This window comes from Geotrypetes seraphini, chromosome 2 (assembly GCF_902459505.1).
Source record: "Geotrypetes seraphini chromosome 2, aGeoSer1.1, whole genome shotgun sequence".
NCBI classification, from domain to species: Eukaryota; Metazoa; Chordata; class Amphibia; order Gymnophiona; family Dermophiidae; genus Geotrypetes; species Geotrypetes seraphini.
In genome coordinates, this window is record NC_047085.1 from 259,148,352 (window position 1) to 259,292,530 (window position 144,179).

The following is a 144,179-nucleotide window of genomic DNA, read 5'->3' on the forward strand; positions in this document are numbered from 1 at the left end:
CCCTCTGAAGTCTACCTCATAGCCAGTCCCCCACCCATGTAGTCAAGGTATCTCCCAAACCTATAGAGCTCATCTTGCTCAACAACCTGCGGTGTGGTACGCTATCGAATGCTTTGCTGAAATCTAAGTACACGACGTCCAGGGACTCCCCAATATCCAGCTTCCTCGTCACCCAGTCAAAGAAGCTGATCAGGTTGGATTGACAGGACCTCCCCTTTGTAAACCCATGTTGACGGGGATCTCGTAGATTCCCCTCGTTAAGGACCGCATCCAATTGGTGTTTGATTAGAGTTTCCATTAGTTTGCTTACTATTGATGTGAGACTCACTGGTCTGTAGTTCGTAGCTTCCGTCCTACTTCCTTTTTTGTGGAGTGGAATGACATTAGCCGTTTTCCAGTCTAGCGGGACTTTTCCTTTGCTAAGGGAGAGATTGAAGAGTGTTGATAGTGGTTTCGCCAAGGTGTCTTTTAACTCTCTGAGTACTCTGGGGTGTATGTTGTCTGGCCCCATGGCTTTGTGAACCTTGAGTTTGGATAGTTCACTGTAGACACTATTGGGCGTTATCTCGAAGCTGCAAAACGGGTCTATCGAGCTATCCCCTGTTGGTAGTTGAGGGCCGGATCCCTGCGCCTCACAGGTGAAAACTGAGCAAAAGTATTCATTTAACAGTTTAGCCTTCTCGGAGTCCGATTCTACATAGTTCCCGTCCGGTTTCCTAAGGCGTACTATCCCTCCTGTGTTCCTGTTTCTATCACTAATATACCTAAAGAATGCTTTATCACCCTTTTTGATATTCTTTGCTAGATTCTCCTCCACCTGCAATTTGGCCACTCTGACTGCTGTTTTGACGGTTCTTGACTTGGCCAGATAGTCTTCTCTGGAGCCCTGCTTCCCTGAATTTTTGAAGGAGATGAATGCTCTCTTCTTCTCTTTTATGAGGTTGGAGATCCGTTGATGATCTACCGAGCCACAATTGGGCCACTGTGAATGTTCCTGGTAAGATATGCCTCTTTGCAGATGATACCAAAATCTGCAATAGAATAGACACCCTGGATGGTGTAAATAACATGAAGAAAGACCTGGTGAAGCTTGAAGAATGGTCTGAAATTTGGCAGCTAAAATTTAATGCTAAGAAATGCAAGGTCATGCATTTGGGCTGCAAAAACCCAAAGGAAAGGTACAGTTTAGGGCAGTGGTCTCAAACTCAAACCTTTTGCAGGGCCACCTTTTGGATTTGTAGGTACTTGGAGGGCCTAAAAAAAAAAAATAGTTAATGTCTTATTAAAGAAATGACAATTTTGCATGAGGTAAAACTCTTTATAGTTTATAAATCTTTCCTTTTGGCTAAGCCTTAATAATAATATTGTCATTTATAGCTAGACATATGATCAAGAAACTGTTTTATTTTACTTTTGTGATTATGATAAACATACCGAGGGCCTCAAAATAGTGCCTGGCGGGCCGTAAGTTTGAGTCCACTGGTTTAGGGGGTGAAGAACTTATATGCATGACAGAAGAACGGGATTTGGATGTGATTGTATTTGATGATTTTAAGGTGGCCAAACAGATTGAAAAGGCAATGGTGAAAGCTAGAAGGATGCTTGAGTGCATAGGGAGAGGAATAGCCAGTAGGAAAAAGGAGATATTGACAAGGCAAGATTAATTCTTCAAGGGCCTCTAGGCACACAAGTACACTGGGCCTCCTAGCCCCGCCCTGCCCATACACCGCCCATGCCCATGCCCCTCCCCATTTATTTTCCTGTTTTCTGAAAGTTAGTCAAAAATGTATTAAAATTAGTACAAAAAAAGGATCACCATTTCTATTTCTAGCCATTTATCATGACAGCTACAATACTACTTTATCCTAAAGCAATAAAATAAAAAATATAATTTTTTTCTATCTTTGTCATGTGGTTTCTGCTTTCCTCATCTTCTTGTCATTCTCTTCCTTCCACCCACTGTCTGCCCCTTCCATCCACTGTTTGTATCACCCTGCCAACCCCACTTTGGTCTGGCATCCATCATCTTCCCTCTGTTTTGGCACCTCTCTCCTTCCCTCCCCCCTGTGGTTTTTAGCATCTCTCTCTTCTCATTTCCTCCACTCAGATCTGATATCTCTGTTTCTTTCCCCATTCTCTGGCATCTCTGTCTCCTCTCTTTTCCCTTTCCTTTCCTTTCCTTTTCTCCTCTGGTCTTCCTTCTCTTTTTTTCTGCCTCCATCTAAATTAAATTCTTTCTTACTATTCAGTCCTCAGTTTCCCTCTTTTCACTGTGTCTACTCACAGCTTGACATTCCTTTCCTTTACCCCTCCACTATCTCACTAACTCTATCTTCTTCCCACTTCTATCATCTGCCCCCTTCTCTCTCTGTTCTCTCCACTTCCATCATCTGCCCCTTCTCTCTCTCTCTCCACCCCAGGCAATTCAATCGCGTTATCCTGCCCCCTTTCCCCCATCCAGCATGTGGGAAAGCAGCAATCCAGTCGGGTTTTCAGGATTTCCCCAATGAATATGCATGTGGGAAAGCAGCAGCAGTGGTGAGGAGGTGAGGGTCCCTCACCTCCTCACTGCTGCTGCTGCTTTTCCATATGTGCCTGACACTGACGGCATAAATTCTCCCCACTTCCATCATCTGCCCCCTTCTCTCTCTCTCTCTCTCTCTCTCTTCTCTGGATTATCCCCACTTCCATCATCTGCCCTCTTCTGCAGTCCCCACTTCTATCATCTGCCCCCTTCTCTCTCTCTCTCTTTTCTCCAGGTTCTCCCCACGTCCATCATCTGCCCCCTTCTGCAGTCCCCACTTCCATAATCTGCCCAACTGACTGCCAGTGCCACCAACTCTCTCTCTCTTCCAGCTCCAGCCCAGGCCCATCTCCCTCCCCTTCCCCTCACCTTCACGCAGGTCAGTCACTACTTACCTTTCTGATTTTTTTTTTCCAAACAGCGACAGGTCCTCTCCCCCAGGAAGGATTGGCATCGTCCTGTTTCCCCCCCCCCTGAAAATATCGGCATCACCCCCCCCTTCCTGGGAACAATAGGCACTGGGCCCTCCCACCCGCATTGGTGGAAACCATCCATTCTCTCACAAGCGCGCTGTTGCTTGGCCATAGATATCCTCTGACGCGAACCGCCCAGGTGGAAACAGGAAGCTGCGTCAGAGGGGAAGCTTCGGTATGAGCACTGATTGCAACAGAATGGTTGCCGCCGATGCTGGGGGGGGCCTGATGTCAATCTTTGCCGAGGGGGTGCCCGATGCCGATCATTCCCGGGGGTTCATCACCATTTGAAAAAAAAAATAGCTGAGTCATCTTGTTTCTTCAGGGCCTACCTGTTAATCCGGCCCTGGGTATTGATGCCCCTGTATAAGACTCTGATGAGACCTCATTTAGAATATTGTGTACAATTCTGGAAATCACATCTTCAAAAAGATATAAATAGGATGGGGTCAGTCCAGAGGAAGGCTACTAAAGTGGTCTGTGATCTTCGTCATAAAGCTTATGGGAACAGATTTAAAGATTTCAATATGTATAATTTGGAGGAAAGGCAGGAGAGGGGAGATATGATAGAGATATTTAAATAATTACATGCCATAAATGTACATGAGGTGAATATCTTTCAATTGAAAGGAAACCCTGGAATGAGGGGACATAGGATGAAGATGAAAGGGAATAGACTCAGAAGTATCCTCAGAAAATACTTTTTCACAGAAAGGTTGATGAATGCTTGGAACGGCCTCCCAGTGGAGGTAGTGGAGATGAAAAACGTATCAGAATTCAAGAAAGCTTGGGACAGGTACATTGGACCTCTAAAGGAGAGGAAGGGATAGAAGATGGCATGGATTGGCAGACTAGATAGACAAATGGCTTTTATCTAACTTCATTTTTCTCTGCTTCTATATGTGCATATCCCCAGCTTTGTAAAACAGGGACTTTGGGCTCCTTTTACTAAGGTACGCTAGCAGGTTTTAGTGCACGCAGGAAATAATCGCGCGCTACGCTTCTAGAACTAACGCCAGCTCAATGCTGACATTAAGGTCTAGCGCACGAACTTTAAGAATTAAGGGAAAAGTAACAACTAATCATTACAAAATTTTGTTAATGGCTCCCACACGTCTTGAAATTTCCTTTTTCAGGGAGGGGGGTGGGATTTTAAGTATAACATCTTATATAAAGTAATTTAATTACTTATTATGAAGGGGTGGGAAGGGAGGGAGATAAGATTTTATGATTGATATTATTGCTGAATATTAAGTGATATTCTCAATGTGCAAATGTGTTTATATATTATCACACTTATTATACGGATAAAAACGAATAAAGATTTACAAAAAAAAAAAAGGTCTAGTGCACGCAGCAATGTAGCATGCGCTATTCTACACATTAAAACCCTAGCGCACCTTAGTAAAAGGAACCCTTAGAACATAAGAACATAAGAACATAAAAACTGCCATCTCCGGATCAGACCCATGGTCCATCGAGTCCGGCGATCCGCACACGCGGAGGCCCAGTCAGGTATACACCTGATGTAGGTATACACCTGATGATACATATCCCTCTATGCCTCTCGTAAGGAGATGTGCATCTAATTTGCCTTTGAATCCTAGCACAGTGGATTCCTTAATAACCTCCTGTGGAAGAGCATTCCAGGCGTCTACCACTCGCTGCGTAAAGCAGAACTTCCTGACATTTGTCCTGGACTTGTCCCCCCTTAGCTTCAAACCATGTCCTCTTGTCCGTGTCGCGTTGGACAATGTAAATAATTTATTTTCCTGCTCTATTTTATCGATGCCTTTCAGCATTTTGAACGTCTCGATCATGTCCCCTCGCAGCCTCCTCTTCTCAAGGGAGAACAGTCCCAGTTTCTTGAGTCGTTCCTCATATTCCAAGTTCTCCATACCTCTTATTAGCTTCGTTGCTTGTCTCTGCACCCTCTCAAGCAGTTTTATATCCTTCTTTAGGTTGGGAGACCAATGTTGGACACAGTATTCCAAGTGTGGTCTGACCATTGCTCTATACATTAGACATTTATGCAAGATAAACGTTTAAGTGCTGGTTTATGTATGTATCAAATGTGAATAGGTAGTGTAAAATGAGAGCCTTTGTGTCCTGGTGTCACCATATCCCATTGGTTGTTCTCTTTCCACCAGATCTCAGATGTCGCTTCTGTCTGGGTGAGGTCACTGCAGGCTGTTTGCACTCTTGAAAAATGGAAACGCACAAGTCGAGAAAAATATTGGTAGGCATAAATCCCACCCCTGTCTCCAGCTCATGCCCCAGCAAGAGTCATATGAACTATAGGAATCAGGAGATGACATATCCTTAAGGTTTTCTCTTGCAGGTTGGGGGTAGGTGGATACCCCATGCGTTCTCTAACTGTTCTGGAAGGTGATTTATAACTGATGCATTTTCTAGCTGACAGAGAGATAAATTGCTCCAGCTGAGCATGTTTCTCACTCTTCCCGCTTTGTTCTCCTGCTCAGATCTTCACATCTGTGCCTTCAGGGAAAGGTACATGGCCAGCAGAGGACACCTGTCACCTGTTCCTGCATCTCTGCCTCAATCTGAAACAGTGTCTCCCAAACCTTTTTAGCTCCGACACACTAAACGGAGCAAATGTTTTTCATGGCATATTATAATTGAAATTGTTTAAACTGCAAAACCAGCGAAAAATTAAATTTTAAGAGTTATTTAGCTCTTTAAGCTATGTATTGGTTCTTGTAACAACGGTGAAATTAAGTCAATAGAATAGAATTGCTAATCAATGCAATGGATGTGCTTGTTTTTTGAGTGCAAATTAACTCAAAACGCGGCTCGATAGTCGACAAACACACATTTCATCATCCACCATCTGCAGTCATTCTCTTTTTTTTTTCAATTTAATTTCTGTCGGAGATGAAAATCCAAGTTTGCAAAGATAAGATCCAAATGGAAACACAGCTTTGATCACTTTGTTGCTCAAGTTAGGATAATTACTGCATAAAAAAATTAAAAATTAAAATAAAGGGATCCTTTTACTAAGGCATGCTAGCCGTTTTATCGTGCGCTAAACGCTAATGTGTCCATTACATTCTATGGATGCGTTAGCGTTTAGCACATGCTAAATCGACTAGTGCGTCTTAGTAAAAGAGGGGGGAGATTACTTGCTGTCAATTTTCAAGGACCAATCACGTCAAAGAATGATGCATGTCTGGCTGGTTATATCCTTACGCACACAGACGCTCATAATATTGACAGACTTTTGCATACACAACATACATGTCATCTATTCTAGTGTACACTTAAGAAGGGATTTTTAAAACTAAAGTAAAATTCTGGAATATCTCATGGCACACCTGGAATCTCTTCGAGGCGCCGCACTATGTGGTGGCACACAGTTTGGGAGACATAAACACGCTCGAGAAATGGGCCGCGACATGGCAAATGAGGTTTAATGTGGATAAGTGTAAGGTGATGCATGTCAGTAACAAAAATCTTATACACGAATACAGGATGTCTGGTGCAGTACTTGGAGAGACACCCTCCCCCCCCCCCAAGGAAAGAGACTTGGGAGTACTAGTTGACAGGTTGATGATGCCGTCCGCGCAATGCACGGTAGCGGCAAAAAGGGCAAACAGAATGCTAGGAATGGTTAAGAAGGGGATCCGAACAGATCAGAGAAGGTTATCATGCCGCTGTACCAGGCCATGGTACGCTCTCACCTGGAATACTGCGTCCAGCACTGGTCGCCGTACATGAAGAAGGACACAGTACTTCTTGAAAGGGTCCAGAGAAGAGCCACTAAAATGGTTAAGGGGCTGGAGGAGTTACCGTACAATGAGCGATTGGAGAAACTGGGCCTCTTCTCCCTTGAAAAGAGGAGACTGAGAGGGGACATAATCGAAACATTCAAGGTGCTGAAGGGGATAGACTTAGTAGATAAGGACAGGTTGTTCACCCTCTCCAAGGTAGAGAGAACGAGAGGGCACTCTCTTAAAGTTAAAAGGGGACAGATTCCGTACAAATGTAAGGAAGTTCTTCTTCACCCAGAGTGGTAGAAAACTGGAACGCTCTTCCGGAGTCTGTCATAGGAGAAAACACCCTCCAGGGATTCAAGACAAAGTTAGACAAGTTGCTGCTTAGCCAGAACATATGCAGGTAAGGCTAGTCTCAGTTAGGGAACTGGTCTTTGACCTATGGGCCACCGTGGAAGCGGACCGCTGGGCATGATTGACTACTGGTCTGACCCAGCAGCAGCAATTCTTATGTTCTTATGTAATGGCAACTACTAATTATATATATATATTTTTTTAGAAAAATCATTAAATATTAAAGCTCTGTCAGTGTACCACAATTTTACCCTGCAGCATCCCCTATTATTCCATTAATGGGACCACCATACAGCTCTGCCAACAGTGCCATATCAAGGGCTGTGCCAGCGGTGGGACTGCACAGGGCACAAATAAGGAGGGGTGCAAAAATTGCTCCTAGCCCATCTTTTTCTCTCACTGGCAGTGGCCAAACGGGCAGGGAAGGGGATGCGAGTGGGCAAGTCCTAAAGGCATAATTACTGTTTATCTCAGTATTGTCCTTTTCCAATGCACCTCAATCCTGCCTTGCTGCTTTTATTCCAGTATGAGGACCCACAAACAGCTCTGCTAAACCACCTCAGTCCTGACCTGTAGTTCCCCATTTGGTCCAGCACTGGAACCCACAGACAGCTCTGCCAGTGCACCTCAATCCTGCGCTGCTTCATCCCCATTATTTCAGTACCAGGACCTTCCGCTCACACAGTTTTGTCCTGTTATGGTGGTTAATGGGACTCTTCTTCATGTCTTTCTCCTCCCTGTTCCCTCTATTTATGCTTATATACTGTGTTGTGGTATGTTTCAGGAAAACTATGAGAAAAGACAATTTAAAAATGAAAATCAAAGAGACATGAGCCTTGTCAATAACTCTAAGGTTACGATAGTTTTTCAGTGCCATAACTTTCTCTCCTCCCTGTGTTTTTGGAACAGGTATTTAAAAAGAACAGATGAAAAAAAAGCAAGCATATTAATTAACCGTGACAGAAGAGTAAATTGAGTTTTTAAATACCACAATGCAGTCCTTTGGATATATGATAACTCAGCCAGAGCTCCCCACTGCACCTGAGTCATGTCTTGGCAATGGCATGAGAAGAAAGGGGGGAGGGATCGGGGATGCAGAGAGAGGGGATATCCTTAAAGAAATGTTATGCATGAACTAAGCGTGTGTGGACTTTTCCGGACATCACTCACTCCCCCAGGGTTCCTCTGTTGTGGAAAGATAACTAGTCAATAGCCGGTGAAGTCACCTTTCTGAGTGCATTTCCTCATTGACAGGGATTCCAGGTGATAAGTGCACAGCTTTTCCTTAAATGGATATACTTGTTCATTGCTAGAGTGTGCTTCCTGCATACCCTGTAACTTAGACCAGTTCTTCACATTTTACTACTACTACTTTTAATTATTTCTGTAATGCTACCAGACGCAAGCAGCCCTGCACAGAGTCACAAAGAGTAAGAAAACAGTCCCTGCACAAAAGAGCTTACAATCTAAACAGCCAAGACAGACAAACAGGATGTCATGGATATAGTTAAGGGGAACGGTTAATCGGATGGATGGGTTGGAGGGCAGAGGGAGTACAGGGCAATCAAGCCATTGTGACATCACTGATGAGATTGGCTTTTATTGGTGGAATGAGGCATTATGACATCACAAACTCAGCTCTGCTTCCCAAAGACTAAAACTCTTCACACTACTACTACTAATAATAATTATTTCTATAGCGCTACCAGACGTACGCAGGGCTGTACAGAGTCACAAAGAGTAAGAAAACAGTCCCTGCTCAAAAGAGCTTACAATCTAAACAGGCAAGACAGACAAACAGGATGTCATGGATACAGTTAAGGGGAACGGTTAATCAGCTGGCTGGGTTGGAGGGCAGAGGAGTAGGGTTAAGGATTGAAAGCTAGATCAAAAAGGTGGGTTTTGAAAGTATAACTATAATTATGGGAGGGGGTGGTATATAGCTATAATATAGGTTGAATCAATATCTATGAATATAGCACATGTATGTTATTTTTTTGATTGCAATATTTGTGAAAAGGGTGGGTGGGGGAGGGAGATAATTTATGTATTTAAGATGACGATAGAAAGAATTTCAAGTGATGTGTATGATTCAATTGATGTAATATTGTGTACTTGATGGAAGATGAAAAATGAATAAAGAATTGGAAATCAAAACAAAAAGGTGGGTTTTCAGTTTGCTTTTAAACAAGGGAAGGGTTTTGACAGACAAACTTGGGTAATTTATTCCAGGCATAGGGGGTAGCTAGATGATTATTCTATTATACAGTAATTTGCCTTCAATTTAGCCATCACAACTTGTCTTATCTATATATCTCAACTGCCCTTGACCCCTTATCTACGTACTAAGATGTTTCATCCAGTGGCATAGCAAGGAGAGGGCTGACCACCTTAGGTGCTATCTTGGCGGGGGCACCTGCACCTCTCTCCTCTCCACCCATCCACCTCTTCAAGTTTACGGTGGCAGTGAGCAGCATCTCCTACCTGCTGCTTGCACCAGAGAATGGCATGGGGACAGATTTCCCTCCCCCCCCGTCCCCACCGGCACTCAATTTCCCCGCCCCGTCCCCATGAGTTTTGTTGCTGTCCCTGCCCCATTCCTGTAAGCTCTGCCTTAACCACACAAGCCTCGAGCATTTATGATTTTAAAGTGTTTGAGGCTTGTGCAGATGAAGACGGAGCTTGACGGAAGGGGACAGGAAAAGGATTCACTGGGATGGGAAAATAAGTTCCCCTGGGAATGGGGGAAATTTTGTCCCCATGTCTTTCTCTATGCCAGCTTCTGTTCTCCTTCTGATGGCACTTCCGCCTAATATTCACGTGGATTACAATCAATATATACATATAATCACATCAATTACGGTAGATGAGACTCCCTGCTGAGTCTCCAGAGACAACTCTGACAATTCACCTCAGTCCTGCCCTGAAGCACTTCCAGCTATTCTAATACTGGAACTGCTCTATCAATACGCCAGGGGCATAGCCAAGTGCCCAATTTTGGGTGGGACTTGACCTCAGCTGGGTGGACGGAAGATCCTATCTCTCCCTCTCCCACCAAGGTGCGGCAATCCAATCTGGTCCATTCCTCCCCGCAGCCTACTTAACTGTTGAAGAGTCAATCTTCACTGGCAGCGAGCAGCATGACTGATACAGCGCATTACAGGACCTGAGACAACATGGATTCACTAGAGGCAGGTCTTGTCAGGCAAATCTGATCGATTTCTTTGACTGGGTGGCCAGAGAATTGGATTGAGGGAGTGGTCTAGATGCGGTATATTTAGATTTTAGCAAAGCCTTTGACAGTGTTCCATACAAACATCTAATAAATTGAGTGCCATAGGTATGGACCCCAAAGTGACAGACTGGGTCAGGAACTGGTTGAATGGAAGGTGACAGAGGGTAGTGGTCAATGGAGATTGCTCTGAGGAAAGGGATATTATCAATGGTGTGCTTCAAGGTTAGGTTCTTAGGCCTGTTCTTTTTAACATTTTTGTAAGCAATATTGCTGAAGGGCTGTCAGGTAAGATTTGCCTCTTTCCAAACTCATGCATTTGGGCTGCAAAAACCTGAGGGAACGATTCAATTTAGGGGGTGTGATAGTATGTGATGGTCTTAAGGTGGCCAAACAGGTTGAAAACGCGACGGAGAAAGCTAAAAGGATGCTAAGGTGCATAGGAAGAGGTATGGCCAGTAGAAAAAATAGAGCTATTGATATCCCTGTATAAGACTCTGGTGAGACTTCATTCAGAATATTATGTACAATTCTGGAGACCATACTTTCTAAAAGATATATCATATATACTCGAATATAAACCGATACAAATATAAACCAGGTATTCTTTTTCCCTTCTAAAAAAGGGGGGGGGGAAAGGTTGACTCGAATATAAACCAAAGTTAGAAATTCGGGTTATCATGGTGAGCCAATCTGTAAAAACTGCTCACCCTCCCCTCCCCATCATCTATCTCATAAGTCACTAAACACAATACAGCTATCTGTGAGTGTGTGGCGCAATGGTTAAAGCTACAGCCTCAGCACACTGAGGTTGGGGGTTCAAACCCATGCTGTTCCTTGTGACCCTGGGAAAGTTACTTAATCCCCCCATTGATCCAGGTATATTAAATAGATTGTGAGCCTTCTGCGACAGACAGGGAAACATGTTTGAGTACCTTAATAAATTCATGTAAACCATTCTGAGCTCCCTGGGAGAATGGTGTAGAAAATTGAACAAATATCCCAAAGCTAACATTCACAACAAGGCTCCTATGGAGGAAAACACAACCACAAACTTAAATAAATATAGACAAAAATCAAACTTAAACCTCAAGAAGCCCTACAAGAGAAACAGCACTCTACATTTTGGACAATAAAAAGAAAGCAGTGTAAATTTACAGTAAAACTGCATTTCAGTTTATGAAATAAAAAATAAAATTATTTTTTTCTTTGTTGTCTGGCTATTTTATTTATAATAATAATAATAATAACTTCATTCTTCTATACCGCCACAATCTTGCGATTTATGTTTATCCCAGTTTCTGCTTTCTTCTGTTTTTTCTTAATTTTCTTTCAGGGTCTTCCGTCTATTTGCCTTTTCTCTCCTTCACTTCCTCTCCTACATCCAACTTTCACTTTTATCTTTTCCTTTCAGTTTTCCTCCATTTATTTTTCTGCATCTCTGTCTGCTTCTATTTATAGCTTTCCAGCTCCCTCATCCTATTATTCTCCAGGTTTTTGCTATCTCTTCCTTCTCCCCCTTCCAGCATCTTCTCCTTCTCCCTTTATTTTCACTCTTTTAACCAGTATCTACTGTCTTGCTCCCTCCATTCAGAATATCCTCTCCCCTCTTTCCTCTAACATCTCATCTTTCTCTCTCTCTCCCTCCACCTCCATACAAGATCTATCCCCATTACCTTTTCCCTTTGCCACTTCTAACATTACCTATCTGGGGCTCTGACTGGGGAACGGAGTAACGGGTCTGGGGCAGGCCGACATACGAGGCAGGTAGCTGACTCCTCCCGGCTGCCAGCAAACAGCATGGATGACCTCAGCAGCTACCACCAGCAGGATGGGGGAGTGAGGAGTCAGCAGCGCATCTGGATTGCGATCAGCCTTGCCTTTGGTCCCAGTCCTCTTAATCGGCTAGCAATGAAAAAGCCAGATGCTGTGGGGGCTTTCCTTCTTGTTTCCCATTCTAATCTCATTGGGAAGGATGGGATATTCAACTAAACAAATAAATTAACAAACAAATCACTATAGGCTCTGCCAGTCTCGATCCCACCCCTCAAAATCAGGAAGTAACTTCAGAAGGGGGCGAGATCAAGACCGACAGAGCCTATAGCGATTTGGCACCGTGGCCACCACCAGGAGGAATCAGCTGCCTGCCTCACATGTCAGGTCTTCCCCAGACCCACAACTCCATTCCCAACAGCCAGACCATCAGTAAATTTACATTTTGGTATTTTTTTTTTTTAACTAGTTAGAGAAGTGTAGATTCGAATATAAACCGAGTCCCTCATTTTAATCTCGATTTATATTCGAGTTTATACAGTAAACAGGATGAAGTCAGTCCAGAGGAAGGCTACTAAAATGGTCAGTGTATATAGGGACAGACTTAAAGATCTCAATATGTATACTTTGGAGGAAAGGCGGGAGAGGGTAGTTATGATAGAGACGTTTAAATACCTATGTGGCATAAATATGTATTAGGTGAGTCTCTTTCATTTGAAAGGAAGCTTCGGAATGAGAGGGCATAGGGTGAAGTTAAGATGTGATAGGTTCGGGAGTAATCTAAAGAAATACCGCATTTTTCGCTTCATAAGTGGGTGGAAATGTCAGTGCGTCTTATGCAGTGAAGGTACTTTTTTTTTTTTTTTAAACACCCCACCCCGACGTACCTTTTTAAATGCCCATGCCCCCATATGGCTCTCCCTAGCATTGGTGAGCGCCCGAAGCCTCCTATCACTCTCACCCGCGGTGTTCAGATCCAGCATCCTGCCCTCCAAGCTGCTTCCTGACCCAGCAAGATAGGTCGTCTTCCATGCTGTGACTGCCACTGACCTTATTATGGCAGCCTGCAGAGTGAACTTAGCAGGCTGCCATTGGCCTCTGAAGCACGTTGCCTCTGCCGTGGTCCCGCCCATCCTCTGACATCAGGGGCAAGACTGCGGCAGAGGCAACGTGCTTTGGAGGCCAATGACAGCCTGCTAAGTTTGCTCTGCAGGTTGCCCTAATTAGGTCAGCGGCGGTCACAGCATGGAAGACGACCTCTCTCGCTGGGTCAGGAAGCAGCTTGGAGGTAAGGTCCCGCCTGTCATGAGGGCCCCAGTGGGACGCTGGATCTGGACACCGGGAAGGGGGGTGAGAGTGAGAGGAGGCTTCCAAAGGACCTTGAGGAGGGACAGGAAAACAGACTTGAAGACAAGGCAGATGCTGGACTAGAGGGGGTAGAGAGGAGAAACACACTCAAAATGTTAGCAGAAGGATGATAGAGAGAGGGAGAAACCTGAAATAAAAGGGAGGCAGAAGAGAGGAGGCAGATATTGGACTTGGGGGTGTATAGAGGGAAGAGAGAGAGAGAGACTGCAGAGAGGTGGAAAGATTCTTGACCAAGGAGGGAGGAAGGAAGGAGAGTGAGAAGTAGAGAAAGACTTGGAAGAAAGGAGAATAAATGCTGGACATGGGGATGGGATGGAAGGTTGTAAGCAGAAGAAAGACAGAGAGATAGAGACCTGGACCCAAAGGGGATTGGGTTGGATTATGAAAGAAATGTTGGATGCACAGTCAGAAGGAAGTCCAACCAGAAACTAATTAAATCACCAGACAACAAAGGTAGAAAAATGATTTTATTTTCAATTTAGTGATCGAAATGTGTCAGTTTTGAGAATTTATATCTGCTGTGTGTATATGAAAAATGAAAGGAAAAAATTGCATTACAATTAGTAGGGGAGAGGCGACAGGGTGCAGAGCCTGGTAAGGAGTGTGGGATTGGATGCAGAGCCTGGCAAGGAGGGAGGGGGCTGGGTGCAGAGCCTGGTATATGAATGGGGTTTTTTCTTGTTTTCCTACTCTAAATCTAAAGTGCGTCTTTTGGTCAGGTGCGTCTTATGGAGCGAAAATACTGTACTTTTTTTTACAGAAAGAGTGGTAGATGCATGGAACAGTCTCCTGGAAGAGGTGGTGGAGACAAAGACTGTATCTGAATTTGGAAAAACATGGGACAGGCACATGAGCCTGGTTCAGAGTGGGGTTTTTTCTTGTTTTCCTACTCTAAATCTAAGGTGCGTCTTATGGTCAGGCGCATCTTATGGCGTGAAAATACTGTACTTTTTTACAGAAAGAGTGGTAGATGCATGGAACAGTCTCCTGGAAGAGGTGGTCTGAATTTGGGAAAACATGGGACAGGCACATGAGATCTCTCAGAGAGAGGAGAAGATAGTAGATATTGTGGATGAGCCACTTGGCTTTTATCTGCCATCATGTTTCTATGCCACACCCACAGCCTTCCTTCTGACACACTCAACCTCTGCGGAAACAGGAAGTTGCATCAGAAGGAAGGTTGTGGGACTGGCAGTCACGCTGCTTGCTGCCAGCGAAGATCAGCCCTTTAAAGGTACATGGAGAGGACATTTGGGGAGTTTTAGCTAGTGGAGCTTGGGGTTCCCCTGAATCCCCACCAGCTACTACCAGGTAGGCCTGAGGCTAAATTGGGTGGGCCTGGGCACATCTGGCCACTGCAGTACAAATTAATCCTGCTCTGTAGCAGTCCATACTGTTCCAGTTCTGGGACCCCACACTAAGTAAATGCACTTCACTCCCAAATACCAACTCTTTCTGTGGTACAAATGAATCATTAAGCTGTGATTCCTAGCAGGAAGAAATAATAGATAAGCCTTTCTATCCCTTCCACCCCAAACTAAACTTTTAAAAATAAAGTAGCAGAATGAGCCCTGAAGTAAAAATGCAAACAGCTGTACAGCTCCCTGAGGCAATGCATTCTCCTTGAAGATGTTTATTTAGTGCTTAAGAAATCCCCTGTTAGAAAAACAAACGCATTCTGAAGTCAGCCTTTCTCCCTAGGGGATGAGCTCATCTCGACCATTGTCTGGAGTTGTTCCCGCTGCCCAGGTGATTCCAAATAAAGGAATTCCTATGTCGGAACACAAGGAGCCAAAGCTAATCCCGCCCCCTCAGCTGAGTCATCGTCCTGGGGCACCAGGAGCTCTTCCTTCTCTGCTGATCAGGGAGTCAAAACAAATCCACATCAGAACAAAAGAAAGACGAGGAGAAGGAAATTCATCTTCTGGGACTTCAGTGTATGCCTTTCCAAAATGCAGAAGGGGGTTTGCAGAGCTGTCAAGTTAACTAGTTCCAGGAGGAAGACTTTTGGGCCAGGCCTGGTTTTGAATTTATATCCCAAAGCAGGAGAATATTTGTAATCCCTAATTCTGTCCATCACAATTAAGGTTGCAAATTCCATAATGTGCCAGGTGGAGCTGTCAGAAATTTTGGACTGCAGTAAACACTCCTTCCTGGAACTGGGTAATTTGGCAAGTCTGAATTTCGAGTGACCATGCTTTCTACCTGGGTTCACACTTCACAGTCAAGAGGTCACATGGAAAGGATTTTTATAAAAACAGGCATTTAAATCTCCAGATGTTAAGCACCAGGAGCTAATATCTGGAAGCAATTCCTATCGTAAAGTAACTTTTATGCCACAAACTATAGGTGGGATGGGCAGTTCTGTTTCCTCTTTGCAGAACCAGTAGGCAGTTTCTTTCAAGGTCACTTTGTGGCCTGCTCTCAGACCTATAATAACTTTGGCATAGAAGTGATTTGACTGCTTAATGGGGGGGGGGGGGAGGGGGCTGAGAATCAGGGAGGTCATACTGGCATGAGAGCCTTTTTCTACTCTTTCCAATATATCACTCTTTCCACTTTTTCTACCCTTTCCACTCTCTTCCCCCTCCCCCTCTGCATGTATGTTATAACTGCTCAGGGGAAGGAAGGCTATGGGTCTTTTGCAGTTGCTTCTGGGTTGGGGGGATTAATGTCAGGGTTGAGCATACTGTGTGTGCTTGCAATATAAGGAGAGGTGAGAATCTGTGACTATGTGATCTGGGGAAGTGTGAAGAGGTACATGTTGTGTACTTTAACCTCCTGCATCCTCCCTCTACTTTCCTATAGTCTCCATTTTCTGTTTTCTCTTTCCCTCTTCTTCCTCCCCAAACACCTTTACTTTCCTCGTGCTAACATTGCCTCTTCTTTTGTTGGTGGACTTTAACAAACCCCACCAGCTCTGCTGCTCCAAGTTTAAGTTTATTAGGATTTTATATACCGCCTAATCATCCTGCCACACAAGTCCAGAAGAGTGGGTATTCATCCTGCAACCAGCAGATGGAGACAAATATTTTCAGTGATGTCACTTCTTTTTTTAAGGGACATGGTTTAACAGAAACCCTGTGGTATGTTTTCTATCTCAGTAGATAGTTATATGTAGATGTAGGAATAGAAATTTCTGTCTACTAAAAAAATCCTAGCATAAAGCTGAGACTATGCTTTGTGCAGATCTCCATCCCCTGGCAGAACCTGCACATTGGGGCAGGAGTTCGCAGATCCAGTGGGGAAAGTGCACTACCTGAATGGTCAGTGGCATTTATAGAGGCACAAACCAGCCTATGAGCTTTCGATAGGAAAACTTGAGAGAAAACTTGGGGAGCAGCAACAGAGGAAAGCATGGCTGCATCTACCCTTCCCTTTCCAGGTGTGTCTGGGAAAAGAGTAGAGCAGGTATTGTTTGGGTTCTGGGATCCTTTAGCCCTGCTTGTAAGGGCAGTAGTGTTTTCCTCATGTTCTTTGATGAGTTACTATTGACTGGAAGATGCCCAGGCCATGGGGGACATGATTTTCAGAGCATGGGTCCTCATAAATTGCATTGGCTTGTACCCAACTAGTTAAAAACTTGGGTACATCCTGGATGTGCCTAGCAGAAGGGAAGGAAAAATTTAAATTCTGATTTCCTATTTGTGAGTGCTAACAGACCAGATCAGAATCCATCCTAGAGTGCCCAGGTACCTTTTATTAGGCCACATCAGATAGCCAGGAAATAGTTGATAAATAGGGGTTTTTATAGTTATACAACTAGGGTTACCATATGGCTCCAGAAAAAGGAGGACGGATTGACACATCCGGGTTTTACTTCCATTGGAAGTAATGGAAGTAAAACCCAGATGTCTCAGTCTGTCCTCTTTACTTCCATTGCTTTCAGTGGAAGTAAAACCTGGATGTCTCAATCCATCCTCCTTTTTCTGGAGCCATATGGTAACCCTAAATACAACCACATTCAAAGTGGTTTACATACAGGTACTTTGAGCATTTTCCCTATCTGTCCTGGTGGGTTCACAATCTATATAATATACCTGGGGCAGTGGAGGATTAAGTGACTTGCTCAGGGTCACAGGGAGCAGGGTGCTGACTGAGGCTGTAGCTCTAACCACTACACCATGCTCTCCTCCAACTAGATCTCCTCAACAGTGGGTGACCCAAAGAGGGAGGGTAGCATTCAATCAGCAGATGGATGCCTGAGAAAGTCTTCTGAATCTGATTTAATTAAAATTTGATTAATTTTATTGAGTTTGCTTTGTCACATTGCTTCTAAGTCCTTATAGGCAAAAGTGAAGTCACTGGAGATCTTGTCTCTATCTCCATCTGCTGGAAGGAAGGTAAACAACCACTCATTTGGGTCTGGCAGCCATGTTCCACTGCTAAGTTGATATCCTGGTGCTCCTGAGTCTTTAATCCAGTGTCTCGTGGGGGGAATCCTCAGAGAAACTCCGAGGTAATATGATGTAGTTGTCAGGTACCTCTTATTATTGCTTTGAGGTTGAGAGGTGATATTTTGGGGCTTCCAAGCCTCTGATGCTGTTTCTCATGGGTTGGAAAATGATATATTGGGTCTACTAACCCCTTCATCCTGTTTCTTGAGAGGTGGAAACCTTCCTGCCTCAGAGAAACAATAAGAGAGGCTTGGCAGCCCAAACCTAAGAGTTGTTATGACGGAGCCACTGAGCTTCTTTGGCTGTTTCTCGACAGCTCCTCTTGTTGTTGCTCTGGGGCTGAACATTGGGGCTGCTGAGCACCCTTCTATGTCTCAAGGTGAGTGGGATCTTTCCCACCTCAGAGAAGCAGCAAGAGCCAAGAGGGGCTTGACAGAGGAAAGCATAAACCATAGACCAGGACCAAAATGATTAGAAAAATGACCAGTCAAGCTAAAAAAAAAAAGAACTAATTCTATTTTCTATATTGTGATTAGAATATGTCAGTTTTTGGAATGTACTGTACATCTGCCAGAGCTGGTTTTAGAAACAAGCATGAGATATAACAAACACTAACTGTGCTACGAGTAATTTACAGATTTTCTAAGCAAAGAATGCTAAAAGAGGTAGCATGCCTCATTTTGAGTTTAAGTGGCTGTGGTTGCATTCCTTATGTTTTGAAGACAGTTTGCACTTCTGTGTTATTACTATGTGCTATTTATTTGGTATGTGCATAGAAAGATGCCTTGGTTCAGTAAGGCCTCTTTATGGAAAAACCTCAAAACAAACAAACTATGAAACAGAAGTCCTTCACAAAAGTGGTGAAGCTACCCATAGTGACCAATCAACTTTCATCTTTTATTCTCTGGAAAATGAAACAAGGAATTTGATTGGTCTCTAAGGGCAAGTTTTATACTTTGGGGAAGAACTTTATTTTCTCCTGTCTTAATAAATAGATTCCCTCTGTAAGTCTCACTGTTCATTTATACTCAGGCAAGATTCTCAAAACTTTAACGCCGTAGCTAAACTGTTATCTGGCAGTTTAGCCTGCACACATTTTAGCGGCGGATTATCTTTAGCAAGGTTTATAGCAGCCTCCGACAATGGCATGCAAATGTGCTCTCTAACATTGAAATGAGCCCTCAGGTGGATTCTTAAAAATCACCAAGGCATTTTCGAAGAGCGGTGTCAGTTTTTGGTGACAAAAAGCAGCGACAGGTCCGGGGGTGCCATTACAGTGTCAGCACTTGTGTTTTGACTGTGGCTAATGAGAAAAAAAATGTGTATCTAATACAGTGGTTCTTAACCTTGTTGGAGGTACTGAACCCCACCAGTTTCACATGCGTGTTCACCGAACCCTTCTTTATTGGAAAAATAAAATATGATTTTTACAAATTCAAAACATAGGTATACAGTGAGGGAAAAAATAATATCAATTTTGAAAACAAAAAAGTTCTCCTATATTTCAAATAATAATAACATAATAATGAAATTTACTGCAAATCAGTGTGACTTCTGCTGTTGCCTCTCAGAGACCAGTTCAGAAATGCACGGCTTTACCTTGGCAAGTGCCCTAGTTTTGCCGGAGCTAGACTAGAATTACTCAACTTGGCATTGCAAATCATGCAATTAGGACGCTGACTCCCATCACGTTCCGTTATACATGTGAATCCATATTGTACATATTCGTCCGACCACTTTCGTATTTTGCTCGACATAGTTAGTAAGGGATTAAAATATTAAGATAGGTATCACACAACGTACCATCACAACAGTTACAATTCGACTACTGTGCACATCAAATCCCCTGCAGCACAGATAGGCCAAGCGATGTTGCGTGATCCCCTGCAGCCAATTATGGACAAGCGGGGCGTATCATCACGAATCATAAGCGCTTCAGTCACGTTCAATCATCTATCAGTTAAATCACAAATTTTGATCAGGAATTGATTGATGTATATAAGGCGTTTGTTACAGATTGATAGATCAAGAAACCGAGTACACGATCAGTCTTGATCAAAATCACTGAATAACTGATAGATGATAGATGATTGAACGTGACTGAAGCGCTATATGAGTCGGAGGTGTGTTTTGACCTCCGCCGAACCCGCAAGACTGACTCACCGAACCCCTGGGGTTCAGTCGAACCCAGGTTAAGAACCACTGATCTAATATATTTTTAAGTGGAGGGTAGTAAAATCACGCATCTTTTGAGTTTTTTGGGAGAAAGGCATGTTTCATGCGCGCTTGTTAAAAGCCAACGTTTCTTCTTGAGCGCATGTATGATACCCTTTTCTTGTGTGTTTCTGGCTGTAGGTCTTGATAAATTTTACATTAAAAACAAATTACAAGATTTACCTGAATTATAGCAGTTTTTTTGGCGAGAAAGGCATGTTTTATGCATGATTGATAAAAGTCTCTCCTGCTGCCAGCGGGAGAGTGTATGTTGTTTTTTGACGGCGTTTTTGCATGGGCAAATGCAAATGTAGGAAATCTTCGCTGCTGTCCACCAATCTTTTTTTTTTTAATCTTTATTAAATTTTCAAGGCTTAAACAAAGTGTATAAAATTATACATACATTAAAAATCAGAATCAGCACTTACAATCCATCAGTAACAATACAAAATTAATTATCCCCCTCCCTTCCAGTACATTCAATCAAGGAATAAAACAAAGGAGATAACCTCTCTCCCACCACCACCACCCTTCCCTGGATGTGTGTATAAATCTAAAGGAAATTAAAGGTAAACGACAACTATACTGAAGTAACAAAAGTCATTAATGGACCCCCAAACTAATCTGAATAAATTATTTTGCCCCAACGTGTCAGCGTTCATTTTCTCGTACTTATAACACAAACATAAATTCGCCCACCAAAAGGTAAAACTAAGTCGATCCCAATTTTTCCAATTGTGCGTAAACATTTGCATGGCAATCCCGATCATGATAATGAAAAGCCGGCATTTATACCGGACCAACGGGGGTTTAATATGCAAGTGTCCCACAGATGACTACATCATAGGTTAATGGAATCGATGATTCCAGTATGTTATTGATATGTCCCCATATCGACTTCCAAAAATTGAACATCAAATGACAATAGAACAGATGATCCAGTGTCCCTATTTCAAGATGACAGTGCCAGCATCTATTAGATTTAGAACTATCTAACTTCTGCAAACGAAATGGGGTCCAAAAAGATCTGTGTAACAAAAAAACCCTAGATTTGTGTCATAGATGCTGACGCTGTACATCTCATCCTCCAAATCCGTGGCCATTGAGTAGCAGAAATCTGCTGCTTTAGCTCAATGCTCCAAATGTCCACCAATCTTCTTTGCATGTGTGATTTTTTTAAAAGAATGTTTGAGGTTTTTCGATTCAGTATCAAAACGGCTGCGTTAGCAGACCGTCACTTTGTAACGCAGGTTTTTGAGAATCCTGGCCTCAGTTTGTAAAAATAGCATACCTCCTGTTAAGGACCCAAGCAGTTTATATGACAGTGAAATATAACAGATCATGCCAACTGTGTCTTGGTATATATGCCATTTACAATGACCTGTATTTGTTATGTATGTTGCCAAATTTATTAACTGTTTAATGATGGAATGTCCATGTCAAAATCTCTACTGATTAGAGGTCGGGGGTATTCGGTTGAAATTTGTTCGATTTAGGAGGTATCTAGCTTGAAGGGGTTGAGAAACACTGCTCTAAATTATACCTATAGTCAGCACCATCCCAGTGCTCTGTATTATTTGCAGGTTTGTTTCTTAAAACTACCTGGACCAAAATGCTTAGTAAAGAGATAACAAAGAGTTGGAAGCTGCTGCTGAGAAACTCAGTTCCAGGAGGAAGATATGGGGCCAGTCCTGGATTTCTGACACCTCCTATCACAGTCTGGTGCATTCTGTTGTCTGATAGGCTGATTAAAGTGTGAAGAACTAGGAACTACAGATACCACCATGCACTAAGATAGGAAGTCTATAAAAACCTCATCCCTCTGGGAACTGGGTCATTTGACATTTCTGTTGGACTGGACTGGCATCTCCTCCAGAAATATGGTTCTTTCACAATTCTAGAAGGGTATTAGGGTTTCCATGCCATCAAGGCCATCCTGAATAGGCTAATCCAGCCCTGGTTTTGCCCTGTGGCAAGCACGGAACTACAAAATGTCAAGTTTCCCGGTTCTAGGAGATTTTGGGACTGACCTTGATTTCTGACCATTGATCCTGATGCGTTATAAGACGTGCAGCTCTGATTTCAATGGTCTGGAACAAGCTCTACAAATCCCACAACTGTTTTGGGATACTAAATTCAAAACCTGGACTGACCAAAAAGGGACATATTCTATAAATGATGCCTAAAAGTTAGGTGTCGTTTAGACATCCAGCACTACAATGGTCAGCGCAATTTTGTTATGTATAGATGCACAATAGAGAATTGTGCTCAGCAAATTTAAATGCATCTATATTGATAGACGTCCTTTATAGAATCAAGTGGTATTTTGTGCGTGCTTTTTAGAATCACCTTTTAGGTGTCACATAGACATCCTGACAGTGTCTATGTTATCGCATTTTTGCGTTATGAAATCATTAGAATAGTGATTTTGTGCTGTTTTTTTCACATTAAAATTGAATGCAGTAAAATGGCATGCAGGAGGCAGCCCAATTTTACAGAGGGGACTCCAGGCTGCTGGCCAGGCTCTTCCTCTGAGCCATTCCCCAACTGCTTGCTCTCCCTCCCTCTCCCTCCCTGATAAAGTAGACAAAACATAAAAACATGATGGCAGATAAAGGCCAAATGGCCCATCCAGTTTGCCCATCTGCAGTAACCTTTATCTCTTCCTCTCTTAAAGAGATCCCACGTGCCTATCTCAGGCTTTCTTGAATTCGGACACAGTCTCTGTATCCACCACCTCTTCTGGGAGACTGTCTATGCATCTATCACCCTTTCTGTAAAAAAATATTTCCTTAGTTACCTCTGAGCCTATCACTTCTTAACTTCATCCTATGCCCTCTCATTCCAGAGTTTCCTTTCAAATGAAAGAGACTTGACTCATGCGCATTTACATCATGTAGGTATTTAAACATCTCTATCATAGCTCGCCTCTCCCGCATTTCATCAAAAGTATACAGATTGAGATCTTTAAGTCTGTCCCTATATGCCTTATGATGAAGACCACGCCGTAACTGAAGAAGGACACGGTACTACTCGAAAGGGTCCAGAGAAGAGCGACTAAGATGGTTAAGGGGCTGGAGGAGTTGCCGTACAGCAAAAGATTAGAGAAACTGGGCCTCTTCTCCCTCGAGCAGAGAAGATTGAGAGGGGACATGATTGAAACATTCAAGTTACTGAAGGGAATAGACTTAGTAGTTAAGGACAGGTTGTTCACCCTCTCCAAGGTAGAGAGAACGAGAGGGCACTCTCTAAAGTTGAAAGGGGATAGATTCATACAAGCATAAGGAAGTTCTTCTTCACCCAGAGAGTGGTAGAAAACTGGAACGCTCTTCTGGAGTCTGTCATAGGGGAAAACACCGTCCAGGGATTCAAGATAAAGTTAGACAAGTTCCTGTTGAACCAGAACGTATGCAGGTAGGGCTAGTCTCAGTTAGGGCGCTGGTCTTTGACCGCGTGAGCAGACTGCTGGGCACAATGGACCACTGGTCTGACCCAGCAGCGGCAATTCTTATGTTCTTACCATTTTAGTAGCCTTCCTCTAGAATGTCTCCATCCTTTTTATATCTTTTTGAAGGTGCGGCCTCAAGAATTGTACACAGTATTCTAAATGAGATCTCACCAAAGTCTTATATAGGGGCCTCAATACCTTCTTTTTTCTACTATCCACACCTCTCCCTATGCAGCCTAGCACCCGAGAAGAGAAGTAAGGGGGAGAGGAGGGAGTCAGGGGGGGTTCATTAGGGGAGAGATGGAGGTTAATGAAGGGGTCTTGGAATAGGTGAGTTTTGAGTAATTTTCTAAAGTCAAGGTAGTTGGAGGCCTTGAGGACCATTTGGGCTAGCCATGGGTTTAGTTTGGCGGCCTGGAAGGCGAAGGTTTTGTCAAGGAATTTTTTGAGTGGCATAGTTTTAGGGAGCGGAAGGCGAAGAGTTGAATTCTGCGGGAGTTCTTAGTGTTGTGGTTTAGGGTGAAGTGAGGGGAGATGTAGCTTGGGGATAAACCGAATATTGTTTTGTAACAAAAACAGGCAAATTTGAATATGATTCTGGATTTTAGTGGGAGCCAGTGGAGTTTGTGGTAGAAAGGGGTGATGTGATCCCATTTTTTCAGGCCAAATATGAGGCGAACAGCGGTGTTCTGGATTATCCTTAGTCTCCTGATGGTTTTCTTTGTGGCACTCAAGTAAATGATGTTGTAGTAGTCCAGTATGCTGAGGATGGAGGATTGTACTAGTAGGCGGAATGAAGTGTCGTCAAAGTATTTTTTTATGGTACGGAGTTTCCATAGCATCGAGATACATTTCCTGACTGTGATATCAGTGTGTTTCTCAAGGGATAGGTGTTTGTCCAGTGTGACTCCTAGTATTTTTAAGGTTTGTTCGAGTGGGAAAATGGATCCTTTTACTTGAATTGTGGTGTCTTTGATTTTGTCTTTGGGGGTTGCCAAGAAGAATTTTGTTTTGTCTGGGTTTAGTTTTAGTCTGTAGGATAGCATCCAGAGTTCAATTTGACTGAGTATGCTTGCAAGGGAGATGAGGAGTTCTTGCGTGAAACTGGTTAGTGGGATGACTATGGTAATGTCGTCTGCGTAGATAAAGAATTTAAGCTTGAGGCTTTGCAGGAGGTTTCCTAGGGAGGTGAGGTAGACATTGAACAGGGTGGGGGATGGGGGGACACCCTGTGGGACACCGCAGGAGTTTTCCCAGGTGTAAGAGTATGAGTCGTCGTTGAATACCCTGTAAGATCTGTTCCGTAGGAACCCGTTGAACCAGTTAAGGACCTGGCCGGAGATGCCGATGTAGGCAAAGCAGTCTAGGAGAATGTCATGGTCAACTAGATCGAAAGCGCTGCTCAGGTCTAGTTGTAAAATCAGGGCACTGGATCCTAGGCTGAAGAGTGTGTGTATGTGATCTAGGAGGGAGGCGATGATGGTTTCGGTGCTGTGATTGGAGCGGAAGCCTGATTGGTTGTCATTTAGGATGTCGAATTTTTCTAGGTATGTGGTAAGTAATAAAGTAATAAAGGATAGCATAATGCAACACCTGGAAACTCACGACCTGATCAGAGCTAGCCGACACGGCTTCAGGAAAGGGAAGTCATGTTTGACAAATTTACTTCAATTTTTTGAGGAGGTGAACAAACAAATCGATAGCGGTGAACCGGTGGATATAATATACTTGGACTTCCAGAAAGCGTTCGACAAGGTTCCACACGCAAGGCTTCTGAAGAAACTACAAAGCCATGGAATAGAAGGAGATATACTAAGATGGATAGGCAAATGGCTGGAAAACAGATTGCAGAGGGTGGGCATTAATGGAAAGTTCTCGGACTGGGAAAAGGTGACGAGCGGTGTACCCCAGGGTTCGGTTCTTGGGCCCATCTTGATCAATATCTTCATAAACGACCTAGAAGATGAAACAACTAGTAATTTAATCAAGTTTGCAGACGACACAAAACTATGTCGGGTAGTTGGGTCACAAAAAGACAGAGAAGAACTTCAGAGAGATTTGAACCAGCTAGAGAAATGGGCAGAAAAGTGGCAGATGAAGTTTAACATAGAAAAATGCAAAGTGATGCACCTGGGTAAGAAAAACAAGGAATATGAATATAAAATGTTAGGTGTAACATAGGGCAAGAGCGAAAAAGAAAGGGACCTGGGGGTACTGATAGACAGGACACTGAAGCCGTCGGCTCAATGCGCAGCGGCAGCAAAGAAAGCAAACAGGATGTTGGGCATGATAAAGAAGGGAATCACGAGTAGATCAGCGGACATCATAATGCCGCTTTACAGAGCAATGGTCAGACCACACTTGGAATACTGTGTCCAACACTGGTCTCCCTACCTAAAGAAGGATATAACCCTGCTGGAGAGGGTGCAAAGGCGAGTCACGAAGCTAGTTAAAGGTATTGAGAATTTGAGCTACAAAGAACACCTCGGAAAACTGGGATTGTTCACTCTCGAGAAGAGAAGACTGCGAGGGGACATGATAGAGACTTTTACATTACTAAAAGAATTCGACAAAATAGAGCAAGAAACATCATTATTCAGATTGTCAAATGTGACTCGGACAAGAGGTCATTGACTGAAACTGAGGGGCAACAGGCCCAGGACAAATATCAGGAAATTCTGTTTCACACAATGTGTGGCGGACGCTTGGAACGCTCTCCCGGAGGAGATCGTGATGGAGACCACCATTCCGGGATTCAAGGGCAAGTTGAATGCACACCTTCTCGCAAATCACATTGAGGGATACGAGTAAACAAGGTTTCTAAGCAGGGAACACCTGGCTTGGCCTCCGCGAGTGCGGGGTCGCCGGACTGGATGGGCCTAGGGTCTGATCCGGCGAAGCCATTTCTTATGTTCTTATGTTCTAGCTTTTGCCGTCACTTTTTCAACCTGTTTGGCCACCCTAAGATCATCACATACAATCACAATCAAGTCCCGCTTTTCTGTCGTGCACATAAGCTCTTCACTCCCTAATCTGTACTGTTCCCTCGGGATTTTGCAGCCCAAATGCATGACCTTGCATTTCTTAGCATTAAATTTTAGCTGCCAAATTTCAGACCATTCTTCAAGCTTTGCCAGGTCTTTCTTCATGTTATTCACACAATCTTGAGTGTCTACTCTATTGCAGATTTTGGTATCATCCGCAAAAAGTCAACTCTTACCTGATAGCCCTTCAGCAATATCGCTTATAAAAATGTTAAAAAGAACAGGCTCAAGAACAGAACCTTGAGACACACCACTGGTAACACTCCTTTCCTCAGAGCGATCTCCATTGATCACTGCCCTCTGTCGTCGTCCACTCAACCAGTTCTTGACCCAGCCCGTCACATTGGAGTCATCCCGAGGGCACTTGGTTCATTTATTAGACATCTGTGTAGAACACTGTCAAAGGCTTTGCTAAAATCTAAATATGTCACATCTAGCGCACTCCCTCTATTCAATTCTATGGACACCCAAATTGATCAGATTTGTCTGACAAGACCTACCTCTAGTGAATCCATGTTACCTCTGGTATTGTAATCCACAGGACTCCAGAAACTTCACCATTCTCTGTTTTAAAAGAGTTTCCATTAATTTGCTTACCACAGAAGTCAGACTACTGTGGTAGAAGTCAGAATTCCCTACTTTTTCCTTACTTCCACTTTTGTGGAAAGGGACCACATCTGCCCTTCTCCAGTCCTCCGATACCACTCCTGACTCTAGAGACTCATTGAAAAGGTCAGTCAGCGGAGCCACCAGAACTTCCCTAAGTTCCTTCAGCACCCTTGGATGTACACCATCCGGCCCCATCGCTTTGTCTACCTTTATTTTAGCTAGCAACTCATGAACACAGCCCTCTGAAAATCGATCAGGGTCTACCACTCTTCTATCCCTATTCACATTTGTCTTCAGCGGTCCCGCTCCTGGCGCTTCAGCCATGAACACAGAACAGAAATATTTGTTAAGCGATTCCGCCTTTTCTTTGTCTGCTTCTACATATTCTCCCCTTCACCTTTGAATCCCACAATGCCACTTTTGCACTTCTTCCTAATCACTATTACAGTCAAACCTCGGTTTGCGAGTAACACAGTTTGCAAGTATTTTGCAAGACGAGCAAAACACTCTTGCAAATTGTGCTTCGTAAACTGAGCATTGACTAGATTTGCGAGCCGCCCGCAAGCCCTCCACCCCCGAGAACCGACATTGCCTGCCCGCCCAAACTCAAGCCCTTACCACGATCTGGCACCAGCACGCAGCACCAACCCATAGGACGTGCCAGTGCTGGAAGAGCTTGCCTTTTGCCACTAATCTCTGCTGAGCTGGGCCTTGAGCATCTGCGCAAGCTCAAGGCCTTCTGGCTCCTGCTCTCTCCGAGAATCTCTTCTGGCACTTCTGGCACCAGCACGTCCTGTGGGTTGGTGCTGCGTGCCAATGCCAGATCGCGGTAAGGGTTTGGGTTTGGGCAGGCAGGGGATGCCGATTCTCGGGGGGGGGGGACTCACTGGTGGGGGGGGCATTGCCAGTTCTCGGGAGTGGGGTGGGGTATAAGCGCGCCAGTGGCCTCGGAGGGGGGGTCTTTTTGGGATGTGGTGGGGTGAAGTGAAAGCGAGCAGTGCCGGTGGCCTCGTGGGAGGAGGGTGTCTGTTTTGGGGATGTGGAACCAATCAAGCAAGATTCCCTTACTTCCTATGGGGAAACTCGCTTTGATATACAAGCACTGTGGTTTATGAGCATGCTTCTGGAACAAATTATGCTCACAAACCAAGGTTCCACTGTATATCTAAAAAAATGTCTTTTCTCCCCGTTTTACTGTGTTAGCTATTTTTTTTTCTTCCATTTGCATCTTTGCTTTCCTGACTATACAACCAGCCTCTCTTAACTTTTCCAGATATTTTTGCTTGTCTTCCTCTTATTCCTTACCTTCTCAGCTACTACTTTTGAGAACCAAAGCGGCCTTCTTTTCTTCTTACTTTTACTTACTTGCCTCACAAAAAGGTTTGTCGCACTTACAATGGCTTAATGGTTAAAGTTCTTTGTTGCATCTCCACATAAGATTTTACATGAACCATCAGTTGCTATAGACTCAATACCATATACAATTAATCCGACGATTAAAATACTGGGAATTGTTATTGATCAACATCTGACCATGAAAAAGCAAATAGATGCTGTGGTACAAAAGGGTTATTATACATTATGGAAGTTGCGTACCATAAAACCATATTTTGAATTTTCTGCTTTCAAACTTCTAGTTCAATCATTGTTGTTGAGTCTTCTTGACTATTGTAATATAGTCTATTTAACAGGCACCAAGAAAGAAATGGCTAGACTTAGACTAATTCGGAATACGGCAGTGAAATTTATTTATGGTTTGAAGAAATATGACCATGTGACACCCTTCTATCGTGAGTTGCACTGGCTTCTGGTAGAGGTTTAAGTTGGGTTGTCTTTGTTGTAAAGTCTGGTATGGTATTGCTCTGATTTATATAACTGACAGATTCCTTATAGCATCTTATAAACATAGAAGATGATCACATGCTTTGTTTCTTTTTCCATCTGTTCAGGGGTGATGAAAGCAAGAAATCTTTGGATCACACATTAGCATTCCAGGCGGCTTCCTACGACCTTTGTTGAGTAGTGCTTGTTCTTACAAATATTTTAAAACTCAATTGAAAACTTACCTATTTTTCAAAGTACCTAGTGAACTAATTTATATGTTTCTTATGTCATTTTATTATTAATCTTTTGGTAACCGCGTTGAACTTACGGTTACGTGGTTTATAAGTACGATGTTATGTTATGTTGTGAGTTCAACTCCCCAAGATGGTCAAGTACTCCAGCACATGCTTCTATTTTTTCAGTGACAATCTGCTATCTAGGTGCATATTGATGATGTCACAATGATGTCAAGATTGTGCATCAAACATGTCCACTTGCTCTGACTCACAGCCACTGTAAGTAAGGGTTTCTCTTCTTATTTTCTTAAACTTTGGGAATGAGGTGTAGTATGCAATAATCAAAGAGGAGTACCGTATTTTCACATAGATAACGCGCACCCGTGTAAAACGCACACACGGGTATAGCGCGCAAAAAACACAAATTTATGTACAGAAATTTTTATATACCGCGCACACCCGTATACCGCGCATGCTGCCCGACTCTCCCGTCGCCGCCTGACTCTCCTTTCGCCCGCCCCGACTCTCCTCTGGCCACCCCGACTCTCCTTTCGCCCGCCCGACTCTCCTCTCCCCCTTGAAGTCCTGTCCCCACCCTGAAAGCCTGATGCCCCCCCCGACGTCCGATTCACCCCCCCCAGGACCCGCTCGCATCCCCACCCCGAAGGACCGCTCGCAGGCACCCGCACCCCCACCCCGAAGGACCGCTCGCACGCACTCCCACCCGCACCCCCACCCTGAAGGACCGCTTGCACCCCCACAGCCTCCCGACCCCCCCATCATGTAGAAGCTCCTACCGGTGTCCTGCTGCTTCCTCTTAGCGGTCCCGACGCCCCGACACGATCGGGGCAAGAGGGAGCTCAAGCCCTCTTGCCCCAGCCAACCGCGGCACCCCCGACACGATCGGGGCAAGAGGGAGCTCAAGCCCTCTTGCCCCCCCGATTCCCCGACACGATCGGGGCAAAAGGGAGCCCAAGCCCTCTTGCCCCGCCGACTCCCCAACTCCCCGACAATATCGGGCCAGGAGGGAGCCCAAGTCCTCCTGGCTCTTGCGAACCCCCCCCCCCCCCCCGCTAGTTGTTCGGGCCAGGAGGGAGCCCAAATCCTCCTGGCCACGGCGACCCCCTACCCCCACCCCGCACTACATTACGGGCAGGAGGGATCCCAGGCCCTCCTGCCCTCGACGCAAACCCCCCTCCCCCCATCGACCGCCAAACCCGCCTGTCCGGCAGGCAGCCAACGACGGAATGAGGCCGGATTGGCCCATCCGTCCCAAAGCTCCGCCTACTGGTGGGGCCTCAGGCGCCTGGGCCAATCAGAATAGGCCCGGGAGCCTTAGGTCCCTCCTGGGGGCGGGGCCTTGGGCACATGGTCGGGTTGAGCCCATGTGCCTTAGGCCCCACCCCCAGGTGGGACCTAAGGCTCCCGGGCCTATTCTGATTGGCCTAGGCACCTTAGGCCCCACCAGTAGGTGGAGCTTTGGGACGGATGGGCCAATCCACCCTCATTCCGTCGTTGGCTGCCTGCCGGACAGGCGGGTTTGGCTCCCGTCTGTCCGGCCAACTATACAAAGGTACGGGGAAGGGGGGTGGGGGTGTCATGGGGGACGGCCAGGGGGTCGCGGGTCGGCTGGGGGGGCGGTCGGAGGTTCTTGGGGGGGGGCGGTCGTTGGGGGGAGGGGGGTTTGCGTCGAGGGCAGGAGGGCCTGGGATCCCTCCTGGCCCAATATTGTCGGGGAGTTGGGGAGTCGGCGGGGAAAGAGGGCTTGGGTTCCCTCTTGCCCCGATTGTGTCGGGGGTGCCGCGGTTGGCTGGGGCAAGAGGGCTTGAGCTCCCTCTTGCCCCGATCGTGTCGGGACCGCCAAGAGGAAGCAGCAGGACACCGGTAGGAGCTTCTACATGATGGGGGGAGGGGGTCGGGAGGCTGTGGGGGTGCGAGTGGTCCTTCAGGGTGGGGGTGTGGGTGCGGGTGGGAGTGCGTGCGAGCGGTCCTTCGGGGTGGGGGTGTGGGTGTGTGCAAGCGGTCCTTCGGGGTGGGGGTGCGAGCGGTCCTGCGGGGGGGGGGGTGGTGAATCAGGCGTGGGGGGGAACTATGTAAAAAAAATTTTGTACAACGCGCTCACGCGTATAACGCGCAAGGGTGTGCGCGGTACGTAAAAACCACATATAACGCGCGCGTTATATGCGAGAAAATACGGTACTCTTTACCCCAAACAACAGAAGACCCATACATCTATATGCCTCCAGCATGTCTGACTTGCATCCAATGCACACCCAAAAGTAGACCTGGTTTTGCAACACCTACATTTTAGGCAAAAATATAGATGTCTTAGAACGCTTAAGAATGCCGAGCGCCATGCGATTCTGTAAATGGATGTCCATATTAAAATCATGCCTACACCTATCCCATTAGGTGTGGCTTTTTCCAATGTGAAGCTATGAAATTGTATTCTGTGAATTGCACACAGCCTTTAGACCTCTAACTTCTAATTATTGCTTGTTAAAGTTGTTAATTGTGCTTATTAGTCAATCTATTTGGATGCCTAAGTTGCTGAACGTCTACATTATAGAATTTGCCCCAAAGTCTGCAACCTGGAACTAGATATCGTGACATGCATAGAATTGTCGTTCCTGATTTCCCTAAGAAAAATGGGACTACTTTCTATGGATGACCCCAGGGTAAAACCAGGACTGGATAAGCCTATTTAGGATAAGCTGGGTAAGGTGATCTGGAAGCTCTCCCAGTTCTCTGTCTGCACCCTTCTCTCACCAACCTCAGATTTTATGACTTGAATGCAGTATATTAAATAAAGAAACTTGAAACTTAGTAAGCAAATAAAGAAGAACTTCTGCTGTTTTCTCACCCTAATATGATTATTATTGTTAGCTATTCCTGGGAGATGAGGAGGAGGAGAGAGAAACAGGGAAAAACCGTGGGGGAAAGTGGGCAGAGAGGTTGACTCATTGGAGCAAATGAAACATGCTTTTGGCCTACTCCCATCTTACAGACAAAAAACTGATTTAGAATACAATAGTCAGGAAAAAATGTGGAAAATAATTTAAAGAAACCAAAAACCACTGTGGTCTGGGCCAAGAGATCAGAGTACAGAGAGGGATATATCCAGCAGTACCTATTTATAGCTTATCGGCTGAATTCACAGTAGCAAAAGCAGGAAAGAATTCATTCAGGTAGTTATCATTTCTAACAAATTTTCTAATGTCCTCCTTTATTCCTAGTTTTAATTCTATACAGTTCTAGAGCAGATATTAACAATTAAGGTATCTTGACATCTGTTCCTTACCTACTACTCACAACCAGGGGTCTCAAAGTCCCTCCTTGAGGGCCGCAATCCAGTCAGGTTTTCAGGATTTCCGCAATGAATGAGATCTATGTGCATGCACTGCTTTCAATGCATATTCATTGGGGAAATCCTGAAAACCCGACTGGATTGCGGCCCTCAAGGAGGGACTTTGAGATCCTGGCTCACACTGTCCTGTGTTAGATGCTGCTATGCTGTTCATAATCAGAGTTTCTTGCAGGTGTCACATTGGCATATGGTAAGCAAGAATACAAAGTTCCATAATATATGAGAGTGTGGCACAGTGGAAGTGGGAACATTAGATCATCTTCTGTATCACTGTCCTTTAATATTAGTTTTCTGGAGATCTATATAGAGTAAAATAACTTTTATTCTTGAGGTGCCTATACCGCTATCTTACAGAACAATTTTGTTTAGTACTTCACTTGTGCCCAGAAGTCCGCTTGAAGAACATAATGATAGACTCCTTCTCATCATTACTGGAGTTTCTCTGCAAATGATGACAAGGAATTGGAAGCAATGGGACCATTTAAATATTCTTTTGGTGGGAAACTCTTTGTATGTACTATCGGTTTGAGAAAATATTAGCAGAGTAATTGGGTAAATCCCGAAAATTCAAAGAAATTTGGGGCTCATTAGATTCTTATGTCAAACACCTTTGAAATTTAGGTTATAATATGTTTTATGAAACCTACCAGATTTGAGATATTTCAACTACTTTTCAGGCACATCCAGGATAAGGGGGGGGAGGGATGGGTTGAAAGGGAGGGTTGTTGGTGAAACAACGGATCAAGAAAAAAATGGGCAAAGTCAAAACGGTAGAACTGGCATGGTCACTTCTGAAAAATACTATCACGGAAGCACAAAGCCCCAATGAATATGTATGAGATCTATGTGCATGCACTGCTTTCAATGCATATTCATTGGGGAAATCCTGAAAACCCGACTGGATTGCGACCCTCAAGGAGGGACTTTGAAATCTCTGCTATAGCACTACCAGACATACACAGCGCTATACAGAGTCACAAAGGAGACAGTCCCTGCTCAAAAGAGCTTACGATCTAAACAGCCAAACAGGATGTCATGGATACAGTTAGGGGGAATGGTTAATCTGGCTTGGGCAGTGGGGAATAGGGTTATGAATTGAAGGCTACATCAAAAGGCGTGTTGTGTGGGAGTAAAGAATATTAACTTGTGTATTAACACCTTTCAGCAATTTATTTCTGCTCTTTTTCATCTTGAAATCTCATCTCCTAATTTTTGACCATCTAGAGCAGGGGTGTCAAAGTCCTTCCTCGAGGGCCGCAATCCAGTCGGGTTTTCAGGATTTCCTCAATGAATATGTATGAGATCTATTTGCATGCACTGCTTTCATTGTATGCTAATAGATCTCATGCATATTCACTGGTGAAATCCTGAAAACCTGACTGGATTGCGGCCCTCGAGGAAGGACTTTGACACCCCTGCTCTAGAGGGAAAATTGAATACAAAGTGGTCTACTGAGAGGAATATTTTCTTCAAGAGATCCAGTTACCAGACTATTGTTAATAGAGCTGACATGAAATTGGACTGGGAAAATCCAATGCTTATTTCTGGGATAAACAGCATAAAAATCTATTTTACTCCTTCGGGATCTTGCAAGGTACTTGGAAACTTGGCTGATGGTCAGTACATCAAATACAAATAAATACTTGTGACCTGGATGAACTGTTCAGTCTAAATAACTATGTGGACAGACTATATACCCCTCAGTTCTTAATCAAATCTAACTAAAACTAAAAATTGTATCTAATGCAATGTGCGGCGGCGGCGGCAAAAAGGGCAAACAGAATGCTAGGAATGATAAAGAAGAGGATCGCGAACAAATCAGAGAAGGTTATCATGCCGCTGTACCGGGCCATGGTGCGCCCTCACCTGGAGTACTGCGTTAGCTTGATGAATCTTCGATATGAGAATGCTTATGTCCTTATGGACCATGAGTGTGAAATGAGATGCCATTCCAAGAGGAACAGAATCCCATTTATTAGTTTCTATGATAAACTTGTTAGTGAAGGAGTCTTGTACGATATTTCTCCTGAGTTCTGAAAGTGTAGAAATAAGATTCCAGCTTTAGAAGTTCCACTGGCAGCATCTTCCACACATGGATCCCCAGTTCCACATTAGAGAATGACACGGGGACAAATTTGTCCCCATAGGAACTCATTTTCCCCGTCCCGTCCCCGTGAGTTTTGTCGCTGTCCTCGTCCCATTCCTGTAAGCTCTGCCTTAACTGCACAAGTCTCAAACGCTTATGATTTTAAAGAGCTTGAGGCTTGTACAAATGAGGACGGAGCTTGCAGGAATGGGGCAGAGACAGGAAAAGAACTCACGGGGGACGGGAAAATGAGTTCCTATGGGGATGGGGAAAAAATTGTTCCCGTGTCATTCTCTATGCCACATATAAGAACATAAGAAGTGCCTCTGCTGGGTCAGACCAGAGGTCCATCTTGCCCAGCAGTCCGCTCGCGCGGTGGCCCAACAGGTCCAGGACCTGTGTAGTAGTCCTCTATCTATACCCCTCTATCCCCTTTTCCTTCAGAAAATTGTCCAATCCCTTCTTGAACCCTAATACCGTACTCTGTTCTATCACGCCCTCTGGAAGCGTATTCCAGGTGTCCACCACCCTCAGGTCTGACCCAGTGGAGGCATTGCTTATGTTCTTAAAAAAAACACCGTACATTGGATTGTAAAGGAGAAAAAATTTTGCTATTCCAAGATTTCTCCATGTGGGTGGTGGAGCAGCGCCAAGCCATGGCACCTTTCTGCTCTCAGTTGTTTGCAAGAGAAATCAAGTTTGTCTTAACCTGCTAAAGTGCACCTCATGAGGAGCACATTGAACATAAGAACATAAGATTTGCCGCTGCTGGGTCAGACCAGTGGTCCATCGTCTAAGGGGTATTTGGGAAAGGGGGTGAATTTTCTCATGCAGGATATGGGGCTTTTGGACATCTGGCTCAACTTACATCCTGATGAACATGACTATACGTATTACTCTCCTGTGCACCAAGTCTGTGCCCATCTGGATTATATTCGCTTGTCTTCTTCTTAGTTCGCAGAGACCAGGGGGTGGGTATAGAGGATGGCATAGTTTCTGATCATCACCTGGTTTGGCTAGAGTTGGGATAGATGAGGGAAGCAGGGGCAAGTGCTTGGAAAATGAACCCCACACTTTATTTGGACCCCGATTTTAAACCTTACTTGCAAGAGGAATGGGTGTATTTTTTTTTTATAAGACAATAATCTCCAGGAGGTTTCTCCAATCACTTATTGGGAAGCTGATAAAGCTGTCATGATGAGAAAGATCTTAGAATATACTGCCCCTCCCCCCCAAAAAAATAAAGAATATGAGTGGGAGCTACTTTATTCCACACTCTGCATTCGCTGAGAGCACAGATGATTAACAATCCCGCTGAGCAGCTTAGGCAACAATTCACTGACATTAGGACACGCATCAACAAAATGTTGAATACATGAGCGGTACGAGATATACAATTGTATAAATATAGGTTGCATAGGAGGGGGGAATAAGACTGGTCAAGCACAAAGAGGCAAGACACATAATCGCTCATGTAAAGACTATGGAGGTGTCTATTACCTCTAATGAAAGGAATATCCAGCAAGCTTTCGTGAAATTCTATCCAACTTTGTATGATAAGGGCAGCTGTGACACCAAAGCCTGAGCTGATTTCTTTCAGGGACTTGAGCTTCCCTTCTTTTTCATGAGCAAAGGGAATCCCTGAACTCACCTGTCACGGGCTGGGAGATCCATCAGGCTGTACAGTGCCTTAAATTGGCATAGGCCCCAAGACCGAATGGTCTGGGACCGTAATATTACAAGATCTTGGGAGTTAACCTTGTAGGGCCTTTCCAGGCATTGTGTAATGCTCTTTGCAGCCCAGGAGTGAAGCCAGAAAGGTTGACCCACACCACTGTAGTAGTCCTGCCTAAACCGGGGAGAGATAGGGAGCAACTTGGTTCCTATCATCCCATCTCCCTGCTGAATCAAGATATCAAGCTATTTGCTAATATCATGGCTTGAGGAAAGTCCTCCCCTACTTAGTTCATCCAGATCAAACAGAGTTTGTGCCTGGCAGGTATGCCTCAATGAACATTTTACAAGCCCTAATGGTATTACAACATAATAGCTGTGTAGGAGATGATACTATTATCGCCAGTCATGATGCCAATTTTATGGGATTATTTGTTCTAGGTGTTACCACAGTTTGGCATTATGGGAGGATTTCTAGATGGTGTTAGAACACTATACCAACAACCCACTGCCCAGCTTCTTGTCAATGGTGACCTTACCGCCCCCTTTGCCTTAGAAAGAGGGACACGACAAGGCTGCCCCATGTCACCTATGCTTTTTATACTTTCTTTGGAACCATTGGCAGCACAAATTCGGAGAGATCCCTCAATAGCTGGTATATTTGTTGGTCAACAAGAATTTAAAATCAACCTATTTGTGAATGATATGCTTACACTTTTGGTGGAGGCTTCTTGAGAATTATCTCAATTATTAGGCGTTTCGGGTCATTCTTGGGCCTACAATCAACTTTGAGAAGTCAGAAGCCATGACAGTATCTGCTACTTGCAGAGCTCCCTCTGGCCCTTTGTTTCCTCTCCAGTGGTTGAAGGGACCCTTGAAATATCTAGGAATATTTCTGCATAAGCATAGTGTATAGTAAAAATATTCTGGATAAATGGCATACAATTAAGAATTTGTGTTATCGCTGGAGGGATTTTCTGGCTTCTTTTCTTGGTTGGGTTGCCTTGGTCAAAATGGTTTTGCTCCCTAAGATCTTATACCCCTTAGAGATGCTGCCCCTTTGGGTCAAGGGCAAAGATGAAGGCTGGTACAGAGGGATAGTGACTTCTTTTCTTTGGAAATCTAAACAGGACTGCATTCGTTTCATTAAATAGGTTAAAAAACAGATCAGTGGGGGAGGGGGAGTGAATTTGTCAGATTTGAGTCTTTCAATGTTGCTGCCTTACTTTGGTGGATGCACAAGCTTCACACCAGAGTCTACAAATTTGTTCCTGGTTACCTCTTGGCGAAGCTGGCTTCCCCTTATTCAGCAGTTACTGTCCTCCAGGCCACTAAATTTAATTGTCATCTTTCACCCTTATTGAGCCCTTTAAAGCTTGCATGGTCATGGTGGTTACTCCCTTTTTGCTGTTGGGCAAGCAACATTGCAGATATGTTGGTCAGGTATTTCAGTTGGGGCAGGGGGATATTCCTAATTATCCAGCTTGTTAGCAAGCTTGGGAGTGGAAGAGGGGTCGATTTCTTCCATATTTACAACTTCGTAGTTATTGTACCTCCCTTCTCCATGTTTGCAGGTCTCCCTCATCCTTCACACAACTTGATAACTTATTCTTGCAGGTACTAGAGATAGGTAACAAGCCTCCTCTGTGGTATAAAATGGGGAAGGGACAAAGGGTAACTCCCTTTCTTGCTAGTCTGGCAGCCTTTTGGAGTTCTCAACTAGGTGACTTGGGTTTGTCACAGCTGCCCAGGCTACACCTAATGTCAGTTTACAAGTGATTCATTTGAAGCTCTTGCACAATGTCTATTCTTCACAGTAGAGGGAAGCAAATGAATCTCTAGTCTGATGATCTTTGTCTGAGATGTAAACATTTACAGGGCACGTTAGTGCACCAGTTTGTAGTGTTCTTCCCAGCAACTTTTCTGGTAGAACAGGGGTTGGGGCTTGCAATTGAATGTTCCTTTAAGACTCACACTATTGGGTCTAGATATAGATTTGCGTAACCAATGGGTAGAGGAACATTGTTGGTTCATTTTTGTTGCTTTATTGTTGGCTATGAAGGTCATTCTTCAGTGTTGGATTGGAGATGTTCTGCCCCAGGTGACCAAGTGGCATAGTCTTATGAGGCAGATGGCTGCGTGAGAACAACAGTGGTTGCATGGCCTGACGAGTCTTGCTACCAGCTCATATTGCTCCCTATGATCAACTTTCCCACTTGATTCTAGCTAACCTTGGACCCTGCATGAGAATAGGGATTAGATGATCTCAGGATGTGTTGGGAGTTTTTTAAATCTTTTTCCATGACTAGACCCAGAGGGTACTAGACAGGGTGGCTGTGGGTTGGGGTTAGGGTGGGAGGACGGGATTCTTTCTTTTTCTCCTTCTCGTATGATATAGAAAATGTAGGAGTGAACGTAGGCAATGCATCTGTGTTTCTCTCACTTTCATTATACTTGGCTATTGGCCTGCTTTCTGCAGGATACATTTGTGACTTGCTGCTATGTTTATATTGTGTAAGTGTTGAACTCGCTGTTACAACTGTATGGCACTATGTTCTACTGTGCTAATAAAAAGATATTAAAAAAAAGAACGTCTGTTCGAGGCACCATGGAGCAGGCCAGCCAACTCTGTTAAGTAGACAAAGGCATTGCCTGTGAGTATCTTACCCCCCTTTTACTAAAGCACGATAGCGGTTATTAGCACAGGGAGCCGCGCTGAATGCTCCACGCTGCTCCCGCCGCTCCTAGAGTTTCTATGAGCATCAGGAGCAACACGGAGCATTCAGCGCGGCTCCCTGAGCTAAGAACCGTTATTGCAGTTTAGTAAAAGGGAGGATAGTCTTCAGTTTTTAAAGTTTGAGGCTTATCTGAAGTACTTTCATGACTCCCAAGGTGTTTGAGTGTACTGAACCTTTCCTCATAAACAGTATAAAGCACTCGTTTCTTCTAAAAAGGGTATGGAGGACCTCTCATATACTGACAGACTGAAAAGGCTAGGGCTTTTCTCCCTGGAAAAGCGGAGACTTAGAGGAGACATGATAGAAACCTTCAAGATCATGAAGGGCATAGAAAAAATAGACAGGGACAGATTTTTCAAATTAAGGGGATCAATAAGTACAAGGGGGCACTCAGAGAAATTGAAAGGGGAGAGGTTTAGAACAAACACCATGAAGTTCTTTTTCACACAGAGGGTGGTGGATACATGGAACGTGCTACCAGAGGATGTGATAAACAGGAGCACGCTACAGGGGTTCAAAGAAGCTCTGGATAGGTACTTGGAAGACAAAGGGATTGAGGGGTACAGATAAGAGTAGAGGTAGATTATAGGGATGGGATTAGAGGTAAGCTATAAAATTAATCAGGGATCACTGTTCAGGCACTAGGCCTGATGGGCCGCCGCGGGAGCGTACCGCTGAGCAAGATGGACCTCTGGTCTGACTCAGCGGGGGCAACTTCTTATGTTCTTATGTTAGGCCAAAACTCTTCATTGTGATGTTTAACTCCCAGCACAAAGAAGTATCAATAAATTGCTGCCCACTGGAGATCCCTTATGCATTTAATTATGAACTTCTTCATAGGGTTAAAATCTGAACAATTTCAAATAAGTTCCTCCTTAGGCAGCTATTAAAATAATGATGTGTAGACTGCCAACTTACTCAGGTTAATACAGATTTTAATAATGCACCATACACATTGCTTCATGAAGACAAAATATCTAAACCAAAATATTATATATAAATACAGTAAAACATTGGTTTGCGAGCATAATTCATTCCAGAAGCATGGTTGTAATCCAAAGCACTCATATATCAAAGCGAATTTCCCCATAAGAAATAATGGAAACTCAAATGATTCGGTCCACAATCCAAAAACTGTAATATAAATACTATACGTACTCGTATTGCAAGACCTTGCTCGTTCAGAACAGTCACTACACTCTTGCAGTGTCAGAGAGAGAAGAACCATCGGCTCAGTTGTGATGTGTGTATACTGTATGTACTGTACTTGTATTGCAAGACATTACTTGTATATCGTTAAAATTTAATCAAATGTTTTGCTTGTCTTGCAAAACACTTGCAAACCAAGTTACCGTACTTGCAATCCAAGGTTTTACTGTATATCTATTCAAATTCCTTTTTCAGTATTGTTAGTCCTGACTCCTCTCCCCTCTCCCCACCATGTTTCAATTTTTTTCCAACTGCAAAAAAGGTGAAATTTGAGAATGTGCCCTGGGATACTCAAGATAAGGCATTGAAGGGGTGCTGTTTTGTTGCTTCTGCTTCTCAGATCGATGTATTCCTGATTTAGGTAGCCTCAATAATTGGGTTTTGGGACTGAGAGCCACAGCCATGCACTGCTGCAGATGCTAAATGAATGAAGGCAGCACTGCTTTTATAATAGAAACAGAGAAACATGACGGCAGATAAAAGGCCAAATGGCCCATCCAGTCTGTCCATCTGCAACATCCACTGTCTCGTATTCTCCCTAAGAGATCCCACTTGCCTGTCCCATGCTTTCTTGAATTCAGACAGTCTCCACCTCCTCCACTGGGAGACTATTCCACGCCTCTGCCACCCTTTCTCAGTCTCCAGAATTGCACGCAGTATTATGGGGTCTTACTAGAAACATATACAATGGCACCTTTTTTTTTCCTACTGGCCATTCCTCTCCCTATACACCCAACCATCCTTCTGGCTTTGTCATGCCACCTTAAGATCATCAGATATGATGATCTTTAAGTCCCGCTCTTCTTTCATGTACAGAAGTACTTCACTCCTTATACTGTATCATTCCCTTGAATGTTTGCAACCCAATGGCATGACCCTGCATTTTTTAATATTTAATTTTAGTTGACAATTTCAGGGCCATTCTTAAAGCTTCACTAGATCCCTCCTCATGCTATCCACAGCCTCCAGGGTATCTACCCTATTACAGAGTTTGGTATCCTCCGCAAAAAGACAAACCTTACCAGACAATCTTTCTGCAATATCACTCACAAAGATGTTAAAAAGAGCTGACCCTTCTTATTTGGTTGTTCCCTGTTGGGATATGTTTTATGAATTATTGTCTGATATTTTACATACCACTCTTCATCGAAACATGGATAGTGCTCTTTAACATCTTCCTTTAGTTACGTTACCTGCTAAAGCACATAAACTTGCTTGTTTTGTTTTCACTGTTGCTAGACTTTTATTGGCTGCCCTTTGGAAACAGTCCTATCCCCCAGGTCGAATTCCTCTGTTGCGTAAAGTGGATTTTATTTTTCATATGTCTAAACTGACTGCTTTGCTGCATACTCGACTTACTCCCTTACTCAAGGTGTGGGATCCCTATATTCGATGGTATGAATGTATAGCATGACCTTTGGTTAGTTTTCTTTTTGTTAGTTGCAATCATCTTGTATTGTTTTTTCTTTGCATTATTGACCCTGGGGTGGTACACCACTGCTTACAATCCTCTGTTTAAGAAGCATTTCCATTAGTTTACTCACCACTGAGGTCAGACTAATAGGCCTGTAATTCCCAACCTCCTCTTTACTTCCACTCTTGTGCAGAGAGAGAACATCTACCCTTCTCCAGTCTTCTGGGACTTCTCCAAACTCTAAAGAAGCATTATCTAAGAAGCATTTCTAGACCACAGTTGTGGAACTAGTTACCTGAGCAAATTGCGAGGGATTGGTGATGTTGACTGTTTTAAGACTTTGTTGAAAACGTTTTTCTTTAGAGATATTTTTTCTTTAAGTGTTTTGAAGATATTAGAAACATAGAAACATAGAAAAAGACGGCAGAAAAGGGCTATAGCCCACCAAGTCTGCCCATTCCAAATACCCGCCCTCTGGTTTCACTCCCCTAGGGATCCCCTGTGAATATCCCATCTTCTCTTAAAGTCCGACACGCTGTTGGCCTCAATCACCTGCAGTGGGAGTTTGTTCCAATGATCCACCACTCTTTCAGTGAAGAAGTATTTTCTGGAGTCGCTATGGAACTTCCCTCCCCTGATTTTCAGCGGATGCCCCCTGGTGGTCGAGGGTCCCATGAGGTAGAAGATATCTTCTTCCGACTCGATACGGCCCGTGATGTACTTAAATGTTTCAATCATATCACCCCTCTCTCTTCGTTCCTCAAGTGAGTACAGCCTCAGTTTATTCAGTCTTTCTTCATACGTGAGATCCTTGAGCCCCCAGACCATCTTTGTGGCCATTCGCTGAACCGACTCGATTCTCTGCACATCCTTCCGGTAGTGTGGTCTCCAGAATTGAACGCAATACTCCAAGTGAGGCCTCACCATGGACCTGTACAGCGGCATCATAACTTCAGGTCTCCTGCTGACAAAACCTCTACGGATACAACCCATCATTTGCCTTGCCTTGGAGGTAGCTTTCTCCACTTGATTTGCAACCTTCATGTCATCACTAATGATCACCCCTAGATCACGTTCCATCATGGTCCTGGCCAAGGTCTCACCATTTAGTATGTAAGTTCTGTGCGGGTTTTTCTTACCCAGGTGCATTACCTTACACTTTTTAGCATTGAAGCCTAGTTGCCATGTTGCCGACCACCGTTCAAGCAATAGTAGATCCTGCGTCATATTATCAGGCAAAATGCTTTTACCTACTATGTTGCAAAGTTTGGCGTCGTCGGCGAACATTGATACCTTTCCTCTAAGTCCTTGGGTCATATCTCTTATGAATAAGTTGAATAGAATCGGGCCCAAGACCGAGCCTTGCGGCACTCCAATGATCACGCCTGACGTTTTGGAAGGAGTACCGTTTACCACCACCCTCTGAAGTCTACCACTCAGCCAATCCTCAACCCATGTAGTTAGAGTGTTCCCTAACCCTATTGATTTCAGTTTGTTCAATAACCTTCGGTGTGGGACGCTATCAAAAGCTTTACTGAAGTCCAAATACACCACATCCATTATTAAGTAATTGTTGTTTTATATATTGTTCTGTTTTAAATTATGTATGTTTGTTGGAATCCGCTTAGAAATGTTGATAGTGCAGAATACAAATTTTTTAATAAATAAATATCTAAACTAATCGTGAAACTTGAAGCTGGCAAATTTCTGGCTGTCTGGGATGGAGTCAGCACTTAAGTGGTTACTATTACTATCCATTCAGTAGGCCAGTTCTCGCCATGCTTCCCTGTTTTCCACAGCTTCTTTCAATTGCTTGATGTTAATTCCCGTGTCATTCTTGATGGTATCTAACCAACGGACCTTTGGTCTCCCCTACATCCTTTTACCATTGACCGTTCCAAGTAACACCTCCTTTTCTAGTGAATTTGCCCTGATCACATGTCCAAATAGATCAGTTTCTGTCTAGTAATCTTGCCTTCCATGGACAATGCTGGGTTTATATGATCATGTGATATTCAGTATATGATATATACTTGAATTTAAACCCAGATATGTGGGCCAAAAATATGGCCCAAAAATAGGGGTTTTGGCTTATATTTGAGTCTTCTCCTTCTCAGACCCATCGCAGGCCTCTCCCCTTGCCTACTGTAAGCCCTGTTGCTCCCGTGGTGAGTCAAGGCAAAAGAGATCCCAAGTTCCAAGTTTATTCTTAGTTTGATATACCAACCATCACAAGTATCTGGCCTGTTTGCAGTATAAAAAATTTATAATATCTTAAAAAGATCTTAATAAAAAATATATATATTTAAAAAAAAAAAAAAGGGTAGTGAAGACAAAACAAGGCATGATTTGAGGAAAGCTAGGGGGAAGGAAAGTTTTAATTACATTTTAAAAATAAGAAATAAAAGGAAGGGAGATCCTCCTATGCTCCTGTCCCATGCAGTCTCACTACTCAAAAAGGCTGACATAAGTTTCCTTAGTGGTTGCTATGTTTATTTACTGCCTTTTCATGAAGAGATTCAGCCAAAGCTGTTCCAATACATTGAATAGTAATCAGGTACCCTTAAGTATTTTCCACATCTGTCTCTGCAGGCTCATGGTACATGGGAAAATGGAGGAATTGAGTGACTTGCCCAGAGTCACAAGGAGCAGACTGGGATTGAACTCACAACCTCAGTCTGCTGAGGCAGCAGCTCTGACCACTAGGTCACTCACTCCCACAGTAACCTTGCAAGACTGAGGTGAGTTCGGTTTATATTCGAGTCAACCTCCCTCTCTCCCCCTCCCCCTAATTTTTTTTGGGGAAAAAAGGTTACCTCGGTTTTTATTCAGATGGGTTTATATTTGAGTATATACAGTAACTGCCTACATTAATTGGACCACATAAAACTCAATCCTATCTTTGTCCAGTTTCACTTAGTTAAGTGGATAAGGGATATCAAGCCACGCATACCAGATACTCAATGCCAGTGCCTAGACCTAGCCTGGCATTGAACATCTGAGCATAACCCCAGGAACGGCCAATAAAGACACTGACCGCCTCCAGCTGAATATTTACTCTTTGTTTCTTGCCTTGTTCCTGTCAATGTTGCCGGCAGTCTGCAGTGCCATAGGCAAGTTCTAATCTAATCTAATATTTGTGTGTTGCGCACACCTAAACAGTCTCTAGGCGACTTGAGGGAAGGGAGGGAAATGGGTTAGGGTGGGAGGAAGGAGCGGAAGGGGGACAGGAAACATAAAACATTAATTAAAGGTCAGGTGCTTATGATGATCTTAGAAGAATTGTCGAAGAGTGAGGTTTTCAGTTTCTTTCGGAATAGGGTATGGTTGGTTTCCATTCTTATAGTCTCAGTGAGATCATTCCAGATTTTGACTCTGACGAAGGTGAACATGGACTGGAAGATTCTTTTGCACTTGAGATTTTTTGTCAAGGGGAGGTTCAATTGGATCCTGTTGACAGTTTTGCGTGAGGTGGACCATGCATCAGTTAAGAGTTTGATGAGTGGGGGGCGGCTGAGTTGCCATAGATAATGTGGTGCATGATACTAGCTGTTTTGAATTTTGTATGAGCTGTGTAGCGATCTTGGAATTCAAATCTTGACTTGAATGCTTTCTTCCTGAATCTGTGGCTCTGCTGCTAATACCTCCCTGCAGATCTCTCCTCTGAGAAGCACGTCAGCTGGGATGGCTGCAGTGAGTGAGAAGTTTTATTCCTGACTAGCACTATTGTACTTCGCTTTAATCCTAATTTTCAGCTTCAGAGATAGCACTGATTCCTAAATTGCTGGAAACATACATTTATTATTTCCTGTTCAGGCTCTCTCTGTGACTTCTTTCTGGTCTTTTTTTTTTTTTTTTTAAATAAATATTTGTTATTCTTTTTTTAAATTCTTACATCAAGTGAAATACATGTAATACATTCAATTATGAAAAAACACTTGAAATTATTATTAAATGTTCTTACAATGTGAATTAAATAAACCCTTTATCAGAATTTTATATCATATTAATATTACAATAGTTTTCCCTCCCTACCCCTTCTATATATTCTATACATGTGTTATTATATCTGATCAGTAGAATAATTTGTCAATGGTCCCCATATTTTATTAAATTTTTTAATATAACCTTGTTGTAATGCCAATACTTTTTCCATTTTATATATATGACAAATTGAATTCCACCAAAAAGTGTAATTCAATTTAGTGTAATCCTTCCAGTTCTGAGTAATTTGCTGTATGGCGACCCCTGTTAAAATTAATAAAAGTTTATTATTATTAGCTGAAATCGGACTTTTTGTTCTCATTGCTGTTCCAAATAATATTGTATCATATGATAGTCCAACATGATTTTCTAATAAATTATTAATTTGGGGCCAAATTAATTTCCAAAAGGAATTAATGCAGGGACAAAAGAATAGTAAATGGTCCAATGTCCCCACTTCTATCCTACAATGCCAGCATCTATTAGATCTATTACTATCTAATTTTTGTAATCTCGTAGGGGTCCATAAAACTCTATGTAATAAAAACAACCATGTTTGACTCATAGATGCTGATCTTGTAGTATGTATTCTCCAGGACCAAAATTTTTGCCATTGAGATGGAAAAATTATCTGTCCTATCTCAATACTCCAAATATCCCTAAGTCCTGATCTCTTTTTTTTGTTTAAAAATTCGTTTATTTTCTTATACCATTTTGCGGCTTGGTGTCCTAGAAAATCCGCTTGAAAACAAAGGATTGGTAAACTATATTGAGTGTTCAGATTCTTCCATTCAGGGAACCCTTCCTGAATGGCCTGCTTCAATTGCAAAAAACAAACTGATAAAGGAACAATGCTACTTCAAAAAACCTTTGAACCTTAGGTGGTGCTCAGATTCCAAGATGGAAAACAAGAGACCTCAATATGGGGACTTAACCCCTATAGAGACTCTGTGGTATCTATCATTGCACCGTGTAAGAGATTTATGTGAAGTACTTGTTGGTGATAGACTCGATGATATGTTTAGTCTCTAACTTCAAACACTTCAAAGTAGAATAAACTTTAAATTGAGTGAACTTGAAAAAATGAACTTAGCTGTAAAATACAGGAAGCGTTGGTAATGCAGGGTCCTGACGCGTTTCGCCGCCCTGGCTTCCTCAGAAGACCCGCAAGCAACTTGTATTCAGCCTGTTCTAATTGACGTCAGTAAATGACACAATGTTCAAAACTTGTCCTGATAAGAGAACAAACATGATGCAGATAAATACATGTAAACAGTAAGCTGTGATGAACTAAATACTGTAACTTTACCAACTCTTGACGCTGACGGGAGGGTACCTGATTTACTTGAAAATTCTATTTCCTGTGACGTGGACGCTCAGCTGAGCGCCCGATATTTAAACACTGGAAGAGCTGTCAATCACTTAGTGGAGGAACGCCCACCACTCTACTTCCTTGTTTAAACCTAAGGGTGTCACTGTCTGCCAGTGGAATATCCACTTTTGCTCGTGTTTCCAGAGCCAAGCCTGAGAGTTGCCCCCTCTTGTGCTGGTGGCCACTTCAAGAACTGTGAATTTTAAATCATGTAACTGATGGGAGGTGGCCTGCCAGTGCTGAACTAGAGGGGCACTAAGGTCCCCCCTCCTAATTTTGCTTAAATGCTCCGAAATGCGAGTCTTGATGTTTCTAGTGGTGTGACCAATATAAAACAACTTACATGGGCACATAATGAGGTAAACAACACCATTCGATTCACAATCTGAATAATGCTGTAATACATGTTTTTTTGATAGCCTGGGATGGTGTATACAGATGGTTTCCCAAACGTATGGACAAACAGTACAGTGTCCACACTTAAAGTGCCCTATAGGTTCCTGGATCATAATGTCTGCTGGTGTACTAACAAAATAGGAACTGGACACACTATCACGAATATTTCTACCTCTAGAATAAGCAAAGAGGGGGGGTTGAGCTAAACTTTGATGGACCTGCAAAATATGCCAGTGTGAGTTAATGATTTTCTTGATGTTAAAAGCCTTATAAGAATATGGAAGCGTACAAACCATCCGAGAGTCGGAAGGAACATTGGAAGGTTGTAACAGGTAGGTCCGATGGGCATATAAAGCCCGTTTGTATGCTTTTTTGATGATACTGTTAGGGTATCCCCGTTCCCTGAACCGTTGCCACATATCACCTGAACGCAGTTTGTATTCATCTTTAGAGCTACACAGACGCCGGAGTCTTAAAAACTGACCTACTGGTAAGTTGTTTCTCAAGTGACGAGGGTGGTAACTGTCATAATGGAGTAAGGTGTTTCTGTCTGTGGATTTGCGATGTTTGAAGTTAGAGACTAAACATATCATCGAGTCTATCACCAACAAGTACTTCACATAAATCTCTTACACGGTGCAATGATAGATACCACAGAGTCTCTATAGGGGTTAAGTCCCCATATTGAGGTCTCTTGTTTTCCATCTTGGAATCTGAGCACCACCTAAGGTTCAAAGGTTTTTTGAAGTAGCATTGTTCCTTTATCAGTTTGTTTTTTGTCATGGACATTTAGGAACAATTTTGTTTTTTGAATTTACCCAGTTGTTCATATTGATATACAGCTGCTTCAATTGCATCCATTTAAAATATTGTGTTTTTTCTAATCCAAATTTTTGTTGCAATTGTGAAAAACTAAGCAGTGATCCATTTACTATTACATCTTTTAAAGTACGTATACCTGCTTTTATCCATTGTTTCCATACTATTTTAAATCCACCAATTTTGATCCTGGAGTTTGCCCAAATAGATTGATTTAAAGATTTAGCCAATGGATCTGTTGATAAATTGCTTATAAATCTTAATGTTTTCCATGTATCTATTAGAATTCTATTATCTTTATATCTCCTAGGTATTGTTATACTAATGAAATGTTCTGGATGTAAAGGGAACATGAGGCGCCATTCTAAATATAACCAGTCGGGTACATTTTCCATGAGATCTGGGAGGATCCAATACATTCCCTGTCTTAAAATATAGGCTTGATGGTACCTATAGAAATTTGGAAAATTTACCCCTCCTTCCTTAATTGTTTTTTGTAATGATGCTAAAGCGATTCTTGGTCTTTTCCCAAACCAAACAAATTTTGTTAGTATACTGTTTAATTTTTTATAAAATGACCCCTGAAAAAATATTGGAATCATACTCATTTGATAACAAACCACAGGTAAAATCATCATTTTAATTGTTTGGATTCTTCCCCACCAAGAAAGATGTAAAGGATTCCATTGCTCGCACATTTCTGTTATTTTCTTTAATAAAAGTTTTTCATTCTCTTTAACTGTGTCATCAATTGTATTTTTTATAAGAATACCTAAATATTTTAGTCCTTCCTCTTTCCATTTAAATGAATATGAATCAAATAATCCTTTGGTGCAATGGATATTAATTGGAAGAACTTCAGATTTTTCCCAATTGATTTTATATCCAGAAAACTTTCCAAACTTTTCTATTAAATTAAGTAGATGTGGAATGGTGTCTTCTGGTTCTCTTAAATATAATAATATATCATCTGCATATGCAGATAATTTAAATTCCCAATTAGAAAATGTGATTCCCTTTATTCCCTTAGTTTGATTTATTGCAATTAATAAGGGTTCTAGAACGATATCAAAAAGTAAGGGAGATAAAGGACAACCTTGTCTAACTCCCCTTAGCAAGTTAAATTTATCAGATAAGTTATTGTTTATATTTAATCTTGCTCCAGGGGAGCTATATAATGTTTGAATCATTTTAATAAAACCAGGTCCTATACCAAACCATTCTAGAGCTTGATACATAAACTTCCATTCTACTCTATCAAATGCTTTTTCTGCATCTAATGATATTAGAAAAGCTGGATCATTCAAATTTTTTGCTAAATTTAGAGAATGAAATGCTAATCTAGTGTTATGTGAAGAGTGTCTTTTAGCAACAAATCCTGTTTGGTGTATATCAATAATAAAAGGAAGAGCTTTTGCTAATCTTATAGCTAGCACTTTAGCAATTAATTTAGCATCTACATTCATCAAAGATATAGGCCTATAATTTGTTATCAATGTCGGATCCCTGTTTGGTTTTGATAAGACAATTATAACAGAATCAGCCATATTTCCATTATTTATTTGATATTGATATAAATTTAATAGATAAGGTAATAAAATATTTTGAAATGTTTTGTAAAATTCAACAGTATATCCATCTCCACCTGGAGCGGATCCAACTCTAAGAGCTTTCAATGCTGATTCTACTTCTTTTAAAGATATATGTTCTTCTAAACTTCCTTTTATATGATCCGGAATATTTGGTCCAATAAATGCCTTTAAAAATTCTATACCATCTTGTTCTTTATTTTCATAAGTATCAGAAGTATATAAATCCTTATAAAAATCAAGAAACTGTTTTATAATATCTTCATTACTAGTGTGTGTATTGCCCCGTTTATCCTTAATTGCAATAATCTTAGATTTTCTTTTTTTTGCTTTAATAAAATTTGCTAATAATCTTCCATTTTTATTTGAATTTCCATAATACTGTACTTGCCGACAGAACATATCTTTCCTTACAAATTGAGAAGAAATCTCATTATATTTAACTTTTGTTTTTAATAATTTCTGCAATGTATCATGTTCCCATTTAATAATTAATTTTTGTTCTAATAATTTAATTTCTTGTTCCAATTGTATAAATTGTTTTTTAAGTTGTTTTTTCATATATGCAGAATATGATATGATATTCCCTCTCATTGTTGCTTTATAAGCGTCCCATAAAATTTCAATGTTTATGTTATCCGAATTATTGAATTGAAAGAATTCATGCATTTTTTCTTTAATATTTTCTATAAATTTTATGTCTGCAAGTAAAGCATTATCAAATCTCCAAATTGGTTTAGAATAAACTGATATATCATTCTGCAGATCAATCCACACACCAGCATGATCTGATATAATAATAGGATCAATAATTGCTTTCATCACTTTTTGTGCTATGTTATTAGAAACGAATATATAATCAATTCTTGAAAAGGATTTATGGACCTGAGAACAGAAAGAATATTCTTGATCATTAAAATGAAGGATACGCCATATATCTACTAAATCACAAGTTTGTATCAAATTATCTAATCCTAATGATTTCATCATTTTACTTGGTTTTTTATCCAGAATAAGATCCATTACAGCATTGAAATCTCCAGCTACTATTAAATTATTAGCAGCCAGTGGTAGTAATATCTGCTGAATATTTTTGAAAAACTCCATTTGATTTGAATTAGGAGCATATAAATTAAATAAGTCCAGGGTTGTATTCCTCAGATCCATTTTAATATGTACCCATCTTCCTAATGGATCAAATTTTATTAACTTAAAATCTGCTATACATTTTTTATTTATGAGAATAGCTACTCCTGCTTTTTTTTCCAACAGCCGGTGCAAAAAAACATTTGGACACCCAACCTTCTTTTAGTTTATTAGATTCAATACCTGACAAGTGTGTCTCTTGTATGAAATAAATATCAGCTTTTTGCTTATGAAGAAAATCTAGTATTTTCTTTCGTTTGATTGGATGGTTAAGACCATTGACATTAAGAGAATAAATTTTAAGAGCCATTTAAATTAATAAGTAATATTTGAAGTAAAATTCTATAAATATATTTTTGATCAGATATCCACACATGTTTAATATATTCTTTTATTTATTATTAAACCCTTACTTTTAAGATTTTCTTTAATTAATTTCATCTCCCTTTTTCTACCCCCCTCCCTTCCCTCCCCATTTAGCAAAAATAGTGTATACTTGGCAACACGCATATCAAGATCAGCCATAACACACTCCAAGAAGACCCTTTAGCTTTCCAAATACAGTTTCTGGTCTTTTAATCTGTGCCTATTACTCAAATTGAGGAGTGGATGGCAGAACAAGGTCTGAAATTAAATGTAAAACTGAACTAATATTTGTAGGAAAGTCAGACTATCAGTGGCCTACAGAGGTGAAAGTTATCGATGATGTTCTTTTGGTGCATGATTCTTTGACTATTCTAGATGTAAGAATCAATTCTGCCCTGACAATGAAGCTGCAAATAACAAAGACCATTCAGGCATGCTTTGCCCAAATGCATTTGTTATACCGATTGAAACCAATGCTTGCACCTTATGATTCTCGAACTGTTGTTCAGGCCATGGTTTTGTCGAGGTTTGATTACTGTAATGCCCTACCTTGGGATAACAAAGGCAAGGTGCAGAGCATAGCAGGTTTTACAAAATGCAACAGCACGTCTCATAATGGGTTTGTCCAAATATGACCATATCTTTAAAAAATTGCATTGGCTTCCAGTCACCTTCAGAATCCAGTATTAAGTAGTGATGATTTGCCATCAACTTATGTATGGAAACATTCCAGAATTGCTTAAAAGCAATATACTCAGTTATATACCTAAAAGATCTTTGCGTTCTGAGAATTTAGCGCTACTGAAGACGTCTTTGAACCCAAGATTTGTCGAGACTAGCAAAATTACCTTCTGCTGTGCAGGAGTTAAGTTGTGGAACTCCTTGGTGGGTCAGATACGAAATTGCTGTGAAAAGGGTAGCTTTAGAAAATTATTAAAGACGCAGCTATTTGTTGATGCCTTTTATAGGTATTTTTGACAATGTTGATGAACTATCCATGATCTTTTTATCCACATTATGGAATCTTCTTGAAGATTGTTTTTATGTTCATTTTATTATATGTTTTTTAACTATCCATTTGTTTTATGTGTTTATTTTAAATACTGTGTATGTACATTTTGTAAACCGTTTAGTTTTAAACAGTATATAAAGTTTTTAAATAAAGAAATAAGGTATGCCACCAAAGTTTCTTCCAAAACGTCACACAGTCTCGGTTGCCTCATTTCTACTGCCTACAGGGTTCCGTCCACTTACAGCTACTGTTGATGTTATAGTTCACCTGTTAGCCATAAAACAAGTAAAGCAAGGTTTGAGCACTTAAAACAATCTCGGTTCTCTAAAATGTTTCTTTAAAAATTAAACCCATATTAGTGAAGTGCTTATTCAACAGTTTTGTAGCCTAGTTGATGAGCTAGCAAATTGTGAAAATATACACAATAATCCTCAAAATACATTCCTGATAACTGCCTGCAGTGTGCCAAGCAGATTTGGGCCTTTAATTCCATTAATCACTATTGTTCAGAGTTTTCTCAGCCTCTTCAAGCTCCTTCTTGCTCTGCTCCATGTTGAGCAACCAAAACAAATCAAAAACCCAAACCCACTATTTCTTTTCCAGACTAGTTTGCACAAATAAGGTTCAAAAAACAGTTGGTAGTTGATTCCTTTAGTGTATTAATTTAATATATTTGTGACTATCTTATAAAAGCTATGGAGTCAGTTTTCAAAGGGTTTAGGCTCCTAAATTGGCCACTTTGAAAATTTACTAGGGCCGAGTTTCTAAATTTGTGCTCAAAATTTCACTACACTCCAGAAATTTATAAGCCTAAAATATGGGTGGCAAGTTAGTTGCACAGCACTGATTTTCAACATGTCTTTTGATTTGCTTCCTCAAGGAGTTGGGCACATATCGACAGTGATGTGAAAAGGTTCCCCCTCCCCATCCTGATGTCCCCTGGTTATTGCAAATATGTCACACTGAATGATTTCTAATTTTTAAACAAAATGTAATAATAAACAAAGAGAATCTGAATAAACACATAATACAGTTTATAAATTACTTCATTTACTTAAGGAAAAAAGTTATCCTTTACCCATATCACCCATGTGATATGATTAGATTCAGCTGATTGAGCACAGCCAGGTCTGATTACAGCCAGCCATGTTGAATCTAAAGCTCACTATACTGTATATTGAACCTTACCAGGAGAGTGAAATAATCACCATAAAGTTTCTGCAAGAACACTATGCCACAGTCAAAGGAAATTCCAGAAGAGATGAGAAAAAATGTTGAAATATATCAGTATAGAAAAGATTACAAAACCATTTCTAAAGCTCTGGGACTCCTCCAAACCCCAATGAAAACCATTATCTCCCAATGAAGAAGACTTAAAACAATGGTAAATCATCCCAGGAGTAGCTGGTGTTTAAAATCCAGCATGGTGCCAGAAGACTGGAGGGTGGCCAATGTGATGCCGATTTTTAAAAAGGGCTCCAGAGGTTATTCGGAAAATTATATTTGAACATCCAAAGGTTCCACAGAAGTAGAAGGAGTTCCAAACAAGGCAAAGACTGTGGAATACAATGTTCTTGAAGTGATCTTTATTCAAAATAGTGAAAACGAGTACATCCACTATCCACTATGAAGAACAGCTGACCCAATTGATAGCAGTGGACCCAATACAGTCCGTGTTTCGGCCTTCACATATAGCCACTGCATTGCAGCCACTCAACCTTACTTTGGGTTTCTTTTCAAGCAAGGTGTTTTATTTGAATTCTCATCCACGTATTTACATTTGTTGCGTATTTGCTGACCGGGACCTCTGAGGAAGGCCTGTGAAAGCTGAAATACAGACCGTGTTGGGTCCACTGCAATCAATTGGATCAGCTGCTCTTCACAGTGGATAGTGGATGTACTCATTTTTTTTTTTTTTTACTATTTTTAATAAATATCACTTCAATAACATTGTATTCCACAGTCTTTTCCTTTGTTTGGAATATTGCACAGTAAGAACATCATACTAACAGTCATACATGGAGGTGGTAGTGTATTGGTGTGGGGATGATTTATGGCCTCAGGACCATGAAAGAACCATGAGTTCTGCACTGTACCAGAAAATTCTTCTTAAGCAGAATGTCTGGTTATCTGTACATGAGCTGAAGCTGAAGTGAAAGTGAGTTATGTGGCAAGACAATGATCCAAAACGAAAGCAAGTCTACATCTGAATGGCTAAGGAGAAACAAAATTAAATTTTGGACTGGCCTAATCAAATTCCCAAATACAGATGCAGGGCAGGACTTGAAACAAGCATTTCATGCATGTAAGCCTACAAATATGTCTGAATTAAAGCAGTTTTGCAAAGAAGAACAGGCTTAGATATCTCAACAATGATGCGAAAGACCGATATCAAATTATAGAAGCATTATTGCTGCTAAAGGTGATGTAACATTCAGGGGGATCACCCAGTGGCTTCGGGCAGGAGGGACATCCCTCCTGCCACGATCATTGCTGGAGGGGGAGGGATGCTTCCAAGATCCTTTAACAGACGACAGTTAGAGAATTGTGCTATGTACAGGTAGGCCATTTTGGACATTTTTTTCGAGAATGGACATTTTGGACATTTTCTTAGAGAATGGACATTTCCCTGCTGCCTACTTTGTGCCTTAGGCCAAAAGTGGACTTAGACGTTTTTTTTTATAATGCCCCTCCACCTGTATACAGAAGTCCTCGGTATGGCAAACACCAGGCAGAGCTTCTTCTACTGAGGGGCCTGAGGATTGTTAAGGAGCCAAAAGTCATGTCGTCCAATAAATCTTTTCTGGATAAATGGACAGCAATACTGAACAAATACTGATGATCTTACTCATTGAAAGCACCACGGAGATTGAACAAGACCTTAAAGTCAAGGTGGTGGAGATCCAGCAAGAACTTCAGGGTAAATTTCCAGTGGAGGAATATGACAAGAAGAGGAAGGAGATGGAGGAAGCCCTTAACAAGGCACGGGAAGCGTTAAAATTGACTAAGATCAAGAAACTAAGAAGGGATGAGCGAGACTATCAGATGGGGCGAGTATACACCTGGAATAAAAAACCAGCCATACCGACAGTTACTAAGCGTAGGGTGGCATTCGATGCCACATCAGAAGAATCTGATGTAACTAGTGGCGAATCCACTGATAGCTCCCATCCGAAGCCATCAGGGGAAGCAGACCCAGGCTCAAAAAACCTGCGGTCCAGGACCAGGGGCAGGGGCCCCCACAGGACGGGGGGAGCTCAGAAACCCAAATGACATCATCGTTGGTGGTTAATATATCTTCCTCGGATCTTACCACCATACAGAAGGAAGTTCTACAACTTGGGTTGGGCTTTGTAGTGCAGGCGAAGCCAGACTTTTTCAGACTTTTGATTGCTTTTCATAAATTCATTAGGAATGTTCAGATTAAGGTCTTTTTCCAAAATGTTGAGGAGAAAAGGGATATTCCCAGGGAAATTGATGATTCCATCTGTAAGGTGAAGTTGACATGGACTTCTCCCCCTCCTATGGATACCGCAGTGGCCACTTTTCGGGATTTGGTGATCAAAGATATTGAACGCTTACAGAAAAATTACAGCTTTAGACACCAGAAATACAATATATCCCATGCTCAACATCAGGCTATTGCAGAATTGGCGAACAGAGATGATATAACCATCAGACAGGCGGATAAGGGGGGAGCCATAGTCGTCCAGGATTCCACCAAATACAGTGAGGAAGCTGCCAAACAGTTAGGTGATGTGGCCGCCTATGAATTGATCCCCTGTGACCCAGGGGAGATGTTGGCTAAAGACATTTTCAATTATATCACTGCCACGTACGAAGATGGGCACATCACCAAGCATGAATACAAGTTCCTTCTGGAGAAATTTCCTGTTACCCCCAAAATTCGATTCGTGCCCAAGATCCATAAGAATCTCCATTGTCCACCAGGAAGACCTATAGTTAATACCAGGGCAAGTCTGTTGGAGCCATTGTCCAGGTTTCTTGACATATTTTTGAAAGAGGCAGCGTTTAAAGTTCCATCCTATTTGAAAGACTCATCCCATTTTCTTAGGGAATTAGGGCTTATACAACATGTTCCCACACAATGCTATATGGCCACCTTGGACATAGTATCCCTCTACACTAAAATCCCCCAATCTGGGGCTTTGGAAGTTATTAGGGACACCTTGGAGGCTAGGCAGGGTCCCCAGCGAATACCTACGGACTTCCTTACAACACTAGCTAAGTGGGTAATTCAAGAAAACTATTTCAAATTTGATGATATGTACTACAAACAAATCCAGGGGGTGGCCATGGGGGCGACGTTTGCTCCCTCTGTGGCCACCCTTTATGTAGGCAAACTTGAAGCGCAGGCCATATATCCTTCTAAAATATACCAAGAGAATGTCATCTTATGGAAACGTTTTTTAGATGATGTATTCTTGTTATGGACAGGGACGGATATAAAATTTGTACATTGGATTAATACCATTGACTTGAACATTCAGTTTACCTTATCTTATAGTTTGACTAAAATTGAGTTTCTGGATATTCTCATTCTTAAGGAGAGTGATGCGTTTTCCACTACCTTATACAGGAAAGCAGTAGCTAGGAATACCCTACTTCACTTCTCTAGCTTCCATCCCTACAAACTTAAGTATAATCTCCCGGTTAGTCAGTTTCTTAGGGCTAGGAGGCTGTGTTCAGATTTATCCCACTTCCAGGGGGGTTGCCACGGACATCACCCAGAGATTCTGGGCTCGGGGATACCCGGATAAGGCCATTCACAAGGCATATGTAAGGGCCCACTATGCCAATCGGGAATTGTTGCTTCAGGACAACCCCAAAAGCAGGGATCAGCAGTTGGGAACCACCCGGATGGTGTGTGTGCTTCCTTTTTCCGATGCAGTTAGGAGTGTGGTTGGTTCCATTAGAATACATTGGCCCATACTTAGAACTCTTAGGGGTCTGGAGGAATTCCCTCTAATAGCGTATACTAAGGGTACCACCATAGGACAATTGCTAAACCGTAGAAGGGATCTTACCACTGATCAAGCTGTTCACTCTGTGTTCCCATTGCCAGTGGTGTGACAAAACCCTGGCAGGGAGTGTTTGGCAGGACCCACACACCGGACGTTCCATCCGTGCCAGAGTCCACACCACATGTAAATCTAACTGGGTGGTCTATGTAATTGTCTGTCCGTGTCCCCTGGTATATGTGGGACGCACCAAACGGCCAGTTCATTTAAGATTAAATGAACATAAATCCCGGATATCCACTGGGACGTTAACAGCTCCACTAGTTCCACACTAGCTGGATAAACAACACACTACAGATCAAATCAAATGGCGAATCATTGATGTGATTGACAGCCAGGAAGAGGAGGGGAATTTGGAAGCTAAGCTTAACTTTCTTGAACAGAGATGGATCTATCAACTAGATTCAGTGATACCCCATGGGCTCAATCTGGAGCTCGACTGGCAATCCCTCTGGTGAGGTCTCACTGGGTCCCCACATCCCCAGCACGTTTTCAGCGTGTCTTAAGTATTGTAAGAGCAGGAGTGTTTATTTGTGTTCAAGTATGCCTAGCCTGGGACCATCGGTTTTGTGGTTACCACTGCATTCCCGAGCTGATTGGATGATATCAGCCCCAGCTGTGCATGTAGAGTATTTAAGGAGACACAATAGATGCCGCGGTCATCTTAGATCATTCATTCGGGTGGCCACGTCGTATAGAGCACACACAGTTCTGAGGTAAGCCAATAGTTTAATTGTTTTTGGTTGATGCAATGAATTTTAGTAAGCATTGAGCACTTAAGTTATGTTTTATTGTAGGGATTGTGCCCTGAGGAAACCCGAATAGGGTGAAACATGTTGGCAGTACTCTATCCCTCTTGGCTGAACCACCCAAGATAAGTTCAAACTCTTATCAACTATTTATTGAATTAACACAAAAATATAGCATTGCACAAAAAAAACTTTAAAAAACTAAAGAGACCCGATGACGAAAGGGGGCATTAAGCCAGGTGCTATGAGACATAATTGAGCATCTGGTGGCACCTCTGAGGGCCTGAAGACTTTTGTTAATAAACAGTTGTAATATAGAAGATATTGTGGGGAGGGCTATAGTGTATCCCACCCCTTAGGTTGCAACAGTACGCATTCTTCTATAAATATTTTCCATCTATAAGCCTATATACTAATTCAGCAAAGAAATGAAAACATGTTCAATCAGAATGGTTGATCATAGAGTTCCAGATTTGAAGTGTCAGTTAGAAATAGGTCCAATGAGAGTTTCCTCATATCAAGGTGCTGTTTTTGAAGTATAACACCTGCTAATGTTTTAACAAACAGTTCCTATTACAATGAAGGAGCAATTGCATTTCAACATGTTTGTCATTCTGCATCTTCTTGGAGTCATAATTTGTCCACCCATGCTGAAAAGTACTTAAAGGCAAATCTGTTATACTTAAAAAATCAGTGCCTTGATATGAGGAAACTGTTATACTTTGATGCACGAGATTTGTAATTTAGAAATTGGTCCAAATCAATAGCAACATCACTTCTGTCACTGCCATCAACATTCTGAAATCACCACTGCATAAAGTTGGTGCAATTTGTTCTGATGACAGATTCACTGTTTTCACTGTTTTGTAAAAAAGTTATTTGTATTTCTTAATTTTATCACCTTCAACTCAATGATGATGAAATTGTGGTAGCATAACTGCAGCCAGAATCTATGTGGTCAAGATAATGACCAAAATGCTCATTGAGCCCACATTAAAGTGCATGAACTAGAGGTAAGGCATATTGAAGGTCTGTACTAAATGTGGTCAACTTTTTCAACATGACCAAAGTGGACAGCAAAAATCCCAAATAATATTTAGCTTCAGTTTGAAGGATGTCCAGAACAGCTGCTAGTAGATTCATGACACAGGAGTATTCATCCAGAAAAATTGCTTCTTGCTGTCTGGTTAAAATCAACAGTTGATTGAAGAAGATTTTATTTCTTTGCTGGCATTGACACTACTTCATCACTCTCACGCTTGTGGCTTATCTGAAATAACTTGCACCTAACATAAATATTATTTTTTTCAATTACTAAATCAAAAAATTTGATTTACATAGAGCACATAAATGTCAAAGACCCAGCCGTTTTTATCATCTCGTGCAATTTCACTCAAAAAGAAACTTGCTGGAAACTGGAAGCAGCCCAATAATGAGCCTAGTGATGCAAAAAAAAAATCTTGTCAGGTGTCACTAAAAGAGGAGAAATCCTTAGCTTTGTAAAGAATGTAACTGGATAAGGGATTGAAAACATTTATTTCTTCTACATATTCACCACTGAGCGCCACTCAATTATGACTTCATTGTTTTAACTTCTTTAACCCATCCAAGGAAAATTATTTTGGATGTGCTGCAAGCCACTCGTCTGCAGCTAATGTGGCACCCTCAGTGCCTGAAAACTTTCTTCCCTTTAGGTATTTCTTGAGGTTAGGAAAGAGGTGGTAGTCCAGAGGGGCCATATCAGGTGAGTAGGCCGGGTGTTTCAGAACTTCAAAGTGAAGATCTGCCCATTTCTGCTGCGTAATAGGGGGCAAGATCTGAATTCAAGAAAGCCTGGGACATGCAGCGAGAATCTCTAAGGAAGGAGTTGTATGGAAGTTAGCATTGATGGACAGGCTCATAGAGTTCCTATGAGCGTCAGGAGCAGCGCAGAGCATTAAGCGCACTGGCCTGCACTAAAAGCCACTTATGCGGTTTTGTAAAAGGGGGGGAGGATAGTTAACAGTCACCACACTGGTGCTGCCTGTTTAATTTGGACCAGTTATTCAGCCTCAACAAACATATAAGATAGCCGGATAGCAGGTGACTAGTGCCAATGAGCAGATAATTTTGTAGCCCACCATCACTCTGCCCCAACTGCAGCCTCTTAAACAAAATGTCTCAAGCCATTCGGTCCCATTTTCAGCCTGACTCTATCCATATAAGATTTGAAAATCTATGGATAGAGAAGATATACGTTTACCAACCACCAGTGAATGCATAATTGTTTTTGAAGATTAGCCTGCTATATTTTGGAGCTCATTTTCAAACAGAAAAACATCCAAAAAGCAACATAAAGTGGCAGGTGGACATTTTATTTTCTCCAAAACATCCACATTGACTATATATGAGATGGATTTACATGCACTGCCTTCTTGAGATGCAAATCTATCTCATGCATATTTATTGTGGATATCCTGAAAACCTGACCTGGCTCCGGCTCTCAAGGACTGGAATTGCCTACCCCTGTGCTAGGATGTCTGTGTGGCCAGACTGCTAAAAATTCTGCCCCTCCTATATCCCAATGACTTGGGTTTTTTTTAAAAATAGTTCAAAAAGATAGACGTACTGAGCACAAAAACATCTAAGAAGTGGCCATTTTCAAAATAAAAAGACAGATGTTTTTCTGTTTTGAAAACGGTCATGTTCGCAACTGGATTATCAGATTTCCACAAAACATCCAAAATCAAATTTAGACTTCATATTGAAAATAAATTAAAAAAAAAAAAAAAGAAAATGCCCCTATTTATGTATTTTCAAGCTGTATTACTGTTTATTATATTATTCAGTTTTGACTGGACAAAATCTAAGGAAGGTGGCATATAAATATAACATGAATATTAAACTTTGTTATATATTTGTTATGTAGCATGGATGCCCTGGCAGGCTCTGTGTATGGGCAACTCCAGGGGCTAAAGACATGTGAATAGGGAGGAATATGTTCTTTGGATGGAGTAAAGGGAAGGTTTCTGTCCAAAGTCCTATTTCGGGTGGACATTCACTCCAGAGTCCATGTTTGACCCCTGTCTTTCTTATCCACACTCACCTGAGTCCAGTGTCACCTGCAGCTGGTTATATAAGTAATATACCATAATTTACATACATATAACTTTACCACATGTCCCCAGTTTTAGGGAATGGTCCCTGATTTTGGAGTAGTGCTCCTGATCTCACTGTTTACAGCATCTGTCTGTTCTTTAGAAGGAAAACAAAACAGAACAAGGGACAGTGAATCTTATTTAATTGCCTTTAAACCTAGACGGTGCTCAGATTCCACGAATGGAACAGAAATTCTCAAAACAGGGGACAAACTCCTAAAAGAGATTTTCAGAGTCTATCACTGCACCAACTTCTTAAGGTAGAAAGGTAGTTAAAATATATATCACGTGTAGAAAGTTTTTTTCTTCCTTTTTTTGTAATTTAAATTATATGATGAGTGCAATAAAGTGAAACTTAACTTGAGTGTTCATCCAGCATAAACCGGCAAGGTTCTAACGCGTTTCGCCAGAATGGCTTCTTCAGAGAACCTGCTAGCGCTGAATGCAGCTCCAGTCTTTAATTCTTTCTCTCAGATGACCCGTAACTTTTCACTTCCTGTAGGGAATGTATTGGGAATGTTCTTTAGAAGGGACAAAAATGTAGGCCTGCTCCTCTTCCCCGTTCCTTGGATGTGGTGCAAGCAGCCTATCAGTTTCTCAACCCAAGGTACATGGCAGCTCCTCAGTATCTCTCCTCTCTCCCCACACTCCCCCTCCCCCCTCAAGGCACTCCACCCATCAGATAAGTCTCTCTAATTGTATCAAGTTTCAAGTTTAATAAGTATTTGATTAATCGCTAACTCAAATATCTAAGCGATGAACAAATCATTCAATTTACAGATAATACAGGGGTTATAAAAGACAGATGGACACTGAACAGAACATATTAAATTAACTACTAACAGAATAAACAGAAAAGGAAAACAAAGGGAAAGGCAGGGTAATGAAATACAATAATAATGATAGAAAGAAGGACGATTATGGTAAAAAACAATAGGAGGGAAATAAAAGAAGTAGCCTTTTGAAAATAAGCAAAAATAGGCTGGGACTCCTAAATATCATAAGCGTCTTTGAAAAGAAAGCTCTTAAGTTTGCTTTTAAATTTATCTAAGTTCTTTTCTTCTCTGAGATAAATAGGGAGGGAGTTCCAAGTTTTAGGAGCTGTAACAGAGAAGATAAAGTGCCGCCGTGTATTAATAACTTTAAGTGAGGGTATAACTAATAGATGTTGGTCAATAGATCTCAGTGATCTGATTGGGGTATAAGGGATCAGTAACTTATAGATGAAAGCTGGGGTTTTATAAAACAGGGATTTGAAAGTAAGTAGATTTAGTTTATTTGTACCCTTCTTCTCTATGGTCAACTCCAAACTCTGTCCCTTCTTCTCTGTTGCATGGTATGCCTGGAACAAACTGCCTGACCAGCTCCGTCTCTGGCAGTATCTCTTTTATTATTGCTTTACACCGCCTAGAAAATTGAATAAGCGGTATAACACATTTTTTTATAAACTTGAAACTTGAATTCCAAACTCAAAGCCCACTTATAGAAGATGCTTTCAATTTCAAACTCTAACCAACCTTCTAAGCACCAATATCTGTCTTGTAATTCCACGACCTGAGCACTTTGTTTCAAAGTGACTTCTTGTCCTTTGTTCGTCTGACTAGATTGTAAGCTCTTTTGAGCAGGCACCGTCTTTTCTGTGTTTTGATGTACAGTGCTGTATATGTCTAGTAGAGCTATAGATAGGGTTATGTGATTTTCCAAACGGAAAATCCAGATCCATGGCCCTACCCCGTTCCAGCTGACCACACCCTGTTCTGCCCCCAGGCCCCACCCCCCTCGACGTGCATGAGCAACGAGTGATGGACAGCATTCACGCATGTGCTGGTGTGATGCGATAACGTTACGCGCCTTGCATCCGAGCATGTGCAGATGCCGTCATGACTTTGCTCATTGCCAGAAGCTTTTCAAAACCCGGACAAAGGGCTAGATTCACAAAGCAAACCGATCATGTACTGATCGGCTTGTGACCCCTTTGCGACCAGATTTTCCTCCTGCACTATTCACTAATCTCTCCTGCGATCCGCTTCGAATCCATGCATGCAAATGAGGAGAAACGCATGCAAAGTAGACAGGGACACGATTCACCAACCAAATTTTTAAAACCGACTGGGCTGGCCGATCAACCCAAGAAGTGACTGCTGGGGACCAGTCAAAAATGTCTTTCTGATTCTCCAGCTCCATAGAAGACCTGCTCTCTGCTGCCCCGGATCTCTCTTGCCTGCTGTGCCCCGAATTGCTGCCCTGCTCTGCCCCGATCTCTCCTGCTTGCTCGCCCCAAATCACCGCCCTGCTCGTCCCCGGATTTCTCCTGCCTGCCACCCCAAATCTCTCCTGCCCTTCCCTGCACTGTGAACCCGTGGTTTTAACCCGCGGGTTTAAGCGGGTTAAAACTACAGGCTCGCTGGGCTACAAAGTTTTTAAAAAGTTGCGTCTCGGACAGGTCTAGATGCATGCACAGACCATCTACAGATGGTCTGCGTATGCGTCGGGATCGCACACCAGCAATCCATGCCGGCAGATGGGGGTGTTCCTTTGATTGCCCCCCATCTGCATATTAGGCTTTGAGGAATCCATCGGACCTGCCCGGATCGGGCACGGGTCGGTCCCAGTTGGGCAGGTTCGTGAATCTAGCCCAAAGTGCCTGGTTTTGAAAAGCCATCCGGATCCCCAGACATGTCCTCAAAAGGAGGCCTTGTCCAGGAAATCCAGATATCCGGTAACCCTAGCCACATTATCACTGAGTCTGTCTGCCTGCCCCCCCCCCACAAGCCCCCCCCCACCAAAAACCAAAACAGGACTTGCAAACAGTGAAGCCATGGTCTCCTACCTATCTGCATGACTGGGATTCCTCAATCACCACAGCAGCCATTGGACAAGTTCCTAAAGTCCATAAACTATTATTAAGAAGGACTTGGGAAAATCTGCTTCTTTTTGTTGGAATAAGTAGCATGAAATTTGTTGTACTCTTTTAGGATCCCTCTAGATACGTGTGATCTGGATTGGCCACTGCTGGAAACAAATACTGGCCTTGATGGAAATTTGGTTTGTCCCAATATGGTGATGCTTATGTACTTATAAAGTTAGTGCCTGCTACCTTAATGGAGGCGCCTTTTCTGTACTGCTACTGAAGGCCCTGCACCCTTTGCCCATCATATACTACGGATCTTCCACTACCTGAAGAGAGACCACAAGTAGGAAATACTTTCTTTGTGATCAATTGTTTAGGAATATGCCTGTTGAAAGAGAGGTGATAGAAAGAAGCAACATGGGCATCAAATTTCTATATTTAGCAGGGTACAATAAGATAGTGTTTTTCAGAGAAGGTAGGGATTGAGAAATTACTGAGGAGAGAGCATGGAAGAGAAAGAGACCACCCGCATGAGGAATGGAAAGAATGTGGGAAGAATGCCAGAGGAAAAGAAGTCGAGGAGAGAGTACATGGAGAGAGAAAGGAATTTCAGAGGGAAGCAGGCAGGAAGCACAGAGAGGTGAGAAAAGAAAAGTGGAAAGAACCAGGTAACTGTTTAGAAAATTATGGAAGGAAGGAAAAGAGTATTAAAATGTCCACTAGTGAAAGAAAGATTAAGAAAGATCTGAAAGAAAAGAAAGACCAGAAATCAGAAAGGTAAAAATAGACAAGTGCAGAAGATGAGAAAAGAAAAACACTAAACCATAAAGTCAAGCCAGAGACACCAAAGGTTGAGTAATTAATACAGTATTATATATCAGAAATGAAAAGTTCCAATAGTGTAAATCTGGAGACATAGTTCGAAGTCTCAGTAACCCATAGATCTCACACTGACTTCTACCGTGTTTCCCTGAAAATAAGACAGCATCTTATATTAATTGTTGCTCCAAAAAAACGCATTAGGGCTTATTTTCGGGGGATGTTTTTTTTCATGTACTACAATCATCTCTCTCTTCCTCTCCTTTACCCCAATTCTTCCTCTTTCCTTTCTCCACCCCCCCCCCCATGTGCAGCATATTTCCTCCCCTCTCACCCATCCCCCTGTGCAACAGAACCCCACCGACCCTTCCACTGTGAGACTGACATACCGTACCTCTGAGGCGTCCAAAAAACAGCAACGGTGGCAGTGTTCTGAACGAGCTGCTTCACGGCCTTCCCCCTGCCACTGCTGCATTAGGAGACTTCAGAGCAGAGGTATGTCAGCTCTTACCGGGGTGGAGGTCGCTGAATCGACGAGTCCAATTTTTTCAGCAGGACTACCTAAGAACCCACCCATGGGAGGGGCCTTAGGCATAGGCCAACCTAAGATTCCAGTTGGCCCAGATGCCTAAGGCACTTCCTATGGGCAGGGTTTGAGTTCCACAAAGTGTGCCCCAACTGACAAGAAGACCACTGGAGAATTTAAGGCATGACCGCCCCCCCCTTACTCTTCCATTGGTCATGACCCCCTCCCACCACCCAAAGAACAGAAAATAAAACATAGGCTTCCCATCAGCTGATCGCAGCAGAAGGAATCCCCATCAGCTGAGCCAGTTTTCAGGGGATTCTTAGTGGCTCAGCTGATGGGAATTCCCCCTGCCAGAATCCGTTGAGCCACGGAGCCCTACATCCCCTTCCCCTGACATCCCCTACATCTCCCTGATATCCTGTACCTCTCTCAACATCTCTGCCCACCCACACATCCCCCCAACATTCCATGGCCCCCTCCCACATCCCTGAACACCCCCACCCCCCGGTACCTTTGGAAAAGCAAACAGCAGGAGGAAAGCTCACTCCTTCCTGCCTAAAGGGCCGCTTGCTGCAGTGACTGGGGCTACCCCTCCCACTGCATCTTGAGATACAATGGGAGGAGCCAAAGGCCCTGATTGGCTCAAAATGGTGATCAGAGCCACGTTTTTCACGTGGATGTTTTTATTTTTGAAAATGGGCAAAATAGGTAGACATCCTAAGGACCAAAACTTATACCTTGCTGATTTTCAAAAATAAAAGATAGACATTTGGCAGCTTTGAAAATGGACATTTTTCCTGCTGGATTTGTGGACATTTTACACAAAATGTCCAACCTCAGACTGAGGCACATTTTTTATTATGCCCCCTCCACGTGTTTGAGGCGTGGCTTCCTCCGTCCTTCAAATAAGACCAGATTGCAATATTACTGATATCCTTTGGCTGGGTTTGCAGATATTGATCAAGGGAATCTTATCTGAAACACTTGACTTCCATATTGCAAAAAAACCAACAACAAACCACCCCACTTTATCATCACCATTGTCATTATTATGGTCTAATTCATCACTTGCATCTTTATCTTTGTTATCATCATTGTGCAGGCCAATTACAGAGAAGGTTTTCACAAAGAATCATTGTCTGTTATTCTAACAGTTCTTCATTTGAAGGCAAATGGTTTGAATATCTTCGAGAATTGATGTAAGAACATCAAATGTGTGGGAACCCTTCAGTCTTGGGGCCAAGCAGGCTTCCTCTCTAAAACCTCAGTTCAGCAGTCACCCTAGTGTAAAATTTTCCTTGGTTTGACCAGCGGTCTGTTGTGGTAGAGATACATATGGCTGTTCACCAAGAATTGTTACCAGCTTCAGCTTCACCTCCACTTCAAAGTGACCCAACTCATCGCTGTTCTGTTCCGCTGGAGACCAGCAACCAATTCAACATACAGCAACTCAAATACATACAGCATACAGCATTGGTCTCAAATTACAGGCCTATTTCTTTAATCAATGTAGATGGAAAACTTTTAGCTAAGACATTGGCTTTATGCTTGGCCAAGGCTCTCCCTTTTATTATTGGTATGCACCAAACAGGGTTTGTTGCTCAGAGACATTCTTCTAATAACACAAGGTTGGCTTTTCATATGTTAAATTTAACAAAAGCCATGAAAGATCCGGCCTTTTCTGTATCCTTGGATGCAGAGAAAGCCTTTGATCGTGTGGAGTGGGCTTTCATGTATCAAGCAATGGATTGGTTTGGAATAGGTTCAGGATTTATACAAATGATCCAAACTTTGTATAGCTTCCCTGCTGCTAGATTGTATATTAATAATAATTTCTCAGAACGTTTTAGTTTGCAGAGGGGGGGGGGTTAGACAAGGCTGTCCCTTGTCTCCTTTGCTTTTTGATATTGTATTAGAACCCTTGTTATTAGCGATTCAGCAAGTGAAAGAGATACAGGGTATTCCTTATTCAGGTCGGGAATACAAGGTCTCTGCTTATGCAGATGATATACTGCTTCATTTGAGAAATCCTGAAACAACCATTCCATGTTTGCTTGACTTGATAGAGAAATTCAGGAAATTTTCAGGATATAAGATAAATTGGAGTAAATCAGAAGTTCTTCCACTTAATGTGCATTGTACAAAAGGTTTATTTGATTCATACCCCTTTCTTTGGAAAGATGATGGAATAAAATATTTAGGTATTTGGATAAAAAAACACGGTGGAAGAAACAATGAAAGTAAATGAAAAATTTTTATTATAGAAGGTAACAGAAATGTGTGAGCAATGGAACCCATTACATCTGTCTTGGTGGGGGAGAGTCCAAACTATTAAAATGATGATTTTGCCTGTAGTTTGTTATCAAATGGGTATGTTGCCAGTTTTTTTTAGGGGTCTTTTTATAAAAAATTAAATAGTACTCTTACAAAATTTATTTGGCTGGATGAAATTCCTAGAATTGCTTTAGTATCTCTACAAAAGCCAATTACAGAGGGAGGGGCAAATTTTCCCAATTTTTATAGGTTTCATCAATCCTATATTATGCATCAGGGTATGTATTGGGTCCTCCCAGAGCTCATGGAGAAGTTCCCAGAATGGTTGACGTTGGAATGGCAACTCATGTCTCCTCTGCAATTATGCCACGTTCTTAGTATCAAAATGCCTAGGTTATATAAAGAAAACAGAATATTAGTAGATACATGGAAAACCTTAAGATATGTGAGGAATTTAACACCTATTCCAATACACAAATCAACGAATCAGACAATAAGGTTGAACTCCAAGATTCAAATTGGCGGATTTAAGGTCATCTGGAAGTATTGGATGATGTTATTTCTAATGGTAAGCTGCTTGATTTTTCACAGTTGCAACATAAATTTGGTCTTAGTAAAACACAAAGTTTTAGGTAGTTGCAATTGAAGCAGGCCATTCAGGTAGGGTTCCCTGAATGGAAAGATCTTAATAATCAGTATAGTTTAGAATTCTTGTGCTTTCAGGTGAACTTCCTGGTACACCAGGCTGCTTAGTGGCATAAATTGATAGCTGGATTTATAAATAAGAAACCAAAAACTGGTCTTAGGGACATTTGGAGCATTGAGATTAAGCATCAAATTACTGCATCTCAATGGCCACGAATTTGGACTTGGAGGAAGAGATGTACAGTGTCTACATCTATGAGACAAACTTGGTTTTTTTTTTTTTACATAAAACTTTCTGGACCCCAGTTCGTTTACAAAAATTGGATAGCTCTAAGTCTAATAGATGTTGGCATTGTCATCTCGAAGCAGGGACTTTAGATCATTTATTATTCTATTGTCCATTCATTTTGGCTTTTTGGAAATCAATATGGGACCAAATAAATTGTTTATTAGAAAATCCGGTGGCATTGTCATATGAAACTGTACTATTTGGCATGTCAATGAGGACTAAGAGCCAAATATCTGCAAAAAATAAGCTTTTACTTATTATGACAGGGGTTGCCATACAACAGATTACGAGTAATTGGAAGAATTGGAATAGACTGAATTATAGTTTCTGGTGGAATTCTTTATGTCATATATATATAATGGAAAGAGTAATAGCTACACAGCAGGAGCATTTAAGAAAATTTCAAGATGTTTAGGAGCCTTTAACAAATTATTATAATGAGTGAATACCGTTTTTCCCTTAATAGTGCATGTCCAGGAATGAGGGTGGGGGGAGGGGTAGCTTATGGTTTTTGTATAAATGTAAGGAATGTTAGGAAAGAATTTATTATATGTTCTATGTGTTTAAAATTTTGTCAAGGAAAGGGAGGGGGGTGATAAATTTTAAAATGGATTAATGCAGAATATTAAGTGTTGTATCTAAGTGAAAATGTTTTGAATTGATAATACATTTGTTATAAGTTTTAAAAATGAATAAAGATTTATAAAAACAAAAAAAACATAGAGCAACTCCACTGTTATTATAGGCTATATGCAATGAACTGCAAAATTTAAGATGAAATGATCCCTAGTTTGCAAGATAAGTCTTGCAATATCAAAATCCGGTTCCAAGTTTTGCTGTTTGATTTGATTTACTAAGGAATCGTCATTTACATCTTGCATCTGCTTTTACGTTTTACTTTTAACTACATCAGATGTAACTACAGTAGATAAAAAGTAGTGAAAATTGATAAAATTAATACGTCAGTAAAAGTAAAAGTAACAAAATTTTACTTAAGTATGTATAGTAATTAGTTATATTTACTTAGTTACTATATAACACGGGGGGGGGGGGGGGGAGAATCTAGGTGCTACAGGGGCTTATTCTGGGAGCCTAGTGTATAAAGGTACATAGATGTTAACTTTATGTACCTAGGCTTCAAACAGGCATCTTTTTAGACTTCTCACATGTGCATCCTGTTCTATAATGCCCCTCCACAAGTTCTGTGGTCCTACCATGATATGATTATTCAGCACAGGCAGGGTGTATGTAGAATGATATCTGTACAACGGCACACCCTTTGTAACTTATCCTTTGCAGAAATAAACCAGTGTGTGCAGCTTTCTATCCACAAAACTTTCTCATTTGAAGATTTGTTTCTGCTTTGAATGGATGTGTGTAGATACAGAGAGACTGAAGCTGTTTGTTTTAGAAGACCCTATATGGGATTTTGATTATTAAGGTACATTGAAGGGGAGGAGGCTTGGAAGGAAAAGAGTTCTAGCAGCAAAACTGGATACGAGTCCTCCCTTTGCTGTCTTCCCCTCCTGTCTATGCCATGGTGTATTGTCTCCATTCTGGCAGCCACCCGTAACCTGTGTCTGAAAAGCGAAAACCCGACGAGGCCTCAGGGGCATTTCTGGATCTGCACCTAACCCCAAATTGCACAATGATGACAACTCACTGCTCCGCAGCCAAGTTAAGCTCCTGCTGGAACAAAAGGGCCCTTGTAACAAAGGGGGGGGGGGGGGAGGGAGAGAAATCCCCCCAAACAGCTGAAACAAGACAGGAGGCAGGGCAGGTACTGAGCACGTTACACTCCACAGCCAGGGAGAATGGTGGGCTGTGTTTCTTCTCTCATTCAATCTACTGCTACTACTATTAATCATTTCTATAGCACTATTAGACATACACAGCGCTGTACACATTATATGCAGGTACTTTTTTCTATCCCTAGCAGGTTCACAATCTTGCACTCACTCCCTCCTCCCTGATCCCACCTTCCTGGTTTCAAAATGCATTATGCTTCTGCAAGAGTTGTTACTTCATTGCCTTCCTATATTAATAAACTGTATACATAAGAACATAAGAGATGGCGCTGCTGGGTCAGACCAGTGGTCCATCATGCCCAACAGTCCACTCACGTGGCGGCCCTTTTGGTCAAAGACCAGCGCCCTAACTGAGACTAGCCCTACCAGTGTACGTCCTTGTTCAGTAGGAACTTGTCTAACTTAGTCTTGAATCCCTGGAGCATGTTTTCCCCTTTGACAGCCTCCGGGAGGGCGTTCCATTTTTCCACCACTCTCTGGGTGAAGAAGAACTTCCTTATGTTTGTATGGAATCTATCCCCTTTCAACTTTAGAGAGTGCCCTCTCGTTCTCTCTACCTTGAAGAGGGTGAACAACCTTTTCTTATCCACTAAGTCTATCCCCTTCAGTACCTTGAATGTTTCGATCATGTCCCCTCTCAATCTCCTCTGTTCGAGGGAGAAGAGGCCCAGTTTCTCTAATCTTTCGCTGTACGGCAGTTCCTCCAACCCCCTAACCATCTTAGTCGCTCTTCTCTGGCGAAACTGACAGAAAAAATCGTCTTCCAACAACTTTTTGATTTCGTCAAGAAAACCAATGTACTTCACCCAAATCAAACTGGCTTTCGTCATTGCCATTCTACAGAACTTTCCCTGCTGGGACTTACCACCAAAATATTATACTACCTCGATCATCATCAATCCGTATTACTCATATCCCTAGATCTTTCTTCTGCATTTGACACTATAGACCAGTGTTCTTCAACCTTTTTACACCTATGGATCGGCGGAAATAAAATAATTATTTTGTGGACCGGCAAACTAATAAGACTGAAATTTTTTAAAACTCCATTGCCGCCCTGTCCCCGCGAGCTCGGTCCCATTAACTATCTAATCCCATCTGCACAAGCCTCAAATAGTTATGATTTTATATTGAACATATTTTATTAAAGTATAAAAAGAAACAATATTCTGTACAATTGTCATTTTATAAATATAAATAATACAGGGCAAGGATCAACAAAACCCCTGTCTCCCCTCCCCTTCACATATATCCCCTCTACTATCAAGAAAACTGAATAAGCTAAATTATTACAGAATTATACACAAATATCATGCTAACAGAATACTGCAGTCACACATGGCAGGAATGGTGTTAGGGGGAGTGCAACTAGGGCAACTGCCTCCTGGTCAGAGAGAGCCCTAAGCCAGCTGGAAGCTAAAGACGCACTGCCTGGGCTTTGCACTCCCCAATTATGTCTAACATCAGCTCTAGCAGGATACATATTTTAAATCTGATATATTCTAATCACAAGATAGAAATAAAATTATTTTTTTCTACCTTTTGTCGTCTCTGGTTTCTGCTTTCATCGTCTTTTCACTCTCTTCCATCCAGCGTCTGCCCTCTGTCTCTTCAATCCAGCATCTGCCTCTTCCATCCACTGTCTGCCCTCCCCCCTCCCCCCTCTCATATGGTATCTGCGTTCTTTCTATGCCCCTCTCTCCTACACCAGATCTAGCATCTTTGTCCCTCTTTCCTTATTTTTCATCTGACCCCCCTTCCCAGCATTAATCTCTTTCTACTTTGTCATTCCTGTCTCTCCCCTTTCCCTCATCTGATCTCTCCATTCCATCCTGACTCCTTCCCCTCCTCTAATCTCCCTGCCAGCTGTTTCCTTCCAATGTTCCTCCTCCCCTGTCCAGCAGTACCTTCTCCCTTTCTTCCTCCCCTTATCCAACAGTAATTCTCATCCCTTCCCCTTCTCCCCTGTCAGCAATAGCCCCTTCCCCTTCCTTGTCCAGGAGTACCCCTTCTCCCTTTCCTCCTCCTATTATCCAACAGTAACTTTCGTCCCTTCCCTTTCCCTTCTCCCCTGTCAGCAGTATCCCCTTCGCCTCCCTTGTCCAGGAGTACCCCTTCTCCCTTTCCTCCTCCTATTATCCAACAATAAATCTCGTCCCTTCCCTTTCCCTTCTCCCCTGTCAGCAGTAGCCCCTTCTCCTCCCTTGTCCAGGAGTACCCCTTCTCCCTTTCCTCCTCCCCTTATCCAACAGTAATTCTCATCCCTTCCCTTTCCCTTCTCCCCTGTCAGCAGTAGCCTCTTCCCCTACCTTGTCCAGGAGTACCCCTTCTCCCTTCTCTCCTTCCCTCTCCAGAAAATGTTCCCTCTATGTAGGCTAGCAGCAGCTCTGTGTGTTTTTAACTTCGGCACACAGCTGCCCCTAAGCAGTATTTTAGCGCAGTTTCATGAGGCAGCCTCGGGGCCTTTGGTAGGCCGGCCCGCTTCGATGATGCGATGTGGGCCGGCCTACCAAAGGCCCCGAGGCTGCCTCATGAAACCGCGCTAAAATACTGCCTAGGGGCAGCTGTGTGCCGAAGTTAAAAGCACACAGACCTGCCGCTGCTTTTCTGGGGGTGCGGAGACATACGCGGCAGGAGTCCGTGATGGCAGGCAGGAGTGCCGGCATAGTGACGGCAACAGAAAGTTGCACGTCAGCTGACGCCGGCACCTTTTACTGCGGCGGGGTCCTGAGTCCTTCGCAGACTGGCAAGATTTTTTTGCGGACCGACACCGGTTGTGGACCGGCGGTTGAAGAACTGTGCTATAGTTTACTCCTAACATGACTCCAGGAAATTGGTATATCAGACCAGGTCCTGGACTGGTTCATATCCTACTTTAGAGATAAATCCTCTAAAGTTATCTTCAATGATACTTCGTCTGAATCTTTTTCTTCTAAATATGGCATCCCACAGGGTTCTATACTGTCCCTACTCCTTTCTAATATCTTTTTATCGCCTCTCTTGACAGTTTCCCAATCTATTGGTTTTTCCACATTTGCTTATGCGGACGATGTCCAACTCCTCCATCCCATCGATCTTAATAATAAGGAAGAAATAGTTCTCATTAATCGTAAATTAGAAAAAAATCAAATCTTTGTTAGATTCAAATAAACTACCTCTCAATATCAATAAATCTAAACTTATGATCTTTCCGTTTAAAGCAGGAACAACACTCCAAGCTCCTTTGAAACTAGAATCGTTACCCATCAAAACTGTTCCAACTTTGAAACTATTGGAAGTTACTTTTGACAGTAAATTTTCCTATTATTCCCACATTAGCACAGTCATCCAGAAATGTTTCTATCGACTAAGAATGATACGTTCCCTATCTAAGTTACTCGAACCAGCTGCACTAAATACACTAATTCATTCTTTGGTGATTTCATGCATAGATTATTGCAATGCTCTGTATAAGGGAATTACAAAAAAGGAGATTAGACGACTACAGATCGTCCAAAACACTGCTATTAAGATCATTAGCGGGGCAAAAAATATGATCACGTCTCCCCCCTCTTGATCAATGCTCATTGGTTACCAGTCGAACACAGAATTAGCTATAAAATTTTACTTTTAGCACTCACAACTAAACTGAACAGTCAACCTGATTTCATTAACAGACTTCTAATCCCATATAGCACACCAAAATCTCTCCGCTTAGTTTCCCAAAATCTTTTAGTTATACCTTCGTTAAAATCTATTAATACGTTGCGCTCCAATAACTTTGCTGTTACTGCCCCCACTCTGTGGAATTCATTACCGATCCATCTGTGCTATGAATCTGATATGTAATGTAATGTAATTTATTTCTTATATACCGCTACATCCGTTAGGTTCTAAGCGGTTTACAGAAAATATACATTAAGATTAGAAATAAGAAAGGTACTTGAAAAATTCCCTTACTGTCCCGAAGGCTCACAATCTAACTAAAGTACCTGGAGGGTAATAGAGAAGTGAAAAGTAGAGTTAGAGGAAAAATAAAAATAAAATAAACATTTTAACAAGACAGCATTGATCTAAATACTTTGGAAGGTAGAAGAGAGGAGAGAAAGGAATAGAAGCAGAAGGGGGAGCAAAAAATTGATATAAAACAATTTAAAACTAAATTAAAAACATTTCTATTCCGAGATGCTTTTGGATAATAGTTGCCCTTTTAAGGGCTAAATTTAAATTTAAACTTCTGCTACTTTTTACCTAACCTATTGTCTTATCCTTTTATGACTCACCTTTTCTATATCAATTGTAGTTCTTCCCTACTATCCCATTGTTGTGTAGTCTGTACGTCTTTGACTTTTATCTATTTTCCCTGTTTTTATACGTTCTTATGTAATTTATTATTTGTTTTTATGTAATTTTATATTGTTAACCGCTTAGAAACCAGAATAAGCAGTCTAAAAAATATTTTAATAAACTTGAAACTTGAAACTAATAAACTAATAATAAACTTGACCCTTTCGAGTAGTACTGTGTCCTTCTTCATGTACGGCGACCAGTGCTGGACGCAGTACTCCAGGTGAGGGGGCACCATGGCCCGGTACAGTGGCATGATAACCTTCTCCGATCTGTTCGTGATCCCCTTCTTTCCTAGCATTCTGTTTGCCCTTTTCGCTGCCGCCACACATTGTGTAGATGGCTTCATCGACTTGTCAATCAGAACTCCCAAGTCCCTTTCCTGGAAGGTCTCTCCAAGTACCGCCCCGGACATCCTGTACTCGTGCTTGAGATTTTTGATACCGACATGCATCACTTTACACTTATCAACGTTGAACCTCATCTGCCATGTCGATGCCCATTCCTCGAGCCTGATTATGTCACGTTGTAGATCTTCGCAATCCCCCTGCGTCTTCACTACTCTGAATAACTTTGTGTCGTCTGCAAATTTAATCACCTCGCTCGTCATACCTATGTCCAGATCGTTTATAAAGATGTTGAAGAGTACGGGTCCAAGCACCGAGCCCTGTGGCACCCCACTGGTGACGCTCTTTCAGTCCGAGTATTGTCCATTTACCCCCACTCTCTGTTTCCTATGCTCCAGCCAGTTTTTAATCCACGTGAGTATTTCTCCCTCGATTCCATGGCTCACAATTTTACGAAATAGTCATTCATGCGGAACCTTGTCGAACGCCTTTTGAAAGTTCAGATATACAATGTCAACTGGGTCGCCCTTGTCTATCTGCTTGTTTACTCCCTCAAAGAAGTGCAGCAAGTTTGTCAGACAAGATCTGCCTTTGCTGAAACCGTGCTGGCTGGTCCTCATCAGACTGTGTCCTTTGAGGTGATCAATGATGCGGTCCATTATCAGCACCTCTACCATCTTTCCCGGTACCGAGGTCAGACTCACCGGTCTGTAGTTTCCCTGGTCTCCCCTCGAACCTTTTTAGAAGATTGGTATAACATTCGCTACCTTCCGGTCCTCCGGAATCTTTCCTGTTTTGATTGACAGATTGGCTATTAGTTGAAGCAGTTCAGCTATGGTCCCTTTCAGTTCCTTGATGACCCTCGGGTGGATGCCATCTGGTCCCGGGGATTTATCACTCTTAAGTCTGTCGATCTGTCTGCATACCTCTTCTAGACTGACCGTAGATCCTATCAGTTTCTCATTTTTGCTTCCAGCATATAGCCTGATGGGTTCCGGTATGCTGCGTATATCCTCTTTGGTAAATACTGACGCAAAAAACGTGTTCAGTCTGTCGGCGATTGCTTTGTCCTCTTTTAGTGATCCCTTTATTCCTTGGTCATCCAACGGTCTCATCGCTTCCTTCGTGGGTCGTTTCCCTTTAATATATCGAAAGAACGGCTTGAAGTTTTTCGCCTCCTTGGCTATTTTTTCCTCGTAGTCTCTTTTTGCCACTTGTACCGCCTTATGGCACCTGCGTTGATGTTGTTTTTGCTTATTCTAGTTTTCATCTGTTTTTGACCTTTTCCATTCCTTAAACGAAGATTTTTTGTCTCTGATCACTTCCTTAACCTCTACAGTAAGCTATGCCAGTTCTTTATACTTTTTCCTCTTTGATCCTTTATTGATACGTGGTATATATAGATTTTGCACCTCAGTGACCGAATCCTTAAAGAGACCAAGCTTGCTCCAGCATCTTTATAGTGTTTATCTTCTTCTTAATTTTTTTTCCCCCACCATGCGTCTCATCCCCTCATAATTTCCTTTTCGGCATTTGCGGTTTCGTTAACCACGGTTTCGATTATTCATGGGTTTTTGTTCGCTGGCTCCGCCCCCCAAATTTACATCACAGGAAATCACTGCTCCCGGCATTGTACGGAGGAAATCGCTGCTCCCGGAGCAAATCAGGTTAGGTTATTTGCGGGTTTTTATCTTTTATAGGGGTTTGTAACCGAAAAACCACGAATAACATATGAAAAGTTATTTGCGGTTTTTCAATATTCGCTGCTATGCCTTTCCCCTATCACCGCGAATGCGGAGGGGGAAATATATTGAGATGCTATTTTTGGAGCCTTTTTGCTAACATGCACTAAGCATGAGTTAGTGTGTGCTTTTAGGGCATGACTGTGCAGGGAGGCTTGTTTGTGGGGTATGAAATGGGTAGCTTGCAGCAAGGAAAGGAAGGCTCTGAACACCTCGCTACACTCACTTATATACTTCCCTGGGTCTCTGGCCCAGATATACTAAAGAGGATTAGTACGCCCATGTGGGTCTGCTCCGATCTGATTTTTGGCCGATTCAAAAAGAGCTATTCATGCACTAAAAAGTTTGCATGCAAATGATTCACCCAGAGGTTTGTCGTAATCCCCAACTCTCCCATCCGATTCATTGCTTATGAGAGCGACTCTCACACATGTTGTCACAAGCCCGATCCCAATGCCGGCCTTGTGCCAGTAAAGACTCATAAAAAACATCCCCTGAAACTAGTCCGGGCTAACCACTTTGTCCCTGTTAGGCAGGAACAGGAACAGGAAGCACAGACTGTGTTCAGACCTGCTTTAGAACATAGCCTGGTGAAAACTGGCAGGGCCACTTTAAATCCTCCATTTTGTAAGAGGCTGGCTAAACAGGGCAGAAAGCAGCCTAAGCTGAAAGAAGTCCGGCCCCTGAATAGGACTGGGCGGGGCACAGCAGCCTTAGAACACTTGGAGAGCTGGTTGTCCAGGAGTAGGAGGGAAGGAAAGGAAGTTCCCAGGTGGAAACTCCCAAGCCCACAGACGTGGAAATGTTTGACCCAGAGGCAGACTAGCAAGCACCAGAGACCCAGGTACCAGAGGACATGGATTGCAGTTCCCTTCCAGAGCTAGAATGTGCGGAAGCCATGGAAGTAAGCTGAACTGGCTGGGTGTGTGTTTTTCAGAGTTGGGTTTTGTTATGGACTTTTTTGTGTGCTGGTGGCTTGCTGCAGGAACTTGGCTTAAGGACAATTAAGCCACATGGGCAAAGCATTGCTGGGAGAACTGTGAAAACCATGAAGATTGGGAGTCAGTTTGCATGACTGCCGGATAGTATGTTTGGGGGTTATATTTTTCATTTGTGCTTTGCTGTATTGGTAAAGCTCATATCCTTCCGCTCCTGTATGCTTGAAGGGAAGGGAGAAGCACGGCTACATTTTTTACTGCTCAGAGTTTACCTGGGACATTAGTAAAACTCTGGGAGAATTAACCAGACCAGGCTGATAAACGCAATATTGTTTTGTTTTCACTATTATTGCCATGACCTTTTGAGACTGTTACTTTTCAGGCATTTTTGTTTTGACCTGTTCGGATGAACAATAAATTTGAGTTCTTTGCTTTATTACCTACCTGTGTGAAGCCATATTGTTTTTGAACACAGGATTAGTATATCCACAACAGGGTCTTCCTCCCTCTTGGGGAAGCACGCTGAAGGAATTTTGTAAGCGTGTGCCGGTTACCGCTAGTCTTGAGGGCCAGCCACGCTACAATGTGCAGAGCCGGCAGGGGAAGCCCGAACAAGAGAGAGGCAGGGGAAAGCCACCTGCCACTCAGCTGTTCGAGGCAAGAAACCTTTTTTTTAAATAATGGGCACAGATGCTGTACATGTTACACACATATTCTCTACAAACAGTACTTCATAACATTCATTTATAATTTTTACTTATTCATTGGTCTTCAGAAGTGCCAGTATTAGGCAATTGGTTTGAGTGGCCAAATACTATGTGGCACTAGCCTCCTCATCAGACCGTTATGTTTTATATAAAGTGCTTTAGTGCATTAGTGCTTCTATACTTCAGTGCTTGAATAAATAAATAAGTACTTAATCTTTCAACTTATCTTTTTTCTGCATTTTCTGTCAAAACAGGTTTAGCAACGATTGCTGGCTTTAGTGCATCTAGGCCTCTCAGACTAGCCCACCCTCTACTCTGGAAAAGGGACCCAGAATATCCCTCTTGATACTGCATAGAAGGCACATTTTTTCACATCCTGATACACATTAATCAAATAACGTACATCGCCAAAAATATTTTTTGGGACTATCATGTATGCTGGAAAATGATAATCTTGTAATCAGTATTCTCCAGGATATATAATTATTGTCCCAATATTCTTATTTCTCAAAACTGGCCCTGAAGTACATAAGCTTCACCATATAGGGACAGACCAAACATCCATCGAGCTAGAATCCCGTTTCTAACAATGGCCAACCCAGGTCACACGTACCTGGCAAGATGCAGAAAAGTAGAACAGATTTCTTTGCTGCCTATCTTAGAAATAAGCAGTGGATTTTCCCAAGCCAATCTTATTAATGGCTTAAGGACTTTTAGGAAATTATCCTAACCTTTTAAAAATTCTGCTAAGCTAACAAATTTCCCTACATTCTCTGGCAACAAATTCCATGTTTAATTACACGTTGAGTAAAGAACTATTTTCTCCTTTTTGTTTTAAATTAGTTTTATATATTCATTTGAACTCATATAATATTGATTTTTCTAGATGGTTTATATGTATTTTTATGTTGTTTCATAGTTGTTTATTGGACTCCTGATAAAGGCTATTGTGCCAAAACACAGCTCATGTCAAGTCTGTACCAGTCAACCACTGTACATCATAAGGTGTTTTATAATAAGAGTTTTATCTTGGAGATTTCTGGATTGTCGGTTGAGGGGATTTTTTTTGGGGGGGGGTATTACAACTTTTTTAATACAAGCTAAATAGATTTAGCACACTTGGAGGCTGATTTAGAAACCTGTGAGTTGACTGCATGCTTCTTGTGTGAATATAATACCGTGCCATGCAGAAAGCTAAGGAGTCCTTTTACAAAGGTGTGGTAGCGGTTAAACACGCGGAATACCACGCGTTCAACAGCCTGCCACGCTAGTGCCTAACGCCTCCATTGACGAGGCGTTAGGATTTTAGGCTGCCGCGGGGGTTAGCGAGTGATGAAATGTCCGACGCGCTAACCCCCGTAGCGCACCTTGATAAAAGGAGCCCTAAGTCTCTACAAATTTCCCCTCCCCCTTTTAACAAGCTGTGTTAGGATTTTTTAATTGCTGGCCGATGCGGTAAAAGCTCTAATGCTCATAGAATTCCTATGAGCATTGGAGCTTTTATTGCAACGTCTACGATAAAACAAACCCTAACGCAGCTTGATAAAAGGGGAGGGTTTATGTTAGAGAGTTGCGCGGGGACAGAAATCCCACCCGTCCCCACCCGTCCCCGCCAAAGTCTCACCCGTCCCCACCTGTCCCTGTGAGGAATCCCTCCGTCCCCACCCGTCCCCGCGAGGAATCCCCTCCATCCCTGCCCGTCCCCGTGAGGAATCCCCTCCGTCCCCGCCTGTCCCTATAAACTTCAGAAATAGTTATTTCATTTAATTATGCTACAGAATTAAAGGCTCTGGTAGAAACCCATTTACAAATAAGCAAAAAGACTTTATTAATTTGGAAATATTAATTGGGAAGAATACATACTTTGTAAACGGGTTTCTACCAGAGCCTCTTTTGTCTATAAATTTTTACCAACACAACTAATATACTACTTTATCCTGAAGCAAAAAAAAAGAAATATAATTCTTTTCCTACCTTTGTTGCCTGGTTTCTGCTTTCCTCATGTTCTCATTCAGTTCCTTCCATCCACTGTCTCTCTTCCTTCTGCGTCTTCCATTTGCTCTGTTACTGTGCCTCTCCCTTTCTCCCCCCTTCCAAATTGGTCTGGCACCCATCTTCTTCCCTCCGCTCCCCATAGTCTGCCATCTCTGTCTTCTTCCCTGCCAGCGTCTTCTCCCCACTCCCTCTTCCCCATTTCCTTTCAGCGTCCTTCTTCCCCCCCCATCTTCCCCATGTCCTGTCAGCGTCCTTCTCCCCCCTCTGTCTTCCCCATGTCCTGTCAGCGTCCTTCTCCCCCCTCTGTCTTCCCCATGTCCTTTCAGCGTCCTTCTCCCCCCCTCTGTCTTCCCCATGTCCTTTCAGCGTCCTTCTCCCCCCCTCTGTCTTCCCCATGTCCTTTCAGCATCCTTCTCCCCCCCTCTGTCTTCCCCATGTCCTTTCAGCGTCCTTCTCCCCCCCTCTGTCTTCCCCATGTCCTTTCAGTGTCCTTCTCCCCCCCTCTGTCTTCCCCATGTCCTTTCAGCGTCCTCCCCCCTCTGTCTTCCCCATGTCCTTTCAGTGTCCTTCTCCCCCTTCTGTCTTCCCCATGTCCTTTCAGTGTCCTTCTCCCCCCTCTGTCTTCCCCATGTCCTTTCAGTGTCCTTCTCCCCCCTCTGTCTTCCCCATGTCCTTTCAGTGTCCTTCTCCCCCCTCTGTCTTCCCCATGTCCTTTCAGTGTCCTTCTCCCCCCTCTGTCTTCCCCATGTCCTTTCAGTGTCCTTCTCCCACCCTCTGTCTTCCCCATGTCCTTTCAGTGTCCTTCTCCCCCCCTCTGTCTTCCCCATGTCCTTTCAGTGTCCTTCTCCCCCCTCTGTCTTCCCCATGGCCTTTCAGCATCCTTCTCCCTCTCTGTCTTCCCCATGGCCTTTCAGCGTCCTTCTCCACCCCCCCGTCTTCCCCATGGCCTTTCAGCGTCCTTCTCCACCCCCCCCCCGTCTTCCCCATGGCCTTTCAGCATCCTTCTCCCCCCCCCCGTCTTCCCCATGTCCTGTCAGCGTCCTTCTCCCCCCCCGCCGTCTTCCCCATGGCCTTTCAGCGTCCTTCTCCACCCCCCCGTCTTCCCCATGTGCTTTCAGCGTCCTTCTCCCCCCTCTGTGTTCCACAAATGCTTTCAGTGTCCTTCCCCCCCCCGTCTTCCCCAAGGCCTTTCAACGTCCTTCTCCACCCCTTTGTCTTCCCCAGTGTTTTCAGCGTCCTTCTCCCCCCTCTTCTCTCCCGCCCCGGGTGCAGCACAGCCGGCCAGGTCCCCTTACTTTTGTGCCGACAACAGCCCCGGTCTGACAAACCTCCCTGCCCTTAACCGCGAATCTAAATTTCCTTCTTACAGCTGCTGTAAGATGGTAATTTAGATTCGCAGTTAAGGGCAGGGAGGTTTGTCGGACCAGGGCTGTTGTCGGTCGGTCGGGAAAGCGCCACAAAAGTAAGGGGACCTGGCCGGCTGTGCTGCACCCGGGGTGGAGCGGACCGCCCCCCCTCCCTTGGTAGCCACTCGAGCCGCAAGGCTACTCCTCCCTACCTACCCTGCCTGCAGCACAGAGCCGAACGGAAGTCTTCCCGATGTCAGCGCTGACGTCGGGAAGACTTCCGTTCGGCTCTGTGCTGCAAGCAGAGCAGGTAGGGAGAAAAGCCGCGCGACTTAGTACATCCAGCCCCGCAGGATCCCCGCGACCCTAGGGGGCGTCCCCATGGGATCCCCGCGACCCTAGGGGGCGTCCCCATGGGATTCCCGTGATCCTAGGGGGCGTCCCCACGGGATCCCCGTGACCCGAAGGGGGAACCCGCGGGATGCCCGCGGGTCCTGCGGGATTCCCGTCGTCCCCGTTCCCGTGCAGCTCTCTAGTTTATGTGTACAGAATTAGTGTACAAATTAGAGGCAGCCTGCCAGATACATGAGCACTACAGTTTCACATAAACACAGCTTCTTGTCTGCACATACCAGCACCTTTTTTTCTGTATCTAAATATCAACCTTGCAAAGCATTCTAGCGCATATAGAAATTTTGGAGGTTGATATTTAAGCAGAGAAGGACAGGCACTGATATGTGATGATACTTTCATTTTTTTTCGGTCCAAAAGCGTAATCAGGTACCAGTGCGAGGCTGAAATGCTAATCCACATAGACACCATTTCATTTAAATCCACTGGGGGGAGTGTTCGCTTCCTTTACACCTCCCCCACCACCAACTTTGCCTCTGGTTCTGACATGCACACAAGCTGTTATCTCCTGTCAGTCTTTTAAACATTCAGGCATTTCTTCTGGCTACAGAAGGCAACAACACTACCGTTAAAGGGGAAATTCATCAAGGGATGCTAACCAATTTAGCATGTGCTAACTGATTTAGTGCATGCTAACAATTAACATGCGCTAAATGCTAAGACACCTGTAGGAATATAATGAATGACTTAGCATTTAGCGTCCGCTAATCAGCGCATGCTAAATCAGTTAGCACTAGAGAGTTGCGCGGGGACAGAAACCTCACCCGTCCCCGCGAGGAATCCCCTCCGTCCCCGCCCGTCCCTATAAACTTCAAAAATAGTTATTTCATTTAATTATGCTACTGAATTAAAGGCTCCGGTAGAGACCTATTTACAAATAAGCAAAGAGACTTTATTAATTTGGAAATATTAATTGGGAAGAATAAACGGGTTTCTACCAGAGCCTCTAATGTAAATATAAAATATAAATACTCAGCTGATGAGAACCCCCAAACTGTCAGCTGAGGACTTCCTTTGCAGTTGGCCGAGGGTCCCTTTTGCCAAGTTTGGCAGGCAGCAGTAGCGTCCCTGAGTCACAGATGCTGCCACCTCAGTGGCTCATGGATGTTGCCAGTGAGTGCTGCGCTTGGTGGAGGGGAGTTCTGGCCGTCTCTAGAGGAGGTCCTCTGCTGGCAGTTCTTGGAAATCCCCACCAGTCACAGCAAGGGTCAGCAAGTACTTCAACACTGTAGAAATAAAATCAGAAATGTATTTCCTTTTCTTTTGAACACAATAGAAAGACATCTGCTATATACATTTCCCAAAGCTAATATATTTTAGTCAATAAATTCCGTTTTTTACCTTTGTTGTCTGGAAACTTATTTTTCCATAAAGTTGGTCCCAGTTTCTATTTTCCGCTTTCCCATCTTCTGTAAATTCTTCTGTTGCTGTTCATTGGTTCCTCCTACCATGGTCCAGCATTTATCCCTCTCTCATCCCCAGGACCATGTGCAGCATCTTTCACCCCTGCCCACCAGCCCCATGCCCAACATTTCTCCTTCTATCAACCCTCTCCAGCACCATGACACATCTCTCCCTCCATTCCCTTCACCACTATGTCCAACATTCCTCCCTCTTGCATCCATTTCATTCTGTCCCACTGTTCCCTTTCCACCACAATATTTCTCCCTCTCATCTTTCTCTTTCCTCTCATCTGTACCTCACTCCCTCCCTATGACCAAAAAGTCTCCTTTGTTCCATTCCCCGTGTACACAGCCATCTCTCTTTCCCTCTCACTGACACCCCCAAACCCTATTCTCCCTTTCCATTCCCTCCCCCACCTCAATATCTCTTTCCCTCCCTTCCTCCATCATCTCTCCCAAGTTCATGCCTTGTGTCCAAAAACGCACTCCCTTTTGTGGCCCGCGTTTTGCCTCCAATTTTTGACCCCTTTTGTCCCGCATTTGCCTCCCACTTTGGACCCCCTTCTGTCCTGCGTTTGCCTCCCATGTTCATGTCCAGCCCTCATCTTCCAGCAAATTACTTTTCAGCAACTTTCTCTGAGAGATAGCTCGAGCCGCGAGGTTCGTCTTCTATTTCCTGCCTGCCCTACAGCTCGTAGCCGACCGGAAGTCTTCCCCAGTAGTCAGCGCTGATGTCGGATGGAAGGCTTTGCGTCAGTCACATGCAGTGCAGGGCTCGTTGCCCTACATGCTGGCACGTAACTGACGCAAAGCCCTCCCTCCAATGTCAGCGATGACATTGAGGAAGACTTCCGGTCGGCTATGTGTGCTGCTGCAGGACAGATAGGAAAAGAAGACGAGCCTCGCGGCTCGAGTTGCATCCAACCCTGCAGGATCCCCGAAACCACGAGGGAGGTCCCCATGACCCGAAATTGCATCCCCATGGGATCCCTGCGACCCAAAGGGGGAACCCACGGGATCCCCTTGGGTCCTGTAGGATTCCCATTGTCCCCGTTCCCATGCAGCTCTCTAGTTAGCACCCCTTGATGAATTACCCCTCTAAATCTTGGATTTACTGTTAAATCTTATGAAGTTAGGGCTAGATTCACTAAGGGCACGGATCTGATCCGATCCGTGTCCGGGTGGGCTGATTCACGAATCGCCCTAACACAAATGAGGGCAATCGGAATCACGCCCCAAACAATCATGCTTAAAGCAGCAGCAACCTTTTTTCTTTTACTCCTAACTTTTCAAACTTTTGTGAGGCCAGCGAGCCAGTGGTTTTAACCCGCCTTAAATTTGCGGGTTAAAACCACAGGCTCGCACTGCAGGGAAGGCGATCGGGGCAGAATGCTGGAAAGTTGGGGGGAAGAGAGCAGTAGAGTCATAGAAACATAGAAAGTTGACGGCAGATAAGGGCTATAGCCCATCAAGTCTGCCCACACCATTTACCCACCCTCTGTCGGGGCAGACAGAGCTGGAAAGTCGAGGGCTGAAAGCAAGAGATCGGGGCAGAGAGCAGAGAAGCAAGGCAAGGCAGCAGAAGACAGGGCAGTCGGAAAGGACCTGAGCGACTGGTCCTCAGCAGTCGCTTATTTTAGGATCAGTCAGTCCAGTCGGTGTCCCTCATTTTGTTTAGTGAATCACTGCCTGCCTACATTTGAATACTGTTCCCCCTCATTTGCATGCGCGGATCGGATGATCGGGACAGAGGTTAGTGAATCGGGTCGCAAAGGGGTCGCAAACCGATCGGTACACGATTGGTTTGCTTAGTGAATCTAACCCTTAATATCTTAAATACCCTAACCCGGTGTCAGGTCAAAAGCGCGCCGGGACAAAGGCGCGCCCAGACAATTGAGCGCAGCGCGGAGGTGCGCGCAGCTCAAAATTACTGTTTTTAAGGCTCCGACGGGGGGGCGTTGGGGGGAACCCCCCACTTTACTTAATAGACATCGCGCCGCGTTGTAGGGGGTTGTATCCTCCCACATTTTACTGAAAACTTAACTTTTTCCCTGTTTTTAGGGAAAAAGTTAAGTTTACAGTAAAATGTGGAGGGTTACAACCCTCCAAACCCCCCATAACGCCGGCGCAATGTCTATTAAGTAAAGTGGGGGGGTTCCCCAACACAACCCCCCGTCGGAGCCCCTAAAAACTGTAATTTTCTTCGGCGCACGCCTCCGTCTTGCGCTCAGTTGTTGGCACGTGCCTTTGTCTTTCGCGCCATTGTCTATGAACCCCCTGACCCAGCATATAATAATTTTGGAAACTGTTAAGGTTATTCATTCCAGTATCAAAATCTAATCACATTAGATAAATTATTATATACATACATACACACACACACACATATATATATATATATATATTATTTTTTTTTTATATATATGCTCAGAACCAGGTACCTTAAAAAAGAAAAGGTGACAATCCATCCCATCACTGCACAATGCTCTCCAAAAAATATTCTTTGCAGTAATTCATACTTAGATCTTTATTTTTTTAAAAATCCACTTTTCTTGATCAACTTCTTCTTTAATATGTTGGATATATGTCTTAAATGCCCTTTTCAGTCAGTTATACAAAAACCGTCACTTTTTTAAGGCACCTGGTTCTGAGCACATAAAAAATATATAATAATTTATTTAATATGGTTAGAACTGAAGATCTGCCTTTTTACCCTGTTCCAAGAGGAAGATTTTAGGCCAGTCCTGGATTTCTGACGCCCTAACCCAGTGCATTATGGAACCTGCATTCAGTGGCGTACCTAGGGTATGTGACACCCGTGGCCCATAATTTTTTGACACCCCCCCATGTAAAAAAATATTTTTTTGTAATAACCATGAAACTGAATAAATGGTCATAATAGAAACAGGCAGTGAAAATTTTCTTTTATTGAACCTCATATATGTAACCATTATTCCAAACATACCATAACATAACATAAATTATGTAATTGTCATGACATCAGAAGTACATATGGAATAGTTGCAGGTGATGCTTGGGACAGTTCTGATTGTGTTAGTTCGGTTTTATGTGTTTTTTGAATAGAAGGGTTTTTATTTCTTTTTTGAAGGTTTTGTAGTTTGTGGTCGAGGTCAATAGGTTGTAGAGTTGGGGGTCGAGTGTTGCAGCTCGAATGGCTAGGAGGTTGTCGAACTGTTTTTTTCTTTTGACGTTTTTGGTTGGAGGGTGTGTGAATGGTGCGTGAGTTCTCCTATGTCTGGTTGAGGTGGATTGAATTATTTAGCTGAAGAAATTAGTTACCCCCCCATTCCACATACATTAATTCTCTTCCATTTTTGTTCCCATTATAAAAAACATTGATAAGTTCTCAGAAAAAAAAATACATTAAAATAAGAAGTGAAAACAAAGGCCCCTACAGATGAGAACATAACATAAGAATAGCCTAACTGGGTCAGACCAATGGTCCATCATGCCCAGTAACCCATTCTCATGGAAGCCAATCCAGGTCACTAGTACCTGGTCAAAACCCAAAGAGTAGCAACATTCCATGCTACCGATCCAGGGCAAGCAGATGTTTCCCCCATGTCTTAATAACAGACTATGGACTTTTCCTCCAGGAATTTCTCCAAACCTTTCTTAAAACCAGCTACGCTATCTGCTTTTACCATAACTTCTGGCCACTTCATTTTTAAGCTGAGATCTTTCCTTCCAAACAGAGACTTTGCTAGATGTCAAATACAGCACAAGGTAACTTCACACGGACTTAGCTGTGCAGGAAATGTGAATCTCCTCATACACCCACCATATAGAGCAAAAATGTGCAAAGGTCTGGTTTTTTCTTTCGATCACTACATAGACTAATGCCACACAAGCAGCGCTGTTACAAACATATTCTGTAGGTCAGTGCTAAGGTTAACAAAGTTTCCTTCCTTGGACCAGAAGGAGATATTGACAAACCACTGGAAGAGATCCCAAAACAACTACCCAGGAACAACACCCAAAGACCCACTCAGTGTGTGAACAAGTTGAGTGGAGTGGACTAACTGGGGGGTGGAAATGGGCCCGGAGTTTGCTCAGCAGAATTTCCCAGATCACCTCTTCCTCTCAACACATTGACACGCTGCCACCACCACCACTAGGAACACCTCACCGGGTAGGCCAGCAATGCTATAAACTTTATAAAACACATTATTATATTTTCTTATAAAGCATATATTTTAACTGAACTCTCTGACATCCTCAGCCTTTCCATTCACAAAAATAGAAGGAAGAAAAGTTCCCATTTCCTGCTGTCTCATGTCCCCGGCCTATACAATATTTTTCTTCTGCAGAGTGCAGACCCTTCAAAAATCTGACCAAATCCTCATTTCACTTGCATTATAAAGTATTGAGGATGCCATCTATCTCCAATCCCAGGTCCTAAAGTCTAAGACAGTAGCGCAAACTAGTTCTGCCAGATTCAGGAAAAAAAATTTCGATTAGATTCAGCCTATTGAATTGGTTTACCGATTCAATTTTCCTGCCCAATTGGGTGTTTTTTTCAAACATCCTGGTGGGTTTATTTTATAGCTTTTTCGCCCCCCTTTGGCTTCTCCTAACCACACTGGTGCTGTGGTGTAAATAAAATAAAGAAACAAAAAGGACTTTTCCTCTCTGTTAAATCCTAGCTCACGTTTGCGTGTATCCAGCTCTGGCAGGATACACATTTCAAATCTGACATATTGTAATCACAAAACAGAAAATAAAATTAGTTTTTCTACCTTTTTGTTGTCTGGTCATTTTTCAAATCTTGTTGGTCCCAGGCTCTGGTTGTCTTCTGATAACTTGCTTGCCAGGGTCTCCTTCTTTCTTCTTTCTCCGTGCTAACCATCCATCTGCCATCTCTGTCCTCCCCTTCCGTTTCCCTTCCCTCCCCCGGATGTCTGGCATCTTTCCTTTTTTTGTCTCCCTCCACAGATCCACCTTTTCTTAACTACCCTTTCATCCAGCAGCTCTCCCTCCTTCCCCACCACCCCAGGGTCCACCATCTCTCCCTTTCTTTTCCCAACTACCCTCCTAACCAGTATCTCTATCCCCCCTCCACACCATCCCTTGTGTCCAACTTCTCTCCCTTTCTGTTCTTTCCCTCCCTAAAACCCATGTCCATCATCTCTCTCTCTCCTCTATTTTCAGACCCATTATTTCTTCCCACCCAAAGTCCGGCATATGCACGTCTCTTTGAACCCCTCCCCCTTCCCTCCGTGTACTTCTACACCAGGGCCCCCCCACCCCTGAAGGCCTGTCCCCCCCTTGAAGGCCTGTCTGCCTGCACCCCCCCCTGAAGGCCTGCACCCCCCCTAAAGGCCTGTCCCCCCCCCTTGAAGGCCTGTCCCCCCTTGAATGCCTGCACCCTCCCCGAAGGCCTGCATCCCCCCGAAGGCCTGCATCCCCCCGAAGGCCTACACCCCCCTCGAAGGCCTGTCCCCCCCTTGAAGGCCTGCCTGCCTGTTCCCCTTGAAGGCCTACACCCCCCTCGAAGGCCTGCCCCCCCCCCCTTGAAGGCCGGCGCACCCCCCCTTGAAGGCCTACACCCCCCCTGAAGGCCTACACTCCCCTTGAAGGCCTGCCTGCCTGTCCCCCCCTTGAAGGCCTGTGCCCTCCATTGAAGGTCTGTCCCTCTTGAAGGCCTGTCCCCCCCCCCGAACGCCTGCACCCCCTGCACGCCTGACGTCAGAGGAGGGGCGGGACCGTGGTGGAGGAAACAGCCAAAGCAGGCAAAGATCGCTGGCATCGCGATCTTGCTGCAGGCTGTTTCCAGACGCGACACACGGTGCAGGGGGAGGACAACCGGACCGGACCGGGAGCACCCCCTCAGGGCTTGGCACCCGGGGCGGACCTCCCCCCACGCCTCCCCCTTGGTACGCCACTGCCTGCATTGCTGATTTCAATGGGTAGATTTAGGGACTACAAATAAAACACTGAATTGGGTGCAAGTTCAAAAACTAGGTCTGTCCAAAAAGTCTCCCTCCTGGAAGTGGGTATCTTGGCAGTTCTGCAGCAAGGAAGTTGGAAGAATCATTTTCACTCTCCATTGCCTCTGGTACAAAGCAGAAATGCCAAGAACAGACTGTCTCAAAGAGTGAGATTTATAGGAAATGTGTTTAATGTATATATTTACAAAATGTTATGTGTAAAATAACTTCAGAGATGGAAGAAGCAAAAGAAAATGATGCTTAGCTTTCTTTGGTGCAGTATCAGAGAGAGCGTAAATAGTAAAGAACAGTTGTCAATGGAATTTGCTTGGTTACTTACAAGGGGGTGCTGAAAAATTTTCAGTCCAACCAAACAACTTCCTAAATTCTGAGTGTTATTTTGCCACTGCAGCTGAAAATTGTTCTTATTTCATTAAGTGCCAATTTGCAGAAATGAAATTCTGTGTGTGTGTGGGGGGGGGGGGGGGTTATTGTTTGAATCACTAATTGAACCATATCCACATTATTCTCTTCTTGGTTGGGCCGAGAACTTTTCAGCGCCCCCTCGTAGAAGACTGGGAATAGACTTGGTGATTGAGAGCGAGATATGGAAAGCTAAATTGAGAAGTAGAGGAGTAAAATCTACCTAAGGGTGGGTAAAGAGGTAGGTGAGAGAAATTGAGAAAACCAAGATTTAAAAAAAAAAAAAAGAAAGGATCATTTTTAGAGAGACATGTAGGGAAAGACAAGGAAAAAGAAGAAACAGAAATTGGAAAAGATCCTGGAAAAGGATGTAGAAAAAGATTGACAAGAAGCAGAAAGAAGAATCCAGGACCATCCTGATTAAAAGAAAAGAAAATGATCAGACTAAAAAGGTACAAACAAAGCATTTGGTTTTGAGTTTTTAGAGAATGGACTGTGTTAGCATTGAGAATGGATGTTTCTTATACAGTACTCCCCCGATATTCGCGGGGTTCCGTTCAAGGAACCCCCGTAAATTTTGAAAAACCGCATTCTCAAAAGGCAGGGGAGACAAGGAGAGGGCAGCTGGAGCGCCGGTGGGTGAAGAAAATCACTCGCGGTCTGCTCCGACCGCCTCTTCCTTTAGTAAAGTCGGGCTACACCAATCAGGAGCTGCTTTGACACGCAGCTCCTGATTGATGTAGCCCGACTTTACTACAGGAAGAGGCAGTCAGAGCAGACCGTGAATGAGCGAGTCCGAGATTTGCAAACCGCAAATTCATGGGGGAACACTATATTTAAATTTTGCTGAGTATAGGAGTTCCTTTTCTGTTTTATTTCTGCAGTATTGTATGGCATTCTGTATTCTCACATAATAATAATAATAATAAAAATTAAAATTTATTTCTAACCCACTATACCTTGAGAGTTCAAAGCGGTTTACATCAAGAAGATCTGCAAGACACAGATGCAATACAAACAGAAATATAGCCATCAAATAACTAGAGTTTGTTACAGAAATTTGTCATATAAATAAGTCTTCACAGATCTTCTGAACATTTGATACGAGATTGAATTCAAAACTAAACCGCTTATAGTTTTACTCCAAACACCAGCCTAGTAAGCCAAAGTTCTGCCTAGAAATCTTTGAAATACATCCCTTTAGAGTTGGAAATGATAATAGAGAAATTCCCTGCCTGGGACGAAATATGTAGTAAGCATGAAATGATTAGTGAGATAGATAGGAATACGTCCAATTAACGTTTTATAGCATAAACATAATAACTTAAACACAATTCTGGCCTCAATTGCCAGCCAATGTAATTTCCTGTAGTATGGAGTAACATGATCTGATCTTTACAGCCCAAATATCAAACGTACTGCAACATTCTGTACAATCCTCAATCTCCTAATAGGTTGTTTGTTTGTTTTTTTAATGATCCTAAATAAACACATTGCAATAATCCAATATGCTCATAATGAGGGATTGGACTAACAATCTGAAAGACCAGGAATCAAAATATGATTTTAGTGAACGCATGTCGTCTCTGTATAGGAATCTGTCACACTCTGGCTTCTTAGGGCTTTAAGCTCAGATTTTGTCTGCACGCATCTGTTTCTAAACTGTGATACTATATTTTGCATTTAGTGTGCTTTATATGTATGTCTAAAGAGAAGAATTATGCTTGCTTTTTATTTATTAATTTATTTAACAATCTTATATCCTGCCTAGAACCTAAACAGGTTACAATAATACGCTCGTACATACATAAAAACAAATAAAGGGTTCCTTTTACTAACCCCCTCTTCTATTAAACTGCGCTAGCATTTTTTAATGCAGAGAACCGCGCTGAATGGCCTGCCCTGCTCCCGACGCTCATAGGAACTCTATGAGCGTCGGGAGCAGCAAAGCCCATTCAGCGCGGCTCACCGCACTACAAACTGCTAGCGCAGTTTAATAGAGTAGGCCCTAAATGGCAATAGAGGTTTCTACCATGAGCAGGTGAGGTAAAAGATTCACTGCTCATATGAGCGATAGAGCATTTACCTTGCTGGCCCGTGGTAGAAACCTCTACTGCCGTTTAATAAAACCCAGAGGTACCATCAGGCCTATATACTGCGTCAGGGTATTTATTGGATACTCCCTGAGCTCATGGACATCTGTCCCCATTGCGATTGTGTCATATTTTAAGTATCAAGCTACCTAGGATTTATAAGGACAATATAATTTTATTCTCCACATAGCAAACATTAAAATTTATTAAGAAACTAATACCTATTCCGATTCATCAATCCACATGACAGTCTTTATGGTTGAACGCCAAGATTCAAATTGGCGAGTCTAAGATCCTCTGGAAGCACTGGCTGCAGGCGGGCATACGCACACTGGATGATGTGTTATCAGATGGAAAGATGCTTGACTTGTCACGACTCCAACAAACATTTGGTATCGCAAAGTCTCAAGTTTATAAGTGGCTGCAGTTGAAGCAAGCCATTCAGAAGGGGTTCCCTGATTGGCGCAACTTAAAAACTCAGTATAGCTTGCCGGGCCTGTGCTTCCAGACCGATTTGCTGGGGCATCAGGCAACCAAGTGGTATAAATTAATATCTGATTTTTTGAACAAGAAACCTAAAACTAGTCTAAAAGACATTTGGAGCATTGAGATTAAGCAGCAGATTTCTGCTACTCAATGGCCACGGATTTGGTCTTGAAGGATGAGATGTACAGCGTCAGCATCTATGAGACAAACGTGTTTTTTTTGTTGCATAGAAGTTTTTGGACCCCTATTCGTTTACAAAAGTTGGACTGTTCCAAGTCTAATAGATGCTGGCACTGTCATCCTGATGTAGGGGCACTGGATCATCTGCTCTTCTTTTGTCCCTTGATACTTAACTTTTGGCGAACCATTTGGGGTCAAATAAATAGAATTCTGGAAGTTCCATTGACATTGACGTATGATGTAGTGCTGTTTGGTACGTTATTCATGGCCAAGAGTCCAATAACTTCATCTAACAATAGACTACTTTTCATGATGATGGGAGTTGCCATACAGCTTATTTTGAAAAATTGGGACAAGTTAAACTATAGTTTTTGGTGGGAATCCTTGTGTCAAACATAAATTTGAACGTATGAGTGCAATACAATTGGGACATTATAAGAAATTAGTGTGGGGTCCATTGATGTCTTTTGTACAATTGTTGTAGTTTTATTTTGTTGATATATTATTTGCACATCCAGGGATGGGAGGGTGGGAGGGGGAGTATATGTTTATATGATTCTTTGATTTTTTTTCTTTGACAGTTGGGAAGGGAGGAGGGTATTTTTGAGTATTGATAAACTGTTTCTGAATGTTTATAAGTGCTTAATTCTTATGATTATGACATGTATGTTATGATGCACTTTTTGTAAGATCTGAAAATTTAATAAAGATTTTTTTTTTTTAAAGCCCTAAATCTTAAAAAAAAAAGAAATTCAAGGAGGTTTGGGACCCATTGACAAAATTTTGTAAAAATTGATTACTAGTTTTGCCCATTGACAGTGGCGTACCAAGGAGGGAGCGGGGGGGGGGGGGGGAAATCCGCCCCGGGTGCACGCTTTAAGGGGGTGCACAGCCAGCCAGGTCTGGAACCTCCTGCGCTGCTCAAAATGGCACCTCAGCGTGGCTGCCGTACTTATTCCACAGCAGAGTCGGCAGCCGCGCTGAAGTGCAGGAAGGTCCCGTGCTGACTACTTCTGCTGCCTCTGCTCCAAAAGAAATAAGTGACGTGCAGGGGGGAGGGTGGATCGGCAGCTGCAGTCATCGCAGGACCTTGCCGCAACTTCCTGCATCTGCCGGCCCAGCCCCCATTCCGACATCACTTACCTCTTCTGGGCAGAGGCAGCAGAAGTAGTCATCGCAGGACCTTGCTGATTTGGATGGAGAGAGAAAGGAGCATAGCAGGTGCTGGAAGGAGAAAAGGGGATCGGGGTGGTATGGAAGGGTGGTGAAGGGTGAGAAAGGGGGTCAGGGTGATATGGAAGGGTGGTGAAGGGAGAGAAGAGGGTCAGAGTGGTAAGGAAGGGCGTGGAGGGTGAGAAAGGGGGTCAGCGTGGTATGAAAGGGTGTGGAGGGTGAGGAAGGGGGTCAGGGTGGTATGGAAGTGGGTGGAGGGTGGGAAAGGGGGTCAGGGTGGTATGGAAGGGTGGTGGAGGGAGAGAAAGGGGGCAGATGCTGATGGAAGTGGGGGAAAGGGAGAGGAGAGAGTGAAATGCCAGACCATGGGGGTATGGGAGAGGGAAGGAGAGGAGAGAGATGCCAGATCATTGGGGGTGAAGAGAGAGATGGAAGGGGGAGGCATAAAGTTTCTGGAAGGGAAATAGAAGGAGAGAAGATGCCATATAGAAGGGGCACAGAGAGGGTAGACAGTGGATGAAAGGAAGAGATTGACAAGAAGATGAGGCTAGCAGAAACCAGAGAAGACAAGGTAGAAAAAAAAATTCTATTTATTTTTTTTTGTTTTAGGGGAGATGCATCACTGTTTCTGTGGTGTTTCATTGTATGCAGTCCAGCTTCTTGGTGCTTCAGTTTAACCTTTGTCTACGTATTTTTATTCCATCTCCCCATTTACAAAACTGTAGAGCGTTTTTTAGGGTTGGCATCTGAGCTGTTATCGTCATGGTTAAAAACCACACTACAGTTTTGTAAAAGGGGGAGGAGTTAGTTTGTGATTACATACTAGGCGAAGGTGTTTTCTGTGTGTTTGAAAAGACATGGTTTTCTGTTAGGATTGACTGTGTAGGATTGACTGTGTAGGATTGATCTGTACTAGTCTGGCTTGTTTAGTTTTACTATGGGTGTATTGATGTTGTACTGCTCACTGCAGTATGTAAGAAGCTGCCTTTTCCTAGATCGGGGGTTGGCAACCCGCGGCTCCAGAGCCGCATGCGGCTCTTTTCCACCTTTGCTGCGGCTCCGGTAGTGTGTCACGCAGGCATGCAGCTTACAAGTCCGGCGTCACGGCGGGAAATAGCCATGCTGAGCGTCCAAGTGTCTCTTTATGTCTTAAAGGTTGCAGACCCCTGTCCTAGATATTCATGTGTGACGTATGGATTGTTACTAAAAATCATGTTTTTCATATAGATGGGGGGTGTCAAAAAATGATGGGCCCCGGGTGTCACATATGCTAGGTACGTCACTACCCGTTGATTATACACATCCAGGAAGGGGGGGGGGGAAATGTACTTAATTTATTTTTCAATTGTAATTTGCTTATCTTGGTCATTTGTATTACTCTTGATTTGTCTTTATACTGTATGAAAGGATGGGTGGGGAAAGGGTTATGTACTTATTATATCAATTGATGGAATGAAGTGTTGCTTTATTTTGTACATTGTTTGACAATATGTTGCACTTGATGTTGGTTTTTAAAATGAATAAAGATTTGGGGGGAACCCCCCCCCAGAGAAAACCAATAACATAAAACCAATCACTGACATAATAGACTGTAAAATTCAACACCTTCCCTTATTAACCAATATCTATTGAAAAAAAAAGCTTCCACAAATAGGAATGTTTTCAAAAGTTTCTTAAAATAATAAATGTTATTTACTAACCTCAATTGCCCAATTTTTATTTATTTTTGTATTTAAAAAAATATATAAACTGTTTATTCCCAAGTGGTTAACCAAATAACATACACAATAATACAAAAAAACTTTAAATAGCACATCAAGAGGTTTCTGCCACGGCCCACAGCGCTAAATGCCCTAACGCTCAAAGGAATTCTATGAGTATCGGAGCATTTAGCATTCCAGGCCACAGTTGAAACCTCTACCACAGCTTAGTAAAAGGGGAAGGGCAAAATAGTTTCTGTCGCACTCTGGCTTGTGTTTCCCTGTATGAGACGTCCTGGTTAGGGTTGCCAGATTTTAACATTGTAAAATCCGGACACCCTAAATCCGCCCCCAGGCCCACCCATCTCCACCCCAGTCCCGCCTCCCCTGCTGCCTGCTGTGGTCGAGCAGGAGGCAATCCACACATGCGCGGATGCCATGTGATGACATCACGTGCATTTACATGTGAAGTTATCATGTGGCATCTGCGCAAGCGCGGATTGGCTCCTGCCCGACGCGATTGAGAGGAGGATTTTCCAAAACCCGGACAAAGTGCCGGGTTTTGAAAAGCCGTCCGGACCCCCGGCCATGTCCGGGGAAATCCAGATGTCTGGTAACCCTAGTCCTGGTGGACTAGGGCCCACTGTTACTTTTATGATATTGTGTGAATCCCAGACATAAATGTGGTAGGCACATTTTCTACATAGGTATTGACTTTTTGGAGGGTTTTTCCATAAAAGTTTACTACAGCAGTACATGTAAATATAATATGTATTTCACTGTATATCTAGTTTTACCTCAGAATATTTTTGTTCTCTGGTTAACTATGCAGAACTATTATTTCATATAAACCAAGGGCCTGATATTCAGCCAGCAGCAATTCAGCATTTTGCTGACTACTGCCAGTATTACTCCTGGAAATTCAGTGCCAGGCCATGTCCAGGCTTCGGCATTGTATTTCTGGAGCTGGCTAACACATGGAGGGCCATTTTCAATTTGACGTCAAAATCCAAGTTTAAACTTTTTTCGGAAGTGTGTCCAAACATCAGGTTGAGAAAATGGCCATTTTCAAAACAGCATAACATCTTATCTTTTTTTTTTTTATGACCATTTTAGATGTATTTGGCCTTAGTGCGTCTTCTTGACCATTTTTGAAAAAAATAAAAAAAAAGTTCAAAAGAAAAACATACAAAAAAAGCCATCAGGATATAGGAGGGGCCAGCATTTTTAATAGACTGACAACACAGAAATCCCAGTAGAGCAGTGGGGCACCTTAAGGGGCACTGCGATGAATTTCATATAAAAATAGGGTTACCAGTCATCCAGAAAAATCCAGACATGTCCTCTTTTTAGAGGACTGTCTGGGTGCCTGGATGGACTTTCCAAAACCCGGTAGCTTGGGCTTTGGAAAACCCTGACCTCCCGGCCATGCCTGGAGGGCCTCTGAGCATGCACAGATGATGTCACATGGATCCACGCAGACACGACCCAGAGGTCGGAAAACAAAGACAAGGCTTTGCAGGGGCGAGGCTAGAGGCAGAATGGGGTGGGGCTAGTGGTGGAATGGGGTAGAGCTGTAGGCAGAACAGGGTGTAGCTAGAGACGGAATGGGTTGGGGCCATGTGTCCAGGTTTCTCCGAACAAAACTCTGGTAACCTTATATAAAAAGGCCTAGGTACACAACTCACCATAACCCCCAATAGTGTATAGTGAACCTATTGATAAGATCACAGAATGTAAGCAAGGACGAGCACATGGAGACCATACAGGGCTGCCGTAGAAGTTCTGGAACCTGTTCTGTGTGCCCATATTCTATGGATGCATCAGTGATAGTTCATCCACAATTGCAATATCATCATCGGTTACAGCAAGTGTCAAATTGCAACACTGAACCTGTGGTTTACCTAATCCAATGCCCTCGTGGACTTTTCTATATAGGGCATACGATGAGAGCAATACGGGTCAGTATTATTGAGCACCTTAGCAAAATCAAGAGGGGTGACATTGAAGCTCTGTTGATCTAACACTGGCTTTCATAGTCTCATCAATTACAAGACGGTATATGGTATTGGACACAGTAAAGTTACTATGAGGGGGAAATCTGGTGGCACGCCTATGGCAGAGGGAACAAGAATGGATATATCGTTGGGCTACAGTAATCCCATTAGAATTAAACTGAGAAGTTGAATGGCGGGCGTTCTTGCATTAAATCATCCCTTAGGAGTCATATTCTTCATTGACTGTGGATAAATAGAATTGCTATGCTTTCAAATTTTGGGTAACAGTTGTGACGTTTTTTTAGGAGCATAGCATTTTTTCATTGACAAATCAAGAGAACGGGTTCAACAATTTCAATCAGTACATCAAGATTTTTGCTGCTGGGGGATTTCCATGCAAATTACCATCTTTCATAATGTGCGGGCTAACAAGAAGGGCAGTATTTCATTTTACTGATGAAAAGAAAAACAAAAACTGTGGATACAGATGTTCTGGAGATAATTTATTAAACACTGACATATAAAACCATGAAAATTCAATTAAAAAAGTACAATGATAAAAAATACTGTGATAAAAATCCAACCGGATCCTACACGGTCCATGTTTCGGCGAACACGCCTTCCTCAGGGGTCCAATGGTTTGCAACCTCACATATAAAGAATAGGACTGAAAAAAGTCTATTGTCTTTAAACTTGTGAGCAAAGAACACCGCAGACAAGCTGAAGTAGCAAAAAAAACGCTGGATTGTTTTTACTGTGGATCATTGGGTCTCCCCATTTTTCATTGTAGTATTTCATTTTAGACAGATTTTTGAATAAGCATCTCTCACCCACCAATCAGCTGGTTGATTCAGTATATTCAAATTTATGACACGATGCGTGCCATTCAAGAGGGGAGGAACCTGTTAGGTTGGTGTCTTTTTTGAAGTGGTGTAAGACTTGAAGCAGGTATGGTCTCCAAACGAGTGCTGTGAATGTATTTTTGAATTTTTCTATATAATGTTTTCACCTGCTGGATTTAATGAGAATTATTTTCTGCAGAAACTATGCGAGCAGAGTCCGGTTGAAGATTATTATTCAGAGTTCTCTGAAGCAGCCGTTGGCAAAAAGCGTCAGGACCCGCTGGAGAAAGACTTAGGGCTCCTTTTATCAAGTCACGCTAGCGGGCTTAACGCGTGTGACGTTTCATCATGCTCTAACCCCCGCACGGGCCAAAAAACTACCGCCTGCGCGGCCGTTGGTTTAACGCGTGCTATTACACACGTTAAACCGCTAGCATGGCTTGATAAAAGGAGCCCTAAGTTTACTAAGAACTATTTACATTTTGAAATATAAAGCATTTATATGTTGAAGATTTATTAAGCATACAAGTTCAAACTATGCAATGATTGGGAACAGAGCAGCTTAAGAGCAGGACTTTTGCTCTCTCAACGGTCTCGTTGTCCACACGACTCTGAGCACAGAAGAAAATATCTTTAAGCATTTGTAAGGTTTAATGTGCTTGGTGCAAGTTTTGGATTTTTACTTTGGGAAATGTATATCTCTTCTATTTTTGATGAAGGAGTGGCCTAGTGGTTGGAGCAGTTGCCTCAGCCCCCCCGAGGTTGTGAGTTCAGTTTCCTCTGCAGCTCCTTGTGCCTTTGAAGAAGTCACTTCACACTTCATTGCCCCAGGTACAAAATACGTATCTGACTAAAATATGTAAACTGTTTTTATTGTAACCATATACAGAAAAAGCAGCGTTCAAGTCCCATCCCCTTTACCCTTGTGTATTTGGCAGAGTACAGAGAAAATGCATTTCTGTTTCTCTTTTACCAGTATTGCATTGCTTATAGAGTCTGGCTTTCACGGGCAGAGGGGAAGAGGTCTCCATTTCAGGTTTTGCTTTTTCTTGTGGTCCCTTGTTTTGTATCAGGTGAGGGTTTGTCCATGTTCTACTGAGGTGCAACTGAGGTGAAGGATTTTGTTAGCATGTAGTGTCTGTGTAGGAATCTGTAACAGTCCGACTTGTTCTAGTTTCCCAGTATTGGGTATATTGGTGCTCTAGAGCCCAGTGTACTTTATATTGCACTATCTTTCATAGCTAGTGTTGCTACCTGAGCATTACGGCTATTATGGTGTGGTAAGTTTGCCATCTAGGTTCTGAGGCCCGGATTCTATAAATGGCGCTCTTGACGGTGGCCGCCAATCACAGGTCAATCATGCCATGGCGGCGTTTATGGAATTGTGGCTTCGTGAAAGGTAGGCGCTGGAAATATAGACCAGGGTTATCAAGGCCTACATTTCTGGCATCTATTTTTCATGTGAATCGTGGCTACGGAGGCCACTTCCGGCGTTTGCCACACCTACAGTGGCGTTTTGCATCATAAACACCTCTGTAGCCACGATGCAGGCGATACAAAGCAACAAGAGATTCTACCTTATCAAGGCAGATACTCAAAGAAAACAGAAAAGGCGACCAGGTGGTACTCAATATCTTTATTCTATGAAGACTCGACACGTACGTGTTTCGGCCCAAAGGCCTGCCTCAGGAGTCTTATTGCTTTGATCAATACGGTATATGTTGACTGTCCTATCTTATAAAATTATAATGATTGAATCATTCACCAAACACATCAATCGGAATGATCACTACAAAATTTGTCCACGATGTGATTGATGTTTGGTGAATGACTGGCTGGAGGGAGTTAGGTTTCTTTATGCATAGAAGGATCTGGTGTCTTGTATTGCTAATTTAAAATTGTGTGGAGGGGGATATGATGTGGTGGGAGGGCATAATGTACTTACACGTCAATATGGCTTGCCCTCATATCTAGTATGCTACCATGTTGCTATCCCAATATTGATTTATATATTCAGTTTTCTATACTGTTCTCCCAAGGGAGCTCAGAGTGGTTTACATAAATTTATTCAGGTACTCGGACACTTTTCCCTGTCTGACCTGGTGGGCTCATGATCTATCTAGTGTACCTGGGGCAATGGGGGGATTGGGTGACTTGCCCAGGGTCACAGGGAAATTTCAAGTTTCAAGTTTCTTTATTTTTGATATACCGTCTATAAAAATACATGTCTAGCTGGTGTACATTATAAAAAAATTATAGAAAACAAAATAAGTAAATAAAAACAATAATTTATCAAATATTTAAAAAATATAGGACAAATTCAAATTAACGTACATGAAATGGAAGGAAAGTAAGGGAGGGAGAGGTTGTGGGAGCAGTGTGGGTTTGAGCTCACAGCCTCAGGGTGCTGGAGCTGTAGCTTTGACCACTGCGCCATACTCTCTCCCCCCTGCTCCCCACCCCCCCACAATTTCTGTCTAGAGATACCACTGTTTATGATGCATTCCACTGACCATTTTAGTAGCCACTTTCTGGGTTGGCTCCATCCTGGGTTTTTTTTAAGGGGCAGCCTACAGCATTGTACACAGTACTCTAAATGAGGTCTCACCAGAGAGTTATTCTCTTCTTTAATGCACAGAAGTACATTACCTTCGGTACTGTAACACTCAGGTTTTTGTAGCATTTCTCAATGACAGGATCGAGAAACACCATTCTCCTAGGACAAGCAGGATGAGTCAGCCACATATGGGTGTTGTCCCAACAGCTCCCAATTTGCGGATAAGCTCTCCAATAGCTCAGAGAGATTTTTTTTTTTTTTTTTTTTTCTCTGAGCACGTGCAGTGCCCGGGCCCCACTGGGCATGCCCGAGCCCTACCCATTTCCCCCTGCTTCCCCCTAATCCCCAGTCTTTAGTTTCAGCCCATTCCCATCGGTCGGATTTTTCCACAGCTCTCCATTTTTCTACAATCAAAACTTGTTCTACTTACCATCTTGAAGATGCCAGAAACATCAAAGAAATGTCCGGGCTGCAGGAAAAGGATGAGCACACTGGACCCTCACGACCTGTGCGTTCGCTGCTTGGGCATAGCGCACGAGGAACAGTGTTGCATGCACTGCGTCCGTCTGTCTCCACGGACACGCAAGCTAAGGAAGAGGGCACTGAGAGACTTCTTGAAGAGAAGTGAGGCCCGAGAATCTTCCTCCAGCAGCCATCCTCATCGGAGCGTAGCAGCGGGGGATCCACAGACGAATCCGGTGAGGAGCCTTCAGGACGTCCTGGCTCAGTCAACCCCCCCGACTGCAACTTGCCCGGTCGAGAAATCTCTCCCGGAGGTCCTGCATGCTGTCGCTAGCCGCCAGCCCCTGCAGGAAGCCGATAGAAGTCTCACCAGACCGAGAGATCTCTCCAGGAGTTCCTGCATGTTGCTGCTTACAGCCAGCCTCTGCAGGGCATGAAGAGAAGTGAGGCCCGAGAATCTTCCTCCAGCAGCCATCCTCATCAGAATGCAGCAGCGGGGGAACCACAAGCTACAGTGGCAAGGAGCCTCCAGGATGCCCTGGCTAAGCTAATCCCCCCGCCTGCACTTGGCCCGGTAGAGAAATATCTCCCGGAGTCCCTGCATGTTGCCGCTTTCAGCCAGCCTCTGCAGGGCAGCCGATAGGAGTCTCGCCAGACTGAGAGATCTCTCCAGGAGTCCCTGAATGTTGCCACTACAGCCAGCCTATGCAGGGAGACGATCGGGGTTCAAAGGTAAGTCCTAGCTGCTTGTTTTTGGGAAAACCTCTGATAATCTGTTGCAGCCCCGAGGGCTCTGCCCCACCCTCCTCCCAATCTGAATTTAAGGAGAAAGAATCTCCCATGCTTCTTTCCCTTGGAGGGGACCAGTAAGAGATATGCTGCCCCAGAGTTCAGCTTGTAAAGGACATGCTGAAAAAAAAAACAAAAAAAAAACAACAACTCGATGTTTCTTTCCCTCTTGGGGTCCTGCAGAGTCTGCAATTCACACCTCTCCCACCCTGCTCCCCCTCCCCCTCTCATGTTGGGAACCAGGAGTCTGCCTTTCTCAGCAGGGTGCTGATATCATCAGAGATGCGGCAGGTCAGATCATGCCTCTCCAAAGGTGGGGGTTTGAAACTCCTCAGTCTAAAAAGCTGTTTGCTCTTCATAAAACCTAGGCAGAGTGCTTTTCCAGCCAGCATGAGGGACTGTGTACTATTCATGATTTCTATAGCACTGAAAGGCATATGCAGCGCTGTACAGTTTAATATACAATAGGCAGTACAGCAGGAGAAGCCCACTCAAGAGGCATTATCACTCCTCTTTCTTTGCCTCCAGGCACAGTGGGAAACGCAGCCAGGAGCACTGGCACAGATGAAGGGGTGCATCCTGCCCCCTCTCTGCAGGCTCTCCCCCCCTCTCAAGAAGGACAGAGAAGGGCGGTGGGGTACATGGAGCCACCCAACCAGTCAAGTGGAACAGCACATGAACCTGCGAACCACCAGGGGTGGGACCAGCAGCCACAGTTAATCCTCCTGCTGACCCACTCCTCTCTCAGCGGGCTACACTCCCCACAATGCCCCCCTTTAGAGGGAGCCACGCACAACAACATGGCGCGGTCCAGCGGCATGCCATGCACCCAAGCAACGGAGGAACAAGCTACACACCAGCCTCCAGCCACGCCCCGAGTCACCACCCACAAAAAATAAATAAATAAATAATTCACTAAAAAAAAAAAGAAAAAAAGAAAACCCACAAACGAAGACTCACCCCAAGTCCCTCCAGAAACTCACAGCCTTTCTCAAGATCCACGTGGGTGGACAAGTACCCAAGACAGAGTACTACAAGGCCTGAACTACCAGTACCAGTACTTCACGCAGGCAGTGGCGATTCCAGTCCACAAGAACCTCCTGGACTGCAGAGACAAGATTTGGCTGACTCCCTCCTCAGGGCAACCAACATCAAGGAGACTGGGATTGAAGTACTAGATCTTTCCAGCCCAGGGATTCGACAACCCGCAGCAGCCATACATGGACATTGCGGTAGCTTAAGAGAAACAGGGCAGCACGACCCCCCCCCCTCCAACCCCCGTCAGGGAAGGACCTGAAAAACCCTGGTTTCCACGGGGAAAAAGACCTTCGAGGGCGCAATGCTGAGCGCACAAATTGCTGCGTTCCAGTTCCAGATGCGGCTTTATCAGGAGGCCAGTGAGAGGAAATAAATAAATAAAATAAAATAGGGACTCCAGCTCACTACTGAGCCAGTCCACACTGACAGCAGTCTGTGCCCCAGCGCTCGCAACAGTAACATAACTGCTACGCAAACAAGCACCGCCCGAGGGGCAGGGGCATCCAAGGGCAGCCCTCTCCCCAAGGCAAAAACAGAACCTTGACCACCCTCCGGCCCAGCAGGATCAGATTGTCTGCGAAGGCTTGGCCCAGGATCACCAACCAGTGGGCCCTCAGCATCATCAAGCAGGGATTCCGAATTCGTCTCCACCCCCGCCCTCCCCCCTGTGTGGGCGGGGCACCCTCCATCTGATGACCCAATTTTCCTGCAGCAAGGAGAGGACCTGCTTCGGCAGAATCAATAGAGGCGGTGACGAACAGAGGAGATCACCAAGGGGTTTCTACTCCAGGAACCCCCGCGTCATGGACAAAGACAACGCTCGTTCCTGGATCTCTGCAAGCTCAACAGGTGCATACACAAGGTCCAGATGCACTCTCTGGGTACAGTCTTGGCCCTGTTACAGCCTGAATAGTACGCCTGAAGCAATTGGACGGTAACTTTGCGGAATCAGATTCTGAGAAGGCAGAACTACTAAACCAATACTTCTGTTCAGTATTCACCCGAGAAGCGCCGGGAGTTGGTCCATAGCTGCAGACGGGAGATAACCAGAAAGACCCGTTTCAAGATTTTGAATTTACGCCCAGTAGCGTCTACGACGAACTATCAAGACTCAAAGTAAACAAAGCCATGGGACCAGATAACCTACATCCCAGAATGCTAAGGGAGTTAAGGGAAGTCCTGGCAGAACCATTATCTGTTCTTTTCAATCTTTCCCTAAGCACAGGAAGGGTCCCCTTGGACTGGAAAACCGCCAACGTAATCCCACTCCACAAAAAGGGCTGCAGGACAGAGACAGCAAACTACAGACCAGTGAGTCTCACGTCTATAGTGTGTAAACTCATGGAAACACTGATCAAACAGAATATTGACACAATCCTAGACGAAGAAAAACTGCGTGATCCACACCAACACAGGTTCACCCAGGGTAGATCCTGCCAATCTAATCTGATTAGCTTTTTTGACTGGGTTACTAGACAACTGGATGCTGGAGAGTCACTGGACGTAGTGTATTTGGACTTCAGTAAAGCATTTGATAGCGTCCCTCATCGAAGATTACTGAACAAGCTAAAATCGATAGGATTAGGAGACACTCTAACTACATGGGTTGGGGATTGGCTGAGCGGCAGACATCAAAGGGTAGTGGTGAACGGTACCCCATCTGAAGCATCGGACGTGATAAGTGGAGTGCCGCAGGGCTCGGTCCTGGGTCCGATTCTATTCAACTTATTCATAAGAGATATGACGCAAGGACTAAGAGGAAAGGTATCGCTGTTCGCCGACGACGCCAAACTTTGCAACATAGTAGGCAGAAGCTTATTACCTGATAATATGACACACGATCTACTGCTGCTGGAACAATGGTCAACTACTTGGCAGCTTGGCTTCAATGCTAAAAAATGCAAGGTAATGCACCTGGGAAAGAGAAACCCGCGTAGAACTTATGTACTAAATGGTGAAACCTTAGTTAGGACCACAGCGGAACGCGATCTAGGAGTGATCATTAGCGAGGACATGAAGGTTGCCAATCAAGTGGAGAAGGCTTCCTCCAGAGCAAGACAAATGATGGGGTGTATCCGCAGAGGTTTCGTCAGCAGGAGACCTGAAGTTATGATGCCGTTGTACAGAGCCATGGTGAGGCCTCACTTAGAGTACTGCGTTCAGTTTTGGAGACCTCACTACCGAAAGGATGTGCTGAGAATCGAGTCGGTACAGCGAACAGCCACCAGGATGGTCTTGGGGCTCAAGGATCTCACGTATGAAGAAAGACTAGAGAAATTGCGGATGTACTCACTTGAGGAAAGAAGGGAACGGGGAGATATGATTGAAACGTATAAGTATATCACGGGGCACATCGAGTCAGAAGATGATATCTTCCGGCTCATGGGACCCTCGACCACCAGAGGGCATCCGCTAAAAATCAGGGGAGGGAAGTTTCATGGCGACTTCAGGAAGTATTTCTTCACCGAGAGAGTTGTGGATCATTGGAACAGACTCCCACTCCAGGTGATAAAGGCCAGCAGCTTGACGGATTTTAAGAGAAAATGGGATACTCACATGGGATCTTTAAGGGAGTAAACTCAGGGGGGGAGGATACTTGGAATGGGCAGACTTGGTGGGCTATAGCCCTTTTCTGCCGCTTTTTTCTATGTTTCTATGTTTCTATGAGTATTGGCTAGTATCCCATGCACCCAGCCCACAGGAGGCATCGTTGCTTCTATAGCCAAGACAGACGCCTCCAGTACAAGGTCCCGCCCCTTGGACTCTCAACGGCTCCAAGAGCGTTCACAAAGTGCGTGGCAGTGGCACATCCTCGCCTTCAAGGGGTGCGCGTCCTATCTTATCTCGACAGCTGGCAGCCCCGTCAACCACCATAACCCTCCTCCAAGAACTGGGGTTCCTCATCAACTACATGAAATCCCACCTGATACCCACCCAGGGGATATCGTTCATCTGGGCAGTCATCGACACCACGCAGACCAAGGCCGTCCTACGGGACTACCAGATCGACGCCATGACATCCCTGGCCCAGTACATCCCTGCCAGCAGCTCATCGTCAGCACGCTCCGGTCTTTGTTGTGCAGCACACCAGACTACTCATGAGATCCCTGAAAGAGCACCTCAGACGTCACTAGGACTAGTGTACCCAACCTCTGACCACCCACCTATTGGAGCTCAGGGCCATAGGGAATGCCCTCGAAACCTTCAAACAGGCAGGGCAGTACTCACCCAAACAAAATACCAGGTGGCCTTGCACTATATCAACAAACAGGGAGGGACAGGATCAACCTCGCTCTGCAAGGAAGCTTGCCACATGTGGGAGTTCTCCAACTCCATTCAATGCCCCATCCAGGCAACTTACCTCCCGTGGGAGCAGAACGACCTGGCAGAAAGACTAAGCCACCAGCTGGATCCCGATGAGTGGTGTCTCAACCCAGCGGCGATGAAGAAGATCTTCAGCACTTGGGGCACACCGAGCATCGACCTGTTTGCAACCGAACCGAACTCAAAATACTCGACCTTCTGCGCAAAGAGATCAACCCATCGCTGTCTCAGCCCCAACGGCCTGTCTGTGAGTTGGAACCACGGACTCTTATATGCCTACCCGCCACACCCTAAGTCCTGCAGAAGATTCTTCAGGACAGAGCAACGGTGATCATGATTGCCCTGTTCGGGCCCCTGCAACCATGGTTCCCATTCCGGCAAGGGATAGCGGTTCACCCACCTCTCCCCCCTCCCGATCAGTGCAGTTCTCATTACACAACGCGGGAACCTTACCCTCCACCACGACCTGCGTTCCTTAGCCCTGACCGCATGGATGATGAGAGGATGAACCTACCACAAGACGTGGAGCACACTCTTATGGCAGCCAGAAGACCTTCAACCAGAAAACGCTATGGGTTGAAAGGGAGAAGGTTCCTCTACCAGTGCACAGACATGCAGCGAGACCCCTACAACTGCCCCATACCGGACATCCTGCAGTACATACTGAGCTTATCTCAGGGGGACCTAAAACCCACTTACATCAAGGTCCACCTAAGTGCAATCGCGGCATACCACGCTGGCCTAGACAACAAACCAGTGTCGAGGCATCCAGTAATCACAAAATTTCATGAAGGGACTGTCCACCGGTCAGACCACCACCGCCCGGATGGGACCTCAACTTGGTGCCGCATCAGCTCACCTCGACCCCTTCAAACCTTTGGGGGAGGCAGATCCCGTATTCCTGGCCTGGAAAACCCTGACCATCGTGTCGGCCGTTCACACTCCCCCATGAGAACAAGGTGGTACCCAGAACCCACCCCCGATTCTTGCCGAAGGTGGCTTCAGCGTGCCTCCCGGCACTCTACATCTCCCCACAGGGAAGCACACTGCCACCTCAGCAACACCTCCTGGACTGTGTGTGGGCCCTGACTATGCAGCAGATTAGACAAGCCTCAATTGTTCGTCTCCTACGACCAAAACAGACCAGGACTTCCGGCCACCAAACGCAGGCGCTCGCGCTGGATATAAGAGTGCATCCCCTTCACCTATAGAAAAGCGCAACATCAACCGCAGGTGGGAGCCAACGCCCACCAGCGCAGAACCATAGCCACCACAACGGCTCATCTGCACCACACACCAATAGGGGACATCTGCGATGCAGCCACTTGGTCCTCTATGCACACCTTCACCAAGCACTACTGCCTCGACATAGCATTCCACGCTCCAAATGCATTCGGCCGAGCAGTCTTGGAAGTGGCTCTTCCCTCCCGGGAGGGACAGCAACCACTTGCACATCCTTGACAAACACTGATCAAGTAGGGTGTTATAAATATTGACAAACACTGATCAAGTAGGGTGTTATAGATATTGATTAAGTAGGTCTTCCAGCACTCCTGCCTAGACTGAATGTGGAATAGGCAAGTATGAATTCTCATATGCAAGTACGAATTGTCACTGTTGACCAGTTGGTTTTCTCACTGTTCATTGATTGACATTGACCAGTTTCGCTGTTCTGTGAGTTAAGTAGGTCTTCCAGCACTCCTGTCTAGACTGAATGTGGAATAGGCAAGTATGAATTCTCACATGCAAGTACGAATGGTCATTTTGACCAGTTGGTTTCTCACTGTTCATTGATTGTCATTGACCAGTTCACTGTTCAGTGAGTATTATTGCTCAGTTAACACAGCACTTTATCTAAAACCTTGTTTCCACAACTTCACCTGCTTTGCCTGATTACCCTGCCCGGCTCGGCCTCCACAGCCAGGCGAGGGATGCACAAAGCGCTAAGGCGCAGGTCCAGTCGGTACATCCCTCGGCTAGGGAGTCACCCATATGTGGCTGACTCATCCTGCTTGTCCTAGGAGAAAGTGTAGTTACTTACCTGTAACGTAGGTTCTCCGTGGACAGCAGGATAGTCAGCCACACAACCCACCCGCCTCCCCATAGGGCCGACCCGGCCACAGCTAGGAACATCCTGGGGATTAGGGGGAAGCAGGGGGAAATGGGTAGGGCTCGGGCACGCCCAGTGGGGCCCGGGCACTGCACGTGCTCAGAGAAAAAAAAATATAAAATAAATCTCTCTGAGCTATTGGAGAGCTTATCCGCAAATTGGGAACTGTTGGGACAACACCCATATGTGGCTGACTATCCTGCTGTCCACGGAGAACCTACGTTACAGGTAAGTAACTACACTGTTTGGACTGTAGCACTCCCAACGCTAACCTCACTCTTCTCTGTGTGACTTTAAGCCTGTCATTGAACTTCCTGGTACAAGTTTCAAGTTTATTTAAAAATTTGATTTGATTGCAAAATCATAATCCAATGCGATTTACAAATAATGATAAAATCGGGGTAAAAAAGAAAAACACATTGATTAAACCAGACAGTTAATACAACTTTTGACCAACAAACACAACAGGGAAAAAAAAGGATTAAATACAATTTGTAAACAAAATAAAAAGGGCATAAGTAATGAAATTCTGGTTATCCTATATATATTTTAAAACAATAGGATGGGAAAAGGTTACCCGCTCAATTTTCACTTAACAGCATTATTAGTCCGCTAAAGAGTATCTTGATTATATAGAATTCAAATAATTCAGTTACAGGCATCCTTAAAAAGCCAGCATTTCAGGAGACCTTTGAACTTACTAAGTAATTTTTCTTCCCTTATATTGATTTGGAGCGAATTCCAAATTTGAGGGGCTGTAGCAGAAAAGATTGTGTCCCTCCCTGAATAAATGAGTACTCAGAAGAACCACTACATGAACAGCAGAATGGGGTGAGCCACTGGGGCATGGCCAGACCAATATTTTGTCTAATGCAACACCGACAATTAGAGCGCTTGGGAGTGAGTCCAGAACTTGAATTGCTTGGGCCCGCCAATCAAAAAGGTACTCCACTGCTCCTGAGCCATAGACAAATGTAGGTAGTGTTTAACTCTTATTTGAAATGCTGTCATTGAGAGGATGAATCGTATTCACCTGAACCTTAGAGGCAACTTCTCTACTTTCCAGACACCTCCAGATTCCAAAATGAGGTACATTTTGATTCCCTGACTCACTGCTATATGAGTGAATGATTTTCTAAGCAGATGAGGTTGAGATGCCCAGAGGCCCAGCTGGTGAGCTTTGTGTGACACGGGGTGGAGGACAGGACAGGATGGTGAGTCAGGGCGGCTCACCTGGACTCTGAGTCATAGCTCAGAAGTGGAAAGCACCCAGGAGAGAGTAAAAGCGGCTTCCAAAACTACACACAGACATTTGTCTCCTGCACATCCCTCTTCTGACCTGTCTGATTCAACAGTTTCCTAGTCGCTGCCCCTGGTTACCCTTCCAGAGAGCATTCTGTCCCTACCGTGTGTCAGTGACAACCACCCTCTTCCGTCGCCAAGAGGGTGGCATAAGGCTGTAAGCTAGACTGCATGGGACCCGGCCTTTCTAAGACTCAGCTTCCCAGCCAGAGATTTCATCAGAAAAAAAAAATAATAATGCAGTGCTTGGAACTTACTCTTAAGTAAATCATTTGCTAAGTTCTGCAGCCCCTCCTCCGCACACAGGTTACCAAAAGTCAAGTCTGCTACAGCCAGATTGAAAGTCTCTTAGTTGCCACATATACCAGATCAGAGAGAAAACATGAAAAGAAAAACCCACCACAGAGACAGAGAAAGTTAGGAGGAGCTGGGAAGGGAATAACAGAGAGGTATGACTCAAGCAGGCTATATTTAGAGTTTTGCATGGGACATTAGCCTTCCACTTTCTCATTGTTTCTCCAGGGCAAAGAGCAGGAAAGCTATTGAAACTAGCCCAACACTGGGAAATGCCGCCTTGTCTGGCAGCATCCATCTGTTCCAGTGCTTTGGGTGATGATAGGACTGTCTCACTAGAGGAGAAAAGGTGTGCCTGTCTCATTTTTATTATCCAGGTGTCAATGGGTACACTTGTTCAGGGACAGAATGCACAACAGACAAGTGAGTGGGATGGCTTTTTGCTGGCAATAATCAAAATCATCAGATATGGGAAAAGATAAAAACAACAAAAGGCCACTATAACATTACCAGCATAGCCACCTTAAATTCATAGATCACAGCTAAACTTTACATAGCCTTTTTAATATTCTGCTTCAAATTTGGCCTGTTACAAAGTTTATAGAGGGTTACTTACAGGACATTAAGTAAATAGGGTATTAACATCTTAGGTAAGGAGCACTTACAGGTCATGGACCTGGGGGGCTGCCACGGGAGCGGACTGCTGGGCGCGATGGACCCCTGGTCTGACCCGGCAGGGGCAATGCTTGCTTATGTTCTTATGCTGAAATTGTCTATTGCCTATATCCAGATTGCTCTTGCAGATCAGATCCCTTAAAGGACTCCTCAGCTTTAGAAAAGCAATAAAAACATACCCCTTCACCTAAACCCCTGCCCTTGACCGATGGACTACAAGAAATGTACAGTACTCCCCCGAAATTCGCGAGGTTCCGTTCCAGGAACCCCCACAAATTTCAAAAAAACACGAATATGATTTTTCACCTGTCATAAGGCTGGAGAGGGCACCTGGGGCGCCGGTGGGTGCAGAAAATCACTCGCCGTCTACTCCGACCGTCTCTTCCTGTTACTACACCAATCAGGAGCTGCTTTGGCACACCAGACAGCGTGTCAAAGCAGCTCCTGATTGGTGTAACCATGACTTTAGTATAAGGAAGTGGCGGGCAGAAAACACCGCAAATTACTGAGTCCGCGATTCACAAACCGCAAATTCGCAGGGGTTTACTGTATATTGGTACCAGAACCAGTATGTGTCACATAAGGATATTTTGTACTTTAAAATCATACACTGTAACTATCTGTGTGTCAAATTAGGATAAAACTTGTACTGAAAACCATACACTGTAAGGCAGTGTTTTTCAACCGCTGTTCCACGGCACACTAGTGTGCCGCGAGATGTTGCCTGGTGTGCCGTACGGTGCAGACACTGATTAGGCCTCAGGCTGGGTCCCGCACGCGCTCCCATGAGACTCCCCCGGTCCCCGCTGCTGTTCAGTTTCGATCTTCTGCTCTGACGCAACCGGAAACAGGAAGTTGCAGCAGAGCAGAAGATTGAACACTGAGCAGCCGCGCGTGCGTGGTTCTTTGGGAAAGCGTGTATGTCGCCGAAAAACAAAACCTACAAACTAAGGTGAGGCGAAGGGAGAGAGCTGGCTAAACAGTAGGATCGATTGGGCAGGCGAGTGGTGGCTGCGGGGACCGTGCGATCGCTCGTGTTCCCGGCTCAAATTGGAAGGAGGGAGTGAAAGGGAAAAGGATTCTGGGCCAAGGGGATGAAGACGGAAAGAAAAACCCACAGCAGGAAAGAAAGGGAAGGACAGGCAGGTGAGCCAGATGCTAGAAGCAGTGGGGGGGGGGAAGAAAGAGGGAAAAAAGCTAGATGGGGTTGAAAAGAAGAGACACACTGGTATGGAAGAGGAAGATAGGGGAAATCTGGACACAGGAAGGTAACAGAAAGAGGGGAAATTATGTGCATGGGGCATAGGGACAGAGACATAAAGGGGACATGCCATGGGGATGATATATGGACACAGGGGGGGCAATGACAGATACATAGGGGAGATATTAGAAATGGAGAAAATAGGAGCACAGAAGCGAGATGGTTTGTGGGGATGGGACAGGGACCGAGCTCGCAGGCTCCAGTGGCTTGCACAAATTACATTGTAACGTGCCATGAAAATAAGAGGGAGGAAGGTAGATAGATAAGCCACGTGAGAGGAGCTGAAGGGTAGTAGAAAGGAACAGATGGTAAAGGAGGGAGAGAAGGGTGGTGGTGGAAAGGAATAGGACAGACATTGAAGGAGGGTGGAGAGGAACAGACCCCGAAGGGAAATGTGGAAGACAGAGTGGGAAGAAGACAGATGCCAGACTATGCGGGAGCGGAGGGAAGAAGATGGGTGCTAGACCAATTGGGGGGGGTGAAGGGAGAGGCACAGTAACAGCAAATGGAAGACGTAGAGAGAAGACACACAGTGGATGGAAGGAATTGAATGAGAAGATGTGGAAAGCAGAAACCAGACAACAAAGGTAGAAAAAAAAAATTATATTTATTTATTTATTTTTTGCTTTAGGATAAAATAGTATATTAGTTGTGTTGATAAAAATTTATAAACAAAGCCCTGCCAGCTGAACATCTCTTTCTCTAGTTCAGCAGCAGGAACTTTGATTTATAAGAAAGGAATAAGCTAAATATTACAGTACTAAGGCTTATATGGATGCAGCGGGGACGGTGACGGGGCGGTGAATGGGATGGCAGTGGTGGTGAAAGGGATGGCGGTGACGGTGATGGGGCGGTGAAGGGAACGGCTGTTGACGAAGAGCTACGTGTGTGTCTTTCTTCGATTCCAGCCAGAATATCAGCTTTGTGTTCAGCCAAACAGGCCCAGGTTTCGCACTGAATAAAGTATTTTATAATTTTTCACTATTCTGTTTACTTAATATTTCATAATAAAGTAATTATAAAATACTTTCTTTGTGTTTATTTGATTCCTATTCAAGAGAATTACTTTATATATAGTCAATATAGGCACAGAGTTAAATTTTTTAACATTTTCTAATGGTGGTGTGCCTCGTGATTTTTTTCATGAAACAAGTGTGCCTTTGCCCAAAAAAGGTTGAAAAACACTGCTGTAAGGATAACGATGGCAAATTGTAACCAGTAAACTGTATGTTATATGTATATTAGGATAAAAACTTGTATTGAAGTTATGTATGTTCAACCTGTAACCCATTCTGAGCTCTTTGAGGACGAGATAGAAAACAATTTAAATAACTAAATTACTCTTATGGACCGCCATGGTTGAATTTTTTTTTAAAGGTGGTAAATAAATAAATAATAAAGCAACTAAAAACACCTAGGAACAGCCCATGTCTAAGAAGAGGAAGGGGTACAGCGAGGATTAGACTCTCAGAGCTAAGAAGAAAGGGGTAGGAGGGGAAGGGTGTGGCTGGGGTAGTCTTCTGATCTAGGAGACACAGGCAAGGTAGGAGAGGTTAAGTTGGAGGAGTCTTTCAGAACTAAGGAGAGGGGAAGGTAAAGATAGGTGTGCCTGGAGGAGTCCTTCAGTACTAAGGAGCCACAGGAGGAGCTTGTCTGGGGGAGTCTCCTACACTAGAGGGAGGGGGTAGGATGGAAGGAGTGTGCCCAGGGTGGTGGCCCCATAAATAGTGGTCAGTGTATGATATGTGTTCATTTGGGATGGGACGACTTTCCTATGAGGAGAGGCTAAAGCAGTTAAGGTTCTTCAGCTTGAAGAGATGGCTCTGGGGTGATATGATAGAGATCAATAAAATACTGAATGGAGTGGAAAGGGTAGATGTGAATCGCTTCTTTACTCTTTCCAAAAATACTAGAACTAGGGGGCATGCGATGAAGCTACTAAGTAATAGATTTAAAACAAACTGGAGAAAATATTTCTTCACACAACATGTAATTAAACTCTGGAATTCGTTGCCAGAGAATTTGGTGAAATCAGTTAGCATAGCAGGGTTTTAAAAAGGTTTAGATAATTTCCTAAAAGAGGTCCATAGGCCATTATTGAGATGGCTTGGGAAATCCACTGTTTATTCCTAGGATTAGCAGCATAAAATCTGTTTTACTACTTGGGATCTAGCTAGGAACTTGGGACCTGGGTTGGCCACTGCTGGAAAAAGGATACTGGGCTTGATGGCCCTTCATTCTATCCCAGTAAGGCAATTCTTATGTTCTTATGTATCTCTTGCTCATGTTTGTGGCAATGCTGAACTACGATCAATCCAGATTTTTCATCTTCCCCCCCATCCTTTCCCCCCCCCAACCATAACTACTTGAATATTTTTTCCTATGGTGTTAATTTGAAATGGAAAAGGTGTGCATTGAAATATAAGTTCAGAAACCAGGACTAGAGAAAAATCTCCATCCAGAATTTTGTATATGTGTGATGGGGAGATGGAGGTAAACACCTGAAACAGCCTTCATCAAAGACTATAGGAATCAAACCAGTGACAGAATTCAGACATGCACTAGATGAATACAAAGAGACCTCAGTGATAGAAGGAATCAGAGATTGTAGGATCTGTGGCAACACCATAGATGGGTACTAATGGCCAAACTAGTTGATCCTAGTTGCCCTTTCATTGCCAATGTTTGCTACGTTTCTTGGGTGTGCTGCTTGTGTGTGTGAATGTGTCATGTCTGGGAGCTGAGTGTTGGGGAATGTGTCACGTTGGCGTGTTGTGTGTTTATGCCAATGTTTATTTTTAGCAGCTCAGGTGTGGGCAGAGAGTCAGACATGCCTTCTCCATCTTCCTCTCTGTTGTCTGTAATGAAAACAGCTGCGGGCAGTGGATTCCATCTGACTGGAGCAATGATGTCATCCAAACTAGACATGTAGGCCACGGTGCACGTTGAGAAAACGAAGAGACCAAGACACCAACAGAGAGCAGAGATGAAGGCACCTGCAGTCTCAGTTTTTCCTAGAGGAGGTGCTTGTCACTAATGATGTTTGATAACGACTGCACTAAGTCCTCCTTGGGCTGGCTCTGAAAAATTCTGTTTCCATAGATTTTAAGAAAATGATGGCAAGTAAAGACTATATGGCCTATCCAGTCTGTCCATCCATACCAACAGAGGGTAGGGTTAAATGGTCATTTTTCTCAATGGAGGAGAGTAAACAGTGGAGTGCCGCAGGGGTATGTACTGGGACCAGTGCTATTTAACTTATTTATAAATGATCTGAAAATTGGAACGACGAGTGAGATGTTTAAATTTGCAGATGACACTAAACTGTTCAAAGTTGTTAAAACGCATGCAGATTGTGAAAAATTGCAGGAGGACCTTAGAAAATTAGAAGACTGGGCGTCCAAATGGCAGATGAAATTTAATGTGGACAAATGCAAAGTAATGCACATTAGGAAGAATAACCCGAATCACAGTTACCAGATGCTAGGGTCCACCTTGGGGATTAGCGCCCAAGAAAAGGAACTGGGTGTCATTGTAGACAATATGATGAAATCTTCCACCCAATGTGTGGCAGTGGTCAAAAAAGCAAATAGGATGCTAGGAATTATTTTAAAAAGGATGTTTGTATAATTCATTCTGTATTCCCTGACAAGTTTATTTTTGGAAATAATTTTCAAATCCTTAATAATAAAAAAAAAGGATGGTTAACAAGATTAAGAATGTTATAATCACTCCATGGTGTGACCTTATCTGGTGTATTGCGTTCAATTCTGGTCTCCTTATCTCAAGAAAGATATAATAGCATTAGAAAAGGTTGAAAGAAGAGCGACCAAGATGGTAAAGGGGATGGAACTCCTCTTGTATGAGGAAAGACTACAAAATTCTACAAAAGTCTACAAAATTCTGAGTAGAGTAGAACGGGTACAAGTGGATCGATTTTTCACTTCGTCAAAAATTACAAAGACTAGGGAACACTCGATGAAGTTAACAGGGAAATACTTTTAATTGAAGGAATTTTTTTTCACTCAGAGAATAGTAGCTGGTTTTAAGAAAGGTTTGGACAAGTTCCTGGAGGAAAAGTCCATAGTCTATTATTGAGAAAGACACGGGGCAAGCCACTGCTTGCCCTGTATCAGTAGCATGGAATATTCCTACACCTTGGGTTTTGGCCAGGTACTAGAGACCTGGATTGGCCACTGTGAGAACAGGCTACTGGGCTTGATGGACCATTGGTCTGACCCAGTGAGGCTATTCTTATATTCTTAAGCTCTACAGTCCCTTCCTCTCCCATAGAGATTCTTTGTGCTTATCCCATGCTTTCCTGTTTCATGCATCTGCACCTTTTTCTTATAGAAGTTTTTTGCTTAGATTATTCCTAAGTCTATGTCCTGTTACTCCTTTCAATTCTACATTTGTTGAAGCTGCCCATTCCCACATGAGGAAGAAGAGGTACCGATGTCTGGGGAAAGCCTCATGCCTAGAATTCCTCTTGTGCACATCACACCTTATATACCTACTCCAAGCTGTTGACAACATGGGGGAGCAAAGTTGGGAAGATTCAGAAAAAGTCACAAGCAGTTTTACTTATCACTGTTCTCCCTCCTTCCCCCCCACAAAAAAAAAATAGATCCAGATCTATTTATCATCCCTTGATATTTATAAGATCTGAATTTTTCCCTTGAATTTCCAAAGTAAGACATGTTACACTTGAATTCTTTATAGAGAGTAATTATTACTATTATTATTATTATATATTATTATCCCCCTTTTAACAAGCCACATTAAGGCTTTTTTTATCAGAGGCTGCGGTGGAAAAAGCTCCGATGCTCACAGAATTCCTATGTGCATCGGAATTTGTACCACCATAGCCTGCGATAAAAAAAAACCCTAAACATGGCATGATAAAAAAAGGGGAAGAATGACCTGCACTTTCCAATGATCAAGGCAGATTACAAATGTATATACACAATATAATATCATATATAATACAATAAAAAAGCAAAAACCTAAAATTTGCTAAATCCATACAAGTAATAAACCAAAGTAAAATAGTATCAGTTCTTGTGTACTATGATGTACCATCACCATTTGCTTTCTGTAATTCGCTGATTGTCCAGCCCTCTTTGATGTGAACCACCTAGAAGTCATCTGACTATGGCGGTATAGAAGAATAAAGATATTATTATTATTATTATTATTATTATTATTAATAATATAACAAACACAAGCACCCTTCACTGCAATGAGGTGAAATAGGGAAAGATGACATTGCCTCTACATGCTACAAACAGAAAGCGGCATTGCAATGATTCCAGATGTGTTGGCCACCACATAGTAGGTGTGCTACCAGATGTATCAGAGAGTGGTGCTTTGATTCCAGGTGTGGTTAATGTGAAGTGGTCTTGTAATTCCATGCATGAAACATAAAGACAACTATAAATTTTCTAAATGCCAAATACTGATATAATTTTAGGTAAATGGTTCCAGATGTGTTGATCTACAATGGCAATGTGATTCCAGAGTGACTGGATATGAGATCAGGTGGTTCTGGATGGGATAACATCCTCTTTCCTATCCAAATAATTAGTGTTCCTTTCTCCTTGATTTTTTTTCTTATTTATTGATTAGCCACTGTCTTATTATCCCATGAGGAAAGGTGGTATATTAAATAAAATAAACCATAAGATTCCAGATGTAAGCAGTGGCAGACATCGAGTTCAAGTGTACATGATGCACCAAGTCTGATTGTGTTTGCGCCGCTCCTCCATTTAGCCTCTTTCCCTCTCCCCCTAATTGTCCCTTCCACCGTGAATTCCTCCACTTCCCCTCTTTCACTGTTATTCATTCCTTGTTTGCACCTCTAGTCTTAGAGCTAGATTCACTAAGCTCACCGATCGTGTCCTGACCAGTTTGAGAACCTTTTCCGACCCCGACCTGATTCACTAACCTTCTGCCTAATCCTATCCGCACCCAATCCGATCCGTACATGCAAATGAGGGGAAATGCATGCATAAGGAGGAAGGCAGCGATTCACTAAACAGAAGATGGAACACCGACTGGGCTTGCCGATCCAAAAAGAAGCAACTGCTGAGGATCAGTTACTCATGTCCTTGCCGACTGTTCTGAAATCCCAGCCCTGCAACCCTGAAACCATCAAAATAAAAAAAAACATCTCCCTTAGCAAAAAGCGCCCTGCTCGCTGCATTCTGCCAGCCTGCTTCTCTGCAAGCCCATGTTTTTAACCCGCGGGTTTAAAGCGGGGTTGCACTACGGCATATTCTGCTCCCTTGAAATGATTCTCGTGGGGCCAGCAAGTGCAACCACCCCCTCCCCTTTTGTTTTGACCTCAAGCGCATACGCGGATCGCATCTCCAGGCAGAGAGGATGGTCTGCGCATGCATCTGGATCTCTCTGCAGCGATTCGTGCGGTCAGTGTGGGGCATGCCTCCGATCAAATAACGTGCATGAGGACTGTTTAGTGAATCAGTTACCCAGCAAGACTCAGCCACAGATTGGATCGGAAAGGTGAGTTTAGTGAATTTAGGCCATAGTATGATCACACCCATTCTTCTGCACCTGGCCACCTGGCTGGCCAGAAAGATGCCTACTCCCTCTGGCCAGCTGGCCCACCTCTTCAAAATGGCAGGACTTTCATTCCCCGGTGCATCCTGGGATGCACTGGGGAGGGCCCTGAGGCTCTGATTGGCCCAGTTTGTTTAAGGTCCCTCCTAAATAGTGTAGGTTTTGTTGTGCACATGCCTGCTGCGCTTAGGTGCTGTCACCCACACCACCTCTATGGTTGGTGTAGATGCAGCCGCCTAAATGTTAGGTGTGCTGATATTGGGGTGCACTAGTATTCTGTTATGGAACCAAAGCACAAGTTTCCATTATCGAATAGACTTCTGCTACCTGCCTTCAGGGTGCCTAAAAAGAGGAGCGTGCTTATACCCTGTTTCCCTGAAAAGACCTATCCTGAAAATAAGCCCTAGTTAAGATCGACCCCTGAAGCCCCTGACTTCATCCCTGACCAATTCGCTGAAAAAATCGGACTTGTCGATTCAGCAGTCCCCATCCCAGTGCGACCTGACATACCTCCACTCCGAGGTCTCCTAAAACAGTGGCGGCAGCGGCAGCGCTCTGAATGGGCTGGTTTTTGACGTGCTCATCTGAAATCTTGTTGTTTTTTTTTGCTTCAGACTGTGAAGCAGTGCAAGTTAATAACATCCTCATTTTCCTAGGGTCCCGGAAAGGAGGCTTTTGGTCTACTCGGCCATTCCTGCAGTTAAAAAGGGGTCTGAAGAAGTATTAGGAGGCTGGACTTAGAGATTCTGATATGCTGTAAAGGTAGAAAAGCAAGGAGTGATCTGGCTGCCTCGGGCTAAGGAATGCAGAGCTTCCCGGAAAGGATCCCTACGGACAGAGAAACTGGAGCCAATACTAAGGGCTCCTTTTACTAAACTGCGTTAGGGCATTGATACGTGGAATAGCGCGTACTAAAATGCTGCGTGTGATAGACGCTAATGCCAGCATTGAGCTGGCGTTAGTTCTAGCCACATAGCGCAGGTTTAGCATGCGCTAAAAACGTTATCGCAGCTTTGTAAAAGGAGCCTTAAATAACCAAAAAGGGCTACAAATCTGATTGACAGCTATTGGTTTGGGTGCTGCTAACATCAGCCGTTCAGTTATAAATAGTATGACGGCAACACATCACCCAAAGAAGGAGCTGTTCATTTCAGGAAAAGTTCCGTTTTCTCTATAATGGGGGGGGGGGGGTTGCACCCCCCCCACCCCCCCAACAGCAGCAAGAACACGATGCAGTAAAGTGGGGGTGTTCCCCTCCACACGCACCCCCCGTCGGAACTCTTTAAAACGAAGATTTCCTGCAGCCTGCTTCTTTCTTGCGCTGAATTGTCAGCGCTGGCTTGGCGCGCTGGTGTCTGGCGCACGATTATCCCGTCACCACAAATTCAGTCCTTGAATGCTGCAGACAGGTCAAATTTTCAGGATATCCCTAATGAATATTCATAACATAGGGATACATGCATTGTGTCTCCATTTTATGCAAATCTATCTAATGCATATTTATTAGGGATATCCTGAAAATCTAACCTGTTTGTGAAAACTTGAGGACAGATTGGTTTGCCCCTAATATAGAATACTTTACTGTTAAACTAAAAAGCCCATTTATTTTCTGATCTTAATCATTTTATCTTTGATTGTTTTCTTCAGACCATGTAACTATGCAGAGCTTTGTAACTTTCTATTCTCACTACTGCAACATGCTCTGGTAAAGAAGTCAATAAAGGGTGGTATAAGTGCAGAGGATTGTAACTACAGAATCAAGCTAAAAACCAAGTGGAGTCTATAATATTGCAATAAGCCTAAATTGGCCTTCCTGCCTTCATACTTTCTGATTTTATGCAACAGTAAAAGAAAAAGAATGAAACTTCTAGAACTAGAAGCTGCATATTCAGTTCTGTACCCGGCCAGTAGGTGGAGGCACCACCATGTTACTATCTTCAAGAAGGTATGATTCAAATCCTTTGCCCTTTCCAAGGCCACAATAAACTCGTGGCCCACTGGCATTGAGTGGAACCAGTTAGGGGAGCTGATAGAGAAAGATCATTCTCTGCCATCCTTAAATGCCAGTGGTAGGATACACTTAGGATTAGAGTTTTTTAAAATTAGCTTCCACATTCTAGTGCGGCTTCTGGTACCAATTTTTTAAATCAATTTTAATAACTACAGTGCAAGCAAACAGAAGGCTGATGTTCAATGCACATTTATCCATCTCATCAGAATCATATATTACATTTTACTAAATGGTTTGTAATGCAGGTGAACACATGATAAAGTGCCACTGAAGTACACTAGAATGAATGACTTGTTTTTCCAGGAAAAGGATCTCAGAGTCATTGTGGATATATACATTAAAATACTCAGCTTAGTATAGGCAAACAGGGAAACAGAATATTTAGGAGTTATTTAGAAAGAAATGGAGAAATACAAGGTGTGATTAAAAAAAAAATATGCTGAATGCTGCTGCCGAGCATTATCCAATGGAAAAGCAGGAATCTTCAATAAAGGAAGTGGCACGTCAAACCTTAGAGCTCTTTTTACAAAGGTGCGCTAGCGTTTTTTGCACACACACCGGATTAGCGCGCGCTACCTGAAAAACTACCGCCTGCTCAAGAGGAGGCGGTAGCGGCTAGCGCGAGGGGCATTTTAGTACGCGCTAAAACCGCTAGCGCGCCTTTGTAAAAGGAGCCCTTAGTAACAGTGCGTGACAAGTTTCAACTTGTTCAAGGAGAGAAGCTGTGCTTTAAAGTGTGCAATAAATAATGGATCACAACATGAAATTTTGTTTCAAACTGCAAAACAGAGCTAAAGAAACACACAAAATATTAAAATTAGTTTATGGTGATGCTGCAGTGACCATGAAGATGGTTTACATGTGGTTCGAGTGATTTCATAATGGTCATGAATCGGTTGATGACAAGAAGAGATCGGGACAACCTTCAATATAACACCCCCCCCCCCCCCAAGAGTATGTTGAAAGAGTAAGCAAAATGATTCGATCAAACAGGCGATTAGAAACATAGAAACATAGAAAGATGACGGCAGATAAGGGCCATATAGCCCATCAAGTCTGCCCACACTATTTACCCACCCTCTTAAGTCTTCTGACCCCTTAAGTATAATTGTAATTATACTGTCACTCTACTGACCCGCTCATTCAAGTCCTAGTGACCCTATCCCTTGGCATGACCCCGTAGGGATCCCACATGGGTATCCCATTTGTTTTTGAAGTCTGGGATGCTGCGTGCCTCGACCACCTGCACTGGAAGCTTGTTCCAATGCTCGATCACTCTCTCCGTGAAGAAGTACTTCCTTGCGTCTCCACGAAACTTCCCTCCCCTGAGTTTGAGCGGATGTCCCCTTGTGGTCGAGGGTCCCCTGAGAAGAAAGATATCCTCTTCCACCTCGACCCGTCCCGTGATGTACTTAAATGTCTCAATCATGTCTCCCCTCTCCCTACGCTCTTCAAGAGTGTAGAGCTGCAATTTGCTCAGTCTTTCCTCGTATGGGAGACCCTTTAGCCCCGAGACCATCCTGGTGGCCATCCGCTGAACCGACTCAATTCTGAGCACATCCTTACGGTAATGTGGCCTCCAGAATTGCACACAGTACTCCAGATGAGGTCTCACCATGGCTCTGTACAATGGCATCATGACTTCAGGTTTCCTGTTGACGAAGCTTCTCTTGATACAACCTATCATCTGCCGTGCTTTAGATGAAGCCTTCTCCACTTGAGTGGCTGCTTTCATGTCAGCACTGATGATTACTCCCAAGTCTCGTTCTGCCGTAGTCCTGGTTAAAGCTTCTCCATTCAGGGTGTAAGTTCTGCAAGGATTTCCGTTACCGAGATGCATGACCTTACATTTCTTGGCGTTAAAGCCCAGCTGCCACATCAAGGACCAACTTTCTAAAGTACGCAGGTCTTGCTCCATAGCATCTTGTAGATTATGGCCGTTTACTATATTGCATAGTTTGACGTCATCCGCGAATAAGGTTACTTTGCCTTGAAGCCCTTGAGTCAGATCCCCAATGAATATGTTGAAGAGGAGTGGGCCCAGGACCGAACCCTGTGGCACTCCGCTAGTCACCTCCGACATTTTAGAGAGGGTACCGTTAACTACCACCCTCTGAAGTCTGCCATTAAGCCAATCTTTAACCCATGCAGTTAGAGTCTCTCCTAATCCCATCGATTTCATCTTGTTCAGCAGCCTGCGGTGTGGGACGCTGTCGAACGCTTTGCTGAAGTCCAGGTACACGACGTCCAAGGACTCTCCTGAGTCCAGTCTTCTTGTTACCCAGTCAAAGAAGTTGATTAGATTTGACTGGCATGACCTACCCTTGGTGAATCCATGTTGGCTGGGATCCCGGAGATTTCCCTCGTTCAGGATTGTATCTAATTTATACTTAATTAGTGTTTCTATGAGTTTACACACTATTGAGGTGAGGCTTACCGGTCTATAGTTTGCAGCCTCAGCCTTGCAACCCTTTTTATGTAGAGGAACGACGTTGGCTGTTTTCCAATCTAACGGAACTTTCCCCGTACTTAGTGAGAGATTGAAGAGCACTGCCAACGGTTCCGCCAGAACGTCTCTCAATTCTCTGAGCACTCTTGGGTGTAAATTGTCCGGTCCCATGGCCTTGTTTACCTTTAGCCTTGCCAGTTCGTTGTAAATGTCCTCAGGTGTGAACTCAAAATTCTGAAACGGGTCATCCACGTCTTGTTTTATCATCAACTGTGGTCCGTGTCCCGGTGCTTCGCAGGTGAAGACTGAGCAGAAATATTCATTTAGTAGTTCTGCTTTTTCTGAATCCGCCACCGTGTAGTTCCCGTCCGGTTGTCTAAGGCGTACTATACCGTCTGTATTCCTTTTCTTATCACTGATATACCTAAAGAAGGATTTGTCCCCTTTTTTAATGTTCTTTGCCAGAGTTTCTTCCACTCGAAGTTTGGCCTCCCTAACTGCTGTTTTGACTATTAGGGAAATTTCTGAGGATCTGAACATCTCTTATGATTCCATTCAAAACATTTTAACAACAGATTTGAACATGAGGTGAGAGAGTGTGACCTGAGAAATGGATAAATGGTTTCATCTTCCATTATAGCAAAACTCTGTGTCATACATCGCTTCTGGTATGACAATTTCTGTCAAATAAAAACATTATGGTGTGTCCTCATCCACCTTATTTACCGGATCTGGCACCGTGCAACTTCTGGCTCTTCCCCAAAGACAAAATGACCATGAAAGGTAAATGTTTTGAATCGAATCAGACATCAAGGCAGCCACGATGAAAAAGGACTTCTAAAGCTGCTTCAAAAAGTGGCAAGAATGATGGGATAAGTGTATTCGACGTGAGGAGGAGAATTTTGAGAGGGATTAATGGCAATGTGTCTTTTAGTATAATACATTTTTAAAAATTTAAACATTTACTGTATTTTTTTAAATCATACCATGTTATGGTAATACCTGTGTATGACGCCATGGTGCAACTTCATCGTATAGAATGCTGTTTATATTTGGATGGGTTCATATTCATAAATGGGGGAAAAAAAGGTGACTCGAATATAAACCAAACCCATGGCAGTCTCTCAAGGTTACTATGAGCAGTGAGACTGCACAGGGCAGGAGCATAGGTGGATCGCTCTTGCCCCGGCTCACCACTGGATTAGCAGGGTTTAAGGTAGGCCCAGAGAGAATCCCTGTGATGGGTCCATGTCTGTTTTATTATTCCCTCTTTGGGAAATTCCCTAACCCTTATTTGTCCTGTTTGTTTTAGATTGTAAGCTCTATTGAGCAGGGATTATCTCATATATGTTTAATGTACAGTGCTGCGTACATCTAACAGCGCTATAGAGTAATATAGTACTACTAAGACTCAAATATAAACTGAGACCCCCATTTTGGGGTCAATTTTTTGACCCAGAAATCTAGGTTTAAATTTGAGTATATACAGTATGTGCAATTCTGGTCACTCCATCTCAAAATAGCAGAGATAGAACAGGTATAGAGAAGGGTGGCCAAAATGATAAAGGGGATTGAACGACTCCCTTGCGAGGAAAGGCTATAGAGGTTAGGTCTCTTCCGCACTGAGAAGAGATGGCTGAAGGGAGAAATGATAAAGGTCTATAAAATACTAAGTGGAGTAGAACAGGTAAATAGGGAACAGTTGTTTCTCTTTTTCAATACTAAGATGAGGGAACACTCCATGACACTAATAATTAGCACATTTAAAACATAATTTCCCAGAGAAAGCATTATTTCCAATGGACAATGAAGCTGTGGAATCTGTTACTGGAAGATCTGGTCAAGACAGTCAACATAGTTGGATTTTAAAAGGGTTACATAAGTTCCTGGAGGAAAAGGCCATAAATTATGGGGGGGGGAGGGAAGCCAGGACCTGAGTGTGAGCAATTAGAAATGGATCTACTCCTTGGATCCTGCAGGATTCGTGTGACCTTGTTAGAGGCAAGATGCCGCGATGGATGGATGGATACTGTGTTGAATGGAATTGCCCGAGGGATCGTTTGAGAAATGGTTATTTCCCTGCAGTGGCGATAGGAGCTGCTCATGGATTATACAGAAGAGCTTTTGGGAATGAGCCTTTCATGTATGATTGTACAGATACAAGACAACTAAGAACTACAGGTATATAATTGTTTATTGTGAGCTTCTATACTGCTTCTAATGATTGGGAAGTCAATTCAGAGCGGTTTGCATGAGCTTCTGTAAAGGGTGTTACAATACTTGAGCTTCTGTGGAGGTGTTATAAAACAGAGTTATTAATACCAGCATAATTATGGCATAATCAATCAATCATCCTACTCATATGTATGTGTTCATACCAAATCGATTGTCCTACCTATCTTCACATCTAATATTAGGCTTACTATTGCAGCTAAGTACACAATAGCTACACACCTCCTAAGGAGTTTGGCCTATTCAACTAAATATAGTCTATATACATATATCTGTATCGTGTTTTATGTTTATCGTTGACCTTCCTCAGAGTCTAGTTTTCTGAGCTTCGGCCCTTGGTCTATTTATATCCTATTGTATTCTTCCTATTGAGTTCCTGATTGGGGGGAGGGGGAGGGGGGCTAGCTAGAGAAGATAACCATATGTATGTATTTTTCAAACACGTTGAGAAATTGTTTGAGATTGAAAAATTACACTAGTAATTATTTGCTTGATTTTTTGAAAGAAGAATTTTGCGAGCACTACATGACAAATTTTTGAAAGAACATTTGAACTCTGAGCACCAGAAGGGAGGTTTTAATGCCAGAGACTGAGATAGGGAGTATGGAGGGATCTTTGGATTTCTCTGTATGACTCCCGAGTAAAATCTAAGGCTTTTTCTACCCTCTGGTTTGCTTTAATAAAATGGTCTACATTAGGCGTTTAAAGTAATAGTTAAATACTTGTTCTGTAAGTAAGCTCTTTTTAAGGGCTTCCTTTAGGACACAGGTGTCAAGCCCTTTCCCGAGGGCCGCAAACCAGTTGGGTTTTCAGGATTTCCCCAATGAATATGCATGAGATCTATTTGCATGCACTGCTTTCATTGTAGGCTAATAGATCTCATGCATATTCATTGGGGGAAATCCTAAAAACTCGACTGGATTGCGGCCCTTGAGGAGGGACTTTGACACCCCTGCTTTAGGAGGTTAACTCCGTTTGGGTTTGTTTGTTTTTTAATATTTTGGACATTTTACATAGATTCCAGATTTCAGTCCCATATAGAAGAGCTGGTCTTTTTCTTGTAGCATATTTTATAGATAATATAAAAGCAGGAGCTATGTCAGGGGTGGGCAACTCCGGTCCTCAAGGGCTGGAATCCAGTTGGGTTTTCAGGATTTCCCCAATGAATATTCATTGAAAGCAGTGCATGCAAATAGATCTCATGCATATTCATTGGGGAAATCCTGAAAACTCGACTTGATTCTGGCCCTCGAGGACCGGAGTTGCCCACCCCTGAGCTATGCCATGGGGAAGGGCAGGATTAATTCATCGAGGGCCCCTTGGCACACAAGTACACTGGGCCCCCCTGCCCTGCCCCACCCCACCATGCGCCTAGGCGGAAACAGGAAGCTGCAAGAGAGGGAAGCTTTGGGCAAGCAGCACTGCTTGCACAATTACAGTTCCCATTGCCTTTCTTACCCATGTTGCTTGCATGTCTTACTTTCCATTGATGGGGGGGGGCTCCATTGCCAATCGGGGGGGGGGCCCGCGTTGCTGATCGGGGGGGCCCGCGTTGCCGATCGATGCTGGAGGGGCCCATCGCCATTTGGAAAAAACAATGTTGATGCCCTCCATCGGGCCCCCCTGACCATTTCGGGCCTTAGGCAGGTGCCTACTTGGCCTATTGGTTAATCCTGCCCTGCAATGGGGATAGACTCGATGAGCGTGATTCAGTAAATAGTGCCCAAAATTACATAGTAATATAGTAAATGATGACCCATAAAGACCTGAACGATCCATCCAGTCTGCCCATAAGTTATACCCATTATAAATATATGATTAAATTAACTTGTCTCTTCTTTGATATTTCTGGTATTGTCCTAGGTTCTAAATGCTGAAGTTGCCGTCCAAGCTCACTCCAGCCTATCCAACCATCCTGTTGTTTGCAGGGTATCTACCGTAAAATCTGGCCAGTAACATCCTCCTGTTCCACATTAGTGGAGTTCCAATTGATGCCCATCGTACACCGACTCACCATATATGGGACACAGACCGTGCAGGTCGGTTCATAGTCAAAAGCGCGCGGCGACAAAGGCGCGCCGAGACAACTGAACGCAAGGCGGAAGCCCGCGCCAAAGAAAAACAGTGTTTTAAGGGGCTCCGACGGGGGGGTGTTGGTGGGGAACCCCCCCCACTTTACTGAATACAGATCGCGCCGGCGTTGTGGGGGGTTTGGGGGGTTGTAACCCCCCTCATTATACTGGAAACTTAACTTTTTCCCTGTTACTCAACTTTGAGCGACCTATATAGAATTTGGGGAAAATGTATGGAAAACCTATTTGCCTTTGTCCCTATTTTCCTCTACAACAAAAATGACTTCTGTCTAGAGATGCCAGTGGCTGAGCGTCTCATTCTGCACGCCAACATGAAAGTATGTTACAGTCCCTGACATGCAGTCTTAATCTGGATGTCGCTGAGCTCCTGTGAATGCTCAAATTACTCCTGCAGCGCACAGAGACCCCTCTGTACATGCTTAAGTCAGATTTGGATCTGACAAATCTCCTCTAAGAAAGAGAATGTCCCAGGTTGCCCGAGGGCCGAGGTGTTCCCTTCTACCGGCTGCAGGCTCTGCTGCAATCCAGCGGCTGAAATTCCTGGCCAGGTTTCAGAAATCAGCTTGTACAGGCAAGGTGCTCTCCAAATTCCTCCTCCATTTGGAACTAGGACCAAGCCAGGTGAGAACTGAGAGAGGGAGGGGAAAACACATGGACTATTCCACCTCCAGGAGCTTGGTCTGCTTGCTAGCCCCTCCATTCTACGGTGCCAATTTGAAAATATGTCTAGTCATACATATGTGGTTGTTGCAGTTTCATGTGGCGCAGGGGTTAGAGCTATAGTCTGAGGTTGAGGCTGTGGGTTCAAATCCCTCCTGCTACTTGTGACCCTTGGCAAGTCACTTAATCCCCTCATTGCCCTAGATACACTAGATAGAGTTTGAGCCCACCAGGACAGATAGGGATATATGATAAAATACCTGAATGTAAACCGCTTAGGATATAAGTAGTATACAAACAAATAAATAAAATTCTATAACAGAAATGCACAGCTCACTTAGGTCCAAATTCTATATATGGTGTCCTAATCAGTGTGCACAGCCGATTTGCATGTGCAAATTAATTGTTTAACAAGCCCATTGGTGCCGATAATTGGCAAGTAACACCTCATAATGGACACTAAATTGGCACTAATTAGAACTTATGCACACAACTTGATAGTCGCATTCTATAAAGTGGTGTCAGTTCTAGCGCGCGAATAGCAAGGGGAGGAGCATGGGTGGCTCGCGGACATTCCTAAAAGTTAAGTGTACTGTTATCAAAAATGCCCAATACATGCACAACTTAGACGCAGGTATTTAGGCTTCTCTTGGCCCAAATGGTTGCACCTAAATGTTACTGATGCATGTGACCACCAAGCATGATTCTATTTATGGCGCATGCCTCTTATAGATTCACACTAAGTGCTGTTCTGATCAACGCCAATATTTTAGGCGTCATATGTAGAATCAGGCCTTTCGTGCATAAATGGGAGGGGTTACAAATGGGCAGTTCTCGTATTTATATGTGTAACTTACAGTATTCTGTAAGTTACGCACTAAAGTGCCACATTTAGGTGTGTGCGTTTATGCCTGCTCTTGATGTGGCATAAGTGGGCACGTCTAAATGTTTGTTTGATTAGATTGTAAGCTTTACTGAGCAGGGACTGTCTGATGAATGTTTTAGGTTCAAACAAATTTTATTAATGCAAACACAGCAAATACAACACCAGCGCACCCCAAAGGTGCACAGTACAAATAATAATGTATCATATACACTAACAATACCACTCCCCCCTTAGCCACTCTATTAGCAGAACACTTCCAAAATAAAATTACAAATGCAAGAGCTACCCTCAATGACAGCCCTACCCCTTTTATCGAACTCTCAGTTCCCCCCACAGATAGAGATTCAACTGCAGCAGACAGAATATGGTCTCAATTCCCCAATATTCAATGGCCCGAATTCAACAAATACTACAAAAAATACAGCCAAGCATCCTGTGACCTCAACAACTGTCCACCATATCTCCTAAAAACATCCAGCACAAACTTCCGTGCTTCTCTTCTAAAATGGATACAAATCACGCTCATAAGCGGCCACTACCCAACTAACCTCAGCAAAATCATCATTACCCCAATCCTCAAAGACCCTAAAGGACCAATAGACCAAACATCCAACTACAGACCCATTGCCTCTATTCCACTCTATGTCAAAATAATAGAAGGACTAGTTGCCAAATTCCTCACCAATTACCTAGAAAACCAATACATACTCCATCCCACGCAATCCGGCTTCAGAACCAACTTTAACACAGAAACACTACTAGGATCTCTCTTAGACACAGCCAGACAACAACTTAGCACAGGAAAAAAAATGATGCTCATACAACTAGACCTGACCGCTGCATTCGACCTGGTAGACCATAGCATCCTACTACAAATCCTAGATACAATAGGTATCACAGATAAAGTATACTCATGGTTTGAAGGATTCCTAAAATCAAGAACCTATAGAGTTAAATCAGACAAAGAAAAATCTGAACCTTGATCAAACCCCTGCGGAGTTCCCCAGGGATCCCCTCTATCTCCTACACCCTTCAACCTCTATACAGCCTCCCTCAGCTCCCACCTGGACAAACAAGGCATAACCTCATACAGCTATGCAGATGACATCACCATTCTCTTACCCTTCGATCAACCAAAACCCTCCATAACAGACACAATACACCAAACACTAAAATCAGTAGCGACCTGGATGAAAGATCACAAGCTGAAATTGAACCCAGACAAAACTAAATTCATCCTCCTCGAAAACAACAAAATACCAACCATAACCAACATTGAAATCAATGCAATCAACTACCCCTTATAACCCATGCTAAAATTACTAGGAATAACAATCGACAGATGCTGCACCATGCAACCGCAAATCAATAAAACAATACAAAAATCATTCTCAATCATGAGAAACTTAAGACAAGTGTGGAAATTCTTCAAAAAATCACAATTCCAGTTTATAGTACAGTCCCTAATACTAGGCCTACTAGACTACTGTAATATCCTCTACCTCCCCTGCCCTGCAACAATAACAAAACAACTACAAACAATCCAAAACACAGCACTAAGACTCATCTACTCATTGAAGAAACATGACCATATTACAGAAGCATATCTCAAATCGCACTGGCTTCCAATCCCAGCAAAAATACAATTCAAATTCTACTGTCTACTATTTAAGACTTTATACGGAGACAGTCCAAGCTACCTGAACAACCGCCTCATCCACAACACCTCAACCAGACATAGGAAAACTCACACCCCATTCTCATACCCCCCCAATTAAGGAAATCAAACGGTAAAAAACTATATGATGGCCTCCTGGCCACTCAAGCAGCCAAACTAGACAACCAAATCGCCAATCTGCTGAAGGCATCCTTCAACTACAAGACTTTTAGAAAAGAAATAAAGACCATACTCTTCAAGAAAGCCCTGAAAAAAGAAATAACACCGCAAGTTTCAAACACCACTTCTCATTAAAGCCAACTATCCCAAACAAATAACCATACCCATTTCTTACTCTCTTTGAAAATGTCCAAGATTCCATTTTTTTTTTTTCCTGTAAGTTCTTGTTGTAATACTTCCTTGATAATTCTTTTGTAATCCGCCTTGAACTGCAAGGTAATGGCGGAATATAAATCCCTAATGTAATGTAATATACAATAATAGAACAAGCATATACAATAAAAGAGTAACATCAACCAAACTCCCTCCCCTTCCTTCTCTACATAGGGCAGGGATCTCAAAGTCCTTCCTTGAGGGCCACAATCCAGTCGGGTTTTCAGGATTTCTCCAATGAATATGCATTGAAAGCAGTGCATGCACATAGATCTCATGCATATTCATTGGGGAAATCTTGAAAACCAGACTGGATTGCGGCCCTCAAGGAAGGATTTTGAGACCCCTGACATAGGGCAAGTGAGATTAATGAGGGTGGAAAGATTTTAATATACAGTGCTGTGTGTTGTAGCTGCGCTACAGAAATGATAAGTAGGAGTAATACACATGAAAATGCTGGTTTTTGCAAGTGCTCTGTAACAGAAACTGGGTGCCCGTTATTAGTCTCGCCGGTATTTTCCTGTTTATTAATATGTGCCACATCACAGTTTTGTTTGAACGCTGTTTTGATATCATTGCTTGAAAGATGACAGATCAAATAAAGCAAACAAATGAAATAAGTAAATTATAGAAGTAGGCCCAGATTCTATAAATGACGCCTAACCCATATGCTCTAAGTGTGCGTGTCAATCATACACTAGATGCCGCTTATAGAATCGTATCTAGCAGCGCCTAAAGCAGTCTTGGGCACCAGTAAGCATTGAAACCTTAGGTGCACTCTATTTGGCCTAAATCAGGGGTAGGCAATTCCGGTCCTTGAGAGCTGGAGCCAGGTCAGGTTTTCAGGATAGCCACAATAAATATGCATGAGATAGATTTGCATCTCAAGGAGGCAGTGCATGCAAATCCATCTCATTCATATTCATGGTGGAGATCCTGAAAACCTGACCTGACTCTGGCTCTCGAGGACCGGAATTGCCTACCCCTGACCTAAGTCAAAACACCCCCCCCCCCCCAAAGATTCACCCAGAATCCACTTCTACTTCCTGTTAGGTGCCTTGGAATAGATGCCTACCTCAAGGTGGTAAGCACCTCCCATCTAATTATTGGAATTTAATTTTTTAATATCAATTTTCAATTAATGGCACTGATTAAAGCTTTTTTTTTTTTTTTTTTTAATAATCTTTATTCATTTTAAAATAATTTCAATAAGTGAAGAAGAATAAATAAAACATTTACACTATAGACATCACTTAAAATATTACAAGATTCTTACAGATCAATAACCCCCCACCCAAACTATTCTTTATCATTCAAGTATCTATAAATTTATCATAATTCCGTAATTCACTACATTAAGTTAGGTGCCTAGATTGGCTAAGCATGCCAATTGACGAGGGGCTGCTGAAATGTTCTCATCTCAACCAACAAAGCTGGGGCAGTCTCCATCGAGGGCTATACGCTTAGTCCAGCGATTTTCCAATTTTTTCATTCCATTGGAAAAATACAGAACAAAAAAATCCGGAAAATCGCTAGACTATGCGTATAGCCCTCGATGGAGACTGCCCCAGCTTTGTTGGTTGAGATGAGAACATTCCAGTGGCCACCTCATAGGCACCTAACTTTAGGCATCTTTTATAGAATTATGGCTTTATTGCATATGCTGCACCTTGGCACCAAACTTTTGCCTTTATAGAATTGTCCCCGATGGACTGGATTCAGTAAACGGTGCCCAGATTTGAGCATTAAAAAACAAAAAAGCACGCTGAGCGCTATTCCATAAACAGCACCGATTTGAGTGCCAAGTGTAGGAAACCACCTAGCACTTGGATCCACACCCAAATGAAACTGGCGCAAATCTTTGCCCATAAGTTAGGCGCAGATCCCCTGAATTCCATAATGCTTCACGAACCTTTAGTGAGCTCTCCTGACCCACCCATGGCCCTCCCATGGCTTTGTACCCCTTTTTTCTGTTGCACACTAAAAGATTTCCACACACTTCTGTATAGCAAGATGCATGTGCAAATCCAAATTGGAGCTAATTACAGTAATTGCACTAATTCATTATTGGTGGCCAATTATTGTTATTAGCTTGTCACTCGATTAATTTGTGAAAGCAAATTTGGCACGCACTCAGTACTATGTGTGCAAATCAGGTGCGTGTACAAATATGCATGGCTGATTTGGGGCATCCTACAGTAGACTCTCTGTTAACCAGAACTCAAATTAACCAGAACTCTCATGCAACCAGCAAAAAAAGAAATACATAAGAACATAAGAATTGCCACTGCTGGGTCAGACCAGTGGTCCATCATACCCAACAGTCCACTCACGCGGCGGCCCTTGGTCAAAGACCAGCACCATAACTGAGACTAGCCCTACCAGCACACATTCTTGTTCAGCAGGAACTTGTCTAAATTTGTCTTGAATCTCTGGAGGGTGTTTTTCCCTACAACAGCCTCCGGAAGAGCGTTCCAGCTTTCTACCACTCTCTGGGTGAAGAAGAACTTCCTTACGTTTGTACGGAATCTATTCCCTTTCAACTTTAGAGAGTGCTCTCTCGTTCTCCCTACCTTGGAGAGGGTGAACAACCTGTCCTTATCTACTAAGTCTATCCCCTTCAGTACCTTGAATGTTTTGATCATGTCCCCTCTCAATCTCCTGTGTTCGAGAGAGAAGAGGCCCAGTTTCTCTAATCTTTCGCTGTATGGCAGCTCCTCCAACCCCTTAACCATCTTAGTCGCTCTTCTCTGGACCCTTTCGAGAAGTACCATGTCCTTCTTCATGTACGGCGACCAGTGCTGGACGCAGTACTCCAGGTGAGGGTGCACCATGGCCCAGTACAGGGATCTGTTCATGATCCCCTTCTTTATCATTCCTAGCATTCTGTTTGCCCTTTTTGCCACCGCCGCACATTGCATGGACGGCTTCATCGACTTGTCGATCAGAACTCCCAAGTCCCTTTCCTGGGAGGTCTCTCCAAGTACCGCCCCGGACATCCTGTATTCATGCATGAGATTTTTGTTAGCGACATGCATCAATACTGTAATACTTTAAATAAAAATGAAAATAAAATCAATTTCTGGTGGAAATTTAAGTGTATATTTGGCACGCCACACGAGTACTCCCACGCTTTGCCTACCACATGACTGGTAGTTTGTCTGGAATAGTTTATGATATGGTATATATGGGGTATAGTATTAGTTAGGCCTATTTTTAATAGTAACTCTCAAGCAACCAGAAACTACATTTATCCTGCATATATAAATCCCCAGGGGTGTCAGTTAAATGATAGTCTATTGTATATAGAATCCAAAGATTTGTGTGCAACCATCCCTCCAATCCCCCCAGGAACGGGAAAAGTACAAACAAGTCTTTCTCCATTTTTTCTGGTCTCAGTCTGAAGCCAGCATTACATGGCATTATACTATGGCTTGTCTATGGGCCCTGTAACTAGACCTCGGGAATGAAAAGGATGATAGGATATGCCCAGCTGGGCAATGCAGGGCTGGATTTATTCAGCGGCACCCTTGCATGAAGTGTCTTGCAATATCAATTTCCTTAATTAAAAATAGGACTATCAGTTCACCAAAGGGATACAGAAAGGTTGGATGTGATTCAGAAAAGGCTTCAGATAGATCAAGGTCTACATCCAAAGACCTAAGAGTTGAGAACAATTGACCTAACTATGTATGTCCTAAAGAAAAGAGACAAGGAGGATATCTGATAAGGATATGCTGCTATCATTACGGTTACCAAATGTCCAGGAAAACCCGGACATGTCCCCTTTTCAGGGGACTGTTCGGGTGACTGGACAGATTTTTTTTAAAATAGCTGTTTGGATGGGTTTTCGAAGAGTGCCAATCCTGGGGGCTGCATCTGGAATGCCTCTGAGCATGTGCAGATGTGACACAATGTCATCTCACACATGTGTGCATGCGTGTGATTACATTACATTACATTAGTGATTTTTATTCCTTCATTACCTTGCGGTTCAAGGCGGATTACAGAAGAGGATTTCTGGACATGTCCAGAGGTGTTACAGAGTAGAGCGAGTTGCTTCAGAGGATTTAAATGTTTCATAAGGTGTTAGTCTTCATGGATTTCTTGAATAGCAGGGTTTTTATTTCTTTACTGAAAGTTTTGTAGTCTGGGGGTCACGATTGGTAGATTGAAGAGTTGGTGGTCTAGTTTTGTTGCCTGTGTGGCTAGAAGGCCATCGTACAGTTTTTTCCATTTGATGTCTCTCATTGAAGGGTATGTGAATGGTGTCTGGGGTTTCTTGTGTCTGGTTGTGGTAGTTTGGATTAGGCGGTTGTTCAAGTAGGCTGGGCTGACACCATTTATGGATTTAAATAATAGACAATAGAATTTAAATAGTATTCTTGCTTGAATTGGGAGCCAGTGTGAGTCGAGGTATGCCTCAGTGATGTGGTCGTGTTTTCTTAGTGAATAGATTAGTCTCAGGGCTGTGTTTTGTACTGTTTGTAGTTCTATTATCATTGTTGCAGGGCAGGGAAGATATAGGATGTTGCAGTAGTCAAGGAGACCTAGGACTAGGGACTGGACCATGAGCTGGAATTGTTTTCTGTCGAAGAATTTTCGAACTTGCCTTAGGTTTCTCATGACTGCAAATGATTTCTGTATTGTTTTGTTGATTTGTGGTTGCATGGTGCAGCATCTGTCTATCGTCATTCCCAAAAGTTTTAGAGTAGGTTGAATGAGGTATGTGATTGAGTTTATTACTAGGTTTGTTATGGTTGGGGTTTTATTTTTTTTTTAGAAGTATGAATTTTGTTATGTCTAGGTTCATATCTGTGCATGCTCGGAGGCCCTCCAGACACAGCCCTCGGCTTGAGGAAAGAGAAGTAGAGGTTTGTGTGGGAGCAGGGCTAGGGCTGGGATGGTAATGGAGCCACATGTCCGGTTTTTGGCTTCACAAAATCTGATAACCCTAGCTATCATAAGCCAGGACATACCCAGGTTTTCAGGATTATACGATAAATATGTATGAGATACATTTTCATGTGCTACCTCAATTGTATACAAATCTCTGGCATGCATATTCATTGGGGGAATCTTTAAAACCTGATGGACTAGGTGTGTTGTGAAGACCGGGTTGAGAATCACTCCCTTAAGGTATAAATAATGCAAAAGAACCAAGCCTTTTTCAAAGGAGAGAAGGGGCTGGAACAAGGGATCAAGGCAGCAGTGTCTCTAGACCAGGGGTGTCCAACCTTTTGGCTTCCCTGGGTTGCAATGGCCAAAAAAAATGTTTCTGGGGCCGCGCAAACGCTGCAGCACGACAGAGGAGGGAGCCAGCAAGACGGTAAACACCCGGGGCAGCAGAGGAAAACACTGCATCGCCCTCAACCAGGGCCACACAAAATACTTCACCGGGCCGCATGCAGCCCTCGAGTCATAGGTTTGACACCCCTGCTCTAGACAGAAGCATCTGAGGTGGCAAGCTAGGGAGGAGGGTCAAACCAAAATATTTCCACACATCATGCCCAGCTTCTCATCACCACCACCACCACTTTTTCTAAGACTCAAGTACCCAGATGCACTAAAGTCACTGTGCATCTAACGATCGTCACTAAACCGGCTGAGCCGGTTTAGCAACAATGATATCTTGCCGACCGATGTACCCAATGGTTCACCACGCACTTTTCCATGCGTCTATAAAAGCCTCCAACTCTGCAATGCAAATGACCTCGATAGTATTAAAATGAGGTCATTTGCATAGCAAAGTTATTAAAACCAGCCCACCAATTGCATGCAAAGTCAATTTCACATCGATCACCGTTTTAAAATCGGACAATTAATCTGCCCACAGCAATCCACACGGTCTTAATGACTATTTATAGTGTATCTGGGCCCAGAAGACCCTTCTGTGCATAAAAGCTCCCCCTCCAGCCAGTTTCAGCTACCCACGAAAACTGCTGTTATAGCATCATTCAACAAATTCTTGTATGTGAGTGGAGTCTGGATTCTCTATATAGCAGTGGTTCTTAATTCAGTCCACGGAGCGCACCCAACCAGTCAGGTTTTCAATATGTATGAGATAAGAACATACGAATTGCCGCTGCTGGGTCAGACCAGTGGTCCATCATGTCCAGCAGTCCGCTCACGCGGCGGCCCTTTTGGTCAAAGACCACTGCCCTAACTGAGACTAGCCCTACCAGCTTCCGTCCTTGTTCAGCAGGAACTTGTCTAACTTTGTCTTGAATCCCTGGAGGGTGTTTACCCCTACGACAGCCTCTGGAAGAATGTTCCAGTTTTCTACCACTCTCTGGGTGAAGAAGAACTTCCTTACGTTTGTACGGAATCTATCCCCTGTCAACTTTAGAGAGTGCCCTCTTGTTCTCCCTACCTTGGATAAATTTACATAGAAAAGAGGCAATGCTAGTATGCCCTGTGTACTGGGTTCAGAAGCACTGCGCTACAGCATTAAACCTCCAGGTCTGTATACAAACTCCATATTACAACACATCATACTAAAATTATTCAAAATTGTGATTATCACCTTAGGAACAGCATCAGCAACTTCCACTGCCAGACATTTTGGGCTCCTTTTACAAAGGTGTGCTAGCATTTTTAACGCACGCACTGGATTAGTACGCGCTAGCCAAAAATCTACCACCTGCTCATAAGGAGGCGGTAGCGGCTAGCGCGTGCGGCAATTTAGCACGTGCTATTCCGCGCATTAAGGCCCTAGCGCGGCTTTGTAAAAGGAGTCCTTTGTTTAAGTCAGACAGGTTTTGGTGACTACAGCTGGGGAATCCGCTAATCCTGAGCATTTTTTAAAGGTGGTAAGAGCTGCCTTTGATAGTCCTTGTCCCAGAGCCTAATTTCAAATATTTTATTTTTATTTATCTGTTTATTTGGCCTTTTTTAACTGTAGCTCAAGAGGAATTGCATTCAGGTACAGTGGGTCCAGAGTCCAGACTCTTTGGTGGTTAGTTTACAACAGGAGTGTCAAAGTCCGTCCTCGAGGGCCACAATCCAGTCGGGTTTTCAGGATTTCCTCAATGAATATGCATGAGATCTATTAGCATACAATGAAAGCAGTGCGTGCAAATAGATCTCATGCATATTCACTGGGGAAATCCTGAAAACCTGACTGAATTAGGGCCCTCGAGGAGGGACTTTGACACCCCTGGTTTAGAAGCATCCACATGTCTAGATGGCAGTCTTTAAACATCTGGAGAGACCCAGACATTTACATCCATTTCACAACAGGTGTCATGTAAACATGTGGAGGCTCACTTACTATGTCTAAAGATGGCAAGGAGGTGGGGAGAGCCAGGGGTTGGGGCAGGATGACAATACAGACCTGTGCTCCCTATTTCACATAGGGACTCCACGCCTGCAGTGGAAAATCCAGAGGTCGGATTTTAGACCTGCTCCAAGGCACAACTAAGTTCCTGCTTCAGGAGCAGTTCTACATCTCGAGGTTTCAGATCCTGCAATTTCAGAGCACCTTTTGCACACCCTGCCATCACTACCCCGTCCCCCACCCCCACCCTCCAATGTGGCCATCCTATCCCAGCACTAACAGCATCCATTCCCACAATAATAATAATAGTTTATTTTTATATACCGCCATACCCGGGAGTTCTAGAGGGTTCATATCAATCAATCATTATACATACAGTACAAATAGATATTTAAAATTGAAATCATCTAAAATTTTGGCACTTAAAAGCTTACAAACAATTTAAAATGAGATAAAAATTATAAGTAAGTAATAAGATACATTAGGTTGCCAGTCTATTGAATAATTGAGTTTTTATCTGTTTTCTAAAATCAAGATAAGAGGAAGCTTCTAACGCAATTTTGGCAAGCCATGTATTCAGTGTAGCCGCCTGAAAAGAAACGATTCTGTCGAGGAACCTTTTGTAATGACAGGATTTTATTGAGGGATATGCAAACAAGTGTACTCTTCGAAAGCTCTTATTAATGTAACTCAGGGTAAAATGAGGGGTAAGATAGCCTGATAGCAAGAGCATATCTACTCCGGCATGACCATCCCCCCTTCTCAACACCAACAGGCTCCTCCTCCTTACAAGAGAAGACCCTCCCTCCCCTTCCATAAAGTCAGACACAAGCCCAACACATGGCTTGCCTCCTGGGACCGCAAGCCCGCCTACCTCCCATTCCCCTTACATAGTCCCCAGACTTACCAAGGGTCCCTGGTGTCTAGTGGGGTGGGAGCATTGTCCATTTGCTAAGCTCTCAATAGCCATTTGGGATCTTGGAGGCTCACAAAATGGGAGTGAATAAGCATTGCTCCCACCCCACTAGATATTGAGTCCTGAAGTAATTTTTCCATGTACACATGCTACTTACATGCTAAAAAATAGGGAGCAGGTCTGGGTAGGGTTACCACATTTTTCTCCAGGAAACTCCGGACACATGATCCCGCACCACTCTGCCTCCAGCCCCACCCTGTTCCACCCCAGCCAAGCCCAATTCCACCTCTGGCCCCACCCAGTTCAGCCTCCAGCCCCACTCAGTTCTGCCTCTGGTCCCTCCCAGTTCAGCCTCCAGCCCCACCGTGTTTTGCCCCCAGCCCTGCCCCCACAAAGCCTCCTCTTTTCTTCCAGACAAGCTTCAGCCACATCTGGAGGGCCTGGAGCATATGTGGATGTATGTGACATCATCCACACATGCTCAGAGACCTTCCAGTTGTGGCTAGAGCTCATCTGGGCTTTCCAACACCCAGACAAATGTCAGGTTTTGGAAAGTCCGTCTGGGAGCCTGGACAGTCCTCTCTAAAGAGGACTGGGGGGGGGGGGGGGCTGAGGCTCTGATTGGCCCAGGGGTCTTATGCGTCTGGGCCAATCTATGTTCTTGTCTATGCTACATTTCTTAATAAAATATATAATAAAAAAAGAGCCTTAGGGCCTCCCTGGATGCACTGGGGAGGAGCCTAAGACTCTTATTGGCCCAGATGCATAAGGCCTCACCCATATGAGGGGCCTTAAACAACCTGGGCCAATCAGAGCCTCAGACCCCTCCCAGGATGCACCAGGGAGGGGAAGGCCCACCATTTTGAAAAGGCGGGCCAGATGGCCAGAGGGAGTAGGCATCTCTCCAGCAAGCCATCTGAAAGTAAGGTGAGGGGGAGGGGCGGGAGTCATCAGAGGCATGAGGGGGTATTGCGTGGTGGCAGGAGAGCATGAGCATCTCTCCCGTTGCTGAGGGGGGTTGGGGGGGTTGGTTGGTGGCGGGAGAAATTGGGCATTTCTTCATCTGCCAGGGGGAGTGTTGCTTGGCGGCAGGAGAACATGGGCATCTCTCCCGCTGTCAGGTGGTGTTGGGTGTTTTGCTGCTTGGCGGCAGGAGAGATTGAGCATCTCTTCCGCTGTCGGGTGGAGGGTTACTTGTGGCTCAATTTTTTGTTGTTGGTGGGATTGCCAGTATTTTGCGCATGTGCCCATCGCTATCACCAGCGTTGGCCACATGCAAATGTAGCGAATCTTTGCTACTCTCTGCTAACCTCATTTGCATGAACATTTTTTGGAGAATGACTCGCTTTTTTAAAATCACTACTATAATGGCTGTGACAGCGGCCTGTCAGTTTTTAACATGACTTTTAGAAAATCTAGGCCTGAGGGCAGGATGCACAAAGCTCCAGCAGCCAGTAGAAAACACCAGGTCGAGAGCAGTTTTGATTTGCCAGGCCATGCTCAGCACAAATGGCATGCAAATCATATGCACGCTATTTGTGCTGAGTATCCCAGTGAAATGGGGAGAAACTCTGTCTGACACCTGCGCACAAGAGCTGAGCAGTAGGTACAGCTCTTGTGTGCAGGCCTGGTATAGTTTCTGATTGCCAGAGCTCTCAAGCAAGTTGGGGTGTTTTTTGGTTGGTTTTTTTTTTTGGGGGGGGGTTGTTTCACATGTGATATGGACACAGGGCTCGGTGCTCGGGCCGCTGCTATTTAATATATTCATAAATGATCTAGAAACAGGGACGAAGTGCGAAATAATAAAATTTGCAGACGACACCAAACTATTTAGTGGAGCTCGGACTAAAGAGGACTGCGAAGAATTGCAAAGGGACTTGAACAAACTAAGGGAATGGGCGACGAGATGGCAGATGAAGTTCAACATTGAGAAATGTAAAGTATTACATGTGGGAAGCAGAAACCCGAGGTACAACTATGCGATGGGAGGGATGTTACTGAATGAGAATACCCAAGAAAGAGACTTGGGGGTAATGGTGGACATGACAATGAAGCCGACAGTACAGTGCGCAGCGGCCGCTAAGAAGGCAAACAGAATGCTAGGCATAATCAAGAAGGGTATTACAACCAGAATGAAAGAAGTTATCCTACCATTGTATCGGGCGATGGTGCGTCCGCATCTGGAGTACTGCGTCCAATATTGGTCACCGTACCTTAAGAAGGACATGGCGTTACTCGAGAAGGTTCAGAGGAGAGCGACGCGTCTGATAAAGGGGATGGAAAACCTTTCATACGCCTAGAGATTGGAGAAACTGGGTCTCTTTTCCCTGGAGAAGAGGAGTCTTAGAGGGGATATGATAGAGACTTACAAGATCATGAAGGGCATAGAGAGAGTAGAGAGGGACAGATTCTTCAAACTTTCAAATAATAAAAGAACAAGAGGGCATTCGGAAAAGTTGAAAGGGGACAGATTCAAAACGAATGCTAGGAAGTTCTTCTTTACCCAACGTGTGGTGGACACCTGGAATGCGCTTCCAGAGGACGTATTAGGGCAGAGTACGATACTGGGGTTCAAGAAAGGATTGGACAATTTCCTGCTGGAAAAGGGGATAGAGGAGTATAGATAGAGGATTACTGCACAGGTCCTGGACCTGTTGGGCCGCCGCGTGAGCGGACTGCTGGGCACGATGGACCTCAGGTCTGACCCAGCGGAGGCATTGCTTATGTTCTTATGTGTCCCATACCTAAAAGCCACATTCTGACCATAGGCGTGGGACGCACACTCACACAAAACATGCACAAGCAGCTACCAGCAGCTCTAGACCTGTTGGAAAATTTTGCATAGTAAGAGGTTGGCGATCCCTTCTATGCATTACAAAGAGTACTCACTTTAATGCTAATGAGCTCTTTGCAATGCATTTGCATAGGGTTCTCAGTGGCTGTTATAGTAAGGTTACCAGACATCCGGGAAAACCCGGACATGTTGTCTTTTTAGAGGACTGACCGGGTTCCCGGACCAACTTTCCAAAACCCGGCAGTTCATCCGGGTTTTGGAAAACGCCAACGAACTCCGGCCGCATCTGAAGGGCCTCTGAGCATGCGCAGATGATGTCACACACATCCGCGCATGATCAAGGCCGTCCAGACGCAGCCAGAGCTCGTCAGAGAAGAAGATGGGGCTGTAGGCGGAACAAGGCGGGGATGGGGACAGAGCGGAGTGGGGCCATGCACTGGGGTTTGTGAGCTCCGTGCAGGCTTCCTGAAAAGGAGGTACTGCAGCAGAACACGCCTACTGGTCTGGAGTCTGAAAAGAGTGGTGGAATTATGTTCCAGGCCGTTCCCCCACCTATTAAGCCCTGAACATATTCCATGTAATTATAGGAGTTGAAAAAAATCAGTTCTGGCTTAGTGAGATCCCACATGAATTGAGGCTGTATATAATCCCACAACAGATGCGCTCAGTAACCTGCACAGAGACCTCAGGCATCTTTCTCACCACCTGCTGCTTCTGCAGCCATCCTGCACTAGGAGACTAAAAGTGGCAAAACATTTGCCCTGAGGTCCGTGCCACTTTTAGTCTCAGCATAGGGAGGGAGAAGCATTAGGGTCCGTCAGAGCTCCCTTAGCTGAAGTATTATTAATAAAAGACTGTCGGCACAGATCCATGGGGTTAGAAATGGCAACAGATACAGTGGTGGAATGAGGGGCTAAAACGTGCACCTGCACACATGAAATATGAAACCTCAGCTGTCAAAAAATGAAGATTTTTGAGGACCTGCGGTTGAGATCCGCAAGGTCTGCGAGGTCCTCGTTTTACCCCTTCCTGTGTAATAATTCCCTCTCTCTCCATGAAACAAACCAAGCTAGGATTCTCCATCCCTTTTCCATCCAATGCATGCCTCTTAATGTGCCAAATGTCTAGAAATAAAATCTTTTTGACTTTGTAACTTCTACAAGGGTTATTCTGATATGGAAACAAGGACACCACTGGTGTCTTTGAAGATAAATGACTCGGTTTGGAAGGCCTCAGTCATTTTACGATGGTGTTACTCCTGGATGTTGAGAGACGCAGCGGCAGTGCCAAAAAGCTCCCACATTACCCTTTCTTGGTCACGTAACCTCAGTCAAGCATCCTGGGATCGGCCTGTTCCAGGGCTCGGAGTTTGCACTGCCAATAATAACAAAAAAGAAGAAAAGATATTTTTTCAAGATGGGTTCAGATGGGGATGAGGCAGAAGAAAGTACTGAACACAGAGAGCAAACCCAGACCAACCCTAGAACACCTGCTTCATGGCAAAGACCTGGGGGGAAAGCCGCCGTCTTTTGGCACTTGACCAAAAGTCCTCTGCAGAAAAACAGAGAATCCCTTTGAAACTAAAACCTGGCAAAGAAGTGGAAAAAAAAAATCATTGGGAAAACAAAACACACCTCCACCTGTCTGTAATAGCTGTGGAGATCACAGCCTGCATTTTTTTCTTCACCTTAAAAAAATTTGAATGATTTCAGCAGAAAAAGAGAGCGGGAAAGAAAAATAAAACCAGAAACAAGATATTACATATATAAAAAATGAAAAGCAATTAATTATTTTCTTTCCACAGCTTGTC